At 34.1% G+C, this 144,179-nt stretch overlaps 3 protein-coding genes across 3 annotated transcripts; 1 reads left to right on the top strand and 2 right to left on the bottom strand.

Annotated features, from left to right (window-relative positions):
• The first annotated feature begins 11,800 nt into the window (after positions 1 to 11,800).
• Positions 11,801 to 15,164, top strand: LOC139865901 (uncharacterized). Its single transcript, XM_071853999.1, has 2 exons — positions 11,801 to 11,899; positions 14,622 to 15,164. The coding sequence occupies exons 1-2, from the start codon at positions 11,829 to 11,831 to the stop codon at positions 15,130 to 15,132; spliced, it is 582 nt and encodes a 193-aa protein (XP_071710100.1). The 5' UTR covers positions 11,801 to 11,828; the 3' UTR covers positions 15,133 to 15,164.
• A 54,880-nt stretch (positions 15,165 to 70,044) lies between these two features.
• On the bottom strand, positions 70,045 to 70,915 carry LOC139867927 (uncharacterized). The gene is made up of 3 exons (XM_071856269.1): positions 70,650 to 70,915; positions 70,420 to 70,574; positions 70,045 to 70,307 (listed from the first exon to the last, which is right to left on the bottom strand). Exons 1-3 carry the CDS (start codon positions 70,913 to 70,915, stop codon positions 70,045 to 70,047), a joined length of 684 nt encoding a protein of 227 aa, XP_071712370.1.
• Positions 70,916 to 83,270: 12,355 nt separating this feature from the next.
• On the bottom strand, positions 83,271 to 104,198 carry LOC139866733 (CRAL-TRIO domain-containing protein YKL091C-like). Its single transcript, XM_071855021.1, has 6 exons — positions 103,756 to 104,198; positions 102,501 to 102,762; positions 102,368 to 102,404; positions 102,162 to 102,267; positions 83,590 to 83,700; positions 83,271 to 83,498 (listed from the first exon to the last, which is right to left on the bottom strand). The coding sequence occupies exons 1-6, from the start codon at positions 103,930 to 103,932 to the stop codon at positions 83,382 to 83,384; spliced, it is 810 nt and encodes a 269-aa protein (XP_071711122.1). The 5' UTR covers positions 103,933 to 104,198; the 3' UTR covers positions 83,271 to 83,381.
• Between the last annotated feature and the right edge of the window lie 39,981 nt (positions 104,199 to 144,179).

Raw genomic sequence — 144,179 nt, 5'->3', positions numbered from 1 at the left:
AACTTTTCTTGCAGTGAGCTGAGGCCCATAATGCCCTCCTGTTGGTCCTGTGTGACAATGGTTTAAGATTTGACTGGCTTCATCCCCGAATACACATCGGCGTATTATTCCATCGGGACAACTTTTAAACAAATGTGGATCTTCCCAGAAATAGTGTTTTATATCACTAAAGAATTTCTTTCGTTTTTGGTATGACAATCCTTTTTCAAGGAATCCACATACTAAGTAGTTTGCATAGTCTGCAAACCATGGAATTTCACTATAATCTATCTTTAATAGATATTCATCAGGAAAGTTTTCTTGTATGGCCGATTCATTTAGAACTTCTAATTCAGGATTTTTAAGACGAGAAAGATGATCAGCGGCGAGATTTTCTGCTCCCTTTTTATCTCGGATTTCAATATCGAACTCTTGTAAGAGTAAGATCCAACAGATTAATCCTGGTTTGGCATCTTGTTTTGAAAATAGGTATCTAAGAGCAGAATGGTCGGTATAGACTACCGTTTTAGCTAGAACGAGATATGAACAAAATTTGTCAAAAGCAAAGACAATAGCAAGGAGTTCTTTTTCAGTAGTTGTGTAATTTGTTTGTGCTCCTTGTAACGTCTTACTAGCATAATAAATAGGATGAAATCGTTCTTTGTCCTAAAATGGCTCCCATTGCAAAGACACTTGCATCGCACATAAGTTCAAACGGTAGATTCCAATTTGGAGTTATCATGATCGGCGCATTAGTGAGTTTTTCTTTAAGAATATTAAAAGATTTGATGCATTCATCTGAAAAGATGAATGGAGCATCCTTTTCTAGGAGTTTATTCATAGGAGTGGCAATTTTAGAAAAATCTTTTATGAAACGTCGGTAAAAACCGGCATGCCCTAGAAAACTCCTAACTCCTCTAACATTGGTGAGATGTGGAAGTTTAGCAATTACATCTACTTTAGCTCTATCTACTTCAATTCCTTCCTTTGAAATTTTATGACCAAGAACGATGCCTTCTTTAACCATGAAATGACATTTCTCCCAATTAAGAACTAGATTTGATTGTTCGCATTTAATAAGCATTCGTTCAAGATTAACAAGACATGATTCAAAAGTATCACCGAAGACTGAAAAGTCATCCATGAAAACTTCCATGCATTCTTCTATCATGTCGTGAAAAATCGCCATCATGCACCTTTGAAAGGTTGCAGTGGCTTTGCAAAGTCCAAATGGCATGCGTTTGTAAGCAAAAGTACCATAAGGGCACGTGAATATGGTTTTCTCTTGGTCCTCGGGTGCTATTGGAATTTGAAAATATCCGGAAAAACCATCAAGAAAACAATAGTAACTATTTCCGGCTAATCTTTCCAACATTTGATCAATGAAAGGTAAAGGAAAGTGATCTTTTCTGGTGGCGTCATTTAATTTTCTATAATCAATACAAACACGCCATCCTGTTACAGTCCTAGTAGGAATAAGCTCATTTTTCTCATTTGTGATGACAGTCATGCCACCCTTCTTAGGTACACATTGAACTGGGCTTACCCATGGACTATCAGAGATTGGATAAATTAAATATGCATCAAGCAGTTTAATTATTTCTTTCTTAACAACATCTTGCATATTAGGATTTAGTCTTCGTTGGCGTTGCACATACGTTTTATGACCCTCTTCCAAAAGGATTTTATGTGTGCAATACGAAGGACTTATGCCTTTAATGTCATGAATCTTCCATACAAAAGCTGGTTTATGAGCTTTTAGCACAGAAATGAGTTGAGATTTTTCATTTTCAGTAAGAGAAGACGATATTATTATAGGTAATTCAGATTCACCATGTAAATAAGCATATTCCAAATGGTTTGTAAGTGGCTTTAACTCTAATGTCGGTGGTTCTTCTATCGATGATTTATATCGATATCTGTCTTCTTCTTTTAGCATTTGAATTTCTTCTGTTGTTGGTTCATATCCATTAGCCATAAGTGTAGCTAACATTTCAGTTTCATTAATTGGTTCAGTTCCTTCTCCTAAAGAACATTCTCCTGTTCCTTGTAATTCTGAAAATTCTTCTAACAATTCTGCATGTGAATCTATAGTTTGAATATAATAACATGTATCATCTGCAGATTGCGGTTGTTGCATTGCTCTATCAACTAAAAAGGTAACACTCTCGTCCTCTATACTTAGGGTCAGTTTCTTACCGAACACGTCTATTATTGCTTTAGCCGTGTTTAAGAATGGTCTTCCTAATATGAGAGGAACTCGAGAATCTTTTTCCATGTCCAGAATAACAAAATCTACTGGAAATACTAAAGTACCAACTTTAACTAGCATGTTTTCCATTATCCCTCTAGGATATTTTACTGATCCATCGGCTAGTTGTATGCTTATTCGCGTTGGTTTCAATTCTCCAAGGTCTAGTTTAGCGTATAGTGAATATGGCATTAAATTTATACTAGCACCTAAGTCTGCCAATGCTTCTATTGAACTAAGACTACCCAAAAAACATGGAATTGTGAAACTTCCTGGATCTGATAATTTTTCTGGTATCTAATTCAACAGTACTGCAAAACAATTAGCATTCATAGTAATAGCTGAGAGTTCTTCCATTTTCTTCCTATTTGTGATTAGATCTTTCAGAAATTTAGCATATCTCGACATTCCTGAAATCACATCAATGAAAGAAAGATTAACATTTATTTGTTTAAACATATCCAAGAATTTAGATTGCTCGGCTTCAAGTTTCTCTTTTCTCATTTTACTCGGGTAAGGAAGTGGTGGTTGGTATGGTTTAACATAAGGTTTAGCCTTAACTGTGTTATCTTCATTAACCTTTTCAACTACCGGTTTTGTTTCCTTATCTTGCTCAGGTTGTGGTTCTTGTGAAGCAGGAATAGAATCATCAGAAATTACAGGTATTTCAGGTGGTTTAAGTGTAATACCACTTCTTGTGGTAATGGCTTTAGCTGTTTCATTTCGGGAGTTAGTATTTGTATCACTAGGTAGACTTCCCGGTTTTCTTTCACCTATCAACCTTGCTAGGTTACTTACTTCTTGTTTCAAATTTTGAATAGAAGCTTGTTGATTTCTAAATGCTTGAGCAATTTGTTCATTGGTTTGTTTCTGAGATGTGAAAAACTGCGTTTGAGATTCAACTAGCTTTGACATCATATCTTCTAAATTTGGCTTTTTATCATCGGTTTGTGGTGGTTTGTTTTGAAAAATAGGTCTTTGCTGATTGTAAGTATTATTGGATACTTGTTGATTGCTAGGACCTTGTTGGTTGTTGTATGGAATATTTCGGTTATAATTCTGATTTTGATTGTAAATTGGTCTTGGTGGTTGATAATTATTTTGATAATTATTTTCAGGCCTTTGGTTCATGTATGAAACATTCTCTCTTTGTTCCATTGTTTGTTCAATACTGAGACAATCTTTTGTTAAATGTGGTCCTCCACACTGCTCACAACTAATTCGTATTGAGTGGATATCTTTAGTCATCTTTTCCATTCGTCTCTCGACAGCATCTATCTTTGCAGAAATGGAATCAAAGTCATGGCTAGAATCGGCTCTAGCTGCTTTAGATGATCTAACGATATCTTTTTCTTGATGCCACTCATGTGAGTGGGAAGCAGTGTTATCAATAATTTTGTAAGCGTCAGTTGCGGTTTTCTTCATAATGGAACCACCAGCTGCTATATCGATGTCTTTTCGTGTAGTGATGTCGCATCCTTGGTAGAATATTTGTACTATTTGATAAGTGTCTAAACCATGTTGCGGACATCCTCTCAATAACTTTCCAAATCTTGTCCACGCTTCATATAGAGTTTCATTTGGCTTTTACGTGAACGTAATAATTTCTCCTTGAAGTCTCACGGCTTTAGATGCCGAAAAGAATTCTTTAAGAAATTTTTCAACTAAAACATCCCATGTATCAATCGCCCCTTCAGGTAACGATTCTAACCAATCTTTGGCTTCTCCCTTTAAAGTCCAGGGAAATAACATGAGATATATCTGTTCATCCTCCACTTCTCTTATTTTAAATAGAGTACAGATCCTATTAAAGGTACGAAGATGTTCATTTGGATCTTCCTTCGGCTCACCACTAAATTGGCATTGATTAGTTACCATGTGTAGGATTTGTCCTTTGATTTCATAATCTGGCGCATTAATGTCTGGTTGAGTAATTGCGTGACCTTGGCCAGTGCGTTTAGCTCTCATTCGGTCTTCCATACTTAGAGGTTCCAGATTTTCCATGATTGAATTTGTTGAATCTGAATCACTAGAGGATTCTGATTTAATGGGTTATTCCTCGACAATCTCTGTTTGAATAATTGGTGGTTCCAGAGGAAAGATTAATGGTTCAAGATCTCTGAATTGTCCCTGAATATCCTCAAGATTCTCAATTGTGAGGTCGGGTTCAAAAAATGAATTATCAGAAATTTAAATTGGAGTACTTGGTCGACTGGATGACGATTCTAAAGAAAAATCAACGGCGACAATATTGGCTAGATGTCTTGATCGAGTTACAGGTGGTGAACGTATAAAAGTTGGTGAACGTTTTGCTCGGTGCATTCACTGAATATCCTATTAGTTATAAAAGATAAAAATTATATAAGTTATCAAATTAATAGACTTTTCTGATTTTGCCCACGTTTCGAATAGCCAATAGATGCAGCAGGTAGCCAGGACCCTTTAAATCGGAAGCCCACAACTCGCCACTAACAAATCCAACTATTACTACGAACCAGAAAATTTTGGATGTCTATCAATTTAACCGCTTAAAATAATTTTTCATTGAAATTTAAAGAAATTTTAGAGAAGAAATAGAAAATTCTATGTCCTAAAAACTAGAGCGTCGAGAAATAAGAAAGAAAAAGAGTGCGTCGAAAAAACGTCGAAAAATAAATGGTCGAAAAGATAATAAAAAGAACGTAGCGCGTCGAAACTTAAGAGTCTAAAAACTAAGAATTAAAAGTTGCGTCTAAAGGTATTAAAGCTTAAAGGAATTCTATATCCAAAACGACAATAACTTAAAAAGTACTAAAATTTATAAAACGGCGTCGCAAAATTCTAAAGCACCTAAATCTTAGTCTAAAGAAAAAGTACTTAAGGGATTTTACGGCAAAGCCTAAGAATCTAGAAATAAAAATAACTACGGCAAATACTATATTAAAACTAATTTACGAGCGAAAAATACAAATATTACGCTAAAAATACGTAATTGGGGTTAATAATATTAGAAATTAAAAAATAATATTAGAAATTAAAAATACAAATTAAAAAACTAAAACTAAAATTAATATTAGAAATTAATTAATTAATAAACCCTAATTGGGGTTAATAATATTAATTAAAATTAAATTAAACCCTAAACTGGTCGGACTAGGATACCAGGCCAGTCAAATCACCTCATGCGATCGTATGAGGTGTTAGTTGGTTTTCCATGTGATCGCTGGGATTCGGGTATCAGGCCTGGATATGGGCTGCTACAGTACCAGGCCTAGAACTTTTACTTATTATTTTTTTCTGTTTTTAATATTAAATAAAATATTTATATAAAAACTTATATATATTTTTTTTACAAACTAAAATAGAAATAGAAATATTTTATAATTTATATATTTTAAACAAACTCTTAAAAATATATATTTTTTGTTTTTCTTTTTATATTTTTGTATTTTTTTAATATTTAAAACGTATTTTTACAAAAGCGTATTTTTACAAAAGTAAACTAAGAATCCTTTTTTTTTTTTTTTATATATATAGCGTTTCGCTTCCGGCGTTTAAGCAGTTCCCCGGCAGCGGCGCCAAAAATACTTGACGTTAAAGCAAAGGGGTACAAAATGGTAGTATTTTTACTACAAAATACTATTACATACGATACAATTTTACACAAGATATTTATTTATTTGTAGAATGGATATACCTAAACCTTGCTACAACACTTATAGGCAGTGTACCTAATCGTACAGTAGTGTAGTTTTTAGTAAGTCCGGTTCGTTCCACAGGGATCTTAGCCAAGTTTAACGCTATATTTTTAAAACTATATTTGTAAATATATAAATATATATAAGTAGTATTATTATTATAAAAGGGGGTTTTTACCGTTTAATGACCGGTTTGTCGATTTTAAAACTTTAGTCGCAGTTAAAACCTAATGTAAAATATTAAAAATAAAAAATAACTTAATTTAAAGCGTAACGTAAATAACGATAATGAAATTGCGATAAATAAAAGTGCGATAAAATAAAATTGCGATAATTAAAAAGTACGATAATTAAAAGTGCAATTAAATAAAATGACAGTAAATAAAACTGCGATAATTAAAAGTGCAATTAAATATGAAATAAAGGAATTATGCTTATTTAAACTTCTGTAATCATGATGTTTGACGTGTTGATTTTAGTTTATTACCATGGGTTAATTGTCCTTTGTCATGGATTATTCAATATGTCCGTCTGGTTTTGTCCATAACAGGCCATCAGTCATAAATATAAAGTGCGAGTGTCCTCGTCAAATTATCCTTATATCCGAAGTCAAATATTCCAACTAATTGGGGACTTAAACTATAATTACACCAATTTTTCTTGTATATAATTCACCCCTGTTTTAATAAGTCCATAGACTATTAATCCATTCCCGTGTCCGATTAAATGAACGATTATTAGTACTTATAAATATCCCGCCCATCGTGTCCGATCGAGTGTATATGGTTATTTATAGGTACGTCCAATTGTAAATATTTATATTAAATTAACAAACTATCATTTAATTAAACAAATATAAAGCCCATTAATAGCTCATAGTCTAATTTTCACAAGTGTCGTTCTTTTGTCCAAACCCCAATTATGGTACAAAGCCCAATTACCCAATTTTAATATTTAGCCCAACATCACGATTACTTCGGCTTAAATAAGCATAATAATAACTTAGCTACGAGACATTAATTTAAAAAGGTTGAACATAACTTACAATGATTAATAATAGCGTAGCGTTACACGGATATAATTTCGACTTACACCCTTACAACATTCGTTAACATACCCTTATTATTAAAATTAAAATTAAAATTAAAATTATAATATATATATTTATTTATACGTTGAGAGAAAAGAAAGAAAAAGATGTGTTTTTGTTCGACTAAAACTGCGAAATTTATAGATGTGGCCAGCATATTGGGGCCATGCGATCGCATGAAATTTACACTTCCAGGCCATGCGATCGCATGGCCTACTTTTCCAGCTCACATTTTGTTGTTTGCTTCTTGCCGACGGTTTTATAAATATATATAATATATATACAATTTTTAAGAATTATTTATATATTATATTATATTTCTGTGCATAGTTGACTTGTAATTTTTAGTCCGTTGCGTCGAGCGTTGAGAGTTGACTCTGGTCCCGGTTCCGGATTTTCGAACGTCCTTGCGTACAATTTAATATCTTGTACTTTGCGTTTCGCGTCTTGTACTCTTGTAATTTTGAGACGTTTCTCATCAATAATTTGAACCACTTTGATTGTACTTTGTACTTTTGAGCTTTTTGGTTGTTTGCGTCTTCAATTCGTCGAATCTGTCTTTTGTCTTCACCTTTTATTATTTAAACGAATATCACTTGTAAATAGAACAATTGCAACCAAAAGCTTGTCTTTCTTGAGGGATAATGCTATGAAATATATGTTCGTTTTTAGCATTATCATCAACATCGAACTTAAATCTCGTGCGCACTACTTAATGTGGTATCGTCAACATCGAACTTAAAACCCACATATGAGGTAGCGTCAACATCGAACTTTAAACCCTCATCACGCATCACTACATTAGTGGTATGGCATCGTCAACATCGAACTTTAAATCCATACATGAGGTATCATCACCATCGAACTTTAAACCCTCATCGAACATCATTACAATAGTGGTATGACATCGTCAACATCGAACTTTAAATCCATATGTGAGGTATCGTCACCATCGAACTTTAAACCCATACCCCACAAGTAAATAAATCGTATACATACATATATAATTATTCTACTCACCTTGAAATGCCGGCACAAGTCATGTGTAACATGATCTCCGTCCTCAAATTCGAGCAAGTAACCACCTATATCACACATAGGCACAATATACACATAAATATACATTCTCTAAAAGAGAATCCGACACAATTATTCCTTAGTCGAGGGATCACACATTGATAGCCAAAACCCGCTCATTTAACACCTAAAGGACACAAACCAATTACTACTACGGGTGGTAATTCCGACCCATAGAAACAAGTATAACTTAACCTAAATTATACTTGACACCAATTAGACCAACTTAGGTCTTAACACTAAATTACTACTTAGGTAGTAATTATTTCAAACGCCAATTACACCAAAACTCCAACACGTGCAATATTGACCCATTTTGCGTTTGAGCACGTTTGACTTATTGTTAAAATACCATTTTAACCCAAAATCACTTCCCATGATTACCTTCATTCAAAAACGTCATTTAACACTTAACAAAAGTGTTTAACATCCATTTAATCCAAAATTAATGTCATTACCAAATTCGACCCAAGTCAATTTACCCATTTTGACAAAAGTCACAAAACGCCCAAAATCACTAACGACTAGTGATTATATTTTCAAAACACCAATTAACACATAAATCAAGTATTTACATACTTGATTCACCAAAACTTGATCCAAAACTTAGTTTGACAACAATTCGAGGTTAACACCCATTTTGACCAACTAACATGTTCTTATGAACATCTAAATCACCAACACTCTTACAATCTAGTGATTAACACCCAAACCCATGACAAATCTAGCCAATTTCATCATTAAACCCTAACCCCACAATAATTTGGTCTACTCACACTAACCATACCCAAAACCCCTAAATATCACAATAAATGGGGTTTATAACTCTAACAAGCACAAACCCTAAACACAAACAAGAATCAAACTTTACAAATCGGATTAGGGTTTACCTCAAGTACCAAAACGAGCTCTAGTAGCTAGAAACACCAAGAACCACTCCAATTTGGGCAAGAATCACCATCTTCATCACCATTTGAAGCTTCCTCTCCCTAGAACTCTCTTTTCTCTCTCTAAGATGTTTGGTGGGAGAGAAATGAGTGTGGAATGAGCTCATGATAAGGTTGGATCAGTTTTGTGGCCAAAAATCCGACTCCAAAGTGAAAGGACCAAAACACCCTCCAAAATCCCCTTAAAAACGAGTTCAATTCAAGACATCAGGTCTGCCACATTGTCGCGATTCGCGACATCTGGTCGCGTTTCGCGATACACCTGACCAAATCGCGACGAATTGACCAGGACCAGGTTTTTTAAGGTTGTCGCGTTTTGACCATGTTTGTCGCGTTCCGCGACGTACCAGGACGCGACACATGTGCTCCAAACGCGATACCTGCAGCTCTTCAACTGAATTTCAGTTTTCAGCTTCAATTTAAAAGTTCACGGACTGAGGTTGACAGATTCTGATTCTGATGTAAATTCTGAAAATGCATAAGTGTTATGTTGACTTTCAGTGACACTTTCTGATGCACACTTTTACTGACACTTTCTGATGCACACTTCTGATGTATAAAATTCAGGGTGTTACAAAAAATTAGGTAAAAAAGGTGTTTTTTCACTAGCTTTGAACACTAATTAATATATGATAAATTTATATATATATATTAATAATTATTTAGTACGTTTTGTAGTCCTTGGCGAGGGCTTTATAACGACCTAAAGTGTGTCCAAAATGGATTAGAGGTGAATGAGATATCGAATCTCAAAGTTGATAGTTTGGTGAAAAATTAACTTGAAGAATAAGTTAAGTGTTTTTGTCCCACATCGGTTGTGGGAGGAAACCCAATGATATAGTCTTCACTATAAATAAAGGTCTTAGAATTGTAGAAATACACACCAAAAACTAGAAAGCACAAACACAATTATCTTTTCCTCTCAGCCGCAACAAGGTCTCCCCGTTTCGGTTTCCTTTCAGGCAAGTGTTCAAGTCCGGCAGGTACACCGCCTGAGAACAGACGTCGAATCTGTTTAAGGAAATTGTGTCAAACACAAGCCCGGTTCATCCTATCATCGGTTATTCGGTTAGATCATTCTAATTTTTTGTTCTTATTTTGATTATGTATTATAGATGTTTATAATCTGATTATTTTATTTGAGTAATTTGTTAGAGTTTTAATTACTCGTTTTAGTTTCGTATTATATTTTACCTTGAAAGATCACACTGTATAAACACAGCAATCGATTAGAATGGGACTTCCAGTTCTGTTAAAGAATTGAAAAGCAAGTGGCCAGTGGTGAACAAAAAGTAAAAAAAAAAAAAAAAAAAAAAAATTTCATGAATCTGAGTTCAGAATAAAATAAAATAAGAGGTGTACTTGTGGTGGTGGGTGTAAACAAAAAGAAAGTTTAAGTTTATTATTTATTTATTTAATTATTATTATTATTATTATTATTATTATTATTATTATTATTATTATTATTATTATTATTATTATTATTATTATTATTTTGAAATGCTAGGAAAATATATTGACATACCAAAATTACAACATATCCAATGGGCGACCAAAAGCTCAACTAACACGAAAGAATTACACAAAACAATTACAACACGAGCTAACTATACATACATATGTGAGTTTGCGAGTTGGCAGACACACATAAGAATTACAAACTCGAGTTAAATGATGTTGATATAGGTGTTATGACTACTGAACCATGTAAGTCAATCGATCGACGTCTACCCTTTATGTCTATTAGAAATTCACTCGAATAATTTGATTTGAATTTTATTAAGAGTAACCGGGTCATTCCATACTTTACCGCGAAAGACCAAGTTGTTTTGGTTTGTCCATATGAAGTATTCACAAACTCACTCGACCGCTTGCCAAACTTTTTTCCCGAGCTGTGTCGTGGAGACCGAGATGTTTCCTCTTAAGATTTCGTTGAGACTTAAGTTGGTAAAGTTCCGAGACCCCACCATGAAAAAACCCGATTCCAAATATCCATCGCATACATACAAAATATTAAGGAATGCTCCACCAATTCTATATCGTCATCACATAGGGGACAGCGGACAGTATGTAGGTCGATGCCCCTTTTGTTAAGTTTGATCTGAACCAACAAGTGTTTTTTTAGAACTCGCCAAACGACCAAGATCTCCAATTGTTTTTTGGAGCCAACACCTTCTACATATTTATTTATCTATTTATTTATTAGTCGCTAATACTATAAAATTAAATGTGAACTAAATTTAAATATTTTAGTTATCCGGGTTTGGAGCCTCGTCATTACACCACACCCAAACAACATATCTAATTTCGTTTTCTGTAATGTTAGAATCCAAGCTACTCCTATCCTCCTCCGAAAGGCAATATTCAGGCTATAATAACATAATTAATCGAACATTGAACTTGACGAACCTTAACTATTAGTACAAAACAATTGACCGCGTTTGTTTACTTTTTAATAAAATGGTTGAGTAGTGAACGCTGAACCATTCAACATTGATTGAGTCCATTTGTCTCATTAAAACAACATATTCACTCTTTGATAAAGAAAATTAAATGTGACAGCTGATTTTGATAAGTGACCGCTTAACTTTATAGTTTTCAAATCTCAAAATATATTATTTTATTAGATTAGATTATAACAAACATTTCTTAGTCAACTCGCGAAAAGTCATGACCACCTACGTTTGGAAAATGCCTTTTTTTTCATTTGTTAATTAACATTAGTTTTTAAGTTCCCTTTCTATTGAATTCTTTATCGATTATAAAGCCAGCAATCGACACACATTAACTTCACACAAATTGATTATATGGCGTTTTTGACCATCAGATCAACAACATTCTTTCTGTTGCTAATGCTCCTCGTTTCTCCTTCATATGGGTAGGTAACTTCTATTCACTACTCTTTTTTAGTCTTACACTCTTAACAGTTAATACGTCCAAGTTTATCATTTGATCATTTGATTGTTCTAATATGAAAAAGTATGTAATTGAATAGGGTTCCAGATTAATTCGTATAGTACTCTGTATTTTGTAAATTGAAAAAGATACTAAATTGTATTTGTATAAAACAGATACTAATTTACAGATAGATTGTGGTTAGAGTTCTAAGTCTTGTTATGAATAACTTGTATATATTTCATGGACTAATTCTATAATATGTAAGTGTTAGAATTATTGAAAATTTAGATTAATTAGATAGTGATGAATGAATAAATTTAAATGTTATAGTGAAGGGGATGTTAATAAAATTGAGAGTACGTGACTTGTTGATTTAGAAAGAAAATAGTTTTTTTTTTTTTTAATTGAACTTGTTGTGTACTAGTACATATCAATTAGCAAGGCATCATGGCTATTTATACACTCCAATATATCGGTTATGAAGCTTCTAGCTTCTTATAGATAGCTAATGATTCTAGTCACTTCTAGTAATTACATCATAAATATCTATTATTAGTTATCTAATGCCACTAATTATTTCTAGAATAAACTAAAAATACATTAACTTTTAACAGTAAGTTTATCTTAATAAAGGTAGATTTTGGTTAAACAGTTACGTACCATATATACAATGGCTTGTAACTTGGATCGAACTTTTGACAACCAAGTTTATATGCCACTAAGATTGACCATACAGAAAATATATTACTCTATAAATTTGTTCATCTCAGACTTAAACTTTAAACAGTTATGTACTTAACGACAACTAACTAGTAAAGAGTTACTTCTGTATCATCCATTTGTTGTCCAAACAAAAGAATAAAAAAAAATTAAAAGCAATAATGAAGAACACAAAATAAGATTATCTAGATTGTAATATGTACTGATCAACTAAAGTACAACATATATAACTGGAATGGTAATTGATTATCTAGATTGTAATATATTAAATTACTCTTTTAAAGATTATTACCTACAAATTTCCATCTCGAAGCGGTAAAGGGGTTCATATTGATAAGACCGAAAGAATAACGTCACGTCCAGATAAAAGGGATGGTAAAGGCCCTTCTTAGTTGTATTCGTTTTTTTTTTTTTCCTTTGATCTATTGCGTTATTAGTTTGTTGAGGTTCACTTATCGAGTTGTGTTTTAGGGTATTCACGTCGTTTGTCTGTCTGGCTGTGGTTGTTTTTTTTTTTTAGTTTGGTTGTGCTTGCTCGTTGTATAACCGTTGTCGTTTTGGCTCGGTTTGAGTTAGTTAGATCTTAGGTCTTTCGAGATTGTTTACTTTTTTCGAGCCTTAACGGTCATCGAAATGTTGTATCAGTTTATAGAATCCTTCATTTATTGATGAAGGTATTCTAATTTTAATAGTGATCGTTATTTTGACCCAACAAAAAAAAAAAAAAAAAAAAAAAAAAAAAAAAAAAGTACAACATGTATGTAGGATCTCAAGTTATGAGATTGAGGTTTAACATGCAGCATAACAGATTTAATTAATATCACCCTGAGAGCCCCTTCTTTTTAGTTATCATGGAATCTGAAGGTTGCAGTCACTTATCACTTATCTTTTTTTATTATAGGCATTTTCATTTTTTTTGACAGGAATTATCAAATGAAAGACTTGTATACTAGAAAAAAATGAAAATAAAAATCGTTACTCCGATGATCGATCAATTGCTTCAATTTTTATGTCTCACATCATTTTAATTAATTTATGGTGACATAAAATTTAAATTCCATGACAACTTATTAAATCAAGCATTAATAATAATAAGTATATTATTTTCGTTATCTATTCACATTACCATTGATTGATATTAGTTTTTATTATAAAGTAGCAATCAAGCAAAAACAATGAAATGATAATGTTGGGAATGTTCATTATAATCCCATTGCCATTCCATTTCCAATCCTATTCCCATTCCTCCTTTTCAACTAAGCGCACCCTTAGTTAAATGAAGTCATGCTCATATTTACTTCCGTCCCATAATAGGTGTTTGATTTTCACTTTGAAGTCATACTTTTCAACTTTGATTATATATATTTTTATTTGTGTTACATGATATTTGATGAAAATTATATAAATAAATTGAACTTTTAAAGTATTTTCATTGTTATAATTTTCATCAAGTGATACAAACAAAAAATTTAAACTTAAAAAGAAAATAATCACAAAAGCTAAAATAAAATATATATTATGGGACAAAGAAAATATACATACAACTAATTAAAACACATTTTCATTTGGGTAATTAGAGACATCATCTTTACATTGAAATTACTGTCCTTAGATCGAATTCTTTTTATAACTTCCGTTTCCTCTTTTCTTGGAATTTGTTATATGGTACTCTCTACGTCGTCTACTATTGATTTTTTAAACTCTTTATTTGTCATTTATTTATGTTATTTTGATAACATTTATATGAATAAATTGAACTTTAAATGTGTATCTATTAGTATAGTTTTCATCATATCAATATTATATAACACAAATAAAATTATGTATATAAAAAATTGACAAAGAAAATTTTTAAAAAGTTAATAATGGACAGTTATAGTGAAACCGAGTGAGTACGTGCATTACTATCTTTTTTTTTTTTTTATTATTTCATTTATGAAAGTATCTCAAAAGTTTGAATGTTTGTGCATGTATGCATGCAGCTTGAATATTTTTAGGTTTCTTACTAAAATTTTCCATCATGGTCCAAAGAAGGTTAAAGCACCTGGTGATCTACATGTAACCCCCCTTTATGATCGTACACCTGCTAATCAAGTATTCCCAAGCCTTAATCCCGAAGCTAATCAATTTGACACTCCAGTTTATTTACCGAAAAATATTGGCCTCCAAGAAGCATTAATGAAACAGGGAGAGAAATTAGCAGGAAAATATTTTGGACCAAATGGTAGAAAAGGTTTTCGTGTGGTACGAATAGCCAACAAATGGTATATTAAAATCGCGAATAAATGCAACAAATTACAACATCGTTTAAATCCAAATTGCACTCAAGAATATAGCTTGTCGCCGGATTCTGTTGCTATTTGCATCATCCAAAATGTAAATGGCACGTTTGATGACTCGGATCAAACAACATGCACCACCGGTTCCAGTTATCCACTAGGTGCTACTTGTGAGATTGATGAAACTGTTAATCCTGATTGTACCCCTAAATAAATTAATTAATTATCTACTCCATATTTATTATCCACGAGTGTTTGTATTTCTTTTGTATCAAAGTTATTTGTGTGATATTATTATATCTATATCTATATCTATATCCACTACTACGGTATGGTTTTTAACTTAACTAAAGTGTAATCTGTAACAAATATAAACTTTAGTAAAAGGTCCGGTTTAGTTTGGTTTGATTTGGTTTTCATGATTTACGGTTTAATTTTGAGGAAATTGGTAATTAAGTTTTTTTTTTATGTTTTATGCTCTTTTTTTTCGAAAGGCAATAATTATATTATTAAAATTATAAAACTAGCAAGATGCTAGGGATTACATAACTCGAATACATAACACGACCTCCATAACACGACCTCCGACTATCATTCTACAATGTAACACGAGACGACTAAAACAATACACGATTAATTGGCAACCTACACCATCACGATTCTAAAACTCACGACTTCAATACACTCGAAACACACGACTAAAACAATACACTCGAATCAACAACCGATAACCATGATCCACAAACGAAACCAATCGACAATCACAAATCGGAAACCACGAATCAACAATCACGACTTCAAGTCTTCTCGGCAACCACCACGATCAACCACCGATGACCACGATCCAGAAATGAAACCAATCGACAATCACATATTGGCAACCACGAATCAAATCCAGAAATTATGTTTTATGCTCTACACACAAAGAAAATGTGTTTGTTCTTTTGTTCCGAAACCAAATGGCGAGAGGTAAGTGATTGGAAAGTTTGTTTGAAGAATATTGAGATAAAGTATATATACGGTATATAAAGACCACAATTGGTGGTGATGGTGGTGATCGTTGTGATTAGAAAGATTTGTAGTGGCGATGGAGTAATTGATTGTGAGGTGTAGGTTTATTATTTTTATCTTTATTTTCTTTTTCGTTGAATCTATAGTTTATATTAAAATCCTATAATGATAATGTTTAATTCCTTTGTTAAGAAAAAATCAAAAATAAAATGAAAAAAATCTAGGTTACTTAGATGATTTCATTAATCTTAAATATTTTATTACTAAAAAAATTGAACTTTTAGTAACTAATTATTTTTCTTTGTTAAGAAAAAATCAAAAATAAAATGAAAAAAAATCTAGGTTACTTAGATGATGTCATTAATCTTAAGTATTTTATTATTAAAAAAATTGTACTTATAGTAACTAATTATTTAATAACTTAAATAATGATGTCATTATTATTTTATATATTAATTACTTAATTAAAAATTAGAAAAAAACAACATAAAAACAAATAATATTTTTAAAACATGATTTTTCTGTTAAATTATTTTGGTCAATATTAAGATTATGTTTTTACTCTAATTCATCTTTAATTCTTTTCTAATTAAAGATATGTAATATATTATACGGAGTGTATATATATTAGATATAAATAAATAAACTCTTAAGATTTTCTTGGTGTGTGAGAATAAAAGATGAGCAGAAACTAAAGGTCAAGTTTTAGCATTTTTTTTTTGGTTCGATAAAAATAAGATATACTAAGTATTTGTTTTTGTAAAAAAAAAAAAAAGGTACTGTAGTAAGTTTTACTTCGATTTTCAAAGTTACAAACAATATTGGATATTGTTTTCGAGTTATATACGGACTAGCATCCGATTGGTGTTGTAATTCATTTATTCTGACCAAGTTAAGTAAAACAATATGTTTGTAAAAACAACGACAAGTATCTTAGTTGGAATTCGTGGTTCCACGGGTCATTAAACTAAATGATTTTAACATTTACATTACATTGAACAGTTTTGTTTAAACAAACCCGTAATATCACGTGTCATTTCACTAGTTATATATTATATTATTATATTATTTGTTTTCGTTGGAGTGTGCCTCAAAAGTTTGAGTGTCGATCAAGTAATACCAAGTCAATTTGTATCAGGATAGGACTCCTAGTCCTATTAACAATATATATAACAGCCTGGGAATGAATAGTACCCCGCTATAGCACTTTTTTTTTTTTTTACAAAACTTTATTTTTTCGATTCAAATTTTCCGGCCCAACGAAGTGGCCAACTGGCCACTTTCTAGTTTAAATTACAAGAGGATTAATACTTTCCTTATTTAAAATAATTCCTACCTACACTACTACATTAGAACTACCATCTATCTCTCTCTCTCTCTCTCTCTCTCTATATATATATATATATATATATATATATATATATATATATATATATATATATATATATATATATATTAATTCATGGATAAGCAACTTTAGTGGCTAAGTGGGGATAAGCAAATTCAATTTTTTTTTTAAATCTTTCTTTTTAGATTCATAAATCTGCATCAAAATGTTCTCCTAATCTATATTTTTGTAAGCAAAAAACATTCGAAATCGTTAAAAAATCGACGATGAATGATAATAAACGTAATGAATAAATTAATCATTCATCACTATTCAGATGAATGATTCATTCATCACGATTATTATCATTCATCATCGATTTTTTAACGATTTCGTTATTATGTTTTCTTTTTCTTTGTAATTTTGCGTTTCTTCAATCTGCATATTGAGAGACCCTAAAAAGGTAATTTTTTCCAAAAAAAATAAAAATAAAAATAAAAATTGAAATTTTGCTTATCATTTTTTAGCTGTTTTTAAGTTTAGCCATGATATTTAAAAAAAAAAAAAAAAAAAAAAAAAAAAGGAGATAGTTGTAATATAAGGGATAGTTTGCTAATTTGCTTTGTAGTGTTATGGGTGTTTTGGTAATTGGGTGTGTTACATAGACTTCTTATTGGTTGTGGCGATAAAAGGTAAAGGGAATATTGGGAAGGGTACAAGACGTTTAAGGACGATGGAAACGCTAAAACTTTGTCAAATAGTATATTTACATATTAAGTAACAGACAAAAGTTATGAATAGTAATCAGAGATATTTTTGACTTTTTACTTTTTTTTTTTTTTTAATTTTAACTAAATTTCATTTTACCAACAACGCCTCCCACATTTTTTTGAAAAATTCAAATCAACCCTCCAAACAGAAGGTAAAGTGTCAATTAACCATTTTCATAAAAAATCTTAAATAAACTCCACTCAAATATTCAACGGGTCATATCTTCTCGCTCGCAACGAGTTAAATTTTTTCGACACCATCGTTAAACTCGAAATAATTTTAGGAACACAATATCACTAGCTATACACAAAACGGACGCTTTTTAAAAAACGCTAAATATTTGGGGTACTTTTCATACACGTTGATTTTGCGTTAAATTTTTAAAAGTCGACAATTCCATAGCGAAACGCGAAGATGCACATATATTGTTAATTTAAAATAACATTTAAATTTCTCACGGGTTATACCTTTTAGTTCGACTCGAGTTGCGCTTCAACGAAATCATCGTTAGCCACAAAATAATTTTACTAAACGCAATAAAATACATTGAAAACCGAACTCCCGGCGCGAAGCGAGGGTTCGATAACTAGTTTAGTCTACATTTGCAAAAGTTAGTCAAAACTGGAGCAGAGTTTTTTTTTTTTTTTTTTTTTTTTTTTTGTAATATTCTATTATTTCGAGTTTTGAGGGGGGGAAAGTCATTGAGTGGAAATTAATCAAATTATAGCCGGCATAAAAGTCAACTTTAATTGTTTTTTAAATTTTGTTTTAGATTTAGATTTTAGATGTAAAATAAAAAAAATTACCTTTAAGAAAATTGTCAACGAAAGTGATGCAGATAAGTTATGATAAAGTTTACAAATATTATGCATTTCACCGGTAATAATATGATTTTTTCTATTTTTAGCTCTAAAAGTTACACTTAAAAAAATTTATACTTAACTATTGTGTATTAGATTAGTTTATAGAATGAATAGTTATCAATAAAGTATAAACAAATATTGCATGTTACAATTTCTTAATATACTTAAGAACAAATTTCACAACTTTAATATTTGTAAATTAGAAGTAGTGAGGTAGTTATGTGATGTGGAATGCATATTCGGTACAATGACAGCGGAAGGTTCCGCACCTAAGCCTCGTTTATATAATACATATAAATATTACAAAAATAGAAATGTTGAAATTTGTTTTACAAAAATAGTAAAACTGGAGTTTGAAACTCCGGTTTGTCACGTTTTACCTGAAATTAGAGTTCGGAACTCCAGTTTGTGTCATCTCTCCTCAGATGTCTGTAATTATGATCATTGAAAACAAACTATCGGTACGCAAATCGAAGTTCCAAACTCCGGTTTCGGGTAAAAAGTGACAAACCGGAGTCTCAAACTCTGGTTTTACTATTTTTGTAAAACAAATTTCAACATTTCTATTTTTGTAACATAAAATATTACTATTCCCAAAAAAAATCTTTTAGTGGATCGGTGGTTAGTAGTATTTATATTATACTAGTGAAATGACCCGTGAAATTACGGGTTTGTTTAAACGAAATAATTTAATGACATGTTTTTGGTATTAAGTTAATGTAAATGCTAAAGTCATTTATTTTAATGACTCGTTTGACTAAGAAAGTTATCGTTGTTTTTATAAATATATAGAGACGTGTATTTTCGCATACATATGTAACGTAATTAATATCTTAAAATAATTCATGTTTGAATATTAATAATATAATATTTATAATTATAATTTATATATTAAAAGTAAATAATAATAATAAAGTTCGCTCAAAGTTGAGTATTTATATTTTTAATAATAATAATAAAATTTAGTTATAATAAATGCCTTTTAAATTTCTTTAGAAAATGAAAATTACAATTTAAGAGAGATTAATATTTCCTTTTATAAAAGATTCTGTATAATTTTTTTAATTAAATAAATATATAATTATGACATTATCATTATGAAAATTAAAGGGTAATTAACTTAATGATAACATTATCATTTTAAAGCTTTATATGACTATATAGATAGATAGATTGTTGGTGAATGAAATGTAGGGCAGTAGTCAAAAATGTAGTCCCACATTTAATTTGTACTCTAGTAAGGAGTATATTTTTATATATAGAAGGTAGTGTTATAATTCAGTAGGCTTATAACTACCTTTAGTGGTTTGATTCTTGATGTTATAATTCAGTAGGCTTATAACTACCTTTAGTGATTTGATTCTTGATTAAGAATACTAATAATGAAGTGTAAGAACAAAGATGATAATGGAGAAAGAAAGAAACACTTTGTAAGTGTGTGAATGGTGCAAGTTTAATGCTTGCATTCATGAGTATTTATAGCCTAAAATCTCAATATAAAAATACATACTTTGTGTACCAAAATTGACTATATGTATACACCAAAATTGACTATCCATATCTATATTGTTATTATTATTATAACACTCCCCCTTGGATAGCAATTTTATTTTGTTGAAGATCAACTATAAATTACTGCCTCGTTAAAAACCTTGCTAAAGAAAACCCAGTGGGAAAAAACTTTAGCTAAGGGAAAAAGAGTGCAGCATGGAGTTGACTCCCCCTCAAGTAGACATCACTTCAGCTGTTACATCTTTTGAACATGTCTCATGCCAATGTTATGAACGTGTGTTCTGAAAATAGCAGTTGGAAGTGCTTTCGTGAAAAGATCAGCAGAGTTTTTGCTAGATTGCACATATCTCATTTCAATCTGGTTGTCCTTAATGAGATTTTGAGTGTATGAGAAGAATCTAGGTGGTATGTGTTTTGTTCGGTCACTTTTGATATACCCTTCTTTCATCTGTGCTATGCAAGCTGCATTATCTTCATAGATAGTTGTTGGACTTTTATCGCGTTCTAGTCCACAAGAATCAGTAATGAGTTGTGTCATTGATCTCAACCAAAAACATTCTCGAGTAGCTTCATGTAATGCAATCACTTCGGCATGATTTGACGATGTAGCAACAAGTGTTTGTTTTTGAGAACGCCATGATATTGCAGTACCTCCATTTAGGAATACATATCCAGTTTGAGATTTAGCTTTATGTGGATCAGATAAATAACCTGCATCTGCATAACCAACCAAATCTTGTTTTGATTCGTTAGAATAAAATAATCCTAAATCAGTAGTTCCTCGAAGGTATCGAAATATGTGTTTGATCCCATTCCAGTGTCTTTTGGTAGGAGCAGAGCTGAACCTTGCCAACAAATTAACTGCAAAAGAAATGTCAGGTCTTGTACAATTTGTAAGATACATAAGAGCTCCAATTGCACTAAGATATGGTACTTCTGGTCCAAGAATGTCTTCTTGATCTTCACATGGACGAAATGGATCAGCTTCAACATTGAGTGATCTAACAACCATAGGAGTACTTAATGGTTTTGCCTTGTCCATATTGAAACGTTTCAAAATCTTTTCAGTATATGTTGTTTGATGTACAAGTAAACCATTAGGCATATGCTCAATTTGTAAACCAAGGCAATACTTGGTTTTTCCGAGATCTTTCATTTCAAATTCTTTCTTTAGAAGTTGAATGGCTTCATGGATCTCTTTATTTGTACCTATGATGTTAAGAACATCAACATAAACAGCTATGATCACATATCCGGATGTTGTTTTCTTAATGAAAACACAAGGGCAAGTAAGATTATTTGTATACCCTTTGCTTATCAAGTAATCACTTAATCGGTTATACCACATACGTCCCGATTGTTTTAACCCATATAAAGATCTTTGTAATTTAATCGAATACATTTCTTTGGGTTTTGCATTTGATGCTTCTGGTACCTTAAATCCTTCAGGTATCTTCATATATATATCACTATCAAGTGATCCATATAGATAAGCAGTCACAACATCCATGAGATGCATTTCTAAATTTTTAGAAACTGCCAGGCTGATTAAGTATCTAAAAGTAATTGCATCCATAACAGGGGAATAAGTTTCTTCATAATCAATTCCTGGTCTTTGAGAAAAACCTTGAGCTACAAGTCTAGCTTTATACCTTGTAACTTCATTTTTCTCATTTCTTTTTCGGACAAAAATCCATCTGTATCCTACAGGTTTCACATCTTTAGGAGTGAGAATGATGGATCCGAAAACCTTTCTTTTATTGAGTGATTCTAATTCAGCTCGTATTGCTTCTTTCCATTGAGCCCAATCATGTCTATTTTGACATTCAACCATAGATGTTGGTTCTGGATCATCATCATTATTCATGATGTCATACGCAACATTAAATGAAAATTTCTCATCAAGATTTTTCATTTCATTTCGGTTCCATAATATTTTTGAATATGCATAATTGATTGCAATTTCTGTATTGACATCATCAATCTCCTCTGCAGTAGGAGTACTGATTTGTGGTTCTTCTTGAACACTTTCTTTTACTTCATTATCAGCTGATTTTCTTTTTCGAGGATTTTTATCCTTTGAACCAATTGGTCTTCCACGTTTCTGACGTGGCAAAGATTCATGAGTGACGTTATTGCCAGCTTTTGGAATTTCAATTCGAGCTGGAGTATTTACTGCTGGTATATATGATTTTGTCACCGTTTTTGTATCTGTAAATGCATCAGGCAATTGATTTGCAAGTTCTTGTATATGCATTATCTTTTGAACTTCTGTCTCGCATTCTTTTGTGCGAGGATCAAGATACTTTAATTGAGGTTCACACCATGAAACATCATTTTCTTTATTTTTCATTTCTCCCCCTAATCTAGGGAACAATGTTTCATTAAAATGACAATCAGCAAAACGTGCTGTAAAAACGTCACCTGTCATAGGTTCAATATACCTTAATATTGAAGATGTTTCATATCCAACATATATTCCCAACCTCCTTTGAGGACCCATTTTTGTACGTTGTGGTGTCGCAATTGGAACATACACTGCACAACCAAATGTTCTAAGATGGGAAATATTTGGCTCTTGACCAAAAGCAAGTTGTAGGGGGGAATATTTATGACTTGCACTTGGTCTGATGCGAATCAATGCAGCAGCATGTAAAATTGCATGACCCCATATAGATACAGGGAGTTTTGTTCTCATTATCAATGGTCTAGCGATTAACTGTAAACGTTTAATCAATGACTCGGCTAAACCATTTTGTGTATGCACATGAGCAACAGAATGTTCAACAACAATTCCTATAGACATGCAATAGTCATTAAATGCTTGAGATGTAAATTCACCAGCATTATCAAGTCTCACCCTTTTAATGGTGTAATCAGGAAAATGAGCTCTCAATTTAATAATTTGGGCAAGAAATTTTGCAAATGCCCCATTACGGCTTGATAACAGACAAACATGAGACCATCTGCTAGATGCGTCTATTAGAACCATGAAATATCTAAATGGTCCACATGGTGGATGAATTGGTCCACATATATCACCTTGAATTCTTTCAAGAAACATTGGTGATTCTTTCTCAACCTTAAGTGGTGAGGGTCTAGTTATCAATTTTCCAAGAGAGCAAGATGTACATGGAACCATTGTATCATGATGGATTTTTCTATCCTTTAGTGGATGTCCATGAGTACATTCAATAATCCTTTTCATCATTGTTGATCCTGGATGGCCTAATCTGTTATGCCATAAACTGAATACACCAGGATCAATATATTTTTCGTTAACTACCATATGTATTTCTGGTACATTTATATGTGTATAATGTAATCCAGAACTAAGTCTTGGCAGTTTTTCAACCACATGACTCTTGTCAGTGATACTTAAATATTTCTCATTTTCTGTTGTCACTGACTGATAATCATACCCGTTAAGGTATATGTCGGAGAAACTCAATAAATTTCTACTTGACTTGGGAGAAAATAAGGCATCATTTATTAAAAATTTTGTACCATTTGGTAGTATGAAATTTGCCTTTCCTATCCCTTTTATCAAGTTAGCAGGTCCTGATATTGTATGTATAGTTCCTTCCGTTGGTTTTAGATCAATAAAATATTTCTCGGATTTAAGTATAGTGTGTGTAGTTCCACTGTCTGCTATACAGAGATCTCCACCACTTGATTGATGTTGTATTCCAGCAAAATTCATATTGAACTTCATATATAAGAAATAAATAGTGAGTACATTAATATTACACAATATTTTAAACGCAAATAGATAGTACTGAAACATTTAGCAAACATAATGACAAAGACAGACGATATTAAATCGTTTATTTTTCGAAAGACACACAACTTAAACATTCAAGAAATCTTCATATAAATCAGATGGTTTCTCAGTGACTGTTGGATCAATATTATCCACAAAATTTACTTCCTTTTCTTTACCTTTCAGCGAATCCTGATACATCTTAACAAGATGTTTAGATGTTCGGCAAGTATTAGCCCAGTGGCCCATTCTACCACATCTGTAGCAAGATTCTTCAGAATTTTTAGAAGAATTTTCTTCAACATCTTGTTTAATGGGCTTGTTTTGTGGTTGATATTTATATTTTTGTGGATTACTATTTCTTTGACCACCACGGCCACGACCACGTCCACGCCCATTACCATTACCATAAGGATGGTTTCTACCATAGTTATGGCTTTTGGCATGATGATGGTGATGGTTATTATAACCACGACCTTGCCCGCGTCCTTGTCCCTGTTTATAATTATTTGCAGTATTTGCTTCAGGGATTGCAAGTGTACCAGTAGGACGGGATTGCTGATTTTTCATTAATAGCTCATCATTTTGCTCTGCAACTAAGAGATATGAATTAAGTTCAGGATATGTTTTGAACTTTAGCATTCTCAAATTTCTTTGCACTGTGATGTTTGCAGCATTCATTGTGGAGAAAGTTTTCTCCATCATGTCTGCATCACTAATTTCATGTCCACAGAATTTAAGTTGTGAACATGTATTATACAGAGCTGAGCTGTATTCATTTACTTTCTTAAAGTCTTGGAACCTTAATGTTCTCCATTGTTCCATTGCAGCTGGAAGTAAAATTTCTCTTTGATTATTGAATCTGCTTTTGAGGCCTTCCCATAAAACATGGGGATCTTCTACAGTCACATAATTATTTTGTAAGCATTCATCAATATGTTGATGAATAAAGCAACATGCCGTAGCTTGTTCTTTTTCAGAACAAGTGTTGTTTTCATTTATGGTTTCAAGAATGCCCATTGATTTAAGATGCATTTTTACTTTTATAACCCATGGCATGTAGTTGTTTCCAGTTGATTCTAAAGGAGTAAATTTAAGCTTTTCCAGATTCGACATTTTCTATTATCAAAAATTAAAACAAACATCATGATAAATTAGAGTCAATTTATATTCATAAGTATATAAACATTAAACATAAATTTAATATAACATAAATGATAAGTAGGTGACAGTGTCGACCATGTGTAAGCAATCATAAATAAATGTTATATAACAAAAATATAAATATTAGTAAACATAAATGAAAATTTGGCGACAGTGTCGACCATATATTTTTTCAGGTGGTATAACCGACCTATATCATTCTGGTGGTATAACCGACCATATATCATTTTGGTGGTATAACCGACCATATATCATTTTGGTGGTATAACCGACCATATATCATTTTGGTGGCAGAGCCAACCATATTTAGTATTAAGATTATCGTGCTGATAACGTGTTATAATTCAGTAGGCTTATAACTACCTTTAGTGGTTTGATTTTTGATGTTATAATTCAGTAGGCTTATAACTACCTTTAGTGATTTGATTCTTGATTAAGAATACTAATAATGAAGTGTAAGAACAAAGATGATAATGGAGAAAGAAAGAAACACTTTGTAAGTGTGTGAATGGTGCAAGTTTAATGCTTGCATTCATGAGTATTTATAGCCTAAAATCTCAATATAAAAATACATACTTTGTGTACCAAAATTGACTATATGTATACACCAAAATTGACTATCCATATCTATATTGTTATTATTATTATAACAGGTAGAAGCAATGTAGTTCGATTGTCTATTTTGTTATTATATACTCAATCAACATTTGAGTATACCATGAGCATGTTCCAACAGTGTTTATCTTAATATACCAAGCAAGTTTATCATTAAAATAAATTATTATACATAATAATGGCCTATATGTACAATGCTTAATTATTCATATTAATCATTCTTTTTATAAATAAAACTCTTAAAACAGAAACTATAAACTGTATAATGGCATGCTAGAATATGTAAGCATGTAGCCTCAAGATAACAACGTTATATTATATTATATTATACATTATATTATATTATATTATACTATAGGGTAATGATCCCATGAGAATGTTCTCATTTTACGAATTAGTGAGAACACTTCTTAACCACACAATTTTTTAGTCAAATATTTACACCAAGTCAAAGAAAAAGGGCACAATAGGAAATTTATCCCTTCCCCTAATCTCGCGTACATTCTTTTTAGTATTCTTATTTCACAGAAAAACGGATGATAGAGATAGTAAATAATTGGATCGAATTAGTCATCCTTTTTAATACCTGAATAAATTTTGCTTTCATTCCTCAATAAATTGGGATGCAACATCAATACACCATAATACTGAATTAAAGTTGGTGCATTTAGATAAGTTTGGATGCGTCTGAATTGGAAATGATGCATCTCAACTTTTTATTAGTTTTGTTAACATTCATTAATGAATTAGATATAAATTGACGATGTAAATGCAACCAAATAAGTTAATGCATCCATAATAATTCACAATGAACACAAGTATTATGCATAAAAGTTGGAAGGATGCGTTGAATATGAGTTAATGCGTCAAAATATAATAAGAAGAGTTGGATTAGAAACAACATGTTCTGCCATTAAATTAAAGTAGCAATGATTTTTCAATAACAAATATCGTGATTATTGATAATTCAATAAATTAATCCGAATGAATGTATTAAAAATGATTTTTTGTGAAATCGATATTGAAGAAAAATGGGGACTATATTTTAGGGAGCAGTTACCATACGATGAAATTTGAAACCGTTGATGACTAATTAATACAATAATAATTCACTCCCTTTCAATTTCTTTTCCAATTAAATTTAATTTTTAATTACTTAAATTAAACATGTGGTCTATGAGTGTTCTCACCAAATATTAAAATGAGAATGTTCTCATTTGAATGCATTTCTTATACTATATATCTAAAAGATATAGTCCAAGTAAATAGTAAACTTTAGAAGCTTCACGAATTCACACCAAACTTTTTATTTTTTATAATTCAACCACACCCTTTCTATCTAAAAGATATAGTCCAAGTAAATAGTAAACTTTAGAAGCTTCACGAATTCACACCAAACTTTTTATTTTTTATAATTCAACCACACCCTTTCTAATAGTTACCTCCATAGTTTTTATAAACTTAACACAAACTTTTCAAATTTTATAATTTAACCACCAAACTTCTCATTCATTATAAATCGCCCACACAATTTTCACTAACTACTCACTATTATTAATATTATTAATATTATTACTATTATTATTATCAAATCAATCACATAGTTTTTCACTTTATTATTGATTAGCTTTTTTCTCTCATTACAAATTAACCACGTAACTCATTTTTTAATAACTGTTTTATTAAATACTTTGTACCAATCGTTGATGTACATCTCACTTTATTGATTGAGCATTTGGGTCTTTTCTCTCGACAAGACGAAAACTAAAACAAAAAATGATGAATAATTACTTTCACGCTTAATACAAATCAATCACATAATTATTTTGGATTCTTCCTCGACAAAACGAAAAATAAAACAAAAAAAAAATGATTAATAGTTACTTTCTCAATAATTAGCTATGTAAGGGTGAAGAACCGGCGTAAAGGCAGGTCCCCCAACTAGTTATATATACCTATATCTAAAAGCCGAAGTGAAATGAATAGTACTATTTATTTTTTTACTTTTCGCAAACTTAACCCCTCAACTTTTGTTAAAATACAAATCGACCCCTACTTTATACTCTAAAAGGCATATGGGAAATGAATAGTACTCATGGATATTTTCAACTTTTGGCCTTTTTTTTTCCCTTTCCAAATTCAACCACAAACACCCCCAAACTTTATCCAAAAAATTAAATCCACCCCCAAACAGGGGGGTAAAGTGTCAATTAACCATTCTCATAAAAATTCTTAAAAAAACTCCACCCAAATATTCAACGGGCCATATCTTCGCACTCGCAACGAGTTATTTTTCCGGCACCATCGTTAAACTCGAAATAATTTTAGGAACAGTATGTCACTAGCTATACGCAAAACGGACGTTTTTTAAAAAACCCTAAATATTTGGGGTACTTTTCATACACGTTAATTCTCCGGTAAATTTTTAAAAGTCGAAAACTCCATAACGAAACGCGGAGATGCACATATATTGTTAACTTTAAATAACATTTAAATATTTCACGGGTTATACCTTTTAGTTCGACTCGAGTTGCGCTACAACGACATCATTGTTAGTCACAAAAAAAATTTACAAACTAAACGCAATAAAATACATTAAAAACCGAACCCCCGGCGCGAAGCGAGGGTTCGAACACTAGTTATATCTATGAAATAAGTGATTAAGGGTTCGAATATCTTCTCAAAAAAATGATATCAGATCTGCCATATTCACCCATACATGAGACTACTTGGGGCTAAAGTTTTCTGAAATAATAAATGTTAGGATTTTTAGGTGAGCCCTAATAAGAACTTGATAACTCTAGTTATCAATCTACTGTGCAACAAACAAATAATCACTAACACAAATAAATATAAGAACAAGAAACGTAAAGAATAAGGAATTAACATGGTTATGTCCAATCGTTTAATTCAAACGAATTGATTTACTTGTAACACCCGTGTTACATCCATCCCACATCGGTTGAAGAGAGGAACGAAGCATGCCTTATAAGGGTGTGGAGACCTTTCCTAGCATGACGCGTTTTGGGACCACAAGCGCAGCAGATCTCATGAGAACTCTGCAGTTAAGCGTGCTCGGACGAGTGCACTACCAGGATGGGTGACCTCCTGGGAAAGTGGTCATCGTCTTTGGTCGCTAAAAAAAATCCGTGCGCCTACGGGCAAATCGGACAATATCATGCTACGGGGAACGTGTTACCTGGGATGTTTCATTACTCCACAGTCAAACAAATAGGATTTTATTATAAATTTCGTAGGTACAGTTTTGGGTTACATAAAGGTCCTTAAATAGGCATAAAATAACAAGGAAACGACTTAAAGAGCAAAAAAACGTGTTTTTCCTCGCCAGGCTCCCGGATAGGCTGCCGCGTCTGGCTGGAGGAGCAGCGCCGTAGCTTAAAGCATGATTTCGAAACCGAAAACTTTGCAACCTTCGAACCTCAATCCAAGTGTTGAGCCATGACGCACCTTAATGAGCCACGACACGCTTTAACACTAATACGCAACTTTTATTGTTATTTTGATACCCTTCACACATCCAACAATCTCCACTTGAAGGATGATCTAAACATAGCCCATTTTATCAACCCATACTCGATCAACACTTCGACTCTTGAACGTACCCGTCTATATCGCCAAAAAAGCTTTTTGGGACACGCACACTCTAACCATCAAGCTAGCGGCTTTCGATAACGAGCACCTCAACTTGTCAAGAAATGTAATCAACAAACAACCTAAACTTCAAATATCATCCAACAGCAACAATTTGATTTCCTAACCATAACCCATTTTAAACAATACCGCCGAATAAACAGATCCGGGACACGCCGCACTTCCATGCCATGGGAAGGAAGACTTTCGACACCTTTAAACTGAGCCACAATCGAATCACTATTACTCGCTTGGGATCAATACAAACCAAACCCTCTCTGTTTCTGGCTATCATCTCACTAGACTGCGAGATACCGGGTCTGAGTACGACTCGAATATATCAACCTCATCATCCAAGTGATCCATCCGTACACAAAACCATCTACTCGATCTATTTTGGGAAAATTATTTGAAAATGCATTGAAGTTTCACCAAATTCCTATCGTATGCATCAAACTTTTAAATCTCCTATTGCATGGATTCAACTATTTAAATTATTCTATTGTATGTATTTAACCTGGTATAATAAGTAATCCTCCAGGTCACCTCAATTTCATTTCTAAACATTTACATCATTGGTCCTCATGTTTTGTAAATCCTAATTTTATTGGTCCATCTATTAAACACGATATATTTTCATCTTCATCCGTTCATTATCATGGATTCATCATCTTCATCTTTCATCGTTGATTCATCTGGATCCAACCTTTTATACCCATTTATATCTTTCTGTGTAACCTACATTTTATAAGTTCTTTTTTTCTTTTTCTTCATTCTTGACTTTTTACAGATTCATCATCATCATTACATTCATTCATCAAATCATTTTACAATCTGGAATCAAGAACAAAACTCATAACAAAAAGAAAGCTTCGATCCAGTTACCAAAACCAGGTTCGTATCATCTTCGAATCTGAATAATCTCAAACGAAAGCAAAACTGGTTCATCTTCACCTTCACCACATACGTTATCTTCATATCCAAATTTGGGTGTTTCTTGTTTTGAAAATTAAACAGAAAACTAAGATTAGATTCGTGTTCCTAATTAAAAACATAACCTTCATTAATAAACCAATTTCGTTTTCATTAACAAATCGAGCTAAGATATGAAGTTTCTTCATTCGGTCAACAAAAGTCAATAGGATGAGCTCTCTGGATTATTTCAGCGATTTTCAGATAATAAAAGTTTCGGATTCATATTCTAATTTACTCGATTGAACTATTTGAGTAAAAAAACAGATTAAAATCATCTTTCATTCAGCCAAATTTCAGATCTGAGTTTAAAAGTTTTAAAACCTAAATTTCCAATTCGGATTAATCTTGAGTTTTTTAGGTCTAGAATTTAATTTTCGAGTGTTAAGTGACTGATTTGGAACAAATTTCGTGTAGTAATCGTTATCTTAAAACACGAAAAATTCGCTTTTAATTTTATGTTATAACTTTTGTAGCTCATGTTTCAGACTTTGATTTTATCAAGGAACAAGATTAAAGAATAAGTAAGTGCAATCTTAGAGTCTCTTCACAATCTCGTGTGTTTAAAACTTGATATTAATTCACTTAAATATGTAGCATTTGATATTAAACACGTTTTTCATTAAAGGCTCACGCAAAATCTATATGATCGTAAGTGATCTCATCATGTATCTCGTTCTTCGTCAATATTTTGTAGATTCCATCATATGGATTTAAAGCTACTTTCAAGCTCTAGATTCTTGATATAAGGTGAGTTATTAGAAAATATTTTCTTCTTGGTTTGAATGAATATGTTATCATAACTTTTAGGTTTATCAAACCGGCGGATGCAAATTTCAGAATTTAGGACGAATTTATTAAGTTTACCGAAATTTAGGATTCTTGATATGAGTCAAAATTCTCTTACATCGATTCCAGAGGTTACCTGAACTCAAATCAGTATGAAGTTGAAATGATAAATAGATGAATATGAAAATGTTTTGTTTAACGGAGGGACCAACGAAATTAGGGTTTCCAAACATGAGGGATCAGAGATGTAAATGTTTAAAAATGAAATTGGGGTGACTGAAAGGTTACCTGTTATTACAGGTTAAATAAATACAATAGAACAATTTAAATAGTTGAATGCATACAATAAGAGATTTGAAAGTTGGATGCATACAATAGGAATTTGGTAAAAGTTCAATACATTTTCAAACAATTTTCCCATCTATTTTTCCAACAAAGAATAGACTACCTGGTAGAACAAACACGTTGACACAACCATCAAGATACTCATGAGAGGACACCACCACATCCTTGATCCTCCACCTTACCGCTTTTCCTTTCACCGTTGGAACACTGACCACATATGCGCGCACAAATTCAGATTAACCTAATTCTTTAACCCGAGTCAACTCCCACTGTACAGATGTTGTAATATAAATGACTCTGACAAGAATATCTCGTTCATCTTCTCTGGTCAATTGCAACATAGTTGTCATTGGAGGTGATCTAACCAAAGTCTCGAAATCTCTAGTGCTTCTTAATCGACCAAACTGTTTAGTGGCTTCAACACTCCCACTCAAACACGATTCCCCACTAGTTCCAAGTCTTCCCGAGCTCCCACTCAAACAAGATCCCTCAACAAAACCAGAAAGTTCAAGCATGATAGGATTTTTAGCACCTACTCGCTCACCTAGCCATTCCTCAATAGGAATCTCAACCATATACATGGTTCCCCTTTTCACCCCACAAGCAATGGTCCGACCGCCTTTAGACACTCTCCACCTTAGATCTCCAAACGAAACATGACAATTTTCATCATCCAACTGCCCAACTGAAATTAACCTTTTCGCGAGTTTGGGTACGAATCTCACGTTTCTCAAGATCCAAATATAATCCAATTGTTTTATAGTAAGATCACTAATACGTGTAACATCAAGTAAATTCCCGCCTGCAACTCGAACTTTACCTTAATACCGCCTAAAATTAAACATCTCATTCATGTAGGGGGACGCATGATACGAGGCACCAGAATCTAAAATCCAAGATTCGTCAAGAACTCCTCATGGAAAATAAAAGCATCTTCAATCACCGCAACTATGTTCTCACCCGCCTTCTCACCAGGGCACTGCGATCTAAAGTGACCGACTTGCTGATAATTTCACCAAACAACATTTCTTCCCTGAGATGGATGTCTCGTAGATCTTGTCCTGCTTCTACTTCTACCCCTAGATCTACCAGACGCATTCAAAAGAGAACCCGAATTTCCATAATCTTTTCTTCTAATTCCCTCACTGAGAATTAAATAACGGATCCCTTCAAGCGTCAACTTAGTAGTTCCGTCAACTTAAATAACGGATCCCTTCACCCGAATTTCATTGATTCGCCTTAAATTCTTTATGTCATAATGTCGGAATGTTCATATGAGTCACCGTAATATAATCCCGGAAATTATATTACCCTGATTCATATGTGCATTCGACATCATTTCATATAGTCAAGGTGGCGTGTCAATCAAATCAACCACGTGAGATTAAGGTAGAATAAGAGTTAGATGTGAATAGAAGAGATCGAGTATAAATGCACAAGTAGTCAAGTAATTCCTACTCCAAGTCTATATGCCGGTTGTAGTCTAGACTCACTAATGTACCCTATGACTCGGGGTTGACACCAATGAACTCTAAATCCCTACAACCAACGCTCTGATACCAATTGTAGCGACCCGACAAAATTGTCATTTGACGGCGCCGACTACTTAGGTCCCGTTACGTGGTCATAAGTCTTTAAAATAACGTTTGACCAAAATATGTCGCATTCATTGCAAAAGTAAAGATTGTTCCCTAGTTTACAAGAATTGTTCATCCAAAAGTTACGTTACAAAGTTATAAGTACAAATGAAACCTATGCGACACAATTTAAAAGTAGCCAAAAGATGCTCCATGTATGCATAAATACTCGACATCCAAAGCAAGTATCAAAATAATGAGCGGAAGCATGTAACACATATCGTTCAAAGACCTGAGAAAAACATAGAAATCTGTCAACGAAAACGTTGGTGAAATCATAGGTTTAAGTAAGTAAGTGAGTAAATAAGTAGATTGAACCACAAGATTTGCAACATCAAATTAATAGTTAACCATTCCAAAATTTGTTTCACGAGCACCCAATTATCAATGCTTAACATTTCTCCCATTGAACCCCATCACTTAGTGCTAGAACATACACTGTTTCTCGAAAATATATTTCATTCGTAAACGGTAGCGAACCGTTTGAATGAGGGTTTGTCAAACCCATATGGATCCATACAACATAAGTTCTCGCTTACACCCGGCAAGTGTAACTAATGATAATCGAATTGAGGATTTTGTTCTAAACTCGTATGTAGAATGTTTGTTTTCCTGTACTTGTGTTCACTTAGTAAAAGAAATGTTTATGTTTTCTCATCCCAATGTAAGTTCAAAAAGAGTAAAAGTGGGACTATGATCTCACCTTGAGTGCACGAGTAATAAAGTACTTCAACAAGTAAACGTGTGCAAAGAACAATGCTAGTCTTGACCTAAACAAGTAAGTTGTATCAATAATGGTAAACGCGATCGGTCAAAGATGTTCAATTAGTTCTATGGCTCGTTACGACTCGATTATATAGCATGTGAATCAAATTGTCAAGTTTCATGCAAGATACAAGTAAAGAATCATGTTAGAAAGATTGCATAATCATTTGGTTAAGCTTGACAAAAAGTCAAACTTGGGTCGGGTCAAAGTCAACGAAAAGTCAACACGTTCGGGTCGGGTCCCGAACTATTTTTTCTGTGCTATTTATTCATATATAAGCATGTTAGAACAAGTTTCATGTGAATCGGAGGTCCGTAGCATGGCAAACATTATTCGAAAATTGACAAAATTGGACAGCCCACTTTGGCGCGACGCGCCATTACCTGTGCAGAGAATTCTGGCAGTTTTTAAGTTTTATGCACGAACTTAACTTCAAACAATCACCATTTATGACCCGCAAACAACCAAAACATGTATCTTATATCATCGGAAAGGTATTTTGACAAGGAACACAACTAACTACTTTTCATCAAGCGAAAACATCATTTACAATAACCGATTTCTTGCCAAGTGGTCATTCAAGGTCCATTTTCAAAGTTTCAAGTTCTTGAAATGCATTACATGATTCGGGAATCCAATCCACACATATGATATGCCGTTTCGAAGGTAATTACTCATGCAATACAACTAAACACTTACTAACAACATTTCATGGCATCCAAAGTATCAAAAGTTCATTTCAAGTTCATCAAACCCTAATCAAAATTCACAAAAATCACAAATCATATATTTGAAGTTTTCTTAATCAACCTACGCATCATAACGAAGCTAGTGATACTAGTAACACAATTAAAACATGAACTTTAACAATTTAACAACATTTAATCTTCCAAAATCAAAGATTAAGAAAACCCATTTTCAAGTGTTCAAACTAGTTACTCAAATCAACAAATCGAACAAACAAAACATATATTCATGTTATACACGAGCCATAGACACTAATTAACACTTTTATAATTCAAAAACATCAAGAACACAAAATCTAGTGATTTTAGAAAGTTACCCAAATGGAATGAAATTGGTACAGTGGGACAAACAAAACATATCAAGTTTGTAAGAGGGATCAACTAAAGGCGACAATACAAGTTTGTAACATGTCTTTCCAAGATGTAAATTGTTCGTTTGCTTAGCTCGTCTGTTTGTGGAAGATACGCAGTACTCACGTCTAAACGTGTTCCGAAGGCTTCTTGTAAACAAGATGTGTAACGAGTATTTTCGATCCGGGATAATTGACAATGATACACCGTGTTGGAATATAATTTCTTAAGATATGCTTGGACAAGTTAGTTAGGGTTCGAAAGCGTTTGTTGGAACAGGTTTCTTGTCGGCTACTGAAAAATGTTCGTAAGGGCTAGTCACCCTAGTGGCGAATACTAGTAACACGTGAAGAGTCTCTCTCTCCATTGAGAAATTATATAAAAAGGTTTCCGTATACGGAAGTACGAGCGAAAAGATAGGAGTGAAATGAGAACTTAGAATAGGATGAGTTCACATTTTGAGGTAGCCATATCGCGCATCTAGTGGCCAAATGTTGAGACTTGGTGGGAAACGAGATAGTACACATAGTTGTATAGCTCGGGGTTGAGTAGTAGTTGTCCGTATAACAGAAGCACAAGGACGTTAAGTCAAAGAAGAAAGGGGTATCCTTGGATTGTGTGTTATCTTTGGTCTCAGTAATATCATACGGTAATAGTGAAATAGCAGAGCTATGTATCGTGGTACGCGATGACGAGAAGATTGATCGGATCCATAAATAAGTATTCAAATTCTCCGTGTAAAATAACGAATTTCAGCTTCCTTGATTTCGAGTCGAGAGGGGTTGCCTTTCAGGCGTTCACGTAGAAGTATTTCTATATTTGAGTTCCATTTTGTGCCACACGAATTTATCTAGTAAGGTTGGTGTGAAAAATCACGTTCAAAGTCCGGACACGGAAAATGTTTAAATTTTTTTTTTTTTTTTTTTTAGTACGTTAACGAGGTTAGAGGACGAGCGATACGGGAAAAATCGGAAATTAATCTTTGGTAATAATCGCGAGATCCAAAATTTTACGAATACAAGTCGGAGTCGTGAGGGTTTCTCCAAAATTAATTAATTAATAAAATTTTTTTTGTTTTTTTTTGTTTTGTTTTTTTTTTTTTTTTTTGCGAGATCTACTGTAATACCTAGACCACTAACAATATGGTTTAGAATTTGGACTTCGTTTAACCAAAATTCTCACTTGAAGAATTCGGCATAGAGTTGCTCTTTTTTTCAAGAGTTCGAGCGTAAGACGGAGACGTTGTTCGTTTTTCCTTTCCGGTTGAATAGCTTAAAATTATAAGTACGGTAACGGATTTGTCTAGATAAGTTTGCATACGCGGTTCCGGAGGTCTATGAATACGGGCGGAGCCTTAGATAAACTGAACGGCACTAAAAGAAATTTATAACTATCGTAGCGAGTTCGGAAAGCGGTTTAGGAGACATCTTCTCCCTTAACCCTCAATTGCTGATAACCAGAATGAAGGTCGATTTTAGAATATACGCGAGATCCGTGTAACGGTTCAAGAGGTTGTTGATACGGGGAAGAGGATATCGGTTCTTAAACGGAAATTATTTAGTTCACTAAAATCACATATATGTGGGGAAAACATTCCCTTCCTAACGTATAGGTTTTGGGCTCCCTAGTTCTATAGATGTCAAATCAAAGTTCAAATTACCTACCCAATAAGTTTGACGTACACTCTCCGATAAATTTGTCGGTACACAATAGTTTTCCGTTGGTCACTTGAATGGCCTAAGTAATATCTAGGGGGTGGTGGAGTGCAAATAGTAGGCTCCAAAGCCTTGGATACAAAACATTTATCGACATCCGAATCGAATAAACATGTAGTATAGGAGTTGTTAAGAAGAAACGTACCCGTGACTAGTTCATGTCGTCTCGAGCATCCTCGGTGCTAATGTTGGAAGTTCGGCCGCGTGTGTTGGGGTTGGCTTTCTTCGTTGGACATGCATTCCTAAAATGACCCGGTTGGCCACATTCGAAACAAACACCCGGCTTTTGTGTGTTGGGTCCCTTTTGACTGACGGGGGCGGTACTTCCACAATATTTGGCAATATGACCACTTCCCTGGCACCGGTGGCAAATTAGCTTGCCACATTCACCAAAGTGATGCTTGTGGCATTTGTTGCAAAAAGGTCGAGTTCCAGCATAACTTTTCTTGCCGACGGAGGTGAAAAGTTCCTTGGCAAAGTTGTTGCTGTTGTAGTTGCTGGATTGAGAGGCTTCCCATTCTCTTTTGTTGTTACCCGGTTGGTCCTCGGCCGTTGGTGCCGGTGCTTCAATTTCATCCACCGTTTCTATAGATTGGCGAGCCATCGTTAAAGCCTCTTGTAGGTTGGCGGGTTTGGATGACATTACCCTGTGTTGAATGCTCTTCGGAAGGCCATCCATGTAAAGTTCAACTCTTAGGGACTCGAGAGTCATGAGGTTTGGACACATTAAGACTAGTTCAGCAAACCGTTGATTATAAGCTTCGAGGTCATTCCGGACCGTTTGTAAATTTCTTAGCCCCTGTTCGAGCCTTCGAGTTTCGTCGCGCGGAAAGTATTCGGTGATCATTCTTTCTCTTAATTCGGTCCAAGAGAGTGCGTGGGCTTCATCGATACCCACCGATTGTACATACGTGTTCCACCATGAGAAAGCAATACCGGTGAGAGTGAGGGTGGAAAACTTGACCTTATCTTGGTCCCGACAACCGCTTATGTTAAAAACGGCTTACGTTTGTTCAAACCATCTGGTGAGAGTAACCGGCCCCTCGGTTCCATTGAAAGTGGGAGGTTTGCACCCCATGAAGTTCTTGTAGGAGCACCCCTCGTTTGAATTACCAGCTCCATGATTATTGTTGTTGGAAAAGTGATCGGCCACGGCCGCACCTACGGCGGTGGTTATCATTCGTTGAAGAGCTTGTTCGAGAGTTTCGGAAGGAGTATTGGGTTGACCTTGGTGAGCCATTGTTCCTTCATGACACAAGAATACCGTTGTTTAGTATTATCAATAATACTAATCGTGATATGGAAATCAAGATAAAGAGGAAATTTTTCCTTGACTCGCCTTAAATTCTTTATGTCATAATGTCGGAATGTTCATATGAGTCACCGTAATATAATCCCGAAAATTATATTACCCTGATTCATATGTGCATTCGACATCATTTCATATAGTCAAGGTGGCGTGTCAATCAAATCAACCACGTGAGATTAAGGTAGAATAAGAGTTAGATGTGAATAGAAGAGATCGAGTATAAATGCACAAGTAGTCAAGTAATTCCTACTCCAAGTCTATATGCCGGTTGTAGTCTAGACTCACTAATGTACCCTATGACTCGGGGTTGACACCAATGAACTCTAAATCCCTACAACCAACGCTCTGATACCAATTGTAGCGACCCGACAAAATTGTCATTTGACGGCGCCGACTACTTAGGTCCCGTTACGTGGTCATAAGTCTTTAAAATAACGTTTGACCAAAATATGTCGCATTCATTGCAAAAGTAAAGATTGTTCCCTAGTTTACAAGAATTGTTCATCCAAAAGTTACGTTACAAAGTTATAAGTACAAATGAAACCTATGCGACACAATTTAAAAGTAGCCAAAAGATGCTCCATGTATGCATAAATACTCGACATCTAAAGCAAGTATCAAAATAATGAGCGGAAGCATGTAACACATATCGTTCAAAGACCTGAGAAAAACATAGAAATCTGTCAACGAAAACGTTGGTGAAATCATAGGTTTAAGTAAGTAAGTGAGTAAATAAGTAGATTGAACCACAAGATTTGCAACATCAAATTAATAGTTAACCATTCCAAAATTTGTTTCACGAGCACCCAATTATCAATGCTTAACATTTCTCCCATTGAACCCCATCACTTAGTGCTAGAACATACACTGTTTCTCGAAAATATATTTCATTCGTAAACGGTAGCGAACCGTTTGAATGAGGGTTTGTCAAACCCATATGGATCCATACAACATAAGTTCTCGCTTACAACCGGCAAGTGTAACTAATGATAATCGAATTGAGGATTTTGTTCTAAACTCGTATGTAGAATGTTTGTTTTCCTGTACTTGTGTTCACTTAGTAAAAGAAATGTTTATGTTTTCTCATCCCAATGTAAGTTCAAAAAGAGTAAAAGTGGGACTATGATCTCACCTTGAGTGCACGAGTAATAAAGTACTTCAACAAGTAAACGTGTGCAAAGAACAATGCTAGTCTTGACCTAAACAAGTAAGTTGTATCAATAATGGTAAACGCGATCGGTCAAAGATGTTCAATTAGTTCTATGGCTCGTTACGACTCGATTATATAGCATGTGAATCAAATTGTCAAGTTTCATGCAAGATACAAGTAAAGAATCATGTTAGAAAGATTGCATAATCATTTGGTTAAGTTTGACAAAAAGTCAAACTTGGGTCGGGTCAAAGTCAACGAAAAGTCAACACGTTCGGGTCGGGTCCCGAACTATTTTTTCTGTGCTATTTATTCATATATAAGCATGTTAGAACAAGTTTCATGTGAATCGGAGGTCCGTAGCATGGCAAACATTATTCGAAAATTGACAAAATTGGACAGCCCACTTTGGCGCGCCGCGCCATTACCTGTGCAGAGAATTCTGGCAGTTTTTAAGTTTTATGCACGAACTTAACTTCAAACAATCACCATTTATGACCCGCAAACAACCAAAACATGTATCTTATATCATCGGAAAGGTATTTTGACAAGGAACACAACTAACTACTTTTCATCAAGCGAAAACATCATTTACAATAACCGATTTCTCGCCAAGTGGTCATTCAAGGTCCATTTTCAAAGTTTCAAGTTCTTGAAATGCATTACATGATTCGGGAATCCAATCCACACATATGATATGCCGTTTCGAAGGTAATTACTCATGCAATACAACTAAACACTTACTAACAACATTTCATGGCATCCAAAGTATCAAAAGTTCATTTCAAGTTCATCAAACCCTAATCAAAATTGACAAAAATCACAAATCATATATTTGAAGTTTTCTTAATCAACCTACGCATCATAACGAAGCTAGTGATACTAGTAACACAATTAAAACATGAACTTTAACAATTTAACAACATTTAATCTTCCAAAATCAAAGATTAAGCAAACCCATTTTCAAGTGTTCAAACTAGTTACTCAAATCAACAAATCGAACAAACAAAACATATATTCATGTTATACACGAGCCATAGACACTAATTAACACTTTTATAATTCAAAAACATCAAGAACACAAAATCTAGTGATTTTAGAAAGTTACCCAAATGGAATGAAATTGGTATCAAGTTGTAGAGGATGAAGAGAGGATTCCAAATATGTAATTTGTTTTGATGTTAGCCTCCAAAATCGGATTTAGATGATGAATCTTGTTTGAGTTCTTGAGAGAAAATGGAAGTATGAAAAAGAAAGAAAGAGAGAAATGAGAGGAGGAGGTTGAAGGTTTGACTAGTTGACCTAGTCAAATCTTTGGCATCTTTGCAAGTTTAGTCCCTCTAGTTCGGGTGCGGGTGCGTGAATTAACCAAACGAATTATTTAAATTTCACGACAGTACGGGAGACGTTATAATCCAATAACGAAATTATTAAGAATGTTAGCTAATTTAGGATACGAATCTAGTTACGAAGGATATTATCAAAATAAAAAGACGGGCGTTAAAATAATTTAACGAAAAAAAATGCGGGATGTTACACTTCAAACGTCAACTTAGTAGTTCCAGATGAACCACTAACTGCTGTAACCGTGCTAGACCAACTCTCGGGTAACGATGACAAAAGAAACAAGGCTTCCAGCTGATCTTCAAATTTAACATCAACTGATTTAAGACGAGTCAAAATCAGATTGAATTCATTAACATTGTCTGCTGTAGAAGATCCTTCTTTCATCTTTGCAGTAACAAGCTGCCATATCAAGAAGACTTTATTTAAAGATGAGGGTTTCTCGTACATATTGAATAAAGAAGTAAACACTCCTTTAGTCGTGGTTTCAGCCACGATGTTGTTAGCGACATTATTGGCCAGAGAAAATTGAACTACTCCAAGTGCTTTTCTATCCACGAGATCCCGCTCCTCTTGCTTCATCTGTTTAGGTTTATCACCAGTGATCGGCTGATATAAACCCTTCTGATATAACAGGTCTTCAATCTGCATCTTCATCAAACTTATCTATCTTTACTGTGTCTTCATCTACCATTGCTCCAGGCAGTGTTGTAAAAGTCGTCCGACTTGACTGACGCGTCGGCCGATGCGTCATTTTTTTGGGTTCTCAGTCCCGTTTTTCTGAAAACGACTCAAAAGACGGTCAGAGCTAAAAGTTCGGTCAAAGTCTGTCAAAGACGGTCAAAGTCAGTCAAATTTTCGTCAAGATCTGATATATTTTAAAATTAGTGTTTGTTTTCATATTTTGGGCCGCTCTTTTCTTTGTGTCCTTACTGATTATGTACTCGATAACATTAATTGAGTTTTGAAGTTTGATTGTTTTTAAATTCAAGTTCTTATTTATGAAATTTATGGCACATAATCAACTATTTTACATGTTACATATATATATAAATATATATTTAAGAAGTTATTAATAAAGTCAACGTTGGACAACGACTGATGCGTCCCCGACGCATCCCACGACTCGGCCGTCGCGTCCTTTTTAGGTCTCGACCGATGCGTCCCCGACTCGCGACTTTTACAACCTTGGCTCCAGGTAATACTCGTGAACTTTGAGATCTGATACCACTTGTTAGGAATTCTAGGTGAGCCCTAACAAGACCTTTATAACCCTAGTCATCAATCCACCGTGCAACAAACAAATAATCACCAACACAAATAAAGATAAAAACAAGAAACGTAAAGAACAAGGAATTAACGTGGTTATGTACAATCGTTTAATTCAAACGAATTGGTTTACTCCACGGCCAAACAGATAGATTTTATTATAATTTTCGTAGGTACAGTTTAGGGTTACATAAGGATCCTTAAATAGGCATAAAATAACAAGGAAACGACTTAAAGAGCAAGAAAACGCGTTTTTCCTCGTCAGACTTCCGGATAGGCTTAAGCCGCGCCGTGGCTGGAGGAGCCGCGCCGTGGCGTAAAGCATGATTTCGAAACCGACAGCTTTGCAACCTTCGAACCTCAATCCAAGTGTTGAGTCATGACGCGCCTTAATGAGTCACGGCGCGTCTTAACACTAAAACGCACTTTTTCTTGATGTTTTGATATCCTTCACACATCCAACAATGTGAAAAAACAAGAACTAAAGAAATAAATAAGAGATTTTTCATGTAGATGATGAAAATCCTCTTACAACAGTCCGTAATCTTGTGAAAGCTATATATTGAGGTTAAACTCAAGCTAAACTTATAGAAAAAACAAAAAACGAAAAGAACCCGTCACTAAACTGAATCCAAGGATGAGGCTTCCAAACATGATATTGATGGGACTTGGGAGACCAATATTGGAGAAGATTTGCTGTCCACGTTATATGTATTGAAATGAAGCCCATATCGAAATACCAATGGGATAAAATTCTTTTCCGAAGATGGGATAATCCAATTCATATTGATATTCTACCAATTAAACCAAGTTAACCAAATTTGTCATTCAATTTCATTGAAATCTTAATATTTGCAGTTAAAAAACGGCTGAGCACATGTAGTAATCCTACTCCATTGAAATAGAATCTGTCTAATAGATGGCCCAATCGAAAGCCCATCTGTTTGGAGAGTAATAGTATATCGGTAGTCCATAAAAAGGCCTTTATAAGATTTTCTCTTTTACTACAACTATATATTTTATACAACTCCTAGTAACTCGACCTAATTCTTTTTAGGGATTATCACTAACCCATTTTTCTTCTCTTTTTTGACTCAGAATCCATAGAAAAAAAAAGTTGACAATTTGCCCGCGCAAGGCGCAAGGGCGCAAGGTGCCTGTTTGCGACCTTGCTTCCCGGTGGACGCAAAGTGCCTCTTGCGACCTTGCTTCCCGGGGACGCAAGGACGCAAGGTGCCTTTTGCAAACTTGCTTCTCGGAGACCCAAGGACGCAAGGTGCCTCTTGCTCCTGCCTGATATCATGATCAATGTTTTCTTTCAGACATTTCATCAAACACCTTACGTGCATCTTACATGATATGTTTTTTTGCGACATATCTTGAAAGGTGATTGCTTTGATAATCAGGCATGAGCAAGATAAGTCGCAAAAAATAGATATATTACTCCGTATTGTATATACTTTAACTTAATAGTCGCAAGTGAGTACATCTGTGCCAAGATTATATTTGGTTCAATAATAATATTGTTTATATGCTTTTCCCTTTGATTACCATATGTAATGTATGTAAATAAATGTGCATGTACGTATTTTCAGGATTATAGTCTTATAATTTTTATGGTTTATATTACTCCGCTTTAGACTTATGTACATCATGATCAACCATATTTTGTTATACTCGTAGCATATTAAGTAGTTGACTTCAAAAGCTATGCATGTAATGTGTTTGATGAAATGTCTGAAAGAAAACATGGATATAACATCAGGCAGGAGGAAGAGGCACCTTGCGTCCTTGCGTCCCCGGGAAGCAAGGTCGCAAGAGGCACCTTGCGTCCTTGCGTCCACCGGGAAGCAAGGTCGCAAAACAGGCACCTTGCGTCCTTGCGCGGGCAAATTGTCAACTTTTTTCTTTTATGGGTTCTGAGTCAAAAAGGGGAGAAAAAATGGGCATTTTAGTGATAACCCCTTCTTTTTATTGAAGAACACGAAAAAAACCGTACAACCCGGATAAAGCTCCAAGAAATTTTCAAGGTAATTTTTGAAGCTAATTACGCAGTCGATATGAGCTCTGATTGTTTGCTTCTTTTTAGATAAATATTAACTGAATGTTTGATTAACGGAAAATTCGAAAGATACTTTTAATTTTAACCAAAACCGTTTAAGTTCTAATGCAAAGTAGGCAGTAGAAAGAATTAAAGATTTTCTACCTAGACCTCAATCTTTTGTTTGCAGGCTCTAGGAGATGGTGGAAACAAAAATAAACGGCCAGATTTGCACACAACAATTAGATGTTCCTGAGTTGATCCACCATATACAATCGTTGTTGCCAATAAAAGAAGCTGCTCGCACGTGTGTGTTGTCGAACTCTTGGCGACACGCTTGGTCTACTATTCCTAATCTCAGGTTTCATCAATATGAAGAACCTTTAAGGAGCAAAGTAAAAGGCTAAACACTTGGTCTATTACTCGTAAGGCCAGTATTCTTTTATACGAAAGGGGTTTAAGCAATGAACAGAAGAAAAACTGTTAGAATACATCAACAAAATAACTTCCTGCTTGGGTAACTTTGACTCTTGGGATCAGAAGTCAAACTTCATCATTTCCCGTTTTAGAAGATCACAAGACTGCCTTTCAACGGATACCAAAAAACTGCACAAACAGCAACTTTTTCCATAAATGTAAAAGGGGGTTCCAAAGCTTAATTGGATCCCACCCCAAATTAGAATTAGTTGTTATACATGGTGTTTATATAAACACACTTTCATTGTAACAAAATAAAACAATTCAAGTTAATGAAAACCAATCACTGATCAATCGTTTACAACAAATCTAGCTTTCGATTCTAATTTAAACATGGTATCAGAGCCAACGGTATCGATCCATTGATCAAGATACTCGTTCTATGTCTCAATCATTTACCAGAAACGATTTTCAAGCTGCCATGTCTAAGATTGACGGTAGCTCCGAATTTAATCAAGCTGCCATGTCAATCCTAGACGGTAGCCCGAATCATATGGAAAAAAGTTACCTGGATGCTCTCTGTAAACCATCAAACATCGCTGAACCAGAGATCATCATCATTAACCGCCACCAATCATTACCACCGCTAAGTTGTGTTTACTGTGGTACATCAGGACACTCGATTATTCAGTGTTTCAAACTAATTGGGTACCCAAATTGGTGGCACAAACAGAAACGTGGTAAAGTTGTGATGGCAGAGGCAGCCGACAACAACCATGGCGGCAACCATACGGTCATCGGCAACGGCAGCATAAGAAACCATCCTCAAACAGAACGTTCAACAAGAGGTACCTTAAATTTATTGCCTGAATCATACAAATCGACCAAATGGGTGAGGATTAAATCCTCAAACCCTAAAATCGTGCATCCTCAAAACCTCAAATCCCGTCATAAAACGATGAAAAAGGGAAAATCTGGAAAAGATAACCCCAATTCATCGATTCAATCGACCAAAGGCACAAAATATAACCCCAATCGTTTCCATTGTCTTGGAGAATTGACTGAAGAGGAAGGATTGTATCCTTACCATCGATCAAAATCTCCACGATCTGAAAAAAAGGAAAGAAATATCTCAAACCCAGAAGAAGAGGATTTAGATCCTTGTTTTGGATCGAAATCATCTGGGAAGAGAGAAAACCCTAATTTTGTGCCAAAACCATCGACTGAAAATGAGTGGTATATGGGAACAAGAAAAAAGGACTGGTTAGATACAATTAATTCACGGGTAAATGAATTTAATTCCAACCAAGTCCAAGGCCCAAAATCTAATGGCATGTTGTGTGGGCTAAACAGTGATCCGGCCCAGAAATTGGAAACCAATGGGTTTAATAAAAATCAGAACTGTTATATTCAGGCCCAAACTCAAAAACATGATGCTAAAAACTCTATTTTATTGGAAAATAAACATTTAAGTGATTCATGTTTTATCAAAAAAGCGAATATAGTCTCAAATACAAAAAATACTGAATGGATTTTTGACTGTGGTGCTACCCACAAAATGACTTTTGAAAAGTCTGATTTTTATTCCGAATCAAAACCCCGTGTTAATAAAATTCAAACGGCTAATGGAGGGACGGTACAAGTGGAAGGGGGTGGGAGAATTGAAGTCACTCCGACTATGAAACTATCAAATTGTCTATATATTACAACCATATCTCATAAACTCCTATCCGTTAGCCATGTTACAAAAGAACTGAATTGTTCTGTGTTATTACACCCTACTTTTTGTATCCTACAAGATATCAGGACCGGGGTACTTATTGGGCGAGGCACTGAACGGGGTGGGTTATATTATGTAGACGAAGTAACCCAACAAGGTTCTGTGATGCTTGCACACGGAACACCTGATAGATTATGGTATAGTAGATTGGGTCACCCTTTTGACGGATACTTACATGCTCTATTTCCTAGTCTTGTAAAATCCAATGTTAATCTAAACTGTGAGACATGTATCTTGGCCAAAAGCCACCGAAGTACATTCAAACCTAGTAATACTAGGAAAGACGTACCTTTTGCTCTTATCCACTCTGATGTGTGGGGTCCTGCATCGATTATTGGGGGGAGAAATTTCCGGTATTTTGTCTTGTTTATTGATGACCATTCACGCATGACCTGGATTTATTTTTTAACTCATAAATCGGAAGTTTTTGAAAAGTTTTCCCATTTTTATAAAATGATACAAACCCAATTTAACAAAAGTATACAAATTTTGAGATCCGATAATGGGGGTGAATTTGTCAATACTTCAATGAAACATTTTTGCGAAGAAAACGGGATTACCCACCAAACATCTTGCGCTCACCCCCCGAACAAAATGGAGTAGCCGAACGAAAAAATCGACTACTCTTAGAAATGACAAGAGCTTTATTAATTGAATCTAAAGTTCCGAAGAGTTTTTGGCCAGAAGCTCTTGCTTTCGCTACCTATCTTATCAACCGTTTACCTACTAAGGTTTTGGGCACAAAAACCCCTAAAGATACACTTTCCCAATTTCATACCCTTCCGACTTCTTTTAGCATTGAACCTCGAATATTTGAGTGCTCGGTCTTTGTCCATATTCCAAAACATGAGCGTACTAAACTAGATCCTTGTGCGGAAAAATGTGTCATGGTTGGCTATGGAATAAACCAAAAAGGATATCGGTGTTACAGTCTAAAAGGACGTCATGTTTTTACCACGATGAACTGTGATTTTGTTGAAACTGAATATTTTTACAATAATACCCAACTCACGAGTGAGGGGGAGAATGAAATTAATGACACTCTCAGTTGGATGACATGGGTTCCACATCAAACACCTCAAACACAAAACCCTGAACCTACACAAACTCCAACCTATACAACTCAAACACAAGAGCCCGAGCTGACACAAAACCCCGAACCTATACTAAACCCCAAGCCAAGGCAAGACCATGAACCCACAGAAACTATCCCACCAAACCATGAAACTACTGAAACCTCCTCGAACGATGAACATCAAACCCACGAGGAACAAAATGACACCAATTCCGATGAAACCACCCAATGATATGTCCTACCTCTAAGAGCCAATAGAGGTGTCCCACAAAAATGATACTCACCAGAAAAAGAAGCGCAAAGATCTAGATATCCTATGGCTAATATAGCACAAGAAAATCTGTCAAAAGAAGCTCAAAAATTTAATTCCGCATTTTACTCTGAAAATATTTCAACTTCTGTTGAACAAGCGTTCAAATCAAAAAACTGGAAAAAAGTAATAGAAGTTGAAATGGAAGCTCTGAATGATAATGACACCTGGGAAAAATGTGTCATTCCTCAAGGAAATAAACCAGTGGGATGTCGATGGGTATTTACGATAAAATATAAACCCGATGAAACTATTGAAAGATATAACGCACGACTGGTTGCGAAAGGGTACACTCAGACATACGGGATTGATTACTCCGAAACCTTCTCACCAGTTGCAAAGATTGATACCATTAGAGTTCTCTTCTCTATCTTTGCAAATGAAGATTGGCCACTTCATCAATTTGATGTGAAGAATGCTTTTCTCCATGGCGAATTAAAAGAGGAAGTCTATATGGAAGCACCACCTGGATTCACCGACAACTTTAAAAACAGGGAAGTTTGTCGACTTAAAAAGGCTTTATATGGGTTAAAACAATCACCACGGGCTTGGTTTGGGAGATTTACACTATTTATGAAAAAATATGATTTTAAACAAAGCAACTCGGATCATACTATCTTTTTTAAACGAAAAGAAAATTTAATTACATGCTTAATCATTTATGTTGACGATATGATAATAACAGGAAATGATAAAGAGGAAATTTCTAACTTAAAAATGAACTTATTTAAAGAATTTGAAATGAAAGACTTGTGCAGACTTAAGTATTTTTTGGGGATTGAGGTATTACGATCCCAACAGGGAATATTTATCTGTCAAAAGAAGTGTGTTCTTGATTTTCTTGCAGAAACGGGTATGATTGATTGCAAACCAGCTGATACTCCAATGATTCCAAACCAAAAGTTATACATGGAAGACGAAGCTGATCTTGCTGATAAAGGGAAATACCAAAGGATGGTGGGAAAACACATCTATCTTGCTCATACTCGACCTGATATAGCACATGTAGTTGGAGTTGTGAGTCAATTCATGCATCAACCACAGGTTCACCATATGGAAGCCGTAATGAGAATCATCATATATTTGAAGAAAACAGCGGATCATGGAGTTGTTTTCAAAAGAAATGGGCATCTAAGAACTCAAATATATACAGATGCAAGTTGGGCAGGAGAAAAAGGGGATAGAAGATCTACATCCGGATTCTTTACAATAGTCGGAGGTAATTTGGTTGCATGAAAAAACAAAGAAACAAAAGGTTGTTTCTCTATCAAGTGCAGAGTCAGAGTTTAGAGGGATAGCCAATGGAGTTGTAGAAGCATTGTGGACCCGAAAACTTCTAACATAGATCGAATTTCCACCAGAAGATAGCATTCAGATATTATGTGATAAGGAAGCAGCCATTGCCAAGTTAATCGATAATTGTTAAGCGTTAATAATTATAATATATACTAACTAACTTAGTACATTAATCGACAAGTTAATAAAAATAATAAGTTAATAAACTCTTGTGAATAAATAAATAACTTTAAAACTTGTGTATTAAAAATAATTAAACTTGGATAATTAAGGAACCATTTAAGCTAAATTAAAGTGCAAGGTTTAAAGTGAAAAATGTTAAACCCTAACCCTAATAACCCTAGCCAATTTTAGGAGGGTAAAATTACCCTCCTACCCCTCAAAATTTCGGCCCAATTAATAACCCTTAACCCCTTTTCCAAGCCAACTTGTTCCCTAAGTAATTCCTTATTAAACCCTAATTCTAGAATCCTCTTATCCTCACTATAAATAGAGACCTAGGCTAACCCATTCCATGTACCAAATCATAATTACATCTCTCTCAAAATCTCTCCCATCTCTCTCTAATTTTCGGCCAAAGCCGAAAATATCATCATCATCACCATCGAAATCCACAACAACATTCAAGGGATTTCCAAGTGATCTTCGAGTTGTTCTTCGCGTTCTTCGTGTTCTTTGTGAATCTTCAAGGAGTTCTTCAAGTTTCTCAAGGCTTTAATCTTCAATCTTCATTGTGTTCATCTTTTCTTCATTAGTCATCTTCGAATCTTCAAAGGTATAACATAAACCCTAAACTATTTACATAAACTTTTATCTTTGTTAATTCATAATTATATTATAAACTTGTTATACATAAGTAAATACATAAACACCTAGATCTATACGTGTAAAAAAAATATAAACATATATATGTATGTATGCATGTCGACTAGAAAAAAAAAAGGGAAAGGAAACTTTGATCTTAAAACTCTAGGTTATTACATGGAAGATTTGTTATGGTTAATTAAAGAAACAAAATAAACCTATATATATATATATATATATATATATATATATATACATATCGACACATATACATATATGCATGTAAAAAATATATTTTTTATACATATATATATATACACGAAAATATATATATATATATATATATATATATATATATATATATATATATATATATATATATATATATATATATATATTAAACCCTAATTACTTAAACCCTAAATCTAATTAATTATTAAACCCTAATTCATTAAACCTAACCCTAATTATTTAATACCACTTTAATTATTAAAACTCTAATCATTACTATAATAAATAAAACCCTAATTTACTAAACCCTAAATTATTAAACCCTAGGACATTAATTACTAAACCCTAGTTATTAAATATTACTTTAATTAACTAACCCTAAATTAATGAAACCCTAATACTACTTATACTATTAATTAACAAGTATACATTATTACAATTACTAGCACCTATAACCTACTACTTATATTATAACACATAAAAACATTTTGGGATATGTATTAGAGATGTATAGATCTTCGAACTTTCTTGACGAATGGTTTCTACGAAACTCTAGGCGGAAGGGTTTGGATTTCCGATATAAAGGGTCCAATAGCTCAAGCCCCTAGACCTGAAATGGCCATTCGAAGGGAAAGGGGTGATTGGAAGCTTATCTAATACGGCAAGTATCCTAAAATGGAAAACCCTCTTAAAGTAGAAACTTTCTAGTTATAGAAACTTACTAAGATAAGAAACCTACTAAAAGTGGAAACTTTCTAAAAATAGAAACTTACTAGGAATGGAAACTTAGTAAAACGAACTATACTTAAAACACTATCATACTTAAACATTTATTTAAACTTGGGCAAAAACACTTACTACTCTTAAATGTCATAGGTTGACTTTTTTGCTCACTCGTCCAACTTTCTATTCCGAGGAATAACTAGCTCTCTCTCTACTAAGGTGAATTCATAGCCCCAATTACTATTGCCCAACTTATTTACTTTTATTCTTGGGGTGAGACACATGCTGTTTTTACATTTTACAATTTAGACACAAGTACCAACTGTTAAAACTATGCTATACCCGGCTATGTCCGACTAAGTCCCTACAGTGATATTTTTAATTGCTGCTTGCATGCTTAATTATTGGGAGTAGGCCTATCGGGAGTAACGTCCCCGATACATTTGACTAAGTCTTTGTATTACTTGATAATGAAATTAAACCGACAAGTATAAACGATAACTTGTCTTGGGGCAAACTTGAACGTTTAGTCTAAATATCACGCATTGGCATAACTTTTTGATCCTGCGGGAGAACAACTTTATAAACTAAATCTTGTGGTCTAAAACAACGGTCAAACTCTTGTTAAACCTATGAACTTCACTCAACCTTTTTGGTTGACACTTTAGCATATTTTGTATCATGTGCTGTTTGATTCAAGCTCTTATACTTACTGCTTATGTGATGCTACTTGGACATAGGATCAAGAGATATCGCATTTATTACTATTTCATTTAAACATTTACTTTATTCCTTTGTAACGACATTTCATTTTCCGCTGCGTACTCTCAATAAAGTTTGATTTTATCATTTAGTATTGTTCTCGTTTATTATAATATGTTGGTTGTTTGATATTAAGTCACATTTCGCCCAGGCCCTAACTGGGGGTCTGATAGATTGGTATCAGAGCAAACCAGGCTGTTATAGAGAACCAGGATTGCATCTTTATGTGTGCCTTATTTGCTAGCTAGGGTGCCTTAGCAATCTAGGAAACTATAACCTTTCCTGCCTTTGACTTTAAAGCACTTAGGATTGCCCTATAATCTTAACATTTATGCTTTCCTAAACTTGACTAAAAGATTCTGATCAAAGTCTCTTTCCTAATGATAGGATGTCAAGCTCAAGCATTAATAAAACAACTCTATTCAAGCCAACTGAAGAAGATACTAAAGGGTCTTCCACTGAAAAATCAGTCCAAAGTCCACCTTACGGCTTTGGTGGTCCTCGCTCACCAAACTATAGTCCACCTGCTTCTCCTAAATTTCACCCAACTCAAGGATCTGAAAGCGAAGGAGAAAGCCCTGCTGATTCTGCTGACTCTGGCTCTTTTCACTCATTGGTGCATAAACCGATGAGTACTCCCGAATGGGATGCTCTTCAAGCTCTACCTAACTACGACAGTGACTTCTCGAATTACGAATCTGAAGAAGAGCCTATTGGAGAATCATCTGAAAACTCAACCCTAAAGAGAAAGCAACCCGAACCCGCTACCAGTCCATTATTTTGTAATAACATGGAGCACGTAAGGGTAAAGTCTGATATCCTCAACCTTTAGAGTAGTTGCGAGAAGAATAGGGAGTTTAGTAGACGTCATGTTGCTCGAATAGAAGTGCGTCTAAACAACCTAGAAAAAGAAAACAAAATCTTGAAGGAAATTATCAAAGAATATCTCGATTCTCAAACCGAAAGGCTAAAGAAACTTGTGAAGGATAACATGGAAAAAGTGATGAACCAGTTTGAGGACAAGAAGAAGAAATATGAAGACTATTTCAATCTTAATATTCTTTAGTTATCTTTCCTATTTTTCTATCTATGTAAAGGCTATGCCTTAAAACTATTTCTATTTCCGAATCGTGTATTAAAAAGGCTTATTTTAATGCCTCGTTCCTTAATAATATAAAGTGTTATATATATATATATATATATATATATATATATATATATATATATATATATATATATATATATATATATATATATATATATATATATATATCATGGGATATCAATACTTTATCTTATTCCTACTTGTAATTGCTCAACCCTAAAATTTGTTAACTTATCCGACTTATGTTCACTTATGTAGCAACATCATGGTTCGACCAGCTGCACCTACTGTTACCAATATTGTTTTGACTACCGAGCAATTCCAACAGTTACTTACTGCCGCACAAGGCAATGCTCAAGCCAATAATGGCAATCCTCAATCGAAACCTTGTTCCTACAAGGATTTTTCAAACTGTCACCCTCCTGCGTTCAAAGGAAATGAAGAAGCTGTCGAACTAGTTCACTGGTTCGAGAAGATGGAATCTATTTTTCGTATTTGCAACTGTGGTGATGACGATCGAGTAAAGTATGCCACTAGCTCATTAGGTGGCAATGCTTTAACTTGGTGGTCTGCTCATGCCAAGTCCGTAGGAATTGATAATGCTAATGCAATTCCATGGGACGAACTCAAAAGCATGATGGTCAACAAATTCTGTCTGAGGAGTCAAGTTCAGAAACTTGAAGCTGAGTTCTGGGAACTCAAGGTTAAGGGTACTGATATTGAAAACTACACCAATCGTTATCTGGAACTTTCTACTCTATGTTCTGAGATGTTTCCTACCGAAGCTAGAAGAATTGAGCGGTATATTGAAGGTCTTCCCGAGGATGTTTAAGGGAATGTTATTGCTGCCAAGAAGGTTACTCTTGATGCTGTGATTCTCATGGCACAAAATCTGATGTTAGCCAAGAGAAGGAGAGTGTCGGCTAATAAGCAGGTTGAAACCAAGGATAATGATGGTAATAGGAAGATTGAGCCATCTCAAGGTTAGACTCAGAATGTTAGTAAGAAGCCTGCGGAAGGTACAAAGTTAAATTATAAGGGTTCCTATCCTTTCTGTATTCGTTGTGAGAGGCATCACCCGGGGCAGTGTACTGCTATTTGTTCATTGTGTAAGAAAGTGGGACACGTTGCTAAGTCGTGTAAGACTCCTCCAAGGGATAAGGCTATTGTTCCAGCCAAAGCTCCTCCAACCTGCTATACTTGTGGAGAGAAGGGACACATTAGTTCTAATTGTCCTAAGAAGAAGGATAATCCCACTACTAGAGCTAATGCTACTGCTGCGAAGGGTCGTGCGTTTGTTATTATTGCTGCTGAAGCTCGAGATGAGGATGAGGTCATCACGGGTACGTATCTTGTCAATAATTGTTGTGCAACTATTTTATTCGATACTGGTGCCTACCGAAGTTATGTGTCTAGTGATTTTTGTACCCTATTTACTGAAAAGCCTCAACCCTTAGGAACTAAAAGATTAGTAGAAGTAGCCAATTGAAAAGTCATGCAAGTTGATAAAATCTATAAAAACTGCAATTTAATCTTAGCCGATAAGGAATTTAAGATAGACCTTTTGCCGGTCGAGGTTGGAAGTTTTGACGTCGTAGTTGAAATGGATTGGTTACGTCCATTACATGCTGTTATCATGTGTTACGATAAAACTGTTAATGTTCCATTGGGAATTGGAGAGACTCTCATCATCCAAGGTGAAAAGAGTGGTTCCAATCTCAACGTCATCTCCTGTATTAAAACTCGCAAATACCTTATGAAAGGTTATCCAGCTATTCTAGCTCACGTTAAGATGATTGAATCGAAGGAAAAGCGTATTGAAGATGTACCAGTGGTTAAAGACTTTCCTGATGTGTTTCCCGAAGATCTTCCTGGTCTTCCACCTCCTCGACAAGTTGAATTTCAAATTGATTTAACTCCCGGTGCTGCTCCTATTGCTAAAGCTTCGTATCGTTTAGCACCCTCCGAGATGAAGGAATTATCTAACTAGCTCCAAGAACTATTGGATAAAGTTTTCATACGTCCTAGCTCGTCCCCATGGGAAGCTCCTATTTTGTTCGTTAAGAAGAAGGATGGTACATTAAGGATGTGTATTGATTATCGCGAACTTAACAAGTTTACTATCAAGAACCGTTATCCGTTGCCACGTATCGATGATCTATTTGACCAACTTCAAGGGTCAAGCGTCTATTCAAAGATTGATTTAAGATCTGGTTATCACCAACTCCAAGTCAAGGAATCCGATATTCCTAAGACTGCTTTTCGCACTCGCTATGGGCACTATGAATTTTGTGTTATGCCTTTTGGTTTGACCAACGCTCCTGCTGTGTTCATGAATCTTATGAATCGTGTTTGCAAACCCTATCTCGATAAATTCGTTATTGTGTTCATTGACGATATCTTGATCTATTCCAAGAGTGAGAAAGAACATGAGCAACATTTGCGTATGATTCTTGAACTCTTACGAAAGGAACAACTTTATGCTAAATTTTCTAAGTGCGAGTTTTGGCTCAAAACCGTACAATTCCTTTGACATGTTGTTGATAAAGACGGGATACATGTCGATCTAGCTAAGATTACAGCTATTCAGAACTGGGAGATACCAAAGACTGCGAATCATATTCGTCAATTTTTGGAACTTGCCGGTTACTATCGAAGGTTCATAAAAGATTTTTCTCTCATTGCTAAACCTCTTATGAAGCTAACTCAAAAAGGGAAGAAATTTGAGTGGTCCGAAGAACAGGAATCTGCTTTCAAGATTCTGAAGGAGAAATTGACCACAACCCCGATTCTAACTTTACCTGAAGGTACTGACGACTTTGTTGTTTACTGCGATGCTTCGAAGCAAGGCTTTGGTTGTGTTTTAATGCAACGTGAAAAAGTTATTGCCTACGCATCTAGGCAGTTGAAGAAACATGAAGAGAACTATACCACACATGACCTTGAGTTAGGTGCAGTGGTATTTGCATTAAAGATATGGAGACATCATTTGTATGGTACCCATTTTACGGTATACACTGATCATAAAAGTCTTCGACACATCTTTGACCAAAAATAGCTGAACATAAGGCAAAGTCGATGGCTCGAGACTTTGAATGATTATCACTGTGAGCTGAAATATCGTCCCGGTAAGGTGAATGTAGTTGCCGATGCCCTTAGTCGAAAATACGATGTTAAACGTGTTCGTGCTCTAAATCTAAAAATCAAATCAAATCCTATCTCACGAATCTGTGAAGCTCAATTGGAAGCTATTAAACAGACACTTATCGAAGGTGAAGGACCTATTGGTTTTGAGAACCAACTTCAAGTGAAAGTTAATGGTACACGGTACTTTGGCAACAGAATTTGGGTTCCTCGTTTCGGTAATCTCCGTGAACTAATCTTGGATGAAGCACATAAGACTAGATATTCTATTCATCCTGGTTCAAGTAAAATGTATCACGATGTGAAGCAATTCTACTGGTGGCCTAACATGAAAGCCGACATTGCTACTTATGTTAGTAAGTATCTTACTTGTTTGAAGGTCAAGGCCGAACATCAAAAGCCTTCTGGTCTGTTGACACAACCTGATATTCTACAGTGGAAGTGGGAGTGCATCACTATGGACTTCGTTACTAAGTTACCTAAGACTTCGAACGGTAACGATACTATTTGGGTCGTAGTTGATTGTCTTACTAAATCTACACATTTCATAACGATCAAGGAAATCGACAAGATGGAGAGATTATCACAGCTTTATATTAAAGAAATTGTCTCACGTCATGGTGTTCCTATCACGATTATTTCTGATCGCGACAGTCGGTTTGTTTCTAGATTCTGGAAAACTCTACAATTTGCTCTTGGAACTCAACTCGACATGAGTACAGCTTATCATCCTCAAACTGATGGTCAAAGTGAACGAACTATTCAAACCATGGAGGATATGCTACGTGCTTGTGCAATCGATTTCAGCAAAGGATGGGATAGACATCTACCTTTGGTTGAATTTTCTTACAATAACAGTTATCACTCCAGCATTAAAGCTGCACCTTTTGAAGCTTTATATGGACGGAAGCGTAGATCCCCTTTGTGTTGGGATGAACTTGAGGACAGACATTTAACTGGTCCTGAAATCATTCACGGAACTACCGAAAAGATCGTTCAGATTAAGCAACATTTAGAAACTGCCCATAGCCGACAAAAGAGCTATGCCGATAAGAAACGAAAAGACATCGAATACCAAGTTGGAGATAAAGTCATGTTGAAAGTATCCCCTTGGAAAGGTGTTGTCCGCTTCGGTAAACGAAGTAAACTCAGTCCACGATATGTTGGACCATTCACAATCACTGAAAGAGTCGGTCCCGTGGCGTATCGATTAGAACTACCAACCGAACTCAGTCAAGTACATGATGTGTTTCATGTCTCAAATCTTAAACGGTGTCTAGCTGATGACACACTCATTATTCCTCTGGATGATGTCCGCATTGATGAGCAAATGCACTTCGTTGTAGAACCTATAGAAATCATGGAAGGAGAGGTCAAACAAACGCGTAAAAGCAACATACCTATCGTTAAAGTCCTTTGGAATTCGTGTAGAGGCCCCGAATATACCTGGGAACGCAAAGACCATATGAAACGGAAATATCCCCATCTCTTCTCAACTATTGATGCAAACGAGGAATCTACCTAAAAACTTCGGGACGAAGTTTTCAATAACGGGGAGGTACTATAACGACCCTCATTTTTCCATTCTATATTTTTTCTTATTAAATGCCCAACAAAATAATTAACCTTAATAATTAAACTTTAATCGATAATTGTTAAGCGTTAATAATTATAAAATAACCTAACTAACTTTGTACATTAATCAACAAGTTAATAAAAATAATAAGCTAATAAACTCTTGTGAATAAATAAATAACTTTAAAACTTGTGTATTAAAAATAATTAAACTTGGATAATTAATGAACCATTTAAGCTAAATTAAAGTGCAAGGTTTAAAGTGAAAAATGTTAAACCCTAACCCTAATAACCCTACCCGATTTTGGGAGGGTAAAATTACCTTCCTACCCCTCAAAATTTCTGCCCAATTAACAACCCTTAACCCCTTATCCAAGACAACTTGTTCCCTAAGTAATTCCTTATTAAACCCTAATTCTAGAATCCTCCTATCCTCACTTTAAATAGAGACCTAGGCTAACCGATTCCATGTACCAAATCATAATTACATCTATCTCAAAATCTCTCCCATCTCTCTCTAATTTTCGGCCAAAGCCGAAAATATCATCATCATCACCATCGAAATCCACAACAACATTCAAGGGATTTCCAAGTGATCTTCGAGTTGTTCTTCGCGTTCTTCGTGTTCTTCGTGAATCTTCAAGGAGTTCTTCAAGTTTCTCAAGGCTTTAATCTTCAATCTTCATTGTGTTCATCTTTTCTTCGTTAGTCATCTTCGAATCTTCAAAGGTATAACATAAACCCTAAACTATTTACATAAACTTTGATCTTTGTTAATTCATATTTATATTATAAACTTGTTATACATAAGTAAATACATAAACACCAAGATCTATACATGTAAAAAAAAATATAAACATATATATGTATGTATGCATGTCGACTAGAAAAAAAAAGGGAAAGGAAACTTTGATCTTAAAACCCTAGGTTATTACATGGAAGATTTGTTATGGTTAATTAAGGAAAAAAATAAACCTACATATATATATATATATATATATATATATATATATATATATATATACATGTAAAAAATATATTTTTTATACATATATATATATATATACACGAAAATATACATATATATATATATATATATATATATATATATATATATATATATATATATATATATATATTAAACCCTAATTACTTAAACCCTAAATCTAATTAATTATTAAACCCTAATTCATTAAACATAACCATAATTATTTAATACCACTTTAATTATTAAAACCCTAATCATTACTTAATCATTACTACAATAAATAAAACCCTAATTTACTAAACCCTAAATTATTAAACCCTAGGACATTAATTACTAAACCCTAGTTATTAAATATTACTTTAATTAACTAACCCTAAATTCATGAAATCCTAATACTACTTATACTATTAATTAACATGTATACATTATTACTATTACTAGCACATATAACCTACTACTTATGTTATAACACATAAAAACATTTTGGGATATGTATTAGAGATGTATAGATCTTCGAACTTTTTTGACGAATGGTTTCTACGAAACTCTAGGCGGAAGGGTTTGGATTTCCGATTTAAAGGGTCCTATAGCTCAAGCCCCTAGACCTGAAATGGCCATTCGAAGGGAAAGGGGTGATTGGAAGCTTATCTAATACGGAAAGTATCCTAAAATGGAAAACACTCTTAAAGTAGAAAGTTTCTAGTTATAGAAACTTACTAAGATAAGAAACCTACTAAAAGTGGAAACTTTCTAAAAATAGAAACTTACTAGGAATGGAAACTTAGTAAAACGAACTATACTTAAAACACTATCATACTTAAACATTTATTTAAACTTGGGCAAAAACACTTACTACTCTTAAATGTCATAGGTTGACTTTTTTGCTTACTCGTCCAACTTTCTATTCCGAGGAATAACTAGCTCTCTCTCTACTAAGGTGAATTCATAGCCCCAATTACTATTGCCCAACTTATTTACTTTTATTCTTGGGGTGAGACACATGCTGTTTTTACATTTTACAATTTAGACACAAGTACCAACTGTTAAAACTATGCTATACCCGGCTATGTCCGACTAAGTCCCTACAGTGATATTTTTAATTGCTGCTTGCATGCTTAATTATTGGGAGTAGGCCTATCGGGAGTAACGTCCCCGATACATTTGACTAAGTCTTTGTATTACTTGATAATGAAATTAAACCGACAAGTATAAACGATAACTTGTCTTGGGGCAAACTTGAACGTTTAGTCTAAATATCACGCATTGGCATAACTTTTTGATCCTGCGGGAGAACAACTTTATAAACTAAATCTTGTGGTCTAAAACAACGGTCAAACTCTTGTTAAACCTATGAACTTCACTCAACCTTTTTGGTTGACACTTTAGCATATTTTGTATCAGGTGCTGTTTGATTCAAGCTCTTATACTTACTGCTTATGTGATGCTACTTGGACATAGGATCAAGAGATATCGCATTTATTACTATTTCATTTAAACATTTACTTTATTCCTTTGTAACGACATTTCATTTTCCGCTGCGTACTCTCAATAAAGTTTGATTTTATCATTTAGTATTGTTCTCGTTTATTATAATATGTTGGTTGTTTGATATTAAGTCACATTTCGCCCAGGCCCTAACTGGGGGTGTGATAGTTTACAACAAATCTAGCTTTCGATTCTAATTTAAACAAAAACTACATTAGCTTGATCTACCTCACTGTAGAAAGGTATCTTCATGACAACATACCAATCACAAGATTTGATCTTCAATTCAGCATCAGAGACAAAAAATGGGATTCACGTATCTATAATTATATTCAGAAAGTAGCTCCCAAAAGTTATCTCAAGGATCTTTACCTTGAATTGATCTTTGTGGATGTTGATTTTTCTTTTATTTTGCCTGATGAGATATTCTCTGGTGAAAACCTGAATAGATTAAGTATCTCAAGTGTAAACAAGGATTTTAATAGAATATCGCGATCCCTTCTAGTCATTGGTAGTAATCTTGTGATCAAATGTGTGAATCTAAGAAAACTGAAGTTGCACGAAGTTTACATAAGCGAAGAGGTACTTCATAACTTGCTATCATCATGTAGAGTACTTGAGAAGATTATTCTTTTACTTCTCAAGGACTCACAGATGACACTCAGGGTTAAAAATCTACCTAATCTCCGCAAGTTGATGATAAAAGTTGTTGGAAATGATAAAGTTTTGGAAATTTATGATCTCCTTCACACTCTGTTTTACTGTGACATGTCTTGTGTGTGTATGAGGAAGTCTGTAGTCTTTAAAACGGTTTTATTAGGGAACCTGAGAGAACTATTACTGAGATATGTGACAATAGACGATTACTTTGTTGACATTATCAATTCAAGTTCCATTTCTTGAGAGTTTGACACTTGAAAAGGTACGTTGCAGCTTAGGTCAAGTGGATATCACATGCGTTTCCTTGAAGAGTTTAATTATAGATTTGTCATCAGACATGCAAATTGACATACAAGTCTATGCTCCAAATTTACAAAACTTCCAATACGAGGGTAGTGAAGTACCAGGTTTCATGTTTTCATATGTTGCTCCTATTCATATTAGTCTATATTTCAACCTAAAAAACTCATTGATCAATCGTTCTTTCTTAAGATGGGGGAAATACTCAATTTACCAAGCAAGTTTAACATTAAAATAAATTATTATACTTCTGGTTATTGGAGAGTGCCATTTAACGTTAATGATATGAGAAGCATGGTCCCTGTTCCTGCTACAAATGTTGAGAAACTCACGTTCTGTCTTTTGGATGAAGTTACACGTGTACGGGTGAACCCAATATTTTTTGATGCACTTTTTACTGTTTTCCATCCCAATTACGTAGAAGCAACCGTAGTCAATTGCAACTTCCAGAAGCTAATTGCAAGGGTGATGCTAAGATTGGAAAGCTGAAAGGAGTATAATTGGCCAAACCTGAAACGTGTTAAAGTACGAAATCGCATTTATGAAAATTGGGAGACCCTAACAAGCTCGTGGATAAGATCACCTGGTGGATCGGCTTGTCTCAATCGTCGTTACGTGAATTTCAAACTATCTTGGTGTCATCTGTAGGAGCTACCATCTCTGGTTTCTTAGATTCATTTACTTTTTAAGTTTTTATTAGTTTCTACAACTGATTTGTCTCTTTTATAAACCTTTTCTTATTAATTAGAATAGAATAGAATAGAATGTTTTGAACTTCTAAGGATTTGTTTAACACATTTCATGTCATGTAGATAACAATTTAGATGATAAGTTAAAGGTTTTACCAGGACTTATCTTTTGTATGAGGCTGCGTATGAGATAATTATTCATAGACTATGTGACAATAGATGAATCCCCTTTTGACAATAGACCATTAAAATCATAGTATATGGCTCGAGTATAGTGAAGAAATCTGTTACCAAACATGCAAATCGTGTAAAGTTGTGTTTTTTTTTTTTTTTTTTTGAACGGCAGTTAGGAGTCACTGATCGGGTCCGAATACTATGTCGGAACCCACGCACCCGGTCATTTCCGGGGACGAACTATTACAATCCAAATGCGTATGGTAAAACTCCTTCGGGTAAGGCTCGAACTCAAGACGTCCGAAGCCTCCAAGGTCCATGAAATGGACAGGTAACCTCAAGGTAAATTTGTCTTTTATAAGATACAACGTTGTATTAAGGGGCCGGTATTAGGGCATGAATGAATGTTGTGTTGGAAGCTTCGACGAGCCCAACACACCCACTATAGAGGACCTTAGTTATACTACTCTTACTACACCAACACTTTGATGTTGTTTAGCCTTTAATTTTACGAATCCTTAGTGCACAATATTAGGTTAGGCGACAGTGTCGATCATATATCATTCAGGCGGTATAACCGACCATATATCACTTAGGCGGTAGAGCCGACCATATAAAAATAACACAAGTGCACTAAGAACTTAAACATAAACTAAGGCTTAACCAGGAAACTTAACAAAGAACACTTTTATTAATACAAAATACAATTACAATATTGCTTACTTATAAGTTTTCTCTTCTCTAACTCACACTCTTCTTACTTCCTCACAACTCTCACTCACTCCTTACTCCACACTCTACAAATGAAATCCTCACCCCTATTTATACTACTCCATGGAAGTTTCAAGATACTAGATATTTCCATGGATATATAAATATCTAGATATTTCTACAACCTACAAATATCTAGATTTTTCTTTTACAATTTAATTCTAGATTTTTCTCTTATATTCTAATATCTAGAATTTTCTTTTATACATTTACTAAATCCATATTATTAAATTTGCATTGTATTTTAACACTCCCACTCAATGCAAATTTTCTTCCATCGGTGACTTGCAGACCATTCCAAGTGCTTCTCTAAATTTTACAAACTTTGGTTTACTTAAACTCTTGGTGAATATATCTGCAACCTGTTCATCTGTCTTTGTTGGCATCATCTTGATCTCCACTTCAAGGACCTTCTCGCGAACATAGTGATAGTGCACTTTTATATGTTTTGTTCTTGCATGGAAGGCTGGATTCTCTGCTAATCGAATAGCTGATAGATTATCGCAGAAAAGTTTTACTTGATAATCTGTTGATTGATGAAGATCTTCCATTAGTTGCTTCAACCAAGTAATTTCTTGTGTTGCTGATGCAGCCGATCGATATTCTGCTTCAGTGCTTGATAAGGATACAGTTCGTTGTCTCTTGCTGCACCATGATATTACTCCCGATCCAAGACTAAACATGTATCCAGTTGTTGACCGTCGTGTATCTTAGTCTCCAGCGTAATCGGCGTCACAATATCCAGTCACGTGACATTATTTTGTTTTCTTGTATAAAAGACCAAAGTTAATAGTGCGTTTAACATACCTTAAGATGCGTCGTACAACATCAAGGTGAGGCTTCTTCGAATTGCTCATGTATTGACTAACCACTCCAACTGCATAAGATATGTCTGGCCGGCTTAGTGTGAGATAAATAAGACTTCCAACCAACTTTCGATACATGGTAACATCTTGAAGACTTTTTTCTTCATCTGCTCGTAGTTTTGTATTCGAATCCATTGGAGTTGGGATAGGTTTGCAATTAAGCATTCCGTACTTTTGTAAAAGATCTCGCGCATATTTCTGTTGTCCCAGAAATAATCCTTCTCTTTTCTGCTCTATTTCGAGTCCAAGAAAATATTTTAGTTCTCCAAGCTCCTTCATATGAAATCTGATAGAAAGATTCTCCTTTGTTCTTTGGATCTCCTCATAATGATCTCCCGTAATGATTAAGTCATCCACATATACTAGCACTATGGCTAGTTTTCCTTGATCTTGTTTCACAAATAAACTAGAATCTGAAGGAGCAACTGTGAAACCACTTTGTATCAAAAACTCGCCAATCTTCCCGTACCAAGCTCTTGGAGCCTGCTTCAAGCCGTATAGTGCTTTCTTTAATTTGCAGACATGGTCAGGATGGAACTTGTTCTCAAAGCCTCTTGGTTGCTCCATATAAATGTCTTTGTCAAGTTCTCCATGTAAGAAAGCATTCTTGACATCCATCTGCCACAACTTCCAATATTTGCTAGCGGCTAAAGCTAGTAGAGCTCGAATTATTGTGATCTTCGCCACTGGACAAAACATTTCTTCATAATCCAGCCCATATTGTTGAGAAAAACCTCTAGCAACAAGTCGAGCTTTGTACCTTTCAATGGAGCTATCTGATCGAGTCTTCACCTTGTAAACCCATTTACAAGATATTGGTTTTACATCTTTTGACTTTGGAACTAAACTCCATGTCTGGTTTTCTTTTAGTGCATTAATTTCTTCTTCCATTGCTTTCTGCCACTCTCGACTTTGTGCTGCTTCTTCATAAGTGGAAGGCTCAATAGGTATTGATTCATCCACATGAGCAGAATTGACATACCTCGGATTAGGTTGCCTCGGTCTTGTTAATCTCCTTAATTCTTGTGTATGCTCCTCGACTTCCTTTTGGCTTGGACGAACCTCCTCGAATATAGATTGATGTACACCAATTTCCCATGGACTCTTTCCTTAGAGTACGACCTTTCTCCTTCTTTTATTGGATCCAATATCTGCTCTTTAGGCTCTTCTTTTTCTTCTGAACCTTCTTCTAATCCATGAGATTCTGGAAGCTCTATCTTTTGAGGTGACCACCATGAAGAAGCTTCATCAAATACCACATTTCTTGAAGTATGGCACTTTCCAGTATTTGGATCACAACATCTTCATCCTTTTCTTGATTCATCATAACCGGCAAAAATGCACCGAATTGCCTTCTTATCAAATTTGCTTCGTAGATGATCTGGCACGAAGACGTAGCATACACATCCAAAAACCTTTATATGGTTGACGGTTGGCTTGATCTTCCATAATCTTTCATACGGTGAAATATGCCCCAACTTTGTTTGTGGAAGCCTATTTATCACGTATGATGCAGTCCTCATACATTCAGCCCAAAATCTGCCTGGTACATTCTTACCATGAAGCATACTTCGACAAGTTTCAGCAAGATGACGATTCTTACGTTCTACCACTCCATTCTGTTGTGGAGTATTAGGGCAAGTTAATTGCCTTCTGATCATGTGCTTCTCAAGATAGATATTGAACTCGGTTGATAAATATTCTCCTCCATTATCTGTGCGTAAGCATCGAATCTTATTATTGATCTCACTTTCTATCTTCTTCTTGAACTCTTTAAACTTCTGAAAAGTCTTCGACTTTTCCTTCATGAAGTAAACCCACACATACCTTGAGAAGTCATCAATGAATGTCACCAGATTCTTCATTCCTCCAAGTGATGTTTGTTTCACTGGGCCAAAGACGTCTGAGTGTATGAGCTCTAGTGGTGTCTTGGACTGATATTGTGACTCCTTGAATGGCAATTGGTGAGCTTTTCCAAATTGACATCCAGTACATATTGTATCTGTTTGGATATCAATTTGAGGAAGCCCATTTACTATGTGTTTTACCATCATCTCCTTTAACTTGTTGTAGCCCACATGCCCAAGACGTTCATGCCAAAGATCAGCCGTCTCATTCTTTTGAGTCTTATCCACATATGTTGTTTCAGCAGATAGTACATAGACCGACTTTATTCTTCTTCCTTGCATAATTGGATTGCCAACCACCTTCACTCTCTTGAATACGGACACATCTTCTGGTCCAAAGAGCACATAGTTCCCTTCTACTGTTAATTGTGGTACTGACAGTAAATTCTTCTTTAGGCCAGGGATAAAATACACCTTCTCGAGTTGGAGTTTTTGAGAGTCGCCTTCATTTGGAATTATTGTCTTTCCAATGTGAGAAATAGACAACCTTGAATTGTTGGCTGTCAACACGACTCTCTTTCCTTTGTAATCCTCCATTTCTTGCAGCTTTGTCCCATCGTTGGTCATATGATTTGAGCACCCAGAATCGATGATCCAATCATCTTTGCAGTTTATTTTTGACTTTAAAGTTGTTGAAAGAGCTTGATAATCTATGTCAGCTTCAACGGAGAGTCCTGCTTCTGCATCCAAAGTTTCCTCATTTATGGATGCTTCGAATGTGACCTCTTTCTTCTCATCTCTTGCGGCAGCAACATTTCCTTCGAAAGTTCGCCTTCTGGGGAATCTACAATCTCGAGCAAAATGACCCTTCTTGCCACAATTGAAGCATTCACCATTCTTTCTCTTATCATTTTCCCCGTATTGTTGGCGATGATCTCTTCTTCCTTGTTGAGCTCCCCCTGAAGCGTTGCCTTTTGATTTTGGGTAACCCTTCCACCCATATATCTTACTTTCTTTCATCGCCTCTTGTCTTCGAGATGTTGCTTTCTTCTTATTAGTTCAGAGTGCATCTTCTCCGTCTTTTATGGTTACTTCATTCATCTGCTTGGCTAATGCCTCTTGATTAGCCAATAGATTCTCCAGCTCTATTAATGATGGTTGAGTAGGCCATCCTCTCACAGCGGCTATAAATCCATTATACTCGGATCTTAAACTGTGGATGATAATTCTCTTCATTCTTGCATCACTCACTTTCTCTTCAGGAGCAAGTTGAGATATCTCACGACAAATAGATTTCACCTTGGTGAAATATTGAGAAATAGATAGACTTCCTTGTGTGATACCCGCAAGCTCATTTTTCAAGAGCTGGAGGCGTGCTTCATTCTTCTTTGAAAATAATTTTTCAAAAGTTTCCCAAGCTGCCTTTGGTGTTTTCTCGTCACGGATGTGCTCCAATAGATCCTCCTCGATTGTAGTCTTCAATATAAATAAAGACTTCCCGACCTTGATGTTCCATTTTCTCAAGGCTTCGGCATTTTCTTTCGGTGGAGGCGTTGTGTCACTGCCAGCAACTATTTCCCATAAATCCTGTCCTTGTAGGTAGGATTCTATACAAGTCCGCCAATAACCATAGTTGTGGTTATTGAGACTCTTGATTCCACTGCTCGTACTTGCAAGATCTGCCATCATGACGTCCAACATCCAATAAGCTTTGTCCCTGACCGATGAGCTTTCACAGTTCCTAACTGTGCTCCGACAGAATCTCCCTTAGAGCCTTGGTGAAAACAAGTCGATGTAAACATCCAACGTTTACCGATTTCCTCCACTAGAAATGGTCCCGAACGACCCGCTCTGATACCAATTGTTGGAAGCTTCAATGAGCCCAACACACCCACTATAAAGGACCTTAGTTATACTACTCTTACTACACCAACACTTTGACGTTGGTTAGCCTTTAATTTTACGAATCCTTAGTGCACAATATTAGGTTAGGCGACAGTGTCGACCATATATCATTCAGGCGGTATAACCGACCATATATCACTTAGGCGGTAGAGCCGACCATATAAAAATAACACAAGTGCACTAAGAACTTAAACATAAACTAAGGCTTAACCGGGAAACTTAACAAAGAACACTTTTATTAATACAAAATACAATTACAATATTGCTTACTTATAAGTTTTCTCTTCTCTAACTCACACTCTTCTTACTTCCTCACAACTCTCACTCACTCCTTACTCCACACTCTACAAATGAAATCCTCACCCCTATTTATACTACTCCATGGAAGTTTCTAGATACTAGACATTTCTATGGATATATAAATATCTAGATATTTTTACAACCTACAAATATCTAGATTTTTCTTTTACAATTTAATTCTAAATATTTCTCTTATATCTAATATCTAGAATTTTCTTTTATACATTTACTAAATCCATATTATTAAATTTGCATTGTATTTTAACATGTTGTTGATCGAATATTTTATGGGTTACCCTGTAATCAGGCGTAGTCGTGTCATGTGAACAACATTTGACAATCTTAATGGCACAAGAATAATGGCCCCATTTGTAGAATGCTTAATCATTCATATTAATTATATTTTCATACTTAATTAGGACACCCAAATTAGTGTTATAACTAGTTATTGAACCCTCGCTTCGCGCCGGGGTTCGATTTTTAATGTATTTTATTGCGTTTAGTAAAATTATTTTGTAGCTAACGATGATGTCGTTGAAGCGCAACTCGAGTCGAACTAAAAGGTATAAACCGTGAGAGATTTAAATGTTATTTTAAATTAACAATATATGTGCATCTCCGCGTTTCGCTATGTAATTGTCGACTTTTAAAAATTTAACGCAAAATCAACGTGTATGAAAAGTACCCCAAATATTTAGCGTTTTTTAAAAAGCGTCCGTTTTGCGTATTATTGTGTTCCTAAAATTATTTCGAGTTTAACGATGGTGTCGGAAAAATTTAACTCGTTGCGAGCGAGAAGATATGACCCGTTGAATATTTGGGTGGAGTTTATTTAAGATTTTTTATGAAAATGGTTATTTGACACTTACCCCCTGTTTGGGGGGTCGATTTGAATTTTTCAAAAAAGTGTGGGGGCCTTTGTTAGTAAAATAAAATTTAGTTAAAATTAAAAAAAAAAAAAAAGGTGAAAAGTCGAAAATGCCCCTGGTACTATTCATAACTTTTGTTTATTAGTTAATACTAGCTATCGAACCCTCGCTTCGCGCCGGGGGTTTGGTTTTCAATGTATTTTATTGCGTTTAGTAAAATTATTTTGTGGCTAACGATGATGTCGTTGAAGCGCAACTCGAGTCGAACTAAAAGGTATAACCCGTGAGAGATTTAAAAGTTATTTTAAATTAACAATATATGTGCATCTCCGCGTTTCGCTATGGAATTGTCGACTTTTAAAAATTTAACGCAAAATCAACGTGTATGAAAAGTACCCCAAATATTTAGCGTTTTTAAAAAAGCGTCCGTTTTGTGTATGGCTAGTGACATTGTGTTCCTAAAATTATTTCGAGTTTAACGATGGTGTCGGAAAAATTTAACTCGTTGCGAGTGAGAAGATATGACCCGTTGAATATTTGGGTGGAGTTTATTTAAGATTTTTTTATGAAAATGGTTAATTGACACTTTACCCCCTGTTGGGGGGTCGATTTGAATTTTTCAAAAAAGTGTGGGGGGCGTTGTTGGTAAAATGAAATTTAGTTAAAATTTAAAAAAAAAAAGTGAAAAGTCGAAAATACCCCTGGTTACTATTCATAACTTTTGTCTATTAGTTAATATGTAAACTAGCTTACGAACCCTCGCTTCGCGGTGGGGGTTCGGTTTTCAATTTATTTTATTGTGTTTAGTTTTTAAAATTATTTTGTGGCTAACGATTATGTCGTTGAAGCGCAACTCCAGTCGAACTAAAAGGTATAATCCGTGAAAGATTTAAATGTTATTTTATATTAACAATATATGTGCATCTCCGTGTTTCGCTATGGAATTGTCGGCTTTTAAAAATTTAACGCAAAATCAACGTGTATGAAAAGTACCTCAAATATTTAGCGTTTTTTAAAAAGCGTTCGTTTTGCGTATAGTTAGTGACATTGTGTTCCTAAAATTATTTCGAGTTTAACGATGGTGCCGGAAAAATTTAACTCGTTGCGAGCGAGAAGATATGACCCGTTAAATATTTGGGTGGAGTTTATGTAAGATTTTTTATGAAAATAGGTGTTTGACACTTTACCCCCCTATTTAGGGGGTCGTTTTTAATTTTTGGAAATAGTGTGAAGTTTTTTTGGGAAAATTTAAAAAAGGTAGGAAAAGAGGAAAAAAAAAGTGAAAGGGCAGACTACTATTCATAAGTTTTGTCTAATAGTTAATATGATAATGATAATAGACTCAAATAAAAAAATAGGTCTCACTACCACACAAAGTTTTACTTTTTAAGAATCGTTGAAGCTGTCCGTGAGTAATCTTAGAGGAGGTCATGTATTTTGTCCACACAAAATTAGTGTTATAATAGACTCTACGTTTTGTTATCAGATCTTATGATGTTCATGTATTTTGTGACAGTGTACATTAGTCTAGAAGACCAATAAGTATATCCATTATTAACAAGCTTTTTGGTGTTAGCTTTAAATATTTTCTGACGCTTTGGTGTGTCAAAAATATAATCAATTATTAACACTTAAGGCCGCCAAAAGTAAACCAATTTATTTAGAGCAATGGGTGTGGTGACAATATTAACACCGGGGAATTGACAAGATGGTCAGTTCAGTGTCAGTATCTTGGAAAGAAAAAATATTTTATGTTTTTATTATTTAATTATTTTTTAAAATTAATTAAATTATTTTAAAAAACAATATTAACACAAAATAAACTTCATTAATAATAAAAAAAAGTTACATAATTAAAAATTAAACTACAAAATAAAAATACAATGCATAATAAAGATGTTATTTGTAAGTTGAATAGCCCAAAGATGTTCGACTAATGTCACTCTTCCCCCTCATCCTCCTCCTGAACTCGAATAGCCCAAACATGTTCGACTAAATCGCCTCGTAAACGTTCATGCACCTCCATATCGTGTAATTCCTTCGTCCTGGCTTTATACTCTTCACATCTATCGTACCAAGTAGTTTGCATGTTCTGAACCAGTTCATACACCCAATTATTCTCAGAAATGTTGAACCCATTATCTTCAACTATCATGTTATGCATTATGATACACGCATACATAATTCTTTGAATAGCCTTCACTGAATAAGCCCTTGCAAGTTGTTGTAGTATATGCCAACGTCCTTGTAAAATACCAAAAGTCCTCTCAACATCCTTTCTTGCCTTAGATTTGTTTGCGTGAAAAGTATTTACTCTTGGGATCAGCTGCACTCGAATACGCTTTAACAAACGATGCCCATTGAGGGTAAATCTCATCCGCTAAATAATAACCTCTTTTGTACTCCACACCATTAATAACATAAGGGATGTCTGGGAAATTATCATTAAGCATCGATTCGAACAAAGGGCTGGTATTTAACGCATTTATGTCATTGTTTGCCCCAGCAACCCCAAAATAAGCATGTCATATCCAATTATCATACGAGACAACGGCTTCAAGCATAATAGTTGGATGACTATGATCTCCTCGCTTAAATTGGCCTTGCCATGCAACCGGACATTTTTCCCAAACCCAATGCATACAATCTATACTACCTAGCATGCTGGGAATGTCATGCTTTTCCTCATGAACATCGTATAAACGTTCCATGTCCTCACGAGTAGGCTTGCACATATAATCATTTGCATATAAAACAACAATACATTTCGTAAAATTCTGTAAACTTTCACGAGCTACACATTCCGACATTTGTAAATACTCGTCTAACGCATCGGGTGTATAACCTTATGCCAACTGACGAAGTGCCACCGTTATTTTTAAATGTATACTAATGCCTAACTCGCCACGGGCATCAGGTCTAACATGAAACCATTCAATATATTTAGGTATACGATTTGCAGAAAAATTTAATATACCTTCCATAATTCAGTTGAATACACGTCTCCACATTCGAAATCGATGTTTGAACTCCACGTCGCTATATTTCGGATGTTCAGCAAAATAGTCTCTTATGAGGCGATCATGTGCTTCATGGTGATCACGTCTGATATAGCGTCGCGTTAAACGAACATTAGAACTATCCCCCTCATCACTTTGATCGGCCTCTAACTTTTCGAGTGCAAGCACCGTATACTCATCGTCGGAAGATGAATAAGCCATTGTATTTTATAAACTATTTTTTGATAGTATAAAAAATGAGAGAAGTGAGGTTTGTGTGAGTGTATAGATTGTGATTTGTGTGTGTATATATAGAGGTTAATATATATATATATATATATATATATATATATATATATATATATATATATATATATATATGTTATTTAAAGAAAAAAGTGCAACGGTCACTAACGGATATAAATTTGAAAACGGGGCCCACTAAATACATGAACATCGATGATGTGTCGAGCGTCGATGTATTGCTTAGCACGTGGTGTATTATTGTCGTTCTGGATTAATTCAGAGATTGATGGTCGTGTGCGGATCGATTGATGGAAAAGTTTGTGTTCCCAGTGTGATTATTTGGGGATACCGAAATTTCTTCTTTGAAGGAATAACCCGGTTGTGGTGAATGTAGGAAGTGCTCGTCGGAGGAGTCTGTCGATTGCCCCGTTGGCATCGACTTGTAAAATTGAGAATCACAGGTTTTATGGGGTGGAAAATAAATGTTTGCGCATAAGCAGATGTGCGACCGTTGAGTGGTACGTTTATGGACGTTGAAGTACGGAGTTTAACTCGGCATGAATCCTCCTCGATTTGGATTAATGCAAGACTTGGTTCACGGCGTAGTGGACCTAGTAGATCGCTTTGGGTGATATAGTTATTGATGTAGCTTGTTGCAAGTTGTAGCCGAGAGAACTCGAAGGGATAATGCTGTTTTCCGTATTTTCCTAAGTGGGCATTTGGACGTTGAGTGTATGGGATACCGTTTATTGCGGTAATGCACGCTAGTGATTATTGGCGTGTGGGAAGATATTCGAGTTAATGGAAATCGTTGTGGACACCGAGTTTGGAGGTATGTCGGAGGGCCATTGGGTGTGAGTCCGGTTTGTTAAGTGGCGTAGATCACGGGGACGTGATCCATTATAAGTGGGGGAGAGTTGTAACACCCTGAATTCTATACATCAGAAGTGTGCATCAGAAAATGTCAGTAAAAGTGTGCATCAAAAAGTGTCACTGAAAGTCAACCTAACACTTATGCATTTTCAGAATTTACATCAGAATCAGAATCTATCAACCTCAGTCCCTGAACTTTTAAATTGAAGCTGACAACTGCAGTTATCGCGTTTGGAGCGTACTTGTCGCGTTTTGGTACGTCGCGAAACGCGACAAAGTGGGTCAAAACACGACGCCTTAAAAATCCAAGTCCTGGTCACTTCATCGCGTTCCAATTGATTTTGTCGCGTTTGGGGTGTCGCGAAACGCGACCAGATGTCGCGAAACGCGACAATGTGGCAGACTTGATGTCTTGAACTCGTTTTTAAGGGGATTTTGGAGGGTGTTTTGGTCCTTTCACTTTGAAGTCGGACCATATCATGAGCTCATTTCACACTCATTTCACACAAACCAAACATATTAGAGAGAGAGAGAGGGGAGTTCTAGAGAGAGGAAGCTTCAAATGGTGATGAAGATGGTGATTCTTGCCCAAAGTGGAGTGGTTCTTGGTGGTTGTTGGTGTTTCTAGCTACTAGAGCTCGTTTTGGTACTTGAGGTAAACCCTAATCCGAATTGTAGTGTTTGATTCTTGTTTGTGTTTAGGGTTTATGCTTGTTAGGGTTATAAACCCCATTTATTGTGATATTTAGGGGTTTCGGGTATGGTTAGTGTGAGTAGACCAAATTATTGTAGGTTTAGGGTTTAATGATGAAATTGGCTAGATTCGTCATGGGTTTAGGTGTTAATCACTAGATTGTAAGTGTGTTGGTGATTTTGATGTTCTTAAGAACAAAGTTTGCTAGTCAAAATGGGTGTTGACTTGGTTTGGTGTCAAAATGAGTTTTGAGTCAAGTTTTGGTGAATCAAGTGTGTAAATACTTGATTTAGGAGTTAATTGGTGTTTTGAAAATATAGTCACTAGTCGTTAGTGATTTTGGGCGTTTTTGGGACTTATGTCAAATTGGGTGAGTTGAATTAGGTCGAATTTGGTAATGACACTAGTTTTTTATTAAATGGATGTTAAACACTTTTGTTAAGTGTTAAATGACATCTTTGAATGAAAGTAATCGTGGGGAGTGATTTTGGGTTAAAATGGTATTTAACATAAGTCAAACGTGGTCAAATGCAATATGGGTCAATATTGCGCGTGTTGTAGTTTTAGGGTATATGGTGTTTGAAATGATCACTACCTAAGTAGTAATCTAGTGTTGGGACCTAGGTTGGTCTAATTGGTGTCAAGTATAATTTGGGTTAAGTTAAACATGTTTGAATGGGTTGGAATTACCACCCGTAGTGGTAATTGGTGAAGTCCACTTTAGGTGTCTAAATGGGCGGATTGTGGATGTAGGTATAAACCCTTGGTTAAGGGTGTTGGCGTCGAATTCTCTTGTAGAGAATGTATGTTGATTATGTGTATACCTATATGCGTATTATAGGTAAAAGCTTGCTCGGTTGCGTTTGGTAGAGATTTCGCACATGGTTTGTAATGCTCGAATTCATGAGGTGAGTGGAATAATTATACGTATATGTATATAATGTATTTATTTGTGTGGTGTGGAATGTGGGTTAGTCGCGGTGTTGAGACGCCACATTTTACGTGACGAGTGGGTTAGTCGCGGTGTTAAGACACCACTCCGGGGTTAGTGACATGTGGGTTAGTCGCGGTGTTAAGACACCACATTCTCGTGATGGGTGGGTTAGTCGCGGTGTTAAGACACCACCCGGGGGTTAGTGATACGCGATGTTAAGTACACTAATGAATGTCGTGAACTCCGATGGTCCTTCGCGAGTACCATTCCTTTCTGCTATTGGTTAACCATGGTTGTGTGATTTTTGTATTTAGCATATTAAATTGTGAACTATATGCTATTGGCGATGCTAGCTTATTATGAATTGCGGATATTTCGTTTACGAATTGAGATTGCATGGTTGTTGAATTGCTAGCTCGTATGTGGTATTTGTGTAAGTGTTTGCAAGAAAGTAGATTATATATGTATATGTATAATTATTGCATTAACTAAGCTTTATGCTTACCCCTCTCGGTGTTTACCTTTTTACATGTATTGTGATTGTGGAGCTAGTTAGTTGATAGACTAGGTACGTAGGAGCGCTTGGGCTCGATGGGGTAGCTTTTGGATATTTGGACGCGGATTGGGGATTTGGTAGTTATGCTCTTGGTATTGGGTTGGGTTATTGAGTCTTAACCCGTATTTTGTGTAATTGGGTCATTATTACAATTGCTTTTGCAATGTGTCCTTTGTGTACCAAGGGTCATTATAAGTTGTTAAACGTAACGTTATGATATTATGTTTTTGGTTAAAACAGAGTTGGAAATGTAATGTATTATGAACGCTATATTGGACCTAACTTATAAAAAAAATAGTGTTTTGTTTTTGGTAAACGGATTTGGGGTCGTTACACTTGATTTGTGTATATTCTTTCATAAAGATATTATACACTCTTGCGGTTTTCGTATAACCATAATCTGTTAATAAAATGTATAATTCGTTATTCTTTTTATAAATAAAACTGTTACAAAAAGAAACTATAAACTTTATAATGACATATGTAAGCATGTATATATCCTGTCTAAGACCATGTCCAACAGATAGCCCAATAGAAAGCCCATCTGTTGGCTAGCATGTTGGTGGCCCACCAAGTAATATATTGGTAGTCCAGCAAAAAATAAGTCATTTTATACGGAGTAATATACTCGGTATAATTTATATGTTATTTATGATTTATAACTTATATATATAATAAAAACCGATTTAAAGAATTTCATTAGCTCGACGGAATTAGGGTTTAACAGCTGCAGCGACTAACGACTTTGCAGACTCTAATCTTAGTAAAACTGTGAGGTAATTATTGTTGGAAACTAAACTTGATTGTGGGCTATTTGTTTTGGATTTGGGCTTGCAAGTATACAACTATTTTGGATCAAGATTATAGCCCATTATGTAGAAACTTCTTGTAATATGTAGTAGTGAAAGTGTGTAAAATGTGTGTAGAATAATCTTGTAAAATATCTAGGTCTAGAAATACTAGGAAATATCTAGATAGTAGTAGATGATGGAGTGATCTAGACTACTCCATTGAGTAGTATAAATAGAGGGCTTCACCCCTCATTTGTAATCAAGCAACAAAGCAATTCAATAAGCAATAAAAGAAGAGTTTTCAAGATCAATCAAACTTCTAAATTATCAATCCTCTCTTCCATAAATAATATACACATAACCTCCTATTTCTAACAAATTGGTATCAGAGCTTGGTTCGACAAGATGATGGCCAACAATGTCATCACGTTTTTTCGCCTCACAAAGGATAATTATGATCGATGGAGCATCCAAATGAAGACCTTCCTAGGTGGACAAGACTTATGGGAGATTGTGGAGGAAGGCTATGAGGAACCTGCAGAAAAAGGTCCTCTCGGCAAGGAGAAAAAATTAATGAAGACGAACGATCAAAAAGCTCTTTCCATCATCCAACAAAGTGTAGATGATGGAGCTTTTGAGAAAATTGCAAGTGCAACCACCGCCAAGAAAGCATGGGAGATCTTGGAGAATTCTTATAAGGGAGTTGATAAGGTGAAAAAGGTTCGACTACAAACACTACGAGGTGAGTTCGAATCCTTAAATAAGAAAGACTCAGAATCAATTTCTGATTATTTTACAAGAGTCTTGGCGGTTGTCAATCAATTAAAGAGGAATGGTGAAACTTTAAGTGATGTGAGGGTCATTGAGAAAATTCTTAGATCATTAGATTCAAAATTCGACTATATAGTCGTAGCCATTGAAGAATCTAAAGATCTAGAATCAATGACTATCGATGAACTCATGGGTTCACTACAAGCCCATGAAGAGAGGTTCAATAAGAAAAATAAGGAGCCTTTGGAGCAAGCTTTACAAGCAAAACTCTCTTTCAAGGAAGAGAACAGTGAAAAGACTCATCAAACGAGTCAACGAGGCCGTGGTCAAGTACGTGGCCGAGGACGAGGGCAAGGATATATCAAACGTGGAGGTTATAGTTCTTACAAAAATGAAGAAAGAAGTCAAGATTTTCACCCGACAAGAGGTCGCGGGAGAGGCTACACAAGTAGAAAGCCAAGGTATGACAAATCTCAAACCAAATGCTATAATTGTCATAAATTTGGTCACTATGCTTCGGAATGCGAGAAGTCAAACAATTACGTGCAAGAAAGAGCAAATTTTGCACAAGAAGATACTGAAGCCGTGGAAAACACTTTGTTACTAGCATGCAAAGGTGACGATAACGGAGAATCAAATTTGTGGTATCTCGACACGGGTGCAAGCAACCATATGTGCGGTGAGAAAAACATGTTTGTGGAGTTAGACGAGGTAATTAGTGGAAATATCACCTTCGGAGATTCCTCTAAAGTCCCGGTTAAAGGCAAAGGTAAGATTCTCATCCGCTTGAAAAATGGAAGGCAACAATTTATCTCTAACGTGTATTATGTGCCCAATATGAAGACGAATATACTAAGTATTGGACAACTCTTGGAGAAAGGCTATGATATTCACATGATAAATCGTACCCTTTCTTTAAGAGACCAAAAAGGAGGTTTGATTGCTAAGGTGCCAATGTCAACGAATAGGATGTTCATGCTAAATATTCAACATGACATTCCAAGATGTTTAAAAGCATGTTTCAAAGATAATTCTTGGCTTTGGCACATGAGATACGGGCACTTAAATTTTGGAGGCTTAAAATTATTATCAAGTAAAGGAATGGTGAAGGGTTTGCCTCCAATTAATCATCCGGATCAAATATGTGAGGGATGCCTTCTAGGAAAGCACTTTCGAAACAGTTTTCCAACAGAAGCTTCTAGTAGAGCGAAGAAACCTCTAGAACTTATTCACACGGATGTGTGTGGACCCATCAGCCCACCGTCTTTTGGTAAAAATAGATATTTTCTTCTATTCATTGATGATTTTAGTCGAAAAACATGGGTCTATTTTCTAAAAGAGAAGTCGGAAGCTTTTGGAATGTTCAAGAAGTTTAAAGCATTTGTGGAGAATCAAAGTGGTCTCACCATAAAGGCGTTGAGATCCGATCGTGGAGGAGAGTTCACATCCAAGGAATTCAAGGAATTTTGCGACAACAATGGCTTACGACATCCTCTAACTCTTCCGTATTCACCTCAACAAAATGGTGTTGCGGAAAGAAAAAATAGGACCATTCTTGATATGGCCCGGAGTATGTTAAAGAGCAAAAGGATGCCTAAGGAGTTTTGGGCTGAGGCAGTGGACTGTGCGATCTATCTAGCAAATCGCTCGCCCACTAGAAGCGTCAAGAACAAAACGCCCATTGAAGCTTGGAGTGGAAGGAAGCCCGGCATCTTACACCTTCGAGTGTTCGGAAGTGTGGCATATGCTCATGTGCCAGATCAGAAGAGGACGAAGCTCGATGATAAAAGCGAGAAACTCATATTCATGGGCTATAACTCAAGTTCGAAGGGTTACAAGTTATACAATCCCAAGACCGGTAAAGTAATCTCACGTCGAGATGTGGTGTTCGATGAAGAAGAAACATGGGATTGGAATGTTCCCGAAGAGGAGAACTACGACTTTCTCCCTTATCCATTCGAAAGTACTACAAGGAACGAAGAATATCTAGAAGTTCAAGAACCTTCTAGTACACCATCTCCGCACTCTCCACGTACTCCAACCACTACACCTAATGAAGTGACACCAACATCAGGAGGAGAATCAAGTAGGCTACAACATCACACAAGGAGCATTAGGGAGTTGTACGAGGTAACCCAGCCTATGGAGGATCTATCATTGTTCTGCCTTCTTGCCGATTGTGAGCCAATAAGTTACGAAGACGCAGCGAAAAGCCAAAAGTGGAAACATGCCATGGACAAGGAGATTCAAGCAATCGAGAAGAATGATACGTGGGATCTTGCTACACTACCAAAAGGGCATAAGGCTATTGGTGTAAAGTGGGTGTACAAGGCCAAGAAGAATTCCAAAGGTGAAGTTGAAAGATACAAGGCAAGGTTGGTGGCGAAAGGATATAGTCAACGAGCTGGCATAGACTATGAAGAAGTATTTGCTCCCGTCGCTCGTCTAGAAACTATAAGATTAATAATCTCACTTGCGGCTCAGCATAATTGGAAGATTTATCAAATGGATGTCAAATCCGCGTTCCTTAATGGCCACTTAGAAGAAGAAGTCTATATAGAACAACCTTTGGGATACATCGTGAAAGGCCAAGAGAATAAGGTGCTGAAATTGAAAAGGGCCTTATATGGGTTGAAGCAAGCGCCTCGAGCATGGAATAGCAGGATAAACAAGTATTTCCAACAGAATGGCTTTACAAAATGCCCACATGAGCATGCTCTATATACCAAAGTAAGCAAGGAAGGAGATGTTATGATTGTGTGCCTATATGTGGATGACTTGATATTCACTGGTAGTAATCCCAAAATGTTTGATGAGTTCAAGAAAGCAATGGTTCGGGAGTTCGAGATGACCGACATTGGACTTATGGCTTACTATCTTGGGATCGAGGTAAAACAAAAGAAAGAAGGAATATTCATATCCCAAGAAGGTTATGCGAATGAGGTGCTCAAGAAGTTTAAGATGAATGACTGCAAGTCAATGAACACACCGGTGGATTGCAATCTCAAATTGTCAAAAGATGATGAAGGATACTTGGTGGATCCAACACAATACAAGAGTTTGGTTGGAAGTCTGAGGTACCTAACCTGCACGAGGCCAGATATTCTCTACGGAGTTGGACTAGTAAGTCGATACATGGAAGCACCTACAATAAATCACTTGAATGCGGCCAAGAGGATACTTCGCTACATCAAAGGTACGATTGACTATGGCCTGTTTTATTCGCCTTCTGAACACTTCAAGCTAGTTGGATACAGTGATAGTGATTGGGCTGGAGACATAAATGATCGTAAGAGTACGAGTGGTTTCGTGTTCTATATGGGAGATACGGCGTTCACATGGAGCTCGAAGAAGCAACCCATTGTGACTCTGTCAACGTGTGAAGCCGAGTTTGTAGCAGCAACATCGTGCACCTGTCATGCAATATGGCTCAGGAAGTTACTAAATGAGCTTAAGTTTTTTCAAAAGGAAGCTACAGAGATATATGTGGATAACAAGTCTGCGATTGCTCTAGCAAAGAATCCAGTCTTCCATGATCGAAGCAAGCACATCGATACGAAATACCATTACATTAGGGAGTGTGTTACAAATAAAGAGGTGCAGATAAAGTACGCGAAGTCACTTGACCAAGTTGCTGATATTTTCACAAAGCCTCTAAAACACGAGACGTTTCAGAGATTACGGAATATGCTCGGAGTAACGAAATCAAGTTTAAGGGGGGCTGTTGGAAACTAAACTTGATTGTGGGCTATTTGTTTTGGATTTGGGCTTGCAAGTATACAACTATTTTGGATCAAGATTATAGCCCATTATGTAGAAACTTCTTGTAATATGTAGTAGTGAAAGTGTGTAAAATGTGTGTAGAATAATCTTGTAAAATATCTAGGTCTAGAAATACTAGGAAATATCTAGATAGTAGTAGATGATGGAGTGATCTAGACTACTCCATTGAGTAGTATAAATAGAGGGCTTCACCCCTCATTTGTAATCAAGCAACAAAGCAATTCAATAAGCAATAAAAGAAGAGTTTTCAAGATCAATCAAACTTCTAAATTATCAATCCTCTCTTCCATAAATAATATACACATAACCTCCTATTTCTAACAATTATGTGTTTAATAAATAATGAACCAAAATAAATTAACATGTCAGTTTGGCTGGTTTTTTTAACAGCAAAGTGTATTGTATTAACAACCATAATATAAGAGATTCTAAGCTAATTATTCTTATTAGGTAAGTAATTTTTAAATGTCGCTTTTTCATAACAAGAAATTTGACGCTACATTTAGCATTAAACAACTTTATAATTAGTATTCTACAAATTCTACAATTGTTTAAGTTGTACTCCGTACTTAATTTCTATAATGTGAGTTTCACAAGGTTTGGTTGTCGCTACCGCAGTTTTCTCTACGAACAAAAAAAAAAGAGTTTCACAAGTTTATGTGTCTGTGCATTAGCCTTTGTTACTCCATGATGCAGCTATATTTTTAAACATGGCCTAATAACGCAACGTTACACATGTATCATGAACAAATTGTTTGATTGTTTACCGAATGTGTTTAATAGATGGAAAACTCACGAGTTTTTTTTTTTTTTTAAATAAGACTACTTGCTCCTGTATTTAATTTTATTTATTACTGCTACTATACATGCACAAGACTACTAGCTCCTGTTTTTAACTGATATATTTTTTTCTTTCTAATTATGATTTTAACCAGACATTCTAAGTTCTGATCAATAGTTGGCAATAGCAAGATTTCAAGACTGCAACCTAGAATAATATTTGTTGTTTTGAAATAGATATTAAATACTTAATTGACCTTAATCCGTCTGCAGGTTCCTGGAGATGGAGGAAATAAAAATAAACGGTCAAATTTGCACACAACAATTAGATGTTCCCGAGTTGATCCATCGTATACAATCGTTATTGCCGGTAAAAGAAGCTGCTTGCACGTGTGTGTTGTCCAACTCTTGGCGACACGCTTGGTCTACTATTCCTAATCTCAGGTTTCGTCAATGTGAGCCTTATTTAAACAATGAACAAATGAAAAAGTACATTAGTTTGATCTGCCTGACTGTAGAAAGGTATCTTCGTGACAACATACCAATCACAAATTTTGATCTTGAATATAGAATCCTAGACACAAAATGGGTTGAACTTATCTACAAATGTGTCAAAAAAGTAGCTTCCGAAAGTTGTCTAAGGGATCTTTATCTTACATTGATGTTTACGAGGGCTTCTTTTTCTATTAATTTGCCGGATGAGATATTCGCCCGTGAAAAGCTGAACGTAATAAGTATCTCAAGTTTTAATAATTATGGTCATGACGAAATTACCCTTCCCATCTAGTTATTCGTAGCAATATTGTGATCAAAGTGTGTGAACCTAAGAGTACTGAAGTTGCAAAGAGTTCATATAAGCGAAGAGGTACTTCATAACCTACTCTCAACATGCACCTTACTTGAGAAGATTGATTTTTTATTTTCAAAGGACTTAGAGATGACACTCAAGGGTAAAAATCTTCCTCATCTTCGAAATTTAAAGATATGTGTTATTGGAATGGATACTACGTTTTTGGAAATTTATCATCTCCCAAGTCTTCAATGTCTTGATTACTGTGACTTATCTAGGTCAACTTCTATGTGTGCGAGGAAGCCTATAGTGTTCAATATAGATTCATTCGCAAACATGAGAGAATTAGTCTTGAATTTTGCGACAATAGACAATTCATTTTATGAAATTATCAATTCTAAGTTTCCATTTCTTTAGAGTTTGAAACTTGCCATGAAATATTGCATCTTGGATAACGTGGATATCACGTGCGTATCATTGAAGAGTTTGAGTATAATTTTGTATTTAGACATGAAAATTAACATACAAGTCTTAGCGTATCATTCAGGTTTCTCAAGTTTCCATCTGTTGCTCCGATTACGCTAACTTTCGTCGTCGTAAAACGCATCGGGAATCATTCTTTTCTAAGGTGAGAAAAGTACTCAATTTACCAAGCAAGTTTAACATTAAAATACATTATCACACATATTGTTATTGGAGAGTCCCATTCAACCTTAATTATTTGAGAAACGGGGTCCGTGTTCCGGCTACAAATGTTGAAAATGTCAAATTCATTCTTTTTGATTCGCGTACAAGCGTGTGGTTGAACTCACTATATTTTGATGCGTTTTTTTCTGTTATCCATCCAAATTTAGTAGAGGCAACCTTACTCAATAGCAGCTTCAAGAAGCCAATTGCAAGTGTGATGCTGAGATTGAAAAGCCGAAAAGATTACTGGCCAGACCTCAAAGATGTTAAAGTACAAAATCACATTAATGGAAAATGGGAGACCTTAACAAGCTCGTGGATAAGTTCACCTGCTAGCGGATTGGCTTGTCACGAACCGAATTCAATCAAGTTCAAACTGATTTGGTCAAAAGGACAACAATTTGTCGTTTAGAGTATCTTATATCGTCGGCAAAACTAGATTTTCTTGTAGTGTCATCTCCGGTTCTTTGATTCATTTACTGCTTAAGTTTTCATTATCTTATAGTATTGATTTGGTTCTGTTATAAATCTTTTCTTATTAAATAGATTCAATAATTAGATGTGACCAAAATGGGTTGGGTTTTATGTGTGACCAGAATCTTTATATGGGTTCGGTATGATCAAACTTCACCCGAGGTCAGAAACTTTACTTTTTAACTTCATCCTTTTAAAAGTAACTTTATTTTTTTTCGAACGGCGAAATCGGCATAACCCAGAGAGAACTTAACCTCCTTCGTGATCATATGCCACCCACACACACGTTAGGAGGAAACTCAATTCGCGACCATGTTGGTAGTATTATCGAAGGTTGAGTTTCAATGTACAAATTAATTACGCGTGCCTGACTTTTTTCAAGACTGTACTTAGGGTTAGGGCTGTCATCTGAAAAGTCCAAATTTGTTGATCATTAATTTATAACATGTTTAAGGTGATGTTAACATTTACAGAGTAGTTTGTTGGATCTTTGTTCCAAAGTGAAGGTTCAGTGTTCACATTCATTATGTGAATCGTTCAACTTCATATTTTTGTCTACATGACCTTTTAGTCTTTTAGTACTAACTCACTGATCCATCATTTTGAGTTTGTTACAAGGTACGGTTTGTAAAAAAGAAATTCTGTTTTTTTTTTTTTCAAGATAAAAAAAGTTAAATGTAAATTTGTTTTCACAAATTTAACCCAAACGCCTTGATCTCACTGAATCCCAAGTCTACAATAAGTTAGTTTGACCCAGTCCAATTTAGATTAATATAAAATTGCTTAACTATTTTTTATATAAAGGAGTCTGCAATGAGTAATCACCATTTTGATGCACCATAAATAAGACTAAACAATAATAGCATAACTTCATAAAAACACTATACGTCTGTACACATTAGTTATCTTGGATAGGAACCAATTGCATCTTGCCCCCATAAACTTCTGGAAGCTGGTTTTCATCAATGTCTTTCAACAATGTCGATTTCAGCTGCTTGTTCTCCACAAATACAATCTGCAATGTTAAGTGTACATTCAGTCATTCTTATACTTTCATTTTTTGTTGGCCAACTTGATAACAGGTAGTTGTCAAATGGGAAACTTACTTTCTTCTTTGTTTTTTCGTCAATAAAGGGATAAACCATCTTCCAGACGGCCATAAATACGTAAGGAACATGCACTATATACAGTTTTCCAAGCCTTTCTGGATAATAATCCTGCCATAAAGATCAAATGAGAAATATCAAAAGCTGAATGATACACATTGCCCCACTTTAGGTAGTTATTAATAAGGTGGTTGAAGTTCTAAAAATCTTCACAAGAAGTCTCAGGTTCAAATCTCGTTAGCAGCATAACTTGAGGCGATCAGGTTGTAAGAATATTAGGACCCAAAACAACGCAAGTGATTCAACAAGATCACTCACCGATAGTAATTCTACAAGATTACTAACCCACTTAATGAACGAAAGATTATAAATGCAAGAAATGTAAATCGACACAAGAGATAACGTGGTTATATGCAATCGTTGTGATTGCTTTAGTCCACGGACTAACTAGAGAATGTATTTACTGAATATTTGTGGTGTGTTTACAATGAGTTACAAGAGGGTCTATTTATAGAATGATTTAAGGAGTAAGCTAAAAACAATTCCTTGAAGCTTCATGTGAGTTTCCTGACAGCTTCATGGAAGCTACATGTGAATTTCCTCACAACTTCGTGGAAGCTACATGTGAGTTTCCTCACAACTTCGTGGAAGCTACATGTGACTTTCCTAACAACTTCGTAGAAGCTACATGTGAGTTTCCTAACAACTTTGTGGAAGCTTCGTGTGAGTTTCCTGGAATCTTCCCTCTAATTGTTTAAAGTTCTCCATATCTCCAACAATCTCCCACTTGGAGACTTTGAACAAACTCAACCTTCGTCAACCCAAAATATCAATGATCTAACCAAGAACGTTAAACCACCATTATACCGCCAAACTCCATTTGGGACACGCACACTCAACACATACTTCGGATGAGCAGACTTTCGATACAAGGTCTTCAACACTACTTGTTAGAATTGAAACATTAACTCTCTAATTCTCTAGTTGGGGTCTTCTCTCATCAATTCATTAGAAGACCAATTGAGGTAATGCAAAACCTCAATTTCTCTGTCGTAACGACCTTAGTAAACATATCAGCAGGATTCTTCGTACCAAGGATTTTCTCCAATAATAAAGTACCATCATTTATATGTTGTCGAATAAAATGATACCTTATCTTGATGTGTTTCGTACGACTATGAAACACCGGATTCTTCCTAAGATGAACCGCACTTTGATTATCACAATTCAAGACGCAATAGTCTTGTCTTTTACCCAACTCACCTAAGAAGTTTTTCAACCAAACAAGCTCTTTAGAAGCTTCTGCAATAGCCATATATTCGGCTTCGATGGTTGATAAAGCAACACTCTTTTGTAGTCGAGACATCCAACTAACCGCCGTCTTCCCTATTGTGAAAACATAACTCGTAGTGCTTTTCCCCGAATCGTCACATCCACCCAAATTAGCATCCGCATAACCTCTAAGTATGACATTGCTTTTAGAGAAGCACAATCCCATATTAGAAGTACCTTTCAAATAACGAAGTAACCATTTAACCGCTTCCCAATGCTCTTTCCCAGGATTAGACATATAACAACTTACAACTCCCACTGCTTGAGCAATATCGGGTCTTGTACAAACCATGGCATACATAATACTACCCACGGCCGATGCATATGGAACCTTTTCCATATCCGTTTTGTCTTTTACGGTCTTTGGTGAAAGTACCAAACGGATAGTAGTCATTTTAACTACTGGTGAAAATATCTCTTTGTAGTCAACCCCTTCCTTTTGTTGAAAGCCTTTGACTACCAAACGAGCCTTGTACCTTTTCTTGCCATCCAATTCATTCTTGGTTCTATACACCCATTTACTTTGCAACGCCCTTTTATCATGAGGTAACTTCACTAGTGACCAAGTTTTATTCTTCTCAAGTGACCCCATCTCTTCTTTCATGGCAAGCTCCCATTGTATGGATTCTTTTGTCTTCCTTGCCTCAAAGTAACTTTCGGGTTCACCATTCTCGGTATAGAGCAAGTAGTTTGCTGATGGAGAATACCTAGGATTAGGTTTGGGCACTCTAGTCGAGCGTCTTGGTGTAGGAGTAACCGAAATGGTTGGACCGGTTTCATTTGTATCCTCCTCATCACTAGAACTCGCACTATGTTCGAAATCATCACCGCTTTCCGAACCATCCCCATCATTAGTATTTTCTGACGCCTCACCGTTCATTGGCAATTCATTGTTTCCCGTACTCCCACTAGAACCTGTAAGACCATCAATAGAAACATCGTCCAAAGTAACATGACCCGGTTTAGGACTCCCCATTTTCGGTTTGCCATAGACCGAATCTTCATCAAAAGTAACATCGCGAGAACGAATTACTTTTCTAGCCTCGTTATCCCAACAACGATAACCCATTTCATCCGACCCGTAGCTAATGAAAATACACTTCTTTGACTTAGCTTCAAGCTTTTCTCTATCCGCATCTTTGGTCTTCACATATGCATTACACCCAAAGATCTTAAGGTGACCATAACTCACCTTCTTACCTTGCCATTCTTCCTCGGGAATTCGGAAACACAACGGTGTTGAGGGTCCCCTGTTAATCAAATAAGCCGCTGTATTAACCGCATCTGCCCAAAACATCTTAGGCAAACCGGCATGTAGTCTCATACTCTTAGCCCTTTCATTTAACGTACGATTCATACGTTCGGTGACCCCATTGTGTTGCGGTGTCTCCGGTACCGTTTTCAACATTCTAATACAGAGCTTTGCACAATGGTCTTTAAACTCAAGACTACCATATTCCCCTCCATTATCCGACTTCAAGCACTTGACTTTCAAATTAGTCTCATTTTCTACCATAGCTTTCCACTTCACAAATGTATTAAATACATCAGATTTAGCTTTAAGAAAATAAACCCATACCTTTCGAGTGCATTCGTCAATGAAGGTGACATAATAGCGAGAACCTCCATGTGATTCTACATTGGTTGGACCAAACACATCCGTATGAACAAGCTCCAATTTCTCCAACTTAGGAGCATTTTCCGATTTCCCAAAAGTCACCTTCTTTTGCTTCCCATATACACATGGTTCGCAAAATCCCAGTTCTACCTTTTTCAAATCTGGAATTCTCCCACTCGAAACAAGCATCTTCATACCCTTCTCACTCATATGCCCGAGTCTTCGGTGCCATAGAGTTGATTCAGACTCAACATTAACCGTAGAAACCACCGTGCCTTCATCAGACACTTCAACCATATAAAGAGTTCCCCTTTTATGTCCACGAGCCATGACACAACTACCCTTAACCACCTTCCATTGGCGGTTTTCAAAAGTAACCGCGTTACCTTCATCATCTAATTGACCAACCGAAATAAGTTTCCTTTTTAATTTAGGAATGTACCTTACGTTTTTCAAGGTCCAATTAGAGCCAAGAGTAGTCTTCAATACAACATCTCCAATGCCTTCTATATTAGGTTGTTTGTCGTCCGCCAATCTCACCTTGCCTTGATATGGACGAAAATTCTTCATCATGCTTTTGACATGAGTAGCATGAAACGAAGCTCCCGAATCCAAAATCCAAGACTCCATAGAATTTTCAACACTACATAAAAGTGCATCATCACTTTCTTCCTCGGTCAAGTTCACACCTTTCGCCGGACCATTTTTACAATTCCTTTGAAAGTGTCCTTTTTTATTGCAACCCCAACAAACAGCTTCACTTCTATCTTTCGATGGAGACCTCTTCATAGACTTCTTTCTACCCTTCTTCTCACCGCGATCAAATTTCCTACCACGGTTGTCGGTACTTAACAAAGAACCGGATGTCGATTCCCCCGAGTTTCTCCTACGAGTATCTTCACCAAGAATCAAATCCCTTATTCCTTCAAATGCTAGCTTAGTAGTTCCCGTAGAGCTACTAACTGCGGTAACCGTACCCGACCAACTTTTCGGTAATGATGAAAGCAAGATTAGTGCCTTTAACTCATCATCAAACACAATATCTACCGATGCTAACCTCGATATGATGTTGTTGAACTCGTTGATATGATTTGTTGCACTCGTACCTTCCTTCATCTTCGTATTGAACAATTGTCGCATGAAAAAAACCTTATTTGAAGCGGTAGGTTTCTCATACATGTTAGAGAGTGCTTTCAAGCAAGAAAACGTCGTCTTCTCATTCACAACGTTATATGCAACGTCCTTAGCAAGTGAAAGACGAATCGCACCCAAAGCTTGACGATCCAAAAGCGTCCAATCAGCATCGCTCATGCTTTCGAGCTTGGTCTCTAACAGAGGTTGATGTAGCTTCTTTTGATACAAGTAATCTTCAATTTGCATCTTCCAAAAGCCAAAGTCTCTCCCATCGAATCGGTCGATTCTAAACTTTCCGTCTTCCGCCATCGTACCCAAAGTCGAAACCTTGAGCTCTGATACCAGTTGTAAGGATATTAGGACCCAAAACAACGCAAGTGATTCAACAAGATCACTCACCGATAGTAATTCTACAAGATTACTAACCCACTTAATGAACGAAAGATTATAAATGCAAGAAATGTAAATCGACACAAGAGATAACGTGGTTATATGCAATCGTTGTGATTGCTTTAGTCCACGGACTAACTAGAGAATGTATTTACTGAATATTTGTGGTGTGTTTACAATGAGTTACAAGAGGGTCTATTTATAGAATGATTTAAGGAGTAAGCTAAAAACAATTCCTTGAAGCTTCATGTGAGTTTCCTGACAGCTTCATGGAAGCTACATGTGAATTTCCTCACAACTTCGTGGAAGCTACATGTGAGTTTCCTCACAACTTCGTGGAAGCTACATGTGACTTTCCTAACAACTTCGTAGAAGCTACATGTGAGTTTATTAACAACTTTGTGGAAGCTTCGTGTGAGTTTCCTGGAATCTTCCCTCTAATTGTTTAAAGTTCTCCATATCTCCAACAATCTCCCACTTGGAGACTTTGAACAAACCCAACCTTCGTCAACCCAAAATATCAATGATCTAACCAAGAACGTTAAACCACCATTATACCGCCAAACTCCATTTGGGACACGCACACTCAACACATACTTCGGATGAGCAGACTTTCGATACAAGGTCTTCAACACTACTTGTTAGAATTGAAACATTAACTCTCTAATTCTCTAGTTGGGGTCTTCTCTCATCAATTCATTAGAAGACCAATTGAGGTAATGCAAAACCTCAATTTCTCTGTCGTAACGACCTTAGTAAACATATCAGCAGGATTCTTCGTACCAAGGATTTTCTCCAATAATAAAGTACCATCATTTATATGTTGTCGAATAAAATGATACCTTATCTTGATGTGTTTCGTACGACTATGTAACACCGGATTCTTCCTAAGATGAACCGCACTTTGATTATCACAATTCAAGACGCAATAGTCTTGTCTTTTACCCAACTCACCTAAGAAGTTTTTCAACCAAACAAGCTCTTTAGAAGCTTCTGCAATAGCCATATATTCGGCTTCGATGGTTGATAAAGCAACACTCTTTTGTAGTCGAGACATCCAACTAACCGCCGTCTTCCCTATTGTGAAAACATAACTCATAGTGCTTTTCCCCGAATCGTCACATCCACCCAAATTAGCATCCGCATAACCTCTAAGTATGACATTGCTTTTAGAGAAGCACAATCCCATATTAGAAGTACCTTTCAAATAACGAAGTAACCATTTAACCGCTTCCCAATGCTCTTTCCCAGGATTAGACATATAACGACTTACAACTCCCACTGATTGAGCAATATCGGGTCTTGTACAAACCATGGCATACATAATACTACCCACGGCCGATGCATATGGAACCTTTTCCATATCCGTTTTGTCTTTTACGGTCTTTGGTGATTGACTTTTCGATAACTTAATCGTGCTACCCAAAGGCATAGAACGAGCTTTTGAATTCTCCATATTAAACCTCTCTACTACTTTCTCAATATATTTGGATTGAGACAAGTATAGAGTACCTTTCACACGATCACGCACAATACTCATGCCAAGTATTTGCCTAGCACCACCAAGATCTTTCATCTCGAATTCACGGGAAAGTAATCCCTTTAACTTGTTAATTTCGGACATGTTGGAACCTGCAAGTAACATGTCATCAACATACAACAATAAGATTATATAAGAAGACTTAAGTTTCTTCAAGTAGCAACAGTGATCCGCTTCACATCTTAAGAAACCAATCTTTTTCATAAAATCATCAAACTTCAAGTACCATTGCCGAGGTACTTGCTTCAATCCATACAAACTTTTCTTTAGCTTACAAACCCACTTCTCTTTACCCTTTACCTCAAAGCCCTCGGGTTGCCTCATGTAGATCTCTTCAACAAGATCACCATGCAAGAATGCGGTCTTCACATCTAGTTGCTCTAGATGTAAGTCTTCGGATGCAACCATAGAAAGTACCAAACGGATAGTAGTCATTTTAACTACTGGTGAAAATATCTCTTTGTAGTCAACCCCTTCCTTTTGTTGAAAGCCTTTGACTACCAAACGAGCCTTGTACCTTTTCTTGCCATCCAATTCATTCTTGGTTCTATACACCCATTTACTTTGCAACGCCCTTTTATCATGAGGTAACTTCACTAGTGACCAAGTTTTATTCTTCTCAAGTGACCCCATCTCTTCTTTCATGGCAAGCTCCCATTGTATGGATTCTTTTGTCTTCCTTGCCTCAAAGTAACTTTCGGGTTCACCATTCTCGGTATAGAGCAAGTAGTTTGCTGATGGAGAATACCTAGGATTAGGTTTGGGCACTCTAGTCGAGCGTCTTGGTGTAGGAGTAACCGAAATGGTTGGACCGGTTTCATTTGTATCCTCCTCATCACTAGAACTCGCACTATGTTCGAAATCATCACCGCTTTCCGAACCATCCCCATCATTAGCATTTTCTGACGCCTCACCGTTCATTGGCAATTCATTGTTTCCCGTACTCCCACTAGAACCTGTAAGACCATCAATAGAAACATCGTCCAAAGTAACATGACCCGGTTTAGGACTCCCCGTTTTCAGTTTGCCATAGACCGAATCTTCATCAAAAGTAACATCGCGAGAACGAATTACTTTTCTAGCCTCGTTATCCCAACAACGATAACCCATTTCATCCGACCCGTAGCTAATGAAAATACACTTCTTTGACTTAGCTTCAAGCTTTTCTCTATCCGCATCTTTGGTCTTCACATATGCATTACACCCAAAGATCTTAAGGTGACCATAACTCACCTTCTTACCTTGCCATTCTTCCTCGGGAATTCGGAAACCCAACGGTGTTGAGGGTCCCCTGTTAATCAAATAAGCCGCTGTATTAACCGCATCTGCCCAAAACATCTTAGGCAAACCGGCATGTAGTCTCATACTCTTAGCCCTTTCATTTAACGTACGATTCATACGATCGGTGACCCCATTGTGTTGCGGTGTCTCCGGTACCGTTTTCAACATTCTAATACCGAGCTTTGCACAATGGTCTTTAAACTCAAGACTACCATATTCCCCTCCATTATCCGACTTCAAGCACTTGACTTTCAAATTAGTCTCATTTTCTACAATAGCTTTCCACTTCACAAATGTATTAAATACATCAGATTTAGCTTTAAGAAAATAAACCCATACCTTTCGAGTGGAGTCGTCAATGAAGGTGACATAATAGCGAGAACCTCCATGTGATTCTACATTGGTTGGACCAAACACATCCGTATGAACAAGCTCCAATTTCTCCAACTTAGGAGCATTTCCCGATTTCCCAAAAGTCACCTTCTTTTGCTTCCCATATACACATGGTTCGCAAAATCCCAGTTCTACCTTTTTCAAATCTGGAATTCTCCCACTCGAAACAAGCATCTTCATACCCTTCTCACTCATATGCCCGAGTCTTCGGTGCCATAGAGTTGATTCGGACTCAACATTAACCGTAGAAACCACTGTGTCTTCATCAGACACTTCAACCATATAAAGAGTTCCCCTTTTATGTCCACGAGCCATGACACAACTACCCTTAACCACCTTCCATTGGCGGTTTTCAAAAGTAACCGCGTTACCTTCATCATCTAATTGACCAACCGAAATAAGTTTCCTTTTTAATTTAGGAATGTACCTTACGTTTTTCAAGGTCCAATTAGAGCCAAGAGTAGTCTTCAATACAACATCTCCAATGCCTTCTATATTAGGTTGTTTGTCGTCCGCCAATCTCACCTTGCCTTGATATGGACGAAAATTCTTCATCATGCTTTTGACATGAGTAGCATGAAACGAAGCTCCCGAATCCAAAATCCAAGACTCCATAGAATTTTCAACACTACATAAAAGTGCATCATCACTTTCTTCCTCGGTCAAGTTCACACCTTTCGCCGGACCATTTTTACAATTCCTTTGAAAGTGTCCTTTTTTATTGCAACCCCAACAAACAGCTTCACTTCTATCTCTCGATGGATACCTCTTCATAGACTTCTTTCTACCCTTCTTCTCACCGCGATCAAATTTCCTACCACGGTTGTCGGTACTTAACAAAGAACCGGATGTCGATTCCCCCGAGTTTCTCCTACGAGTATCTTCACCAAGAATCAAATCCCTTATTCCTTCAAATGCTAGCTTAGTAGTTCCCGTAGAGCTACTAACTGCGGTAACCGTACCCGACCAACTTTTCGGTAATGATGAAAGCAAGATTAGTGCCTTTAACTCATCATCAAACACAATATCTACCGATGCTAACCTCGATATGATGTTGTTGAACTCGTTGATATGATTTGTTGCACTCGTACCTTCCTTCATCTTCGTATTGAACAATTGTCGCATGAAAAAAACCTTATTTGAAGCGGTAGGTTTCTCATACATGTTAGAGAGTGCTTTCAAGCAAGCAAACGTCGTCTTCTCATTCACAACGTTATATGCAACGTCCTTAGCAAGTGAAAGACGAATCGCACCCAAAGCTTGACGATCCAAAAGCGTCCAATCAGCATCGCTCATGCTTTCGAGCTTGGTCTCTAACAGAGGTTGATGTAGCTTCTTTTGATACAAGTAATCTTCAATTTGCATCTTCCAAAAGCCAAAGTCTCTCCCATCGAATCGGTCGATTCTAAACTTTCCGTCTTCCGCCATCGTACCCAAAGTCGAAACCTTGAGCTCTGATACCAGTTGTAAGGATATTAGGACCCAAAACAACGCAAGTGATTCAACAAGATCACTCACCGATAGTAATTCTACAAGATTACTAACCCACTTAATGAACGAAAGATTATAAATGCAAGAAATGTAAATCGACACAAGAGATAACGTGGTTATATGCAATCGTTGTGATTGCTTTAGTCCACGGACTAACTAGAGAATGTATTTACTGAATATTTGTGGTGTGTTTACAATGAGTTACAAGAGGGTCTATTTATAGAATGATTTAAGGAGTAAGCTAAAAACAATTCCTTGAAGCTTCATGTGAGTTTCCTGACAGCTTCATGGAAGCTACATGTGAATTTTCTCACAACTTCGTGGAAGCTACATGTGAGTTTCCTCACAACTTCGTGGAAGCTACATGTGACTTTCCTAACAACTTCGTAGAAGCTACATGTGAGTTTCCTAACAACTTTGTGGAAGCTTCGTGTGAGTTTCCTGGAATCTTCCCTCTAATTGTTTAAAGTTCTCCATATCTCCAACAATCTCCCACTTGGAGACTTTGAACAAACCCAACCTTCGTCAACCCAAAATATCAATGATCTAACCAAGAACGTTAAACCACCATTATACCGCCAAACTCCATTTGGGACACGCACACTCAACACATACTTCGGATGAGCAGACTTTCGATACAAGATCTTCAACACTGCTTGTTAGAATTGAAACATTAACTCTCTAATTCTCTAGTTGGGGTCTTCTCTCATCAATACATTAGAAGACCAATTGAGGTAATGCAAAACCTCAATTTCTCTGTCGTAACAACCTTAGTAAACATATCAGCAGGATTCTTCGTACCAAGGATTTTCTCCAATAATAAAGTACCATCATTTATATGTTGTCGAATAAAATGATACCTTATCTTGATGTGTTTCGTACGACTATGAAACACCGGATTCTTCCCAAGATGAACCGCACTTTGATTATCACAATTCAAGACGCCATAGTCTTGTCTTTTACCCAACTCACCTAAGTAGTTTTTCAACCAAACAAGCTCTTTAGAATCTTCTGCAATAGCCATATATTCGGCTTCGATGGTTGATAAAGCAACACTCTTTTGTAGTCGAGACATCCAACTAACTGCCGTCTTCCCTATTGTGAAAACATAACCCGTAGTGCTTTTCCCCGAATCGTCACATCCACCCAAATTAGCATCCGCATAACCTCTAAGTATGACATTGCTTTTTTTAGAGAAGCACAATCCCATATTAGAAGTACCTTTCAAATAACGAAGTAACCATTTAACCGCTTCCCAATGCTCTTTCCCAGGATTAGACATATAACGACTTACAACTCCCACTGCTTGATCAATATCGGGTCTTGTACAAACCATGGCATACATAATACTACCCACGGCCGATGCATATGGAACCTTTTCCATATCCGTTTTGTCTTTTACGGTCTTTGGTGATTGACGTTTCGATAACTTAATCGTGCTACCCAAAGGCATAGAACGAGCTTTTGAATTCTCCATATTAAACCACTCTACTACTTTCTCAATATATTTGGATTGAGATAAGTATAGAGTACCTTTCACACGATCACGCACAATACTCATGCCAAGTATTTTCCTAGCACCACCAAGATCTTTCATCTCGAATTCACGGGAAAGTAATCCCTTTAACTTGTTAATTTCGGACATGTTGGAACCTGCAAGTAACATGTCATCAACATACAACAATAAGATTATATAAGAAGACTTGAGTTTCTTCAAGTAGCAACAGTGATCCGCTTCACATCTTAAGAAACCAATCTTTTTCATAAAATCATCAAACTTCAAGTACCATTGCCGAGGTACTTGCTTCAATCCATACAAACTTTTCTTTAGCTTACAAACCCACTTCTCTTTACCCTTTACCTCAAAGCCCTCGGGTTGCCTCATGTAGATCTCTTCAACAAGATCACCATGCAAGAATGCGGTCTTCACATCTAGTTGCTCTAGATGTAAGTCTTCGGATGCAACCATAGAAAGTACCAAACGGATAGTAGTCATTTTAACTACTGGTGAAAATATCTCTTTGTAGTCAACCCCTTCCTTTTGTTGAAAGCCTTTGACTACCAAACGAGCCTTGTACCTTTTCTTTCCATCCAACTCATTCTTGGTTCTATACACCCATTTACTTTGCAACGCCCTTTTATCATGAGGTAACTTCACTAGTGACCAAGTTTTATTCTTCTCAAGTGACCCCATCTCTTCTTTCATGGCAAGCTCCCATTGTATGGATTCTTTTGTCTTCCTTGCCTCAAAGTAACTTTCGGGTTCACCATTCTCGGTATAGAGCAAGTAGTTTGCTGATGGAGAATACCTAGGATTAGGTTTGGGCACTCTAGTCGGGCGTCTTAGTGTAGGAGTAACCGAAATGATTGGACCGGTTTCATTTGTATCCTCCTCATCACTAGAACTCGCACTATGTTCGAAATCATCACCGCTTTCCGAACCATCCCCATCATTAGCATTTTCTGACGCCTCACCATTCATTGGCAATTCATTGTTTCCCGTACTCCTACTAGAACCTGTAAGATCATCAATAGAAACATCGTCAAAAGTAACATAACCCGATTTAGGACTCCCCGTTTCCGGTTTGCCATAGACCGAATCTTCATCAAAAGTAACATCGCGAGAACGAATTACTTTTCTAGCCTCGTTATCCCAACAACGATAACCCATTTCATCCGACCCGTAGCCAATGAAAATACACTTCTTTGACATAGCTTCAAGCTTGTCTCTATCCGCATCTTTGGTCTTCACATATGCATTACACCCAAAGATCTTAAGGTGACCATAACTCACCTTCTTACCTTGCCATTCTTCCTCGGGAATTCGAAAACCCAACGGTGTTGAGGGTCCCCTGTTAATCAAATAAGCCGCCGTATTAACCGCATCTGCCCAAAACATCTTAGGCAAACCGGCATGTAGTCTCATACTCTTAGCCCTTTCATTTAACGTACGATTCATACGTTCGGCGACCCCATTGTGTTGTGGTGTCTCCGGTACCGTTTTCAACATTCTAATACCGAGCTTTGCACAATGGTCTTTAAACTCAAGACTACCATATTCCCCTCCATTATCCGACTTCAAGCACTTGACTTTCAAATTAGTCTCATTTTCTACCATAGCTTTCCACTTCACAAATGTATTAAATACATCAGATTTAACTTTAAGAAAATAAATCCATACCTTTTGAGTGGAGTCGTCAATGAAGGTGACATAATAGCGAGAACCTCCATGTGATTCTACATTGGTTGGACCAAACACATCCGTATGAACAAGCTCCAATTTCTCCAACTTAGGAGCATTTCCCGATTTCCCAAAAGTCACCTTCTTTTGCTTCCCATATACACATGGTTCGCAAAATCCCAGTTCTACCTTTTTCAAATCTGGAATTCTCCCACTCGAAACAAGCATCTTCATACCCTTCTCACTCATATGCCCGAGTCTTCGGTGCCATAGAGTTGATTCGAACTCAACATTAACCGTAGCAACCACCGTGTCTTCATCAGACACTTCAACCATATAAAGAGTTTCCCTTTTATGTCCACGAGCCATGACACAACTACCCTTAACCACCTTCCATTGGCGGTTTTCAAAAGTAACCGCGTTACCTTCATCATCTAATTGACCAACCGAAATAAGTTTCCTTTTTAATTTAGGAATGTACCTTACGTTTTTCATGGTCCAATTAGAGCCAAGAGTAGTCTTCAATACAACATCTTCGATGCCTTCTATATTAGGTTGTTTGTCATCCGCCAATCTCACCTTGCCTTGATATGGACGAAAATTCTTCATCATGCTTTTGACATGAGTAGCATGAAACGAAGCTCCCGAATCCAAAATCCAAGACTCCATAGAATTTTCAACACTACATAAAAGTGCATCATCACTTTCTTCCTCGGTCAAGTTCACACCTTTCGCCGGACCATTTTTACAATTCCTTTGAAAGTGTCCTTTTTGATTGCAACCCCAACAAACAGCTTCACTTCTATCTTTCGATGGATACCTCTTCATAGACTTCTTTCTACCCTTCTTCTCACCGCGATCAAATTTCCTACCACGGTTGTCGGTACTTAACAAAGAACCGGATGTCGATTCTCCCGAGTTTCTCCTACGAGTATCTTCACCAAGAATCAAATCCCTTATTCCTTCAAACGCTAGCTTAGTAGTTCCCGTAGAGCTACTAACTGCGGTAACCGTACCCGACCAACTTTTCGGTAATGATGAAAGCAAGAGTAGTGCCTTTAACTCATCATCAAACACAATATCTACCGATGCTAACCTCGATATGATGTTGTTGAACTCGTTGATATGATCTGTTGCACTCGTACCTTCCTTCATCTTCGTATTGAACAATTGTCGCATGAAAAAAACCTTATTAGAAGCGGTAGGTTTCTCATACATGTTAGAGAGTGCTTTCAAGCAAGCAAACGTCGTCTTCTCATTCACAACGTTATATGCAACGTTCTTAGCAAGTGAAAGACGAATCGCACCTAAAGCTTGACGATCCAAAAGCATCCAATCGGCATCGCTCATGCTTTCGGGCTTGGTCTCTAACAGAGGTTGATGTAGCTTCTTTTGATACAAGTAATCTTCAATTTGCATCTTCCAAAAGCCAAAGTCTCTCCCATTGAATCGGTCGATTCTAAACTTTCCGTCTTCTGCCATCGTACCCAAAGTCGAAACCTTGAGCTCTGATACCAGTTGTAAGGATATTAGGACCCAAAACAACGCAGGTGATTCAACAAGATCACTCACCGATAGTAATTCTACAAGATTACTAACCCACTTAATGAACGAAAGATTATAAATGCAAGAAATGTAAATCGACACAAGAGATAACGTGGTTATATGCAATCGTTGTGATTGCTTTAGTCCACGGACCAATTAGAGAATGTATTTACTGAATATTTGTGGTGTGTTTACAATGAGTTACAAGAGGGTCTATTTATAGAATGATTTAAGGAGTAAGCTAAAAACAATTCCTTAAAGCTTCATGTGAGTTTCCTGACAGCTTCATGGAAGCTACATGTGAATTTCCTCACAACTTCGTGGAAGCTACATGTGAGTTTCCTCACAACTTCGTGGAAGCTACATGTGAGTTTCCTAACAACTTCGTAGTAGTTACATGTGAGTTTCCTAACAACTTTGTGGAAGCTTCGTGTGAGTTTCCTGGAATCTTCCCTCTAATTGTTTAAAGTTCTCCATATCTCCAACACAGGGAAGGATCGGAAATGATTACGAGATAAGTAGTTAGATGCATATATCTCAGTAAAAACTCCCTCTCCCCGGTAGCCTAAACAATAATAATCTTATCAATTTATTGATGAGGTGGTTGAAGAGGGACGTCTCAACAGTTTAGTAGGCCGTGGACAAAAATAAAAATGGGTCCTCGTACACGTTTAATATTTTAGTATATATAAAAAGATAATACTAAAAAATTCTATTTTTTTACTGATAATGTATTTAACAATCTAAATTCATAATATTAATTGACAATTTTTTATATAATTCAATTAACTATTTTGAGAAAATTATATATATATATATATATATATATATATATATATATATATATATATATATATATATATATATATATATATATATATATATACAGTGCCGGTCCTGAGAATTTGAATGCCCTGTGCGAGATTGTCGAATATAGGCCCCTTAAAAAAAACATAATGCAATTTTTCATGGACAGTTATGTAGTTTATTATGTATGGCATGGAGCTGAATACTTTAGTTAATGGACAACTATGTATTGTATCATGTGTTACATTGAGCTGAGTACTTTTATAATATCATAATGTATCAGGTCACATGTATGGGGTCATTTTTGTTTGTGCTGTGAAGGCCAGAAGTTGCTCGATGAGCTTTTTATAAAAGCGTACATATTTGAGTTTCATTTAGATTAGGCACAACTATAGATGATTGAAGTGCATATTACCTTCACATGCAACTGTAAATGATTTAATTTGCAAATGTGTTGTTTTATTATTAATACATACATTACAAGTCCCACATCCAGGTAACTAGAATTTGCAATAAGTTATTTATAGCATGGATAAGAGACAATTAACGACATCTACATTGTGGCCCATCACAATAGTGTTGGTAGTGGGCTGTTTATCTACATGTTGATTTTTCTACTAGTGAGACTTGAATTGCTAGTGTACAGCAGCCTGATAAAATTTGGGCCCCAACGTATGATCGGCCCTGTGCAAGTGTAGTAGTGTACAGCAGCCTTGATAAAATTTGGGCCCCAAAATATGATGGGCCCTGTGCAAGTGTATACCTTGCACACCCTTTGGGCCGGGTCTCTATATATATTCAAATTTTTGGGTCCTTTTAAATTTTTGGGCCCTGAGCGGTTGCTCATCTTGCCCCTGTGACCCTGTCAAAAAACGCTTGCATATTTATGTTACCGTAGTTGGGTCACTCATCAAGTGTGTATAAGAGCACTGGGAGTGGTGACCGAGGTCATTTGGCATGTCAGGCGTGATTTGTTGAGTCAGAAAAATGGGGAGTGGGAGGTATGTCAGTTAGTGTGTTAGTTGGTGTGTTAAAATAATATTTTATTATATTTAATAAGAATATTTCATTGAAAAAGAAAAGAAAAATAAAATAAATTGGGAGTATGTTCCGTCACCTACACGACTGACATGGGGGGACGAGAACTTGCGACGGGGTGGGGGAGTGGTGGAACTTGCGACGAGGCCTGCGACGAGGTGGAGACTTGCTCCCACTCCCAGCTCTCTAAAAGTCACTACAATTTTATATTTTTTTGAGTAATGATTTTGACACCACCTAGGCGGGCCACTGTTTCACATGGACCTGACCCACTGTGTCACACAGAGTTGGAGGTTGTAGTAACAAGTTATACAAGTTAGTTATAGTTATAACTAGTGTTCGAACCTTCGCTTCGCGCCGGGGTTCGGTTTTCAAGGTATTATATTGCGTTTAGTTTGTAAAATTATTTTGTGGCTAACGATGATATCGTTGAAGCGCAACTCGAGTCGAACTAAAAGGTATAATCCGTGAAAGATTTAAATGTTATTTTAAATTAACAATATATGTACATTTCCGCGTTTCACTATGAAATTATCGACTTTTAAAAATTTAACGCAAAATCGACGTGTATGAAAAGTACCTCAAATATTTAGCGTTTTTTAAAAAGCGTCCGATTTGCGTATAGTTAGTGACAGTGTGCTCCTAAAATTGTTTCGAGTTTAACGATGGTTTCAGAAAAATTTAACTCGGTGCGAGCGAGAAGATATGGCCCGTTGAATATTTGGGTGTAGTTTTTTTAAATTTTTTTATGAAAATGAGTATTTGACACTTTACCCCCTGTTTGGGGGTCGATTTTAATATTTGAACAAACTATGGGGGCTTTTTTTTAAAAAAAAAGGTGGAAAGGGGGGGAAAAAGGTGAAAGAACGAAAGCACCCCTGGCGACTATTAATCGTTTTTGTCTATTAGGTAGTATATAAAGTATGTAGTCGATTTATAATGAATGAGAAGTTTAATGGTTAAAGTATAAAATGTTAAAAGTTTGTGATAAGTTTGTAAAAACCATAATAAAATGTTAAAAGTTTGTGATAACTTTGTAAAAAATAAAAACTTAACTATTATATATTTTTTTGAGGGCTAAAATGTAAGTAAGTAAAAGAGTGGGGTGGTTTGTGAAACTTTTGAGGTTACTATTCATTTGAGCTATGCCTTGGGCTTTTTTTAAAAAAAAAGGTGGAAAAGGAGGGAAAAAGGTGAAAGAACGAAAGCACCCCTGGTGACTATTAATCATTTTTGTCTATTAGGTAGTATATAAAGTATGTAGTCGATTTATAATGAATGAGAAGTTTAATGGTTAAAGTATAAAATGTTAAAAGTTTGTGATAAGTTTGTAAAAACCATAGTAAAATGTAAAAAGTTTGTAAAAAACAAAAAGTTAACTATTCTATATTTTTTTGGGGGCTAAAATGTAAGTAAGTAAAAGAGTGAGGGTGGTTTGTGAAACTTTTCAGGTTACTATTCATTTGAGCTATGCCTTTAAAATAAAAAGTTAACTATTATATATTTTTTTGAGGGCTAAAATATAAGTAAGTAAAAGAGTGGGGTGGTTTGTGAAACTTTTGAGGTTACTATTCATTTGAGCTATGCCTTGGGCTTTTTTTTAAAAAAAAGGTGGAAAATGGGGGAAAAAGGTGAAAGAACGAAAGCACCCCTGGTGACTATTAATCGTTTTTGTCTATTAGGTAGTATATAAAGTATGTAGTTGATTTATAATGAATGAGAAGTTTAATGGTTAAAGTATAAAATGTTAAAAGTTTGTGATAAGTTTGTAAAAACCATAGTAAAATGTAAAAAATTTGTGATAAGTTTGTAAAAAACAAAAAGTTAACTATTATATTTTTTTTGGGGGGCTAAAATGTAAGTAAGTAAAAGAGTGGGGGTGGTTTGTGAAACTTTTCAGGTTACTATTCATTTAAGGTATGCCTTTTAGCTATAAGGTATAATGTAGTCGATTTATAATGAATGAGAAGTTTAATGGTTAAAGTATAAAATGTTAAAAGTTTGTGATAAGTTTGTAAAAATCATAGTAAAATGTAAAAAGTTTGTGATAAGTTTGTAAAAAACAAAAAGTTAACTATTATATTTTTTTTAGGGGGCTAAAATGTAAGTAAGTAAAAGAGTGGGGGTGGTTTGTGAAACTTTTCAGGTTACTATTCATTTAAGGTATGCCTTTTAGCTATAAGGTATAATGTAGTCGATTTATAATGAATGAGAAGTTTAATGGTTAAAGTATAAAATGTTAAAAGTTTGTGATAAGTTTGTAAAAACCATAGTAAAATGTAAAAAATTTGTGATAAGTTTGTAAAAAACAAAAAGTTAACTATTATATTTTTTTGGGGGGGCTAAAATGTAAGTAAGTAAAAGAGTGGGGGTGGTTTGTGAAACTTTTCAGGTTACTATTCATTTAAGGTATGCCTTTTAGCTATAAGGTATAATGTAGATTTATAATGAATGAGAAGTTTAATGGTTAAAGTATAAAATGTTAAAAGTTTGTGATAAGTTTGTAAAAACCATAGTAAAATGTAAAAAGTTTGTGATAAGTTTGTAAAAAACAAAAAGTTAACTATGTTTTTTTTTGGGGGGCTAAAATGTAAGTAAGTAAAAGAGTGGGAGTGGTTTGTGAAACTTTTCAGGTTGCTATTCATTAAAGCTATGCCTTTTAGATATAAGGTATAATCACAAAAAGAGTTCCTATAACCTACCCATGGTCCTTACAAGTGACATCATTATTAGGTATAAGTCATTGTCATATCCATTTTGAAATAATTGACAAATAAATTGACAATAAATATGAATAGAAACACATAAAGATTATTGCAAACCTGCAAAATCGAGAGAGCTGCAAGATATCCACGAATGTCGCTGCATGAGTATCCCCATCCTTGAAGATCTCCGATAACCACAAACTTCTCCTGCCCTGCATGCATCCTGATATTGATATTTAACATATCGGTTATTGGCATTTATCTTAATTTGAATCTCGAATTGAATTGTTTAAATACTAGTAATAACTATCGAGGAAATGTACCTTGAACATAATTTGTCTAGCCCAAAGACAACAAAGCCTGCGATTCAATAGCAAATAATATAGAAAACTTATATAAGTGCTTGAACATGGACTAATGGAACTTGTGTGTAATGTAATAAGTTTAAGAGCATACGTTTAAACTCTTCAAGACCGCCTTTTTTGTTGCAAAAGTGTCTACCTCCAAACACCATTGCGATTGGGCGTCCAGTTTTATCTGATCCTTGCGTGAACATCTTGTTTTGTGCTATTTCATTTTCGATTTCTGTTACAGATATTGATCCGTTTGGGGTAAACGTTTTCCTCCAGTTCATGTACTTAAGGAACATGATAGACGCTTTGTCAATGTCCAGATCACGTGCACGAAGAAACCTTCTAATCGTTTGATCATCATACTCCTGATAAATACAACTCAGTCAAGAAATTAATTTCACAATGAACATGGTCCAACATATACAGGTAATGCTTCAATATGAAGGTAAAGTTACTAAAGTTTGAAACTTTCCTAAAGTGATCTACATAGTTTATAAGTTTCAAATTCACCTCTAGTTTAAACTCTTCATTTATGTCTAATGCTTGAATAATGCCACAAATATTTAACATACCATTAATCATCCTGCATTTGAACTTAGTCATTCTAGTTCTAAACTTCTAATTCCTAAACTCCATACACTCTCCACCAACAATAAACTACATACAATGACGTCATATATTATATTCCCACCAAAGGAAAGAGGATTTGATTATGTTCATATACATATTAGGGGTGGGAGTAGTAATGGACAAGCGGGGACACCCGCCCTTAGTGAATTCTAAATTTTTAGTGCAAAAATTTTGGATTGTTTGATTTTGCTCCCAGTAGATTTTTTTGGTCCAAAAGTCTTCCTGTTTTACCCCCAAAGCCTCTATATTTTGCCCAAAAGTCACAGTATTATGCCCAAAAACCTTCATATTTTACCCAAAAACCCCATATTTTAGTCAAAAGCATTCATATTTTGTCCAAAAAATTGCTACGCTTTTCATTTTTTTTTGCCACCGGTGAACAAAATTTGTGTTTCCGCCACTACATATTAGTACTTGTTTATTGAATTGAACATTCAACATTTAACACTTAAGAATAGTCAAACTGGTAAACTTTTTATCCCTGGAAAATAGGATCATGAATAATGTTAAGTAACAATAAGGGACCTTAAACTACACCATGTTATAGAAAAATACAAACTTTACAATAAAATAATTGATGCTAAGAATCAAATGACTTAAAAAGTAAAAAGCTTCTCTACCAGTCTTTATTTTGTCAAGTAGCATTTGCTAACCAAAACAATATTTATTATATTCATTCTGTAGATATGAAAAAAAAAATTAATAAATAAAATTAAAAAAGATCTGACCTTTGATGTGTGATCATGTGTTTCAAGTAAATCTCTCATTTGAAGAATTCTTTTATGCTCTTCATGACTACTTCCAATATCATTCTGTATATCCACATTTTTCGCCTTTTTCTCTGTTTCTATAGAAAACTTGCATTCTTTTTGCTGATCCTCATCCACCACTATTTTCTTCTCCATTTGTTCCACTCTTTTATGTCTAAATGTTTGTACTGGATACTGTCTCTGCAAGTGTATCTATATGTGGATTTGAAGGGTGAAGTTTAGAGGTGAGACCAACTAAGAATCTTGATCAGCTGCTAGCTGGTGTACCATAACTTCTTGTACACCAGACCCACCAAAATGATGGCTGGCCTTTTCTTGTTGCAGTAAATGATAGTGATAGATGTGAAATTTGAAAATGAAAATTAATTAATTACAAAATTAAAGATTTAAGAAGCAAGATGAAATGTACTCTAGGTTTTTTCATTATCAATTATTTAAGATGAAAGCTCCCTCTCAATATATATAATTCTCCTTTTTCAAAAATTAAAATAAAAAAGGCCCTTTAACTCTTCAAGCCTAACACATATGACTTTACATCTAAAAATAACCTTCAAACTATAAATAGGTATAAATAAACCTTCTATATATATCCACACGGTTTGACTTTTCAATTTAAAAAGTTTTTTAGTCATCGAACCTACATCTGGAATTTTACTTTTCTTATTTTAACAAGTAAATGCATGCCGAATGTAAAGTTATATCATTGGAGTTTTTCCAGTGTCAAAATTAAAGTGCGTTTGTTTACCTCTTAACTAAATGGTTCGAGTTAAATACTAAATTATTCAGCCCATTCAGAGAGTTAATTTCTGGCCTCGGAATGACGGATGGTTTTGATGAGTTCAACATTTAGTGCTAAATCATTCAAAGCTGAAATTTGCTCTTAACCATTAAGCACTTAAATTTTATGTAATATTCTCTTTAAATTATATCAAAAACAATTATTAAACAAGTATATTGTACTACGTAGTTTTTATTTATGTCAAAGGTTAATAAGGTAATTTTACAACATTCACATTAATCGTTAAAACTGGTTATCAAGCTTGTTATTGTCATTCGGAAACAATTTCATTCTGAATCTTTGAATTATTCACATTATGAACTATTATGCGCTTAATCATTTAGTTTATCAAACGCACTCTTAGGTTATTGTTATTTTTGGGTAAGCAAGAAAACTCTTCTATGAACGAGTACATTGGCTCCCCCATCAAAGAAAAACCTCGGGTAATCAAGCTCCCCGAGCGCGAGACCTGGTACCGAATGAATTGCGCTTTATGTGCACTGTAGTGACTCGTCCTAATCCATCTGGACGAAGTCTTCAACATTTGGTCCCATTGCGAGGTACTGACCTCTATATGATACGTTTTACAAACATTGCATTCGTTTTTAAAAGACAAACTTTCATTACAACGAAAGTTGACAGGCATGCATACCATTTCGTAATATATCCAAACTATAAATGACTTAATAATAATCTTGTTGAACTCAACGACTCGAATGCAACGTCTTTTGAAATATGCCATGAATGACTCCAAGTAATATCTCTAAAATGAGCAAATGCACAGCGGAAGATTTCTTTCAGACCTGAGAATAAACATGTTTTAAAAGTGTCAACCAAAAGGTTGGTGAGTTCATAGCTTTATTGTAAACGATAAAATTCAGTGATTTTGATAGACCACAAGATTTAAATATGCATGGTACAAATGGGTCTGTATCCTATACCCACATGTAATGTACATGCGATTTCTTTTAAATACAGTACACATATCTCGTGTACGAAACCATTCTTCAAAATTCTTAATAACCGTACACATATCTCGTGTACAAAATAACATACACATAACCTGTGTATAAAAATTATTCTCTCTATATATAACCTTGCTTGGTAACCGACCTTAACTTTAAAGCGCATATAGAATATCCCCAAAACATAAAGGCATATAGCAATCAGTATGATAAATACAGAACCTCTCGCCGGTTTAATAATATAAACCTCGAAGTACTAAAGCAGTTCAAATTCTCTGACTGGGGCTGGTCAGTGCCCGTAGATCTACCTTTAGGATTCGCGTCAATTAGGGTGTCGTTCCCTAACCAAGCTATAATAAATGGGGTGATATTCGATCTCATAATTTCATTCGAGGAATGTTTTACTTGTGTCATATCGAGTCAAACATTTATAAAAGCATTTCATGTATTTCAAAAGTAAGTAAAAAGGGATCAAATGAAACTCACGATACGATATTTTGTAGTAAAAATATGCATACGACGAAACTGAACAATGCAGGGTTGGCCTCGGATTCACGAACCTATATTAATTGTATATTTATTAACACATATAATGGAAATTACATAATTTCATTTATTAATATATATTATTTATATATTTGTAGTTATATAGAATTTATACTAAATTCCATTTAAAACGTATACTTATATTATATCTTAAATTATATGTTATATATATATATTTATTTTGTATATATATTTAAAATGATTAATATCTATACATTTAGTTATATATATATATATATATATATATATATATATATATATATATATATATATATATATATATAATATCATTAGTTTGCTATATGTAAGTATTTATATAAATAATGTTATTATTTTTGATATATAGTTATATGAAATATTAATATAATTCTAGTATATGTAATATGTATATTTAATGTACAAAATATTTATTTGTTAGAATGATAGTTTTGATAATATTGATTTACTATAAATAATAATAAAAATAACTTTATTAATAATGATAATACTAATAACAAAAATGAAAATGATAATTTTTAATAATAATGATACTAATAATTATATTTTTAATATTTGTAATAACTTAATAATAATAATAATAATAATAATAATAATAATAATAATAATAATAATAATAATAATAATAATAATAATAATAATAATAGTAATAATAATAATAATAATAATAATAATAATAAGTAAACTACCTCAAAGAAGTAGCCCTTAAAAAAATGCCCAAGTCAGGGTTTGAACCCGCGACCTCCCGCTAACCCGATAACATCCTTAACCATTACACCGTGTGTTTCAATTCTGAAATAACACCCAACTTAAATTATTTTTAACCTTTACTTCTGCATCCTTCTTCTTCTTTTTTTTTTTAAAAAAATGCCCGAGCTCAGGCTCGAACCCGCAACCTCTCGTCCAAGACAAACACACCTAAACCATTACGCTGTCTGTTTCTTTCTTGTATTAATTCGCGTCTCAACTTGATTAACATAAACCGAACAGTTTAGCTTCATAAATTCATCACTATCAACCTAATAACCATCATCATATCACGTCCTCATCATCATCGAATTATCATAATCAACTGTAATCATCACCACTATTATCATCATCATCAACCTTCATCTACCACCTCATCATCGTGTAATCTTTACCATCATTCGTTATTTTAATAGAATAGAAATAGGAACAGAAATAGAAGTAGAGACGTAGCAGTAAATATTCGTAATAGAAATAAGCAGGAGTAATACAAGAAGGTTTAGGTTTGTTTGAAAAGAAATTCGATGGCCCAATATTAAACCCAACTGTAGAGAGCTTGATAGCATGACATTCATGGAGCCCAAGATAAAGAGAAAAAGAAGAAAAAAAATATGGATCGATATGTTAAATGGATAGCAGCAGCCCACTTTAATTAACATCCCACTTTCAATTTTTAAATAGTACTCCGTATTAGCAGCTGTAGATCGAGCAACAACTGTAGCAATTTAGCATGTTTGTGGTGTAGATTTCCGAGATGAACCAGAGACAAAATATTAACGGTAGCTGTAGCAGTCATCAATGGTGACGAAGGTGGTGTTTACTTTTCTAACCAAAAAGAATAAACAGCTACAGTAGTAGTCGAGCATAAGCATTACTTTACGAAGGTTGGTGTTGTTTCAATGGTGGTGAAATGGCGACAGAAACAGAAACAATTGCAGCTGTAGCAGTAGCTGGAGTAATACTTGTTGGAGACGGTTTGAGACTTGAACAGGAACAGAGAAACAAGGTGGTATTGTTGGTGGGTTTTCGATGGATGTTTGTATATGGTTCACGAAAGAAACAGAAAGAGAAACTTAGAGAGTGGAGGTGGTTCACAGGTGGTTTAGGGTGGTAGTAATGGAAGTGAAGTAGTCTTTGATGGTGGTAGAGCTATGGTGGTGAAATGATTGTGATGGGTGGCGGATGGTTTAAGGATGGTGATGAATGGTGTGCTCGACAAACGGAAAAACAACGAAAGGGTGGTGATTGGAGATGATGGTGGTGGCACATGGTAGTATCGGTGGATGGTGGTGGTTGAAGATGGTGAAGAAGAAGGATTGTTGATTACTGATGTTGGATTCCTGGTTCATCAAGCATATATATATATATATATATATATATATATATATATATATATATATATATATATATATATATATATATATATATATATATATATATATATATATATATATATATATATATATATATATATTATAATTTAATTTAATAATTAATAATAATATAATATAATATTAAATCTAATCTAAAGTCTTGATGAATTGAAAAGAAACGGAACTAGTACAGTATAGCAGCCTTAATCATTGTAATTACTCTGCCGACATTTTTCACGGACAATTATTTCGTACTCCGTTGTTAGTCAGTGGCGGATAAAAGTTCACAGAAAAATCTCAAATTTTTACAGTAATTATATTTATTTATTTCAGTCATTATGATATGAAAATCGATCATAAATTAAATAAAAATTAAAATCACTATCCGCGCTCGATCTCATGTAAAATATAAAAAAAAAAATTAAAATTTAACAAATAGCTCCTAAATACATATTTAATAAGCCTATAAAATATATAACTCATTTTCGGATCACTGTTTATTTTAAAATCACATAAGTTCATTTTTAACTTGTTTAATATCGATCGAAGCATCACACGATTATTACAATCATTTAATATTTATTTTTAATATACTTTATTTATATATAGATATGTTTTAAATAATAATTATTATAATATCCTATTTTTATTTTATTTTACATAATTAAATTTTAATAGCAATAACATATAATATTTCAAATTATATTTTTAATTACTATATATATATATATATATATATATATATATATATATATATATATATATATATATATACACATTTCTATTTACAATTAATTATTCGTGAATCGTCGAAAGTTGTCGAGGTTAAATGCACTTATGCAAACAGTTCAAAATTTTTGAGACTCAGGATAACAGACATTACTTATCGTGTCAAAAATATTAAATCATATCGAGAGTTTGGTTTAAAATTAGTCAAAAAAATTCGGGTCGTGACAGTACCTACCCGTTAAAGAAATTTCGTCCCAAAATTTGATTGAGGTCGTCATGGCTAACAATAAGAATGTTTTCATGATGAATATGAGTTGATAAATAGAGTTTTATCACTATTGAGTAATATGGATAAAACAATTCAATTACTCGAAGCGTACGAGTGAAGCTATCACAAAATAGTGGAATGAGAAAAATAAGTTTCGTCATAACTTTTGACGCAGTCACGATTATTCTTCCGGGATTCAAGGGATTTTAAAGAAAATGTTCTAAGCAGAAATGAAATGTAATAACACGATCTGATTTGGTAAATTACCAGAATCGTGGAAAGATAGAAATATCAAGAAAATATTTTCTTGATATGTTTAGAGGTTAAATAGAATGAAAGAGTTATGTAACATGGCACATGATGACGGTATGATCTGTGAACCATCATCACGTTCCATTAGAAACTCAGCATGACTTACTGTAATATAATCACGTTGGTCGGGCGTCATTATATTATACTAACTCATGCTTCATTCCCAACACCTCTCCAGATATAATTCATAATTTAAACTCAAATTTTATAGAAGGATGGAAACTAAAACAGTTTCTTTTATGACGTAACATAGATAGCACGAGGAGATAGATAATTTCGGACAAAGATATTTATGAAGGTATCTTCAGAAATTTCGAAGATATTTATAACGAATGATACGATGATATCTTAGAATTTAAAATATCTAGAATCAAAGGATGTTGCAGAACTTTTCAGCAAGGATTTAGAATAAGTAAGGAGTGAGGTATTCGCTAAAGATTTCATCAGGAACAGAATCATCCGGATTCTTTAATTACAGATTTAGTCCTTGTGATTTGTTCACGGTCTCCTTCATAGTTTGCTCAATCCTTTTTCAGTTCCAAATCTGAGCTTTTTCAACACACCATTCTTTATTAATAAGCTTCTGGCTATTAAAACCATCTATAGCTTTTGCTGCTCCATCAGCATTCTCTATATTAACTTATCTGAATCATTGGTTATCAATCCAAGGTGTTTTCAAGAGTTTGAAGGATTTGAATGAAGATTGTAATTGTCAAGATACAAATGATGTTTAAGATGAAATCAAGTGCTAAACTTGAAGGAATTATTTAACTGTAGTAGATGTAACTTATTAAAGATATTTTAAGTCAAAATGTTGTAATTAATATTTCCTACTCTTTTAATACTTTTTAATTGTCCAAGGTTAGTAGTCCAATGTTAGTAGTTCAATAGTCCAATAGTCTAATAGTTCAATATATAATTTAATTAATCAAGACGTATCGTAACCCATTGTATACATGTCTCAGACTCGATCACAACCCATGGTATATATATTACTTTAGAATTAACCTCGACCCATTATATGCTAACTCGAGCATTACCGCATATAGTGTCTTATGGGTTACTCAAAATAATATATATAGATGATGTCAATATGATATGTCAAAACATTGTATACGTGTCCCGATTTATCCGACGATATTTAAAGTGCGTAAAATAAATAACAGTAATTAAATGACGATAAATAAAGTGCGTAAAATAAATAACAGTATTTAAATGAAGATAAATAAAATTGCAAGTATTAAAATTGCGATAATTAAATTTGCGATAACTAAATTGCGATAATTAAAATTGCGATAAATAAATTGCGATAATTAAAATTTCGATAAATAAATTGCGATAATTAAAATTTTGATAAATAAATTGCGATAATTAAAATGACAATAAATAAAATGTAATAAGAAAAAATAGTCATAACTGTTATAGAAACAGTTAGCTAGGAACAGTTAGCTATAAACAGTTAGCTAGGATTTGGTTAGTATAGATTTATAATTTTTACGTAGTTAATTAATTGGTTACTAATCAATTTTATTTTGTCCATTAATTTCTTCATTATGCCACTTGTCAAATCTTGACTTGGATTTTGATCGGTCAAAATCCGAATATGAAATTGAATTTGAATGAAAATAGTTGTTCTTTGGTGAATGAATACGTATATTTGTGGATGCAAATAGGATAGTTAATGAGTGTTGAATCAGAATTGAAGAATGTACAGTATGACATGTTAATATGAAGTCTAAATATTCCTCGAGTATTACCTACCCGTTAAAATATTTTCACCATTAACAGTTTGTTCAAAGAATTTCTAATTACAATCCTTATGAAAATATATATATATACATATATTTTTTTCTTCAGATATAATCGTGGATTTAATGAGTAGATATAATATTAAACTCATTTGATTTACCGTTAGAAAAGTTGTAAGGTTTTCCCTGTTCGGGTTACCCGGGAAGGGCTAGTAATCCGACCCCATACTCTAGTGTACGCAGCCCATCAGGAATACTCCTTGGCTGTTTCCAACCCTTCCCTGGCCACCCCAAGAATTGAACCTGAGACCTCTTGCAAGGATCTCAGGGCCCCAACCACTTAGGCTACCTTGGGATGATTTACCGTTAGAACTAGAATACATAATCTCTAAAACATTAGAGATTACATAATCGTCATGAAGAACGAAGATAAATGATGTAGAACGATATGTAGAACGAAGATATCCGATGTAGAACAAGATGTAGTAGATAGAACGGCAGGTAGAATGAAGATTAGGCTCGAGGTATATATTGTGATGTTGAGGCGTGTGATATTGATGGTACTGGGGCTGTTGTTGGTGGTACTGTTGGTGCTGGTGATGTTGCTGAAGCTGGTAAGTTTTGCACCATATTCTCCAAAATCACTACTCTAGCACGAAACTCGTTGACTTCTTCGATTACTCTAGGATGATTGGCAGTTGGAATGAGCGGATGAATAAGGTTTTGAATTTGAGATAGTATATAATCATGGCGAGATATTCGGGAAATGAAGGTGAAAATGGTGTTCTGGACTGGTTAGCCGGTAAGTGCTTCAGGTTCTTCGCCAAGAGGGCAATATGGTGGGTGGAAAGGATTACCTTCTTCTCGTCTCCATTGATTAAGTCGACTACGAACCCATCCTCAATTCATCCAGAATTGATGATGGCTGATTGGTTGATCTATTCCAGTCACACTACTTTCGGAGCTCGAGTGGAAATCTATATTGGAATAGCTGTCGGAATTCGAAGATTTTGAACTAGTTGTGAGTTCCATCTTGTACAGACAGATAAAGGATTTTTCGATATGAAATGATTTTCGGATATCGGATGATATTCTAATTACATAGAATACCTAATACCTATATATAGTACAGAAGATCCCGTAGATTACGGAGGAACCTTCGGAAACTGTCAGGCAATGTTTATAGTAACAGATATGCTAAGATATGAATCTGTCTATGCAATAAATGCAGTAAGACGTGTCTAGACTAAAAATGATAGGTAGATATTTTTTGACAAGGAATGGTAAGCAAAACATTTGACTGCAGACAAGGTTCAAGTCCAGACTCATTAACGTATCCTAACAACTACTAGGTCGAAGTCCAGACTCACTAATGCATCCTAACAACTACCAGTTAGACGCACTAATGCAAGACCTGGTTCGCTAAGACCACCGCTCTGATACCACCTGTAGTGACCCGTCCTAATCCATCTGGATGAAGTCTTCAACATTTGGTCCCATTACGAGGTACTGACCTCTATATGATACGTTTTACAAACATTGCATTCGTTTTTAAAAGACAAACTTTCATTACAACGAAAGTTGACAGGCATGCATACCATTTCGTAATATATCCAAACTATAAATGACTTAATAATAATCTTGTTGAACTCAACGACTCGAATGCAACGTCTTTTGAAATATGCCATGAATGACTCCAAGTAATATCTCTAAAATGAGCAAATGCACAGCGGAAGATTTCTTTCAGACCTGAGAATAAACATGTTTTAAAAGTGTCAACCAAAAGGTTGCTGAGTTCATAGGTTTATTGTAAACGATAAAATTCAGTAATTTTGATAGACCACAAGATTTAAATATGCATGGTACAAATGGGTCTGTATCCTATACCCACATGTAATGTACATGCGATTTCTTTTAAATACAGTACACATATCTCGTGTACGAAACCATTCTTCAAAATTCTTAATAACCGTACACATATCTCCCGTACAAAATAACATACACATAACCTGTGTATAAAAATCATTCTCTCTATATATAACCTTGCTTGGTAACCGACCTTAACTTTAAAGCGCATATAGAATATCTCCAAAACATAAAGGCATATAGCAATCAGTATGATAAATACAGAACCTCTCGCCTGTTTAATAATATAAACCTCGAAGTACTAAAGCAGTTCAAATTCTCTGACTGGGGCTAGTCAGTGCCCGTAGATCTACCTTTAGGATTCGCGTCAATTAGGGTGTCGTTCCCTAATTCTTAGGTAACCAAGCTATAATAAATGGGGGTGATATTCGATCTCATAATTTTATTCGAGGAATGTTTTACTTGTGTCATATCGCGTCAAACATTTATAAAAGCATTTCATGTATTCCCAGTCCCAAAAATATATATTTCAAAAGTAAGTAAAAAGGGATCAAATGAAACTCACGATACGATATTTGTAGTAAAAATATGTATACGACGAAACTGAACAATGCAGGGTTGGCCTCGGATTCACGAACCTATATCAATTGTATATTTATTAACACATATAATGGAAATTACATAATTTCATTTATTAATATATATTATTTATATATTTGTAGTTATATAGAATTTATACTAAATTCCATTTAAAACGTATACTTATATTATATCTTAAATTATATGTTATATATATTTATTTTGCATATATATTTAAAATGATTAATATATATATATATATATATATATATATATATATATATATATATATATATATATATATATATATATATAAATATATATAAATAAATATCATTAGTTTGCTATATGTAAGTATTTATATAAATAATGTTATTATTTTTTATATATAGTTATATGAAATATTAATATAATTCTAGTATATGTAATATGTATATTTAATGTACAAAATATTTATTTGTTAGAATGATAGTTTTGATAATATTGATTTACTATAAATAATAATAAAAATAACTTTATTAATAATGATAATACTAATAACAAAAATGAAAATGATAATAATTATATTTTTAATATTTGTAATAACTTAATAATAATAATAATAATAATAATAATAATAATAATAATAATAATAATAATAATAATAATAATAATAATAATAATAATAATAATAATAATAATAATAAGTAATAAGTAATAAGTAAACTACCTCAAAGAAGTAGCCCTTAAAAAAAATGCCCAAGTCCGGGTTTGAACCCGCGACCTCCCGCTAACCCAATAACATCCTTAACCATTACACCATGTGTTTCAATTCTGAAATAACACCCAACTTAAATTGTTTTTAACCTTTACTTCTGCATCCTTCTTCTTCTTTTTTAAAAAAAAATAACCTGCAACCTCTCGTGCAAGACAAACACACCTAAACCATTACGTTGTCTATTTCTTTCTTGTATTAATTCGCGTCTCAACTTTCGTTAGTGACGGTTTGAGACTTGAATAGGAACAGAGAAACAAGGTGGTATTGTTGGTGGGTTTTCGATGGATTTGTATATGGTTCACGGAAGAAACAGAAATAGAAACTTAGAGAGTGGAGGTGGTTCACAAGTGGTTTAGGGTGGTAGTGATGGAAGTGAAGTAGTCTTTGATGGTGGTAGAGCTATGTTAGTGAAATGATTGTGATGGGTGGCGGATGGTTTAAGGATGGTGATGAATGGTGTGCTCAACAAACGAAAAAACAACGAAAGGGTGGTGATTGGAGATAATGGTGGTGGCACATGGTGGTATCGGTGGATGGTGGTGGTTGAAGATGGTGAAGAAGAAGGATTGTTGATTAGTGATGTTGGGTTCCTGGTTCATCAAGCATATATTCCATTTCTTTTCAATTCATCAAGACTTTAGATTAGATTTAATATTATATTATTATTAATTATTAAATTATATTATAATATATATATATATATATATATTATAATATAATTTAATAATTAATAATAATATAATATTAAATCTAATCTAAAGTCTTGATGAATTGAAAAGAAACGGAACTAGTACAGTATAGCAGCCTTACTCATTGTAATTACTCTGCCGACAGTTTTCACGGACTATTATTTCGAACTCCGTTGTTACTCAGTGGCGGATAAAAGTTCATAGAAAAATCCCAAATTTTTACTGTAATTATATTTATTTATTTCAGTCATTACTGTATGAAAATCGATCATAAATTAAATAAAAATTAAAATCACTATCCGCGCTCGATCTCAGGTAAAATATTTAAAAAAATAAAATTTAACAAATAGCTCCTAAATACATATTTAATAAGCCTATAAATTATATAACTCATTTTCGGATCACTGTTTATTTTAAAATAACATAAGTTTGTTTTTAACTTGTTTAATATCGATCGAAACATCACACGAGTATTACAATCATTTAATATTTATTTTTAATATATACTTTATTTATATATAGATATGTTTTAAATAATAATTATTATAATATCTTATTTTTATTTTATTTTACATAATTAAATTTTAATAGCAATAACATATAATATTTCTAATTATATTTCTAATTACTATATATATATATATATATATATATATATATATATATATATATATATATATATATATATATATACATATCTATTTACAATTAATTGTTCGCGAATCGTCGAAAGTGGTCGAGGTTAAATGCATTTATACAAACAGTTTAAAATTTTTGAGACTCGGGATAACCGACATTACTTATCATGTCAAAAATATTAAATCGTATCGAGAGTTTGGTTTAAAATTAGTCGAAATTTTTTGGGTCGTGACACGCACCCTCTAGTCACACTCCCTTTTTGAACAATTTGGCATAGCCGGAAATTGAACCCGGGTGGTGTGCAATTGAATCGCAGGCTTTGATGTCTTTGGTTTAAACATGTGAAATCATGTGGGTTGTAAATGTGTCGACCCGTAAATTTCTGTCCAAATTTAAACTTAATCTTTATATGATTTCGATATGATAAGCAAAATCTATTTAATTGAATCTTCAAATCTTTGAACTGTTTTCATGAATACACTCAAACCTTTGACCATCCTCAACGATTCACGAACAGTTGTGTGTGTGTGTGTGTATATATATATATATATATATATATATATATATATATATATATATATATATATATATATATATATATGTGAATAAATATAAGAGTATATATATAATATTTTGAGATAATAAAATATACCTCAATCAATTGGAATGAAAAAATGTAAAATGATAAATAAAATAATTAAGTCACTATTAAAATGAATATATATATATATATATATATATATATATATATGATTTATATTATTAATTATTTGTAATATATATAAAATATATAAATATTAAATGAATGTCATCATATTATATAACTGTAATATTAATATAATTACAAATCTAACTATAATTATTATATTGTTATTACATTCATTATTATTAGTAATATTAATAATATTATTAGAAATTATAATATAAAATTAGATACATTTGATTTGTTATATGTATTATTGTAATCATTATTAATATCATATTATAACTAATGTAAAATTGTAATTTTTATTATTTATATTAATATTAGTATTAGGAATATTATTATTTCCTTTATTATGATTATTAGTATTTATATTAGTATTAATAATATTAATATTATATTTATTAATGTATACTGATTTTAATACGGTGTATATATCAAAACCTGTTTCACATACTGTGTTAGATTGATAAATTTAGCCTTTAACTCATTTCATATCTCTATCATTAGTGCAAATCATACAACTGGATTCGTTTTTATTTTATTTAATTGGATTCCTGTTCTAATTTTGTCTGTTGTAATTTTTCTCCATTTTATGTATCTGATTGACAAAACTGTCGATGTCCATACCCCTTATATAATTCGATCAGTTAGGCTGTAAAGTGATTCGAATTTTTCCACTATCACTAACAATTGCACAAAATCAATTACAACCTTTATTCAATTGAATTAAAACAGAATCATTCAGTTATATATTTTTTTTCTTCTTTTCAGCGATAACTCTGTTATGTTCTCATTTTCTTCAAATGATCGAATAAAAATCAATTTCAAAAATTATAATTGCAGTTGTGTTAGGAAGAAATTACTCAAACTATCTGCAAACTTTAAGGTTCCAATTCATTTTATTGATCAAGAATTTTGGAGTCAAAGTTTATTTATAAAAAGTCAAACGAATCGTTCATCGCGAAATTCGAATTCGTGTTTGTATTTCAAGGTAAATTGATGATTCCAATAGTTTCTATACATGATTTACAAATTATTTTATGTTGTAACCATAATCTATTACGTACTCTAAATCAAAAACTAAAATTTTTTTTTTGTAAATAAACCGTGAGCTGCTGTGCAGCGGTTTTAACTTTTTTTTTAATTTTTTTTTCGGTTTCAAATAATTCAGAGACATAGATAGATCGTCTATATGTTGTTGGATAATCCTAAAACAAATCATAAAGTCACGGTTAGGATTTGATTCAAGTTTAATTCGATCACGTTTGTAGAAGAAGAAGAAAAAGAATATGAAGCAGTAAGGGAAAACGGGTTAACACTTAATCAATTGAGTTTAGTTACAGAAAACAGAATTGGAGGGATGGTTAAGAACATGGGTGTGTAACCGGGTGGTCGCGGTTCGAGTCTGACTATGGCCATTTTTTTAAATCTCACTCTTAAAGGTAGTAATTCTAATTCTATCATTAATTTTATTATTATTATTATTATTATTATTATTATTATTATTATTATTATTATTATTATTATTATTATTATTATTATTATTATTATTATTATTATTATTATTATTATTGTTGTTGAGGTTGATTCTACAATAATATATATACTTTGAGTTATAATCGAGTCTGAGACATGTACATGGGTCACGACACGTATTAATTAATTCGAATATAATATATTAAACTATATATGAATTATTGAACTGTTAACTGTGGACTATCAACTGAGGACTACCAACATTGGACAATTAAAATGAATTAAAATATTGATTATAACATATGAAACTAAACAATTCTTTAAGTTTGCCACTTGATTTCATCTTAAACCTCATTTGTATCTTGACGATTACAATCTGCGTTCAAATCTTTCATGATTCTTGAAAACACTTCAATCGGGAGGATGAACCAACCGCATTTCATCTACGGAAGAAAAAATTTATGCATATAGTTATGCACCTGAAAACACTCAAAACCTGAGTAAATGTTTAACACATAGTTGTGTTAATTCCTTAGTGTTATTATTACCCAAAACAACTTGATAATCCCTTTCAAAGTAGCAAATTTTGTCACAGCACCAGCAAGACAACTTCGACTTTTCGTTCGAAACAACCTTATTATGACCTTGATATATATGCGTGCTCTATTATTGTTATGGGGAACCGTTTATATCCTACCATATTAGCAGAAAAAATTTTAGCAACTTCAATACTCATTGGCTTAAGTCTCTCCGAAGCATCATTATATTTGTTCATTAAAACCCTATCATATACTCATTCGTATCTTGTAACAAGAATTGTCATATCAATTACCGTAAATCAGCAATCAGCATTTTGAATTTCGCAACGTTTCTACATCAACAGTTATATGTATACATATAACATTTATCTCTTAGGATTATGATCTTTCAATCTGAAATTCTGAACAACATCCAGTTCACGAATCAGGTCTCTGAATGTTAGAAAGGGCTGATGAAGCAATAAAATATATAAACGACCATAACAGTCGAAAGTTTGATGATAAAGAATGGAGAGTTGGAAACACTCAATAGAAAATTTTTGTACCAAAAACCGATTTATGCGAAATTATGAAGGAGACTGTGGACAAATCACAAGGACAAAATTTGTACATAAAGAATCCTAATGATTCTATTTCTGATGAAATATTTAGTGAATATCTTGCTCCTTACTCGCTCTAAATCATCATGAATGAATTTCTTCATCACAATTTGATTCTAAATTTCTAAGATATCATCGTATCTTTCATTATAAATATCTTCGATATATCTGAAGATATTCTTATCTGAAATCATCTATCTCTTCACGCTATCTGTATTACATCATAAAGGAAACTGTTTAGTTTCTATATTCTGTAAACTTTCAAGTTTAAATTATGAATGTTTTTGAAATGTTGGGGAACTGAAGCATGAGTTAGTATAATATAATGACACTTGATCAACGTGATTATATTACAGTAAGTCATGCTGAGTTTCTAATGGGACGTGATGATTCACAGATCATAACGTCATTATGTGTCATGTTACATAACTCTTTCATTCTGCTTAACTTTTGAACATATCAAGAAGGTATATTCTTGATAGTTCTATTCTCAGTGATTCAGGTAATTTGACAAATCAAATCGTGCGATTTCGTTCTTTCTTGTTTAGAACATTAAGTTCATTCGAAATTCCAAACTTACGAATTCTGGACCGTTACTCGCTTTACTAGAGGTCGAGAAGATAATAAAAAGGCAAAGAGCTCCAAAATATAAGAGAAAATATAAAGCCCAATAACAACACGGGGGTTACAAACCGTGGATATTAATAAGAATAGCAATATAAAGACACGGTAGAATTAAGAATAGTATCACCCCAATGTAATAGTGGAAGTAAATAGATTTTCCTGGTGGAAGATTGAAAAAAAGGATGACAGAAATGATAATTCGGAAAATATCAAGGATTAGAACTGGATTAAGCATTTTCACAATCTTTTGGATGTAAGAACTAAGAAAGAAAGTATAGGAATGGTGAGAATAATGGAACAAAAGAGTTTAATTCATAATGGAAAATATCAAACAGAGGAATCGAGGCAGATCACCATATTTAACTATAGAGATCTTAATTTCCTTATTCGCCGAAGAATCAAATCTTTTAGATTTCGAAGATTTTCTTTAATTCCTTGGATTCCAGAATTCAACCCTATACGTCAAAAGTTAAGACGCACCTTTTTTTCTAAATTCAACCATGACTACGTCAAAAGTTAAGACGAATTTTTATTTCTTCATTTCATTCTTTTGTGATAGCTTCACTCGTACTCTTCGAGTAATCAAATTATCTTATCCATATTACCCAACCATAATAAAACCTTATTTATCAGCTCATATGCGTTATGAAAACATACTTATTGTCATCCATGACCATTCCAATCAAATTTTGGGACGAAATTTCTTTAACGGGTAGGTACTGTGACGACCCGTAAATTTCCGACCAAATTTAAACTTAATCTTTATATGATTTCGATATGATAAGCAAAGTCTATTTAATTAAATCTTCAAATCTTTGAACTGTTTTCATGAATACACTTAAACCTTTGACCATCCTCGACGATTCACGAACAGTTGTGTGTGTGTGTGTATATATATATATATATATATATATATGAATAAATATAAGATTATATATATAATATTTTGAGATAATAAAATATACCTCAATCAATTGGAATGAAAAAATGTAAAATGATAAATAAAATAATTAAGTTACTATTAAAATGAATATATATATATATATATATATATATATATATATATATATATATATATATATATATATGATTTATATTATTAATTATTTGTAATATATATAAAACATATAAATATTAAATGAATGTCATCATATTATATAACTGTAATATTAATATAATTACAAATCTAACTATAATTGTTATATTGTTATTACATTCATTATTATTAGTAATATTAATAATATTATTAGAAATTATAATATAAAATTAGATACATTTGATTTGTTATATGTATTATTGTAATCATTATTAATATCATATTATAACTAGTAGAAAATTGTAATTTTTATTATTTAGATTAATATTGGTATTAGTAATATTATTATTTCCTTTATTATGATTATTAGTATTTATATTATTATTAATAATATTAATATTATATTTATTAATGTATACTGATTTTAATACGGTGTATATATCAAAACCTGTTTCACATACTGTGTTAGATTGATAAATTCAGCCTTTAACTCATTTCATATCTCTATCATTAGTGCAAATCATACAACTGGATTCATTTTTATTTTATTTAATTAGATTCCTGTTCTAATTTTGTTTGTTGTAATTTTTCTCCCTTTTATGTATCTGATTGACAAAACTGTCGATGTCCATACCCCTTATATAATTCGATCATTTAGGCTGTAAAGTGATTCGAATTTTTCCACTATCACTAACAATTGCACAAAATCAATTACAGCCTTTATTCAATTGAATTAAAACAGAATCATTCAGTTATATATTTTTTTTTCTTCTTTTCAGCGATAACTCTGTTATGTTCTCATTTTCTTCAAATGATCGAATAAAAATCAATTTCAAAAATTATAATTGCAGTTGTGTTAGGAAGAAATTACTCAAACTATCTGCAAACTTTGAGGTTCCAATTCATTTTATTGATCAAGAATTTTTGAGTCAAAGTTTATTTATAAAAAATCAAACGAATCGTTCATCGCGAAATTCGAATTCGTGTTTGTGATTTCAAGGTAAATTGATGATTCCAATAGTTTCTATACATGATTTACAAATTATTTAATGTTGTAACCATAATCTATTACGTACTCTAAATCAAAAACTAAATATTTTTTTTTTGTAAATAAACCGTGAGCTGCTGTGCAGCGGTTTTAATTTTTTTTAATTTTTTTTCGATTTCAAATAATTCAGAGACATAGATAGATCGTTTATATGTTGTTGGATAACCATAAAACAAATCATAAAGTCACGGTTAGGATTTGATTCAAGTTTAATTCGATCACGTTTGTAGAAGAAGAAGAGGAATATGAAGCAGTAAGGGAAAACGGGTTAACACTTAATGAATTGAGTTTAGTTACAGAAAACAGAATTGGAGGGATGATTAAGAACATGGGTGTGTAACCGGGTGGTCGAGGGTTCGAGTCTGACTATGGCCATTTTTTTTAAATCTCACTCTTAAAGGTAGTAATTCTAATTCTATCATTAATTATTTTATTATTATTATTATTATTATTATTATTATTATTATTATTATTATTATTGTTATTATTATTATTATTATTATTATTATTATTATTATTATTATTATTATTATTATTATTATTATTATTATTATTATTATTATTATTATTATTATTATTATTATACTTATTATTATTATTATGGTTATGACTTAAAAATAAAGTATAAGGTATAAAGGATAAGCATTGTGATTAATATATATAAGATTGGTATTATATTATGAGGTATTATGATAAGATAATTTGATGATGAAAGTCATGACAATTTATATAGTTATATGAAAGGAATATATATATATATATATATATATATATATATATATATATATATATATATATATATATATATATATATATATATATATATATATATATATATATATATATATATACACACAAAAATATTTGGCTGTATATAGTTAATACATAAAGATTTAAACTTTAGCGTAAGTGTTAGCGAGAATTTCATTAGTAACTACTACCTAATATACTTAATAACTTTAAAATGAAAATGATAATTTCACATGAATCATATATAAATATACTAAAACTATGAATAACATTACGACTATAAATGAGAAATATATAATACATATAGTTTAAATGATATAGGTTCGTGAATCCGAGGCCAACCCTGCATTGTTCAGTTTCATCATATGTATTTTTACTACAAAATACAGTATTGTGAGTTCATTTGATTCCCTTTTATGCTTTACATTTTTGGGACTGAGAATACATGCGCTGTTTTTATAACTGTTTCCTAAATGCTTTTGAGATATATTTTTGAACTGAGAATACATGAACTGCTTTTATAAATGATTGACGAAATAGACACAAATATTCAAAACTACATTCTATGATAGAATTATTTGGATTCAGAGGTTCGATTTAGTAGTTAACGGAGAGATGATTTTGCATTGCGTACGCATTAGCTCCCGTTTTAACTACCATCGGCGGGATGATTTTGCATTACACGTACGCACTAGCCCCCGATGTATTGTATTGTATTATAGTCGACTTTGTAGTTGGTAACGGAGGGATGATTTTGCATAGCCCCCGTTTTAGCTACCCTCGGAGGGATGATTTTGCATTGCGTACGCATTAACCCCCGTTGTAAGAATTATATTATATTAACTACCACGGTGAGATGATTTTGTCATTGCACTACGCATTAGCTACCGTTGGTGAGTTGTTGAAAGGTTCCGGTGTTCTTCATATGAATGATTTTACAGCAGGAATAGACCTGTACAAATTGTTTTCTAATTATGAGTATCTTGTGGTCTATTATATTATTGAAAATGATTGATTATGAAGAACTGATGAACTCACCAACCTTTTGGTTGACACTTTAAAGCATGTTTATTCTCATGTATTAAAGAAATCTTCCGCTGTTCATTTGCTCATTTTAAAGATATTACTTGGAGTCATTCATGGTATATATTTCTAAAGACGTTGCATTCGAGTCATTGAGTTCATCAAAATTATTATTAAGTCAATTATAGTTGGATAGTGGATATTATGAAATGGTATGCATGCCTGTCAATTTTCAATGTAAAGAAAGGTTATCTTTTAAAAACGAATGCAATGTTTGTAAAATGTATCATATAGAGGTCAAGTACCTCGCGATGTAATCAACTATTGTGAATCGTTTATAATGTATATGAACGGGTCCTTTCAGTAAAGTTACTTGCTAATTTTAAAATTAATAGTCTGCTACCAGTTAATGTTTATTGTGATAATAAATCTGCTCTTATATTTGCTTTAAACCCTGTTTTCATGAAAGATCAAAACACTTTGAAATTGATGTTCATATTGTAAGAGAAAAAATCTTTCTAGGTGAAGCGACCCGTCCAAATCTATAAGGATGGATACAATAACATATGGTTACATTGCGAGGTATTTGACCTCTATATGATACATTTTACAAACATTGCATTCGTTTTTAAAAGACGGACTTTTATTAAGTTGAAAGTTGACAGGCATACATACCATTTCATAATATCCAAACTATAAATGACCTAATCTGTCATTTACTTAATAATAATATTTATTGAACTCAACGACTTGAATGCAACATCTTTTGAAATATGTCATGAGTGACTCCAAGTAATATCTTTAAAATAAGCAAATGCACAGCGCAAGATTTCTTTCAAACCTGAGAATAAACATGCTTTCAAGTGTCAACCAAAAGGTTGGTGAGTTTATTAGTTTATCGTAATCAATCATTTTCATAATTTTAATAGACCACAAGATTTTCATTTCCATTTCTCATAAATATACATCTCATATCAGGCATTTCGCAAACTGCATAGAGATAAAAATCATTCATATGGATTGAACACCTGGCAATCGGCCTTAACAAGATGCATATAGAATATCCCCATCATTTTGGGACATCCTTCAGACATGATAAATTCGAAGTACTAAAGCATCCGCGACATGGATGGGGCTTGTTGAGCCCGATAGATCTATCTTTAGGATTCGTGTCAATTAGGGTGTCTGTTCCCTAATTCTTAGATTACCAGACTAAAAAGGGGCATATTCGATTCGATAATTCAACCATAGAATGTAGTTTCGATTACTTGTGTCTATTTCGTAAAACAGTTATAAAAGCTCATGTATTATCAGTCCCAAAAATATATATTGCAAAAGCATTTAAAAGGGAGTAATGAAACCCACTATACAATATTTTGTAGTAAAAATATTCATACGACGATACTGAACAATGCAGGGTTAGCCATGGATTCATGAACCTATATCATTCATATATATATTAATACATATACTTATAATCGAACAAATATATATATTATTATTAGTGATATGATTCTTATATTAATAACTTATATTCATTTTATATAAAAATATTATAGTCATGACAATTTATATAGTTATATGAAAGGAATATATATATATATATATATATATATATATATATATATATATACACACAAATATTTGGCTATATATAGTTAATACATAAAGATTTAAACTTTAGCGTAAGTGTTAGCGAGAATTTCATTAGTAACTACTACCTAATATACTTAATAACTTTAAAATGAAAATGGTAATTTCACATGAATCATATATAAATATACTAAAACTATGAATAACATTACGACTATAAATGAGAAATATATAATACATATAGTTTAAATAAATATTAACGAAATATTATTAATATGGTAATTAAAAATAATACGACAGGAGTTATATATATATATATATATATAAAAATATGTATTTATATAAAAATATACTTTTGGTTAAAACCTATATTAATATAATTAGTACCTAATTATAGGAAATATAATGTTTTGTATAAATCTATTAGACTTATATAAATTTAATAATGTATTAATATATTTAACAAGTATTTAATATGTTAATATTAATAAGTTTATTATTATGATAATAAATAATAATTAATTATTTAAAATAAATATATTAAAGATATTAATGGAACATAAAATTCATTAAAATAACAGTTATATCACTAATAATAATATATATATTTGTTCGATTACAAGTATATGTTTTAATACATATATGAATGATATAGGTTCGTGAATCCGAGGCCAACCCTGCATTGTTCAGTTTCATCATATGTATTTTTACTACAAAATACAGTATTGTGAGTTCATTTGATTCCCTTTTACGCTTTACATTTTTGGGAGTGAGAATACATGCGCTGTTTTTATAACTATTTCCTAAATGCTTTTGAGATATATTTTTGAACTGAGAATACATGAACTGCTTTTATAAATGATTGACGAAATAGACACAAATATTCAAAACTACATTCTATGATAGAATTATTTGGATTCAGAGGTTCGATTTAGTAGTTAACGGAGAGATGATTTTGCATTGTGTACGCATTAGCTCCCGTTTTAACTACCATCGGCGGGATGATTTTGCATTGCACGCATGCACTAGCCCCCGATGTATTGTATTATATTATAGTCGACTTTGTAGTTGGTAACGGAGGGATGATTTTGCATAGCCCCCGTTTTAGCTACCCTCGGAGGGATGATTTTGCATTGCGTACGCATTAACCCCCGTTGTAAGAATTATATTGTATTAACTACCACGGTGAGATGATTTTGTCATTGCACTACGCATTAGCTACCGTTGGTGAGTTGTTGAAAGGTTCCGGTGTTCTTCATATGAATGATTTTACAGCAGGAATAGAGCTGTACAAATTGTTTTCTAATTATGAGTATCTTGTGGTCTATTATATTATTGAAAATGATTGATTATGAAGAACTGATGATCTCACCAACCTTTTGGTTGACACTTTAAAGCATGTTTATTCTCATGTATTAAGAAATCTTCCGCTGTTCATTTGCTCATTTTAAAGATATTACTTGGAGTCATTCATGGCATATATTTCTAAAGACGTTGCATTCGAGTCATTGAGTTCATCAAAATTATTATTAAGTCAATTATAGTTGGATAGTGGATATTATGAAATGGTATGCATGCCTGTCAATTTTCAATGTAAAGAAAGTTTATCTTTTAAAAACGAATGCAATGTTTGTAAAATGTATCATATAGAGGTCAAGTACCTCGCGATGTAATCAACTATTGTGAATTGTTTATAATGTATATGAACGGGTCCTTTCAGTAAAGTTACTTGCTAATCTTAAAATTAACAGTCTGCTACCAGTTAATGTTTATTGTGATAATAAATCTGCTCTTATATTTGCTTCAAACCCTGTTTTCATGAAAGATCAAAACACTTTGAAATTGATGTTCATATTGTAAGAGAAAAAATCTTTCTAGGTGAAGCGACCCGTCCAAATCTATAAGGATGAATACAATAACATATGGTTACATTGCGAGGTATTTGACCTCTATATGATACATTTTACAAACATTGCATTCGTTTTTAAAAGACGGACTTTTATTAAGTTGAAAGTTGACAGGCATACATACCATTTCATAATATCCAAACTATAAATAACCTAATCTATCATTTACTTAATAATAATATTTATTGAACTCAACGACATGAATGCAACGTCTTTTGAAATATGTCATGAGTGACTCCAAGTAATATCTTTAAAATGAGCAAATGCACAGCGCAAGATTTCTTTCAAATCTGAGAATAAACATGCTTTCAAGTGTCAACCAAAAGGTTGGTGAGTTCATTAGTTTATCGTAATCAATCATTTTCATAATTTTAATAGACCACAAGATTTTCATTTCCATTTCTCATAAATATACATCTCATATCAGGCATTTCGCAAATTGCATAGAGATAAAAATCATTCATATGGATTGAACACCTGGTAATCGACCTTAACAAGATGCATATTGATAATGCTAAAAATGAACATATATTTCATAGCATTATTCCTCAAGAAAGACAAGCTTTTAGTTGAAATTGTTCTATTTACAAGTGATATTCGTTTAAATAATAAAAGGTGAAGACAAAAGACAGATTCGACGAATTGAAGACGCAAACGACCAAAAAGCTCAAAAGTACAAAAGACAATCAAAGAGGTTCCAATTATTGACAAGAAACGTCTCGAAATTACAAGAGTACAAGATTCAAAACGCAAAGTACAAAATATAAAATTGTACGCAAGGACGTTCGAAAATCCGGAAGCGGGACATGAGTCAACTCTCAACGCTCGACGCAACGGACTAAAAATTACAAGTCAACTATGCACATAAATATAATATAATATTTAAATAATTCTTATAATTATTTATATATTATAATAAATAATAAAAACCGTCGGCAAGAAAGACTCCAAAGGGACTGAGCTGTAATTTCATTCTCCGCGACTCGCGGAGTTTGAAGGCAAAAATGCCGCGAGTCGCGGAGCCCCAAAAGTCAAAAATCCCTATAAAAGCAACCGAATTCTGATCGCAAATCATCATCTTTTTCTTCTTCTTCTCATACGTAAAATATATATATATTTATAATTTATATTTTAATTTTAATTATAATTCTAATAATAAGGGTATGTTAGCGAATGTTGTAAGGGTGTAAGTCGAAATTCTGTCCGTGTAACGCTACGCTATTTTTAATCATTGTAAGTTATGTTCAACCTTTTTACATTAATGTCTCGTAGCTAAGTTATTATTATGCTTATTTAAAACGAAGTAATCATGATGTTGGGCTAATTACTAAAATTGGGTAATTGGGCTTTGTACCATAATTGGGGTTTGGACAAAAGAACGACACTTGTGGAAATTAGACTATGGGCTATTAATGGGCTTTATATTTGTTTAACTAAATGATAGTTTGTTAATGTTAATATAAAGATTTACAATTGGGCGTCCCTATAAATTACCATATACACTCAATCAGACACGATGGGCGGGGTATTTATATGTACGAATAATCGTTCATTTAACCGGACACGGGAATGGATTAATAGCCACTAGAATAATTAAAACAGGGGTGAAATTATGTACAAGGACACTTGGTATAATTAATAACAAAATATTAAAACCTTGGGTTACACTCAGTCGACATCCTGGTGTAATTATTAAACAAAGTATTAAAATCTTGTTACAGTTTAAGTCCCCAATTAGTTGGAATATTTAACTTCGGGTATAAGGATAATTTGACGAGGACACTCGCACTTTATATTTATGACTGATGGACTGTTATAGACAAAAACCAGACGGACATATTAAATAATCCAGGACAAAGGACAATTAACCCATGGGCATAAAACTAAAATCAACACGTCAAACATCATGATTACGGAAGTTTAAATAAGCATAATTCTTTTATTTCATATTTAATTTCCTTTATTTTATATTTAATTGCACTTCTAATTATCGCACTTTTATTTATTGTTATTTAATTGCACTTTTAATTATCGTCCTTTTTAATTATCGCAAGTTTATTTTATCGCACTTTTATTATTCGCAATTTCATTATCGTTATTTACTTTACGCTTAAAATTAAGTCTTGTATTTATTTATTATTTTTCATTTGGTTTTAACTGCGACTAAAGTTTTAAAATCGACAAACCGGTCATTAAACGGTAAAAACCCCCCTTTATAATAATAATATTACTTATATATATGTTTGTATTTTTAAAAGAGTAAACTAATATAGCGTTAAGCTTTGTTTAAAAAAAAGATTCCCTGTGGAACGAACCGGACTTACTAAAAACTACACTACTGTACGATTAGGTACACTGCCTATAAGTGTTGTAGCAAGGTTTAAGTATATCCATTCTATAAATAAATAAATATCTTATGTAAAATTGTATCGTATTTAATAGTATTTTCTGCTAAAATTTAATAGTATTTTATACCACTCCGCTTCCACATCAAGTATTTTTGGTGCCGCTGCCGGGGAACTTTCTAAACGCCGGAAGCGCAACGCTAATATAAAAAAAAAAAAACGTTTTAAATATTCGAAAATATAAAAAGAAAAACAAAAATATAAGTATTTTTAAGATTTTGTTAAATATTTAAGTTTTATAAGTTTCTTTATTTTTATTTTAGTTTATAAAAATATAAGTTTTATTTAAATATCTTTTATTTATATAAAAACAGAAAACAGAAAAAAAATAAATAAATAAATAAATAAAGAAAAACGCGTCGAAGGTTAAACCTGTCATCTGAATTTCTGAACCCCGCGAGTCGCGGGGTTTGAAGCTTTGAATACCGCAAGTCGCGGAGGGGACCTGACACACGAACAGGAAGCCCTAATCCTGCATTTATTACGGATTATTATTAATTATTATTATTATTAACCCTAATTATTATTATTATTATAATTAAGTTTATTTTTAATTTAAGTTTTATTTAATTTATATTTTAGTTAAATTAGTTTAATTAAATTGTAAAATTAGTAGTTTTATTAAATAAATAATATAAAAATAATATTTTTATAAAAATTGTAATTTTTACAACTTTTTGTATATTTTTATATTTTGTCCCTTTTTAATCGTTGTAGCGTAATATTTGTATTTTTCGCTCATATTTAATTTTAAACTTAGTTTTTGCCATAGTCATTTTTACTCCTAGATTTTTAGGCTTTGCCGTAGAATTCCTTAAGTGCTTTTTCTTTAGACTAAGATTTAGGTACTTTAGAATTTTGCGACGCCTTTTTAAGTTTTAGTTTCTTTTTAAGTTATTTCCATTTGGGATTTAGTTTTTCTTGTAAGCTTTAATATTTTTAGACGACTTTTACCTATGTATCAATTATCATTCCAATTAGTAATCTCAATTTGCGATTATAATTTTAAGTTAGTTGTAGTAATAAGGTTAGGTTAGTCAAGTATTTTTAAGTTTTTATAAGTTTCTTTTATTTTTCCGTCACCTTTTATTTTTTCAACCATTTTTCTTTTTCAACCTTTTTCCGACGAACTCTTTTTCTTTCTTATTTCTCGCTATTCTAGTTTTTAGGACATAGATTTTTATTCTACTTCTTATCTAAATTTCTTAAAATTACGAAAATTTATTTTAAGTGGTTAAATTAATAGACATCAAAATTTTCTGGTTCGTAGTAATAGTTGGATTTGTACGTGGACCGGGTTATTGGAGCCAAACAGTCCTCAATTATATTGAGACCAAACGAATCATGCCCCTCTGCTGCATCTTTTGGCTATTCGAAACGTGGGCAAAATCAGAAAAGTCTATTGATTGGATAACTTATTATAATTTTTCTTTCCTTTTAAAAACTAATAGGATGTTCAGTGAATGCACCGAGCAAGACGTTCATCACCTTTTGTACGTTCACCACCTGTAACTAGATCAAGACATTTAGCAAATATAACTGCCGTTGATTTTTCTTTAGAATCGTCATCCAGTCGACCAAGTACTCCAATTCAAATTTCCGATAATCCATTTTTTTGAACCCGACCTCACAATTGAGAATCCGGAGAATATTCAGGAACGGTTCGTAGATCCTGAACCATTAAACTTTCCTCCGGAGCCACCAATCATTCAAACAGAGATTGTTGAGGAACGAACCATTAAATCAGAATCATCTAGTGATACCGATTCAACAAATTCAATTATGGAGAATCTGGAACCTTTAAGTATGGAAGACCGAATGAGAGCTAAACGCACTGGCCAAGGTCACACAATTACTCATCCAGACATTAATGCGCCAGATTATGAAATCAAAGGACAAATTCTACACATGGTGACTAATCAATGCCAATTTAGTGGTGCGCCGAAGGAAGATCCAAATGAACATCTACGTACCTTTAATAGGATCTGCACACTATTTAAAATCCGAGAAGTGGAGGATGAACAGATATATCTCATGTTATTTCCCTGGACTTTAAAGGGAGAAGCCAAAGATTGGTTAGAATCGTTACCTGAAGGGGCGATTGATACATGGGATGTTTTAGTTGACAAATTTCTTAAACAATTCTTTCCTGCATCTAAAGCCGTAAGACTTCAAGCAGAAATTGTTACGTTTACACAGAAGCCAAATGAAACTCTATATGAGGCATGGACAAGATATGGAAAGTTGTTAAGAGGATGTCCGCAACATGGTTTAGACACCTGTCAAATAGTACAAATATTCTACCAAGGATGCGACATCACTACAAGGAAAGACATAGATATAGCAGCTGGTGGTTCTATTATGAAGAAAACCGAAACTGATGCTTACAAAATTATTGATAACACTGCTTCCCACTCACATGAGTGGCACCAAGAAAAAGATATCGTTAGATCATCTAAAGCAGCTAGAGCCGATTCTAGCCATGACTTAGATTCCATTTCCGCAAAGATAGATGCTGTGGAGAGACGAATGGAAAAGATGACTAAAGATATTCACTCAATACGAATTAGTTGTGAGCAGTGTGGAGGACCACATTTGACAAAAGATTGTCTCAGTATTGAATTAACAATGGAACAAAGAGAGAATATTTCATACATAAACCAAAGGCCCGGAAATAATTATCAGAATAATTATCAACCGCCAAGACCGATTTACAATCAAAACCAAAATTATAACCGAAATATTCCATACAACAACCAACAAGGTCCTAGCAATCAACAAGTATCCAATAATACTTACAATCAGCAAAGACCTAATTTTCAAAACAAACCACCACAACAAACCGATGATAAAAAGCCGAATTTAGAAGATATGATGACGAAGCTAGTTGAAACTCAAACGCAGTTTTTCACAACTCAGAAACAAACTAATGAACAAAATGCTCAAGCATTTAGAAATCAACAAGCTTCTATTCAAAATCTAGAACAAGAAGTGAGTAACCTAGCAAGGTTAATAGGTGAAAGAAAATCGGGAAGTCTACCTAGTGATACAAATGCTAACCCCCGGAATGAAACAGCTAAAGCTATTACCACAAGAAGTGGTACAACACTTAAACCACCTGAAATAACTGTAACTTCTGATGAAGCTATTCCTACTCCACGAGAACCACAACCTGATCAAGATAAGGAAAAAGAACCGGTAGTTGAAAAGGTTAATGAAGATAACACAGTTAAGGATAAACCTTATGTTAAACCATATCAACCACCACTTCCTTACCCGAGTAAAATGAAGAAAGAGAAACTTGAAGCCGAGCAATCCAAATTCTTGGATATGTTTAAACAGATAAATGTAAATCTTCCTTTCATTGATGTGATTTCAGGAATGCCTAGATATGCTAAATTCTTGAAAGATCTAATCTCAAATAGAAAGAAAATGGAAGAACTCTCGGCTGTTACTATGAATGCTAATTGTTCAGCAGTGCTGTTGAATAAGATACCAGAAAAACTATCTGATCCAGGAAGTTTCACAATTCCATGTTTTCTGGGTAGTCTTAGTTCAATAGAAGCATTGGCAGACTTAGGTGCTAGTATAAATCTAATGCCGTATTCACTATACACTAAACTAGACCTTGGAGAATTGAAACCAACCAGAATAAGCATACAACTAGCCGATAGATCAATAAAATATCCTAGAGGGATAATGGAGAAAATGCTAGTTAAAGTTGGTACTTTAGTATTTCCAGTAGATTTTGTTGTTTTGGACATGGAAGAAGATTCTCAAGTTCCTCTCATATTAGGAAGACCATTCTTAAACACGGCTAAAGCAATGATAGACGTGTTCGATAAGAAACTGACCCTAAGTATAGAGGATGAGAGTGTTACCTTTTCAGTTGATAGAGCAATGCAACAACCACAATCTGCAGATGATACATGTTATTATATTCAAACTATAGATGCACATGCAGAATTATTAGAAGAATTTCCAGAATTACAAGGAACAGGAGAATGTTCTTTAGGAGAAGGTAATGAACCAATTGATGAAGCTGAAATGTTAGCTACACTTATAGCTAATGGATATGAACCAACAACAGAAGAAATCCAAATGCTAAAAGAAGAAGACAGATATCGATACAAATCATCGATAGAAGAACCTCCGAAATTAGAGTTAAAGCCACTTCCAAACCATTTGGAATACGCTTATTTACATGGTGAATCTGAATTACCTGTAATAATATCGTCTTCTCTTACTGAAAATGAGAAATCACAACTCATTTCTGTGTTGAAAGCTCATAAACCAGCCATTGCATGGAAGATTCATGATATTAAAGGAATAAGTCCTTCGTATTGCACACATAAAATCCTTATGGAAGAAGGTCATAAAACGTATGTGCAACGCCAACGAAGACTAAATCCTAATATGCAAGATGTAGTTAAGAAAGAGATTATTAAACTGCTAGATGCAGGTTTGATATATCCAATTTCTGATAGTCCATGGGTAAGCCCAGTTCAATGCGTACCTAAGAAGGGTGGCATGACTGTCATTATAAATGAAAAAAATGAGCTTATTCCTACTAGGACTGTAACAGGATGGCGTGTATGTATTGATTATAGAAAATTAAATGACGCCACCAGAAAAGATCACTTTCCCTTACCTTTCATAGATCAAATGTTGGAAAGATTAGCCGGAAATAGTTACTATTGTTTTCTAGATGGATTTTCCGGATATTTTCAAATTCCAATAGCACCCGAAGATCAAGAAAAAACCACTTTCACGTGCCCTTATGGTACTTTTGCTTACAAACGCATGCCATTTGGACTTTGCAACGCCCCTGCAACCTTTCAAAGGTGTATGATGGCGATTTTTCACGACATGATAGAAGAATGCATGGAAGTTTTCATGGATGACTTTTCAGTCTTCGGTGATACATTTGAATCATGTCTAGTTAATCTGGAACGAATGCTCATTAGATGCGAACAATCAAATCTAGTACTTAATTGGGAGAAATGCCATTTCATGGTTAAAGAAGGCATCGTTCTTGGACATAAAATTTCAAAAGAAGGAATTGAAGTGGATAGAGCTAAAGTAGATGTAATTGCTAAACTTCCACATCCCACCAATGTTAGAGGAGTTAGGAGTTTTCTAGGGCATGCCGGTTTTTACCGACGTTTCATAAAAGATTTTTCTAAAATTGCCACTCCTATGAATAAACTCCTAGAAAAGGATGCTCCATTCATCTTTTCAGATGAGTGTATCAAATCTTTTAATATTCTTAAAGAGAAACTCACTAATGCACCGATCATGATAACACCAAATTGGAATCTACCATTTGAACTAATGTGCGATGCAAGTGATTTTGCAATGGGAGCCGTTTTAGGACAAAGGATTGAAAAACGATTTCAACCTATATATTATGCTAGTAAGACGTTACAAGGACCACAAACGAACTATACAACTACTGAAAAAGAACTCCTTGCTATTGTCTTTGCTTTTGACAAATTTCGATCATATCTCGTTCTAGCAAAAACGGTGGTCTATACCGACCATTCTGCTCTTAGATACCTATTTTCAAAACAAGATGCTAAACCAAGATTAATCCGTTGGATCTTACTCTTACAAGAGTTTGATATTGAAATCCGAGATAAAAGAGGAGCAGAAAATCTCGCCGCTGATCATCTTTCTCGTCTTGAAAATCCCGAATTAGAAGTTCTAAATGAATCGGCCATACAAGACAACTTTTCTGATGAATATCTATTGAAGATAGATTATAAAGAAATCCCATGGTTTGCAGACTATGCAAACTACTTAGTTTGTGGATTCCTTGAAAAAGGATTATCGTACCAAAGACGAAAGAAATTCTTCAGTGATATAAAACACTATTTCTGGGAAGATCCACATCTGTTTAAAAGTTGTCCCGATGGAATAATACGCCGATGTGTATTTGGAGATGAAGCTAGTAAAATTTTAAACCATTGTCACACAGGACCAACAGGAGGGCATTATGGGCCTCAACTAACAGCAAGAAAAGTTTATGAAGCTGGATTCTATTGGACTACAATTTACAAAGACGCACACCTTCTTTGCAAATCCTGTGATGCATGTCAAAGGGCCGAAAAAATAAGTCAACGTGATGAAATGCTACAAAATATCATCCAAGTATGTGAAGTATTTGACATTTGGGGTATTGACTTTATGGGTCCATTTCCAAAATCTCATAATAATCTATATATACTCGTAGCCATTGATTATGTATCTAAATGGGCGGAAGCACAAGCTCTCCCAACTAACGATGCACGAGTTGTAGTCAACTTTTTAAAACGTCTTTTTGCAAGGTTTGGAACACCGAAAGCTTTAATAAGTGATCGGGGTACTCATTTCTGTAATAATCAACTTGAGAAAGTTCTTAAAAGATATGGAGTAACTCATAAAATCTCCACCGCATATCATCCACAAACAAGTGGACAAGTTGAAAATACCAACCGAGCTTTAAAACGTATTCTAGAGAAAACCGTAGGATCAAATCCAAAGGAATGGTCCATTAAATTGGAGGATGCACTCTGGGCTTTTAGAACAGCCTACAAAACTCCAATTAGAAAGACACCTTTTAGACTTGTTTATGGAAAAGCATGTCATCTTCCAGTAGAAATTGAACACAAAGCATTTTGGGCTTTGAAGACATGTAATCTTGATTTACATGAAGCCGGACGTCTACGATTAAGTCAACTAAACGAATTAGAAGAATTAAGACATGAAGCATACGATAATTCGTTAATCTATAAAGAAAGAACGAAGAAATGGCATGATAAAAGAATCAGAAGTTCAAAAGAATTTAAAGAAGGAGACAGAGTTCTTCTTTTCAATTCACGATTCAAGCTATTTCCTGGAAAATTGAAATCAAGATGGTCTGGACCATTCATAGTCAAAAGAGTTTTCCCATACGGAACGATAGAATTAATAAATTCAAATGGGATTGAATTTAAAGTTAATGGTCACAGAGTTAAACATTACATACATGGTCCGATGGAAGTCGACAACGAAGTTAATCACAATTTCGATACCACAGCTAACTAAGTGTGGGGAGAATCAAGTCTTTAAAGGATAATATGTATTTCTATTAGAGTTAGATTGTCTGTTTTCGTGTAGTTCTCGAAAATGGAACCCGAATGGTCTTTCCCTAGCAGACCCTAAAGAACTAGTCTTCTCCCCCCATTCTGAATTTTTATTTTTTTTAGGTTTTTACAAAATGAAGACTGCCTGTGAACTAAACCATGGTCTAATGCTACACGCTTTGATCACTAAAAGAAATAATGACATACTACCAAGTGAAATAGTATCAGTAATCAGAGAAAGAATGGACGGAGTTAGAAAAGAATCCAGATGCGAAGATAATAAGTTACAATTTGGTAAAGGAAAATCAAAATCCGCAGCAAAAAGAAGAGCACGACACCTAGAAAGATGTCACAAATGCGGAAAATGGTCACATGGAGGTAAATGTTCAAATAATCAAACCTATTCAAATACCGAATTTGTTACTTTATGCAGAGACGGACCGTTCATATGTTTAGAAGAAAAGACACTGAATGCTCGAGGTTACGCCTATGTAGCCATGGAAAACCAATTAAACCGACTATCTTATGAATGGGATAGATCATATAACTAAGAAATCTATTTCACAGGTATGTCTGTACAGTTTTTATTTTTATTTTTATTTTTAACCTTTTGATAATAAACGCTAATTTGTTCGCTAAAAAGTATTAAATTGGTATTGAATAAAATTAGGTTTGGCGACCGAAATTATTGATATCATTCAAAAATTTATTACATCACTGCGAAATTTAACGTTTATTCTTAAGGTATAAATATCTTTAATCAATCAACCCAAAATATTTCAAAAATTCGTCATGAGTTAAATTAGGTCTTGGAACCGAAATTACTTTACCGAAAAGAGGGGCGCATATTTTTGATAATATTTGATTGATTAAAGTGGGATAAAAAGACAAAAAGATTTTTAATTTTATTTTTACCATATTTTTAAAATTAATATTTGAACCCTTTATAAATATTGTAAACTTTGTAAAATCAATATTTTTAAAATTGTAAATATTTGAAAAAATTAATATAAGTTTGGTGTGAATTTATAATATGAATTTTTAAATTAAGTTTGGTGTGAACTTTTAATTTTTAAAATATGAATTTTTAATTTTAAGTTTAGTGTGAATTTTTAATATTAATTTTGAATTTTATATTTAAGTTGTGTGAATTTAAAAATTTACTTTATCTCATTAAGTTAAGAATATGATTGTTAAAATTCGTCGTAAGTTGAAGACTAGGTCTTTGAACCGAAATTGCTTTACCCGAGGGAGGGACGAGAACTTTTATTATCATTATTTTTAATCTTATTGAATTAAAGTATGCCAAAAACATTGAAAAAACCCAAAAATCTTAGCTTTTAAAACAATCGCTACAAAAAGACAAATTTTAAAATTTTGTCGAGGGACGGACTAGGACATCGATCCGAAACGACCTCGTCCTAAATAACAAGGGAAACAAAATTTTAAAATTAAGTACTTAATTGTTTCATAAGTTAATGATTATAAAAAAAAATAAAAAATAGCAAACTCCGCGACTCGCGGAGTTTGAAGGCTTAAATGCCGCGAGTCGCGGGAGTACCGGATTACAGAAAAAAAAATAAAGAGCTGCAACTGATCAGTTCACTCCCCACAACAGCAAAATAACTGCGAACATACTCCACAAAAACCCGAAAAATACACCCCAAAATCACAATTTTTAACCGTTAATCACCAAATCTTTTACTAAAATCATGTTGAGAAGGATGCTATCTAGGAATTACTCAAGAAAAACGGTAAATTTCTACACCTAAACACCATTTAATCCGAAATTAGTGTTCTTGAGCCATTTTTTCTCCAATTTGATTTTGATGCTTTTTAGTGTAATTATGCTTAAATTGTTTATGTATTATGCTTGTATAACCTAGATTGATGCTGTTTAACATGATTAGAAGCCTTAAACTTCAAATTTTGAGTAATCTAGGGTTTGTGTTCTTGAGCAAATTTGGGGCTTTTTGATATAAACAGGTTATGGTCGATTTTTGTCATGAATTGTTGCTAAATTGAGTAGTGTAACATGTCTAGGTAGTTAAATGATCCAAACTTTGAGCCTAAACATGATTTTGAGAATTAAAGTGGACTTTTTCAAGTCTAAAATTCATGAACTTGATTTTTGAAAGATAATGCCATTTGAGACTTGTTTAATTGCTAGTAATGATTATTTTGACATGTTATTTGAGTTGAATGATTATGAGCTTGGCGAACATTTTCGTATATGCTTATTTGAAAAAGTGTAGATTTGATGAAAATATGAAAATGAGCTTAAGTTTGATATAAATTGATAATGTCATTGTAATTATTTTGATTGATGATTTTGCTGACACTAATGCATATTTGGATGCACAAAATTTGTGTTTGATGTGTTTTGCAGACTGAAAGGGGTGAATCTTCATCCCAAGCCCGCAATGCTCCAGCTGAGAATACGGAACAACAGGAGGTGGATAACTACTACAAGCAGGATATACCTCATCCAGTCATGACCTTTTCTGATATGCACTTGGAAGAGTTGCACCCGAACCTGAGATTTGACAGACTTTGGATAGATTATCCAAAATATCAAAGGGGTTTGCATACTCTTCATTCTAAGGTTGTTGAGGTACCGAGGGTCATAGAATGGGGACCCTTAGAAGCTGTAGAATTGGCCGGGCCAATTAGGGAATTACTTGTACAGAGGTATGGTAATTCTACTTTTAATGACTGGGTACGTTTATTCACCATGCGTAGACCTGTATATAAAGTATGGAGTGAAGAATTGTTATGTAGTATAGAGTTGAATGATCGGGTAGCTAGTTTAACCGATCGTTCTTTTATTAGATTTTTGTTAGGCGGTTCGATGCGCCACATGACTTTACTGGACATGGCTCAGGCTTTACGTATATATACGCCTGAGGAGTTAGCATCTGCCGATTGTAGAGGGTTGATACTAAACGGTAGAAAGATAGATGAAAATTTTGATACACACGGTGTGTGGAGTCAAATGACAAGCCATCACCGTTTCAAAGGGGGAAATTACTCTTATTTGGATATAGATAGAGCCGAATTAAGAGTGATTCATAGGTTTTTAGCTAATTCGATTACACAAAGGGGTAAGAACAAGGAAAAGGTAAATGAACAAGATTTGTTTTACCATATGTGTATTCGAGACCCACAAAGCGCTGTAAGTATACCATATTGTGTGGGTTATTATTTATCAGCTATGGTTCGGGGGATGCGACCGCATAGCATAATAGGAGGTGGTATTTTTATTACTTTGATTGGTGAATATCTCGGTGTGGATATAAGTCGGGGGGGATTATTAGTAGAAGAACCAGAACCCCGCGATACTATAGGTTTAAATGTATACCATGGTGCGAAAGTTTTGAAGAGGCGAAATAACGCCGCAGTACAATACCATGGTAGACATCCACAGGTTGAGAGAAACCAACAGCAAGGTAATGTAGGAGGGGGAAATGAAATGCAAGAAATGCAAAGGTTTATAGCTTCACAGGAGTACGAAAATGCTAGACAGAGAGCATTTGAAGATTGGCAAGTTCATCAGAACCAAATCATAGCTCATTGCCAACATATAGGTAGAAACTATATTCCTACACCAAAACCCATCTTCCCTCCCTGGTCTATAGAGATGCAACCACCGTATCCTACGTATAACCCTGCCGAAGAATTCTATAGCACCTATGGTTATGCCTGGAACCCCTATTGGTACCAGTATCATCCCTAGTCTACTTAATTTTATTTATTTTGTAATTTTGTAATATTGATACATTTAATACTTATGTTAATATTGTAATAGTTTTTATAATTTTCTAACTTTTATTCCTAGATTTTAATAATTTTTGAATGTGGGGTAATATACCAAACTTCAAAAATATGTATATATGTTTGCAGTTTATCTTATGTACACAACAGGGTAAAACAACGCATTTTCAAAGACTGGCATTAAGTTCAGCAAAAGCAACTAATTTTGACGACAAGATGCAAAATATATGTGAAATAACAACAAGACGGAATGAACAAATGATGTGCACCATTTATCATTCAGCAAACAAACGCCAATATATTTGGAAACTTTGGTAAAAATTTAATCATTTTCACACAAATCACCCTCAATAATTTAAATTGTTACTGATTTCTTGCAAATGAGGGCATTGCAAGATCTTAAGTGTGGGAAGGGGTTAAATTCTTTCGGATTTTAAAATTTTTACTTTAAACACTGGGTTACCATTAAAAATACTAGTAAAGCAGTCGTTGTATTAGAATCTAGTGCTCTCTGATAATAAAGAACAGCCCTAGTCTTATATACTGACTACCCAATTCTAGTAAAATTTTACAAAATTTTCAATTAAATGAACTCAAAATCATGTTTATACATATTTATGAACGATAAAACTAGGTTATAACACCGAAATTATTGTTACCTCGAAAAGGACATAAATTGAGAAACAAACCAAAATGTTAAAATTCATTTAAAATGGAATAGAGGACGATAAAAAAGGAAAATAAAAGCCAAGTGTGGGAAAAATTACCAAGTTATCTTAAACATATGCCACATATTTTTGTACAAATAACTGAAAATACTTTTGCTTTGGACTAAACTAAAAAGTTTTACCTGATTTACTGTAAGAAAGATGGATCTACACGATGAATCAATTCCATCATCAAAAGGAAGTAAAGTCTTCCGAAAAAAGAAACGCGCTTCTTGATTTAGGTCAAGAAGTTGTCGTCCAGACCAGCTGTAGGTTGACGAAAAATCTAGAAAAGTCATCACTAAAATCAGCAGGAAATCCACGGACCTCAGCATTAAACAGGGTCGCCAAGTGGTCAGATTTATCCTAACCATGAGAAGGATTTATCTCGTAAAATGGGGGGGCACCATGCAAATTAGCTGGATAAGACTAATAAATCAGATCCCCAGAAAGGATAATCTCCTTAAAAGATCAAAAATCAGCTTTTAAGCCTGATATTACTCAATCCTAGAGATTGACCTTAAAGATTGAGAATTTAAACTCATGGAATTCAATGATATCTAAACTCGAGCTTGAACGAGAAAATATTTTGATCAAAATTACAAACCGATTTGTTTTCTGAAAACCCTATTTTCAATGCGTTCATTACCATTGAACGTAAAATCCTAGGAATTCACCTGGAATTCATTAGGTCACCTGAACCAAATCGGGTGTCAACCGTAAGAACGGTGGTTGCATAGTGGTCAAAGACAGGACCTTGTGCCATACCGAAAAATTATAAGGGTGAGCTTTACTATTGCTCCTACCAAGGATAGTAATTGCGTTCGACACGTTATAGACCATAATTAAAAGCATGTCAGGGGACATTTCCTTAACAGTTGCTTGTTCAACGCTTTCCTTTACAACCGGATGGTAGTTTACCGAAAGGTAATATACGGGACAAGTAAACTGGACGTGTTGCTTTCCAAATACAAGGTTAGCAAGTGGGTGACACAAAACCGCAAGTTTTGAGCTAAAATTTTCAAATCTGAAACCCACCAAACCCACAAAAATATTTTGCAAACACCGGTAAAGGGTTATTCCGGAAAACTTATCTAGGGTAAAAACTAGATTTAATTTTCAAAAGATCAAATGTTTTCATAAAGATCCAATTTCCTTAATGGATCTAAATTTTTATAGTCATGTGGAACTGTAAACCATATCGTTACTACCATTGTTTATACCGCCGTATAGAAATCACTGATGTACAAAGTGTGAAGAATAAAGAAGTGATTCTAGTATTTCAAGACGATATTGCTTGAGGACAAGCAACGCTCAAGTGTGGGAATATTTGATAATGCTAAAAACGAACATATATTTCATAGCATTATTCCTCAAGAAAGACAAGCTTTTAGTTGAAATTGTTTTATTTACAAGTGATATTCGTTTAAATAATAAAAGGTGAAGACAAAAGACAGATTCGACGAATTGAAGACGCAAACGACCAAAAAGCTCAAAAGTACAAAAGACAATCAAAGAGGTTCCAATTATTGACAAGAAACGTCTCGAAATTACAAGAGTACAAGATTCAAAACGCAAAGTACAAAATATAAAATTGTACGCAAGGACGTTCGAAAATCCAGAACCGGGACATGAGTCAACTCTCAACGCTCGACGCAACGGACTAAAAATTACAAGTCAACTATGCACATAAATATAATATAATATTTAAATAATTCTTATAATTATTTATATATTATAATAAATAATAAAAACCGTCGGCAAGAAAGACTCCAAAGGGACTGAGCTGTAATTTCATTTTCCGCGACTCGCGGAGTTTGAAGGCAAAAATGCCGCGAGTCGCGGAGCCCCAAAAGTCAAAAATCCCTATAAAAGCAACCGAATTCTGATCGCAAATCATCATCTTTTTCTTCTTCTTCTCATACGTAAAATATATATATATATTTATAATTTATATTTTAATTTTAATTATAATTCTAATAATAAGGGTATGTTAGCGAATGTTGTAAGGGTGTAAGTCGAAATTCTGTCCGTGTAACGCTACGCTATTTTTAATCATTGTAAGTTATGTTCAACCTTTTTACATTAATGTCTCGTAGCTAAGTTATTATTATGCTTATTTAAAACGAAGTAATCATGATGTTGGGCTAATTACTAAAATTGGGTAATTGGGCTTTGTACCATAATTGGGGTTTGGACAAAAGAACGACACTTGTGGAAATTAGACTATGGGCTATTAATGGGCTTTATATTTGTTTAACTAAATGATAGTTTGTTAATGTTAATATAAAGATTTACAATTGGGCGTCCCTATAAATTACCATATACACTCAATCGGACACGATGGGTGGGGTATTTATATGTACGAATAATCGTTCATTTAACCGGACACGGGAATGGATTAATAGCCACTAGAATAATTAAAACAGGGGTGAAATTATGTACAAGGACACTTGGTATAATTAATAACAAAATATTAAAACCTTGGGTTACACTCAGTCGACATCCTGGTGTAATTATTAAACAAAGTATTAAAATCTTGTTACAGTTTAAGTCCCCAATTAGTTGGAATATTTAACTTCGGGTATAAGGATAATTTGACGAGGACACTCGCACTTTATATTTATGACTGATGGACTGTTATAGACAAAAACCAGACGGACATATTAAATAATCCAGGACAAAGGACAATTAACCCATGGGCATAAAACTAAAATCAACACGTCAAACATCATGATTACGGAAGTTTAAATAAGCATAATTCTTTTATTTCATATTTAATTTCCTTTATTTTATATTTAATTGCACTTCTAATTATCGCACTTTTATTTATTGTTATTTAATTGCACTTTTAATTATCGTCCTTTTTAATTATCGCAAGTTTATTTTATCGCACTTTTATTATTCGCAATTTCATTATCGTTATTTACTTTACGCTTAAAATTAAGTCTTGTATTTATTTATTATTTTACATTTGGTTTTAACTGCGACTAAAGTTTTAAAATCGACAAACCGGTCATTAAACGGTAAAAACCCCCCTTTATAATAATAATATTACTTATATATATGTTTGTATTTTTATAAGAGTAAACTAAT

This window comes from Rutidosis leptorrhynchoides, chromosome 9 (genome assembly GCF_046630445.1).
Source record: "Rutidosis leptorrhynchoides isolate AG116_Rl617_1_P2 chromosome 9, CSIRO_AGI_Rlap_v1, whole genome shotgun sequence".
Taxonomy (NCBI): domain Eukaryota; kingdom Viridiplantae; phylum Streptophyta; class Magnoliopsida; order Asterales; family Asteraceae; genus Rutidosis; species Rutidosis leptorrhynchoides.
This window is presented reverse-complemented; position numbering and strand designations above follow the sequence as displayed.

Bases quoted from the DNA above. Each gene is read 5' to 3' on its own strand.
- LOC139866733 (XM_071855021.1), bottom strand. From the start codon at position 103,932: ATGGAGAAGAAAATAGTGGTGGATGAGGATCAGCAAAAAGAATGCAAG. The intron at 83,701-102,161 runs GTTTGCAATAAT...TCTTTATGGCAG, and splicing joins CAGCTCTCTCGATTTTGCAG to GATTATTATCCAGAAAGGCT. The intron at 83,499-83,589 runs GTAAGTTTCCCA...TTAACATTGCAG, and splicing joins ACGAAAAAACAAAGAAGAAA to ATTGTATTTGTGGAGAACAA.
- LOC139865901 (XM_071853999.1), top strand. From the start codon at position 11,829: ATGGCGTTTTTGACCATCAGATCAACAACATTCTTTCTGTTGCTAATG. The intron at 11,900-14,621 runs GTAGGTAACTTC...GTATGCATGCAG, and splicing joins CTCGTTTCTCCTTCATATGG to CTTGAATATTTTTAGGTTTC.
- LOC139867927 (XM_071856269.1), bottom strand. From the start codon at position 70,915: ATGTCGGAATGTGTAGCTCGTGAAAGTTTACAGAATTTTACGAAATGT. The intron at 70,575-70,649 runs GTATGATAATTG...GTTAAATACCAG, and splicing joins ATGCTTGAAGCCGTTGTCTC to CCCTTTGTTCGAATCGATGC. The intron at 70,308-70,419 runs GTAAATACTTTT...GGGCTTATTCAG, and splicing joins GAGTGCAGCTGATCCCAAGA to TGAAGGCTATTCAAAGAATT.